The sequence below is a fragment of the Zonotrichia leucophrys genome, chromosome 1A (assembly GCF_028769735.1).
Source record: "Zonotrichia leucophrys gambelii isolate GWCS_2022_RI chromosome 1A, RI_Zleu_2.0, whole genome shotgun sequence".
NCBI classification, from domain to species: Eukaryota; Metazoa; Chordata; class Aves; order Passeriformes; family Passerellidae; genus Zonotrichia; species Zonotrichia leucophrys.
In genome coordinates, this window is record NC_088170.1 from 51,124,301 (window position 1) to 51,268,479 (window position 144,179).

General features: G+C 36.4%; 1 protein-coding gene across 3 annotated transcripts; it reads right to left on the minus strand.

Moving 5' to 3' along the window:
- Positions 1–8,951: 8,951 nt before the first annotated feature.
- On the minus strand, positions 8,952–67,246 carry POT1 (protection of telomeres 1). Of its 3 annotated transcripts, none has more exons than XM_064702743.1 (21): positions 66,814–67,246; positions 66,085–66,168; positions 62,555–62,688; positions 58,333–58,405; positions 56,842–56,933; positions 52,943–53,053; positions 51,046–51,093; positions 49,767–49,881; positions 42,781–42,911; positions 35,638–35,928; positions 31,450–31,605; positions 25,327–25,487; positions 22,939–23,024; positions 21,752–21,796; positions 21,153–21,309; positions 19,922–20,127; positions 18,529–18,664; positions 15,535–15,629; positions 13,987–14,078; positions 11,741–11,846; positions 8,952–10,739 (listed from the first exon to the last, which is right to left on the minus strand). In XM_064702743.1, exons 3-21 carry the CDS (start codon positions 62,675–62,677, stop codon positions 10,627–10,629), a joined length of 2,337 nt encoding a protein of 778 aa, XP_064558813.1. In that variant the 5' UTR covers positions 62,678–62,688; positions 66,085–66,168; positions 66,814–67,246; the 3' UTR covers positions 8,952–10,626. The 3 variants fall into 3 exon arrangements, with proteins under 3 accessions (XP_064558813.1, XP_064558812.1, XP_064558814.1); XM_064702742.1 differs by having other exon boundaries at positions 66,793–67,246; XM_064702744.1 differs by lacking the exons at positions 58,333–58,405; positions 62,555–62,688; positions 66,085–66,168; positions 66,814–67,246 and adding an exon at positions 54,985–55,079 and having other exon boundaries at positions 56,842–56,930.
- Positions 67,247–144,179: the final 76,933 nt, after the last annotated feature.

Consider the following 144,179-nt stretch of genomic DNA (forward strand, 5'->3'; position numbering starts at 1 on the left):
ATGTACTAATAGCAATATTGGAAAGTAAGGACTTTATAGTTCAGACACTGCTAAAACTTGTGACATAGAAAAAGTTTTAAGTTGCTTTGGAAAAAAAGAGATTTTTTAAATTTTAATTTGGAAACATGAAAACATATTCAATTTGACAACCAAGTACCAGAGATTTGCTAGAAACTTTTGAATAGTTAAAAAATGCAACACAATAAGGAGCAACAAAACCAGGGATTTCAAAAATGTGTGTTATTCTCCTCATTTCTGTGGCTATGGTTATCATCTGCAATTACAAGTTCTGTTTGAAGGTGAATTGCAAGCATGTAAAATGTACTATTCTCTTTTCCTCCAACTCTTGTGCTTTCTCTGTTCTGCATAGTTTTAACTTCTAGGATGTTTAGCCAGTAAAATTTACTGAATTAAGCTAGGACACACATCTTCCTTAAGAAAGTTCCTTTCCTTTCCTTGGTTAAGTTCTCCTGTTAGGTACTTGTCTGTGTGAAGTCTCACTTATGGGGACTCATCTGGGCAAAATCTTTGTCTCCTTCAGAATTAAAGGTATCATGGGCTTTTTCCTAAGGCAGGGCTAGCCACAGCTCATAAAAATGATGATCTCTGCACCAAGTGCTGTGATTATTCAGCAGAGGACTGAGTCTTTCACTTGGGGTGTTTCATAGGAAAATATAAACTTGTCCTGCTGGTGCTCAGAGCTGACTGAAATCCAGGGTGGAATGGTTAGCACAGTCCTAAGCTAGGTCTGATCCTTCATTTCCTGTGGCTCAGAGTAAGGGTGGTGCAGAGCTTGTGCCCCTCTGTACAATACTCTCTTTTTTCAGTCTGAAAAGAAGGGCTGATATTATCTAAATATGTTGCATTAAAAAGGTAGTCTGAAATTACCAGAGACAATTCTGAAACTTGAACAGATCTTCAGATCTCCTCCAATACAACAGCTTTTAAATAATTAAGTACAAATACTTTGTGATACACTACCCAAAGTGGACTACCTTGACCACTTGGTCCTTTTAGCTGTGGCTACATGTCACTAAATGCTTGTCAGCAAATCCAGTTTAAAAAGTCACATTCACCATTTCTGTCACTTATTGCCACTCCTTCTTAGCTCTGATAACCCAGCTTTTCATGTGACTCTTTTCACAGCTGCACTTGTGGAATAATCCAGACTAAGTGATCACTTTCTAACATTTCTTTTTAAGGATTTCATTTATTTTAAGCCAGGATATTTAAAATTCATATGGAGAACTGCCATGCTCAAATCCAGAGGAGAAGATAAACTTTTGGAGAGGGGGTGTAGGAGAACACAGCTGGGTACAAATGTAAATCTGGAAGTGGATTTGCTGCCAGTACAACAGCAGCTTGTGTGGAGAGAGAGCTGCTTCCCTCTCACTCACTATAATTTAAAAATTGAAAATTCTCAATTAAGCTCTTTAAGCATTTTTTGATGGTGAAATTCTCAAAACTCAGAAAGGATTTCCAGAACAGGACAGTCAGGAACAGCTACCAGGCCTCCAATGACTTCTGGAAGCACGAAACAAGCGAATATATTTTGGTGAGGAATATAATAAACCCAAGCTTTATTAAAGATGAAACCTCTTTCTCTGAATGTTCTCGGGCCAACCCTGACTAAATAAGAGTAGGTAAAGGAAAATAAAAAGTCAGGTTTTTCCATTCAGATGCCCTCCATTCATCTATTTCATTTACTAATTGCATCTCACCATGAGCACACTCAGCTTACAACAGAGGCTGTCTCCATGTGCCTGTCTGGGAGGGACACAGCACATTCGATTCCCAAGTCTGGCAGTGGTTCCTGCCTGGATTGGCTTAAAAATTATGTATTAGTCAGATATTTTCTGTCCATTGAGATAAAAAAAGGAAACACTTCAGATGTACTTCTAATAAGATAATATGTTTGCTCAGGCTGAGCTTTGGATTTTGCATAAGTGGACACATGGCTAGCCAAATGAATGAGCCTGTGGCAAACCTCATGCAAAAAGATAAAGGTCATCATTTTCTTGGACAGCAGTCCAGGATTCAGGAAAGACTTACTGTGCTTGATCTATGCTTGTCTCTTCTCTAGAGCAAATTTTGGGTCATCATCCTCAATTTGTGTATATTTAAGTGGATTCCCTTTAAAAGAATCCTGATGCTGCCAGAACAATAAGGCTAAAAATGAAAAGCTTAAACATCCTCCAGATATATGCCAAAGAGATTAGAATTACAAAACAGAGGATGAGTAAAAGGCTCAGGCTAGAGGGCCTGTCATGAATATCTTATTTACAAGGGAAGCACTTATTTTCCAGTATCTGCAGATAATAATAACATCCAGAATAAGAGAAATCTGTGAAGAATCTCTCAGTTCCTTCTTTTACACACTGATAAACAAACCAACATTTCTTTCAATGAACACATACATCTTTGGCCTGCAATATTTCTAGTACAATTAGAAGAGGAGATGTGATATCATTTGCTCAAGTTTTTGAAGCTTTTTCCATCTACTTGCATGTGTCTTACTACTAGATGAATTAATAGATAATAGTGCCACTGCCTGAAGCACAGCTGGGAAGAAGTTGCAAACAGATTGTCTAATTTCTAAGGGGTTGAATTAACCTTAAAAATATGGCTGTGGTTCTGCACTATACAAAGCAGATGGGTTGTTTGTACAATTAGGCCTTAAGTGTTAAGTTCTCCCCTTGATTAAAACGCCCAAGACCTCCATTACCAACTATTAATTAGGATGTGTGTGTCCAGTACAGGGAAGGATTTAACCCTGAGTGCTAAATAGTGTTTGTCACACAGCTGGGGACAGAAGGGTAGCCAGCACACTGCACATTTCCGTCCCATGGTATTCCTGCTCTTAATTTGGGAAATCAAACCATTTATGGATCATCACCAGATTTATTTTTGCTTTTCAAAATCCCACATCTCATCAAGGGCCTGACTCTGCTCCACCAGTGAACATGCCAGAACTTTTGGATTAACAACTTTCCAAGTGATTTGTTATGATTTCAATTCTCACACTCTTGTCTTTAAGACCAGGACATCTCAGGCAGCAAAGGCCAGACATCAATGTCTCAGTGCAAGCAGCTGCTCCTGAGCCTGCAAAGCTGGAGGCTCTACTGGGCACAGATGCACAGCTGTCCATATGTGTTTTGAAACTGTTCAGACACTATTATTGTAAACTTTGATTTAATCTGCTGCTTCTATTTTGAACTTGTCAGTGCTCTCTTTTAGATCTAGACCAACTGTTTCATTTTTTAATATCTAACCTTTAAAAATTAATTTGAGGACCAACAGGAGAGTACTGATATATTCTTTGAAAATTGACGGTGTTTTACACCAAGGAGGTGCCAGGTCTTTTGGGATCCTAGTAAAAAAGGCACTGACACTCAGAGCTGATTAGATGATTGTTAATTATGGAAACTGCAGAGGGGTGACAGCAATCTGAGTCCCATTTGAAGCTGAGAAGTGCAGCTGTTGCAGAGTCAGAGGAGCCTCTCCTTGTGGGTCACAGCCCCACACGGCGTTGCTGGGGCTGGGTTTGCCACTGGCACTCCCAGGTACAGACTCATCCATCACTGACAGCTGGCAGGTTTGGAACCTAAACTCAGCTTGGAAGAGTCCCAGGGACAGGTCACTCCTGTTTGGGATACAGAATAGATGGGGTTGACTGAGGAGGTGATTAAAAGATGGTTTATTGCAAAAGCAGTGTCATGGAAGGGCGAGACCGTAAGGTTGTTACATCCAAAACCATCACATCAGAAGCTGTACATCAGAAGCCATTTTAATTCTATTTACAGTGCATTTTATAAATTTCTTATCCAATCAGCTACTTCCACAGAGCTCACTAGCATCTTCATAAACCAATTGTTATTGCTACATTTTACATGATTCTGCTGCAATGTGTCTCTTTTTATGCAATCATGTAACTCTACAGAAACTTATTGCTGTATCTTCTACTTTTCACCAATTGTATAACAAGTTCTATTGTTGCACTTTAATTATTTCAATCTTGCTTAGCATATTTGTTTGCTTATATGAGGCATGTTTCTACTTGCTTTAGAACATACTGCTGCTTAAACTACAAATCTTTGTTCTTTGTGTCTGTTTCACTTTTCTGTTCTAAAGCATCAAGCCTCCTCCAAGGCCTTAGGTCAAACACTGTATCCATCTGTCTCTGAGCTTGTACCTTCAAGGCCTTGGGAGCTCTCTGTGCCTGCATTTCCCACACACTCCAATCCTCCTAGCTCAATAGAGGTATAGTTCCAAAGAGATGCACTCATCTAACTATGGTTGAATACATATTGAATACATGAAAATTGGTTACCTTGGTATATCTTGATTAGTTATGCTACAGTATAAAGTAGCTGTATGGTATCTATAAAAAAAAAATCTCTTTTCAATACAGTGCCTCCTCTGGGGCCTCTGGTCTATTTAAGCAATTTGTTATGCTTTTCATGAGATTAAGTTTTTATTTAGTATTTGGTTTAAGTTTCAGATGAAAATTCTTTACCAAAGCTGAATTACCAAAAGCAGAATATATCACTGTCCCATTTTTCCATGTGTCAGTACAATTATAATTGATTTCCAATTCTGATTTGCTTTGTTGCACGTGCTCTTGACAGGAGAAATTGGTACAGCTCTGTGCTTTCCTGACACATATTAGCCAATGACCTCGATATTTGAGATGAGGCTTGAGTACCTTTGCCATAGCCCCTAAGAAAAGAGTTCAGGATTCCCTGCCCCATCACATCACATCAGCTCCCTCTTCACCCAGATTGAAAAGTAGGCCAGACATTCACATCTTTCTAGACCTTACAGCAGAGCTAAATGAGCTTTGAAAATTATTGCTATTTTTAAACTGCCTTGAAAAGCTTGCTGTGAAAAGGTACACTTAGAAGGTATCATTGTGGAATACCATCTTTGCCAGAAAGAGTGATCTGAGTAGGTATGGCACTTGGTGAATGACAAATACTGTAATTTTGCCAATTCTTTTTCCATATAGTTTTTAAAGGATAGAACCAATTTCCAGAAACTGGACCCAGAGCAATAAAACTCATTTAGAAATATAATTGGGAATTAGTCTAGTTAATCACTTCCAACAGACTGGAATAATATTCAAAATGTTATTTATTATCAAATCATATAGAGCAGAGCAGTCAACAGATTAGGATTTGCAAGGTACAATATCTGATCTATAGAACTGCCACTTTAGATATTTAAGGTTCACTCCTCATTCCTCATTGTTCCTTCATGTGTAACTTCTGACCTTTCCTAACCTTTCAAACAAAGCTTTTGAAATTTTCTTTTCTGCTTCTATTTCCTGCAAGAAGGACCCAAACCACAGCACGTTGCTAAACAAATGCATTGACTGACCTGTAGGGAAAAAGCAATTCTTCACCCTTCTCCTTACTTCCAAAGAAAACCACTTTGGTTTATTCTCAACAAAACAGCAAGTAATGGAAGCAGCTGTTTTCCTTTAAGTGAAATGCAATTTCTGGGCAATGAGACCTTACACATTTGTCATAGTTTAGGAATGGCAGTTTTCAGTTCAGTGCCTCCTCCAAGACTCTCCAAACTATGTTCTGCTCTCTCTCACTCCCCCATTTTCTCCTCTCCGTCCCCTGTAGCAGAATGGGGAAGAGAACTGGAGACACAAAAGGCAAAGGTCACAACTTGAGATAAGAACAATTCACTAGAAACAGCAATTGAACAAGAAAATGAACAGTAACAGCAACAATACTAATGACAGAGGGTACAAGAAAAGAAATTATGCACATGGAAAGAAATCCCTGATAGTAGACCAGAGGGCCCACTCTGCCATGCTTACTCCACTACAACAAATCTCTTCTCCTCAGAAGAGAGTCCCTTTCCCCCACCCCTGGCAGTGATGTGAAGTGGTACAGAATAAACTCTGCATCCCAGCCATGCCCACTCCTGGCTACAGCAAAAAATTACCCCTGTCCTGACCAGAGCCAGGACACCATGAGACTGCAGGTACCAGGGCACCTCTGTGTGACAGGAGAGCACAGGGCAGCAGGCCTAGGTGGCCTGTGACAGCTCTGCATCCCTGGCTTATGTCAAACACAATCACTCCCATGTTTCCATTCTTACTAATGGGATTTTACTCCTTTAGCATAGTAAGTATGTCAGGAAAAGTGCATCCTCCAGGATGGAGTAGCAAATGAATGTATGTCAGTGACAGCATTTAAGACAGCTGGGTGGGGAAAGCCCCCTACCCATCCCCTATTAAAAACAATAAAGAGCCCCTTTCGTTAATACACACCCTGTCAGTGACTGATCATATTTGTCACTTCAAACACTGCTCAGAGGGGCTTGGAGTTGCTTAAGGCATCATTTGTAGACAGAAGAAGAAAGAAATAAAATCTGTAATTAAATCTGTTCCAGCAGCAGATTTCAGTTTCAGTTTTGCTGCTCTTTTAACCAAAAAATTTAAGCAGCATTTATAAACTGCCATTATCCAGAGAATTCCTTTCAGGGAAGTAACACCTCCATAATTGAAAACTATCTGATAGCTGGCCTTTGAAATTACACCTGAATGTGGACTCAATTCTAAAGGTGCAGCTGGTACAAAACTGTATTTTTTTGTCAGTTTAGCAGTGTCAGTCCACAGGCTGTGCACACACACAGAGTAGAAGGTACAGAACAAAGTTATGCTTAAAGCTTTGTGCAACAGAACAGTTGATATAAAAACCCAAAACCTTTTTCTTTGCTGGCAGGTCTTTCCCCATTCAGCATATATCCTTGTAAAAAATTCAAATTAAAACAAGTATCAACAAAATGTAAATTTATTCCTAGATTTTCAGTCTGCTCTGCTTACGTAGACAAACGGTCCCAATCAGCAGTTTCATGGAGACACCTCTGTAGGCATGTATCAGAATTGCAGCAGAAAACAAAAAACACATTGCAGCACATTGTTCTGGGGTGAAGTCCACCACAAATATGAATTCATTGATTGTAGTTCAATGCTGCTCTACATTTTTACGCACTTTGGAGCTGGTACTCCATTATCAGATGAATGTTTTCCCAAACTATAGTTCCTACTGGGAATTTCATGTATGGGAAATACTGTGAACAGGAGCTGAAGCAAACTGTCTCATAGATTCTCTATCAGTTCTTGTTTATACTACTATCCTCTGGAATTTAGTCTGTTTCCTCCAAAAAAAAAAAAATCAGAATCCTCTGATTTTTTGTTTAAAATTCTTAACATTCAATGTATACTTTAAATAACACTTGAAATAAATTCTTATTTGATTTTTTTTTTCTCTCCCCCACTGAGTAACATTTTTTGCAGTGGTCCCATTGCACCTTAAGAACTTGAACATATATTTACCTTACATTTTTCACAACTCCATTTAAATATTTGGCCTTGCCCTATATGGTAGTACCCCAGTTCCTGCCAGTTTTACATCTTAATGCAATCACTTAGCCAAAAAGTGACCTAATCTGCATAAACTCTTGTGATCTGAAATACTGGTATTGAAAAGCTAAGCACTCATCCCTGCTAAGACAATAACTCTCTTCCTTCTGTTGCAAACCTCAGCTTGTATCCTCTGGGCTCCACTGCCCTTCTTACAGTCCCACTTCCTGCAGCTCAGCAGGGGAAGGATTAGCATCAAGCTAAGCATTTCAAAGCCTGGTCTGTAAATCTCTGGGTAACTGCAAAAGCTGATGAGAAAGTTCAACCACTGCTGAACAGCAGGTCACCTACCAGGAATGCCTCCTTGTTTCTGCAATATGTTACTTATTTACATTCTGTCTTTCCAGCTGGAGTTTCCAGGAGCTTAAACTCAACTCAATTTGGAAAGACTTCCAAAGTCCTTAAGTTTTTAAATTCCCTTAAAACACAGAATTCAAAGAGCCAAATTACACAGGTACCCCTAAAAACACTATTCCAAGTCTATTTTGTTTTCTCTTTTTCCCTGACATTTTTTCTTTTTAATTACAATTTTATCACTTTTTTTGCACTCATCCATAATTGGAACAATTAATAGGTTCATATTCCTTTATTGGTCTAGTTCTATTATTTTCCCTCACAGCTCTTCCTTTTATATTCAGATATTCTTCTGCCTTGATGATGTTGGCTGTGTGTGATGTACTTGACATTCCATGCATATTTTGTCTTTCTAGTAGGAAGGAGATATTTTGATTCAGTTTTCCTATATGCTGGAATGTATGTGGAGGAAGAAAGATGTGAAACCAGCAAGACATGACTGGAGTTTCCACTGGATCTCAGTATAACAATATTAACTCAATCTACTGTTGGTTCAGATTTTGAGTGCATTAAAATACATATTTAAGTAATTTAAAAACAATTAGAGTAGACATCTGAACTTTTATTAACATTTTAGAAACTGGAATCACACACCTGATCAAGAAAATCACCAAAGGAAATAAGACTTTTACTTGTAAATAAGAAAATTTTAAATAATGGCTAAAAGTCATTGCTGCTCGAGATGCTCACCTTCCAGAAACCAGAGCCTGCAGGTGCTGCACGTTCAGTACACACCAATCTCAGGATTTCACCCACCAGTCACACACTCACAGCTCTCAGCACTGACCAGGACAGGTAACTAAGGTCCAAATCTCCAAATCTTTTCAGTGACTTCCACTGCTCCATACAAAGGCCACCAATGAGAGCCATTTTTAAATGTCTGTCCAGTACTTCCTTTCTATACAGTGATCCTCACTATGAACAAATGTAGTTATTACCTTATTTCTACATATTATATTTAGAAACAGAAACATGTACATTTTAATCCACAAACCACTCATTTGGAGGATTATGCTGGATAAGGCTACTGATGACAAAGTTTTCATAGTTATGAAACTGAAATAAAAGTCAAATACAAGAACAACCTCATTATTTGGAAAAATCTTTATTAAAGATTTTCATACAATATTCAATAGCAAAAAAAGTCATGCATTTGTAGAGTTTTTAGGCAGGGATCTCAGATAAGGCATGTGGTGAAATTGTTTTATTTTACACTAAAGTTCAAAACATCTTTTTATTTATTCCTTTATGAAGACTTGTTTAGAAAAAATGTACAATATCAATATCTTTCACAGTTGTTAACAAAAATCTAAAAACAGAAATTCACGTTTTCACACCCTATATAAATACAAGCAAAGAAGATTCCCTTCAATTTAACTCCTAACTTGTGAAAACATTTGGGTATGGCCAGTGTCCAAAGTTTTATAATATTCATTTGTTGTAATTATTTTCTGTTGATGCAATTATGCAAAAATTCAAGAAAAAATTCTTAAGTCAGTAGACTGATAAACTGCTGGATCAATTCCAAAATATTTTTATTTTTTAGAAATTTTTAAAGGAAATATGCACTCACCACTTTTAATATTGGTTTTCCCCATACACAGATCAATAAAGAACAATATCCTGGCTTATGACATATAAACCCAGTGTAATTTTTTCAGAACAAGAAAATCACCAGAGGATATATGATGAAATTTTAAGACAAATTGCATAATCTATTAAATGGCCCTCAAAAATAAAAAAAAATGAAATGTCATCTACTATCAAAATAATGATCTACTTACAAATGCTGCATCTTGCTTCTGAAATGCTTTAAAAACAGCTGCTGTAAATACTAACTAATTTTGCTCTGATGGAAAGCATTTGATTTGACAGGGATTTCTACATTAATTATCCTTAGAGAATCATGTCCTGAACTTGTCCTAGAGACTTCTGAATGCAAAGTAAAACCACCACAAAGTTTTCTAGTCCAGCAGAATTTTCAATCCATGATAGCACCAGATCAGTTCTGTATCTCCAAATTTAGGCACACAATCGGATTATGTAAGATGGAAAGGCAGATCAAGCCTTTGAAAATACAGATCCAGCTAACAAACATGCTGACAACTTTGGTACCCAACAAGGCCACCCCAGAATCATGACCATCTTCCAAATATCAATATTCATTTTGCAATTTTACATTATCTTACTTTTGTGATTGACTTTAATTTTAGTGATAATCACTACATGGCCATGTTCACAACCCCATCAGAATCTACAGTAACTGGTACATGTAGCAGTTACCTGAGTGTTACTAACAGGAGGAGGTTGTCCAAATGTACACATCAGTAGAAAATCAAAGGAGTCTCTAAAAACCCATCTCCCTGTCAAACTGAGAACAGTAATATTGGCTTGCACAAAGCAGTCTGAGTTTACTGAAGAGCTCTGTATCTCTGCCTCTGGTGATGCAATTTAATACAAAAACGAACACACAGCATCATCCTGACTACATTTTTTGGAGTAAAACTCACAAATTTAGAGTAATCTCATCATTGCCTTTTTGAAGGATAGATGGAAAGCAGATTGCTTCCATCAACCACAGCCAAGCAGCTTCCAGTGAAAAGCTTAACACCTCCACTTGCCCTTAGATCACAAAGTCGTGTGCCAGGAAAATGGCAAACATATCAAAGTATAATTCCCATTCCCATTCATACATAAACAAAAAATTCACAAAAACAAGTTGAATTCCTAAGAATGGAAAAAAGATAATTTTTTTTAATACAGTCTCTGATCCCAGTCCCCCACAGAAACTGAGTCTTACTGGATTATTTCCAATCAGCAACACATGACTATACAACATCTTCAGCAACTGTGGTGTCAAAAATTTGGTAACAAACTTGATTTTTCATTGCGTCTCTGACATTATAGGACTTGATGAAGCATTCCAGCCACGGCAAGTCACCTACCAACAAAATCCAAATTACTGTTCAATGTTAATTTCTAATTTTTATAGAAGGCACGTATAACTTGAGCGAGATATTAACTAGGATATCTAAATGTATACAATAGTTAATATGAAGAAAAATTGTTAACTTTGAAATTTCAATTCGTATATTTTAAGTTTCCGTCAAGACCTGAAATGGTGTTCAGTGACAGTCTTCCAAGACTTGTCCTCCCTGCACCAGCACTCCAGAAAACACTTGGACCCAGTAGTCATGCCACAGTATAGAATACATATGTGTAAAGACTTTCCAATAATAAAATTTCACCTCCATGTGTCTCAATGAGAAAATCCTTCACAATCTTTATTACAGAACAACTATTTTAAGTATGGCAAAGACTCCAGGGTGATTGCAGTGGTCACTGACAGCCATGTACTTGGAGCATGCTCTGGAGGATGGAGCTGCATCACACACCCATTTACCTTGGACATGTGTAATTTAGGCAGAGATACTTTCTGCCACAACACATGCACTGCACAAAAATCTCTGTAAGTGGATTTGGATTAAGCATTGCTCAATTTCCAAGGATATTTCCCATTGCAAGTGATGCTTTAAGTCAGCATCAAAAGCAGGATATCACCCAAAGAATGTACTTTGGGAAAATGGAATTTCCTTTCCGTTTTCCCTAACATGCTGTGACATTCAGTACGAGGGTGTTCTGGTTAACTTCCATATGAATACAGATGGCATGTTAGTGGCTGCACAGGCATGGCTGTATTCACACACCACTGCATGCTACATGAGAATTTAATGACCCATTTATTTTCTTTCTCAAAGGTAGAGTTAATATGAAAGACGTGCTTCAGAACAAATTAACATGAACCATGCTTTCAGGCTCCAGAATTTTCCTGTATTGAGTTTTGCCTGTGCCTAAGTTGAATTCTGTGAATTTTCATATGCAACAGCAGATTGAAAGACTGCTTTCCTTCCCACCCCCCTTTTAAAATAACAGCAAACTGACCTAATTTTCTTCCTGGAGGACAGAGCGCATTCATGGTCATCTGCATCTTTTGCTGAAGAAAATTACTAGTTAAGATTTCAGAGGCAGGAATTTGGAAAAACTTCTCCTGAAAGAGAACAGAAGAATATGAGGTATTGAAAGAGCCGTAGAAAATCATTAGCTAGAACCTTGATTGCATGTTCTTTAAGGAATTTAAAATCAGGTAACACAACAGAAGAATAGCATTATTTCAAAAACCTGTTTGGATATAGAAAAAACCCAAGCTGAGAAAATTAACACTCTTTTTTTCAGTACCCCTGACTATTTAGGGACTAGAGCCACCCAGAAAGTCCACATGTCAGTCTCTATACATAACTGGCAGATATTCCTCATGATCCTCCAAAACCAGACAATATCAGACAATGTTAGGGCCAGAGAGGATGGTCAGTCACCCTCAACAGCCCCTCACATCTTGAGAGGAATAAAATCACTTGAAAACAAGGGGCACTGCAACCTGGCTTTATATTTGTGGAATTCTCTTAGTGAAAGTTTCACCTGCTGGCAGTTTTAGAAACTATGGAAAAAAGGCTTATACTGTGAGGTACACTTCTGAATGGAGACAGAAAATAATAAACAGAACTTTAAAATGTTAAATAAACATTTTCTGTGTATGTTTAAACTGCGTACATTAAACATGACAGAAAAAACTCTAAGTTTATTCTTTTCAAGTTTGTTACCTGATTTGGGATCTCTAAAGGTTCATACTCTTATAACTTCTCATAGTGAGCTAAGGTTTTTGGTAGTAATTTCTCATTATTGTTTAAAAGATACAAATACATAATAATCTGCCTCTGTATAATTTCTGTGTGACATGTTTAATGGCAATGATCAGAAGTTAGTGGATAACCTGGCAGCAAAAATGACACAGATAACTTTCTGTTTTCTCTCTTCAGTCTTCTGACTACAGAACTTTTCATTTTTTTCCTTCACTGACTTTTCCTGTAAGGAGGAAAGAAAAGCACTGTGTTCTTATGGAAGCACAACTGGAAGCTAATGTAAAGCTGCACTTCAAAGCAGCCCAGCTCCTTCTAAGTGGTGCTGAAGGACTGGAGTTTAGGCTTGGAAACTCTTGCCTTGTCTTTGAAGTACCACCAGCAGGAATGCGAGCAGCTGGCACTTCAGAAACTGTAGGTATTTTCCTGCAGCTAAACTGTAGTACTGAGCAGTATCTGCTAAGAAAGTGAGCCACCCTGAAGTAAAAAATTTTGGGAATTCTGCATCAAGAGATGGTTTAAATCTTTTCCCCCAAACTTCAATTTGCAAGAATTGAAGAAAATAAAAAGGAAAAAGGACAGCAGAAGGAAAAGATGACTAGCTGAAAAGGGGATTGTAGTCTTTGATCTCCTGTTAAAACACCATGTATTTTAAAAAAGAACACTTTTTTCCTGATATTATTTTTACTTACAGTAAATTAAATTAATTTACTTACAGTAAATTAAAATTAAACAAGGAGGAGTATTCCCTTTAAGTCCCAGTCAAAGTAATTTAATATAATGGTGGAATATGCACAGAGACATACACATTAAACAGCACTACTGTGCAGAAAAAAGTCCCACTAAATTCTTTTTCTGTCCCATTTTGTCACTCCCACATTGCCATGACAGGAAAACCATCCAGTCTTCAGTGTCTCAGGTAGCAGGAATGGGCGTAAGTTGCTTCAGAGAAAACTGAAGACAGGTTAATTCTAAGGTTAGTAAAGTAATTGAATAAACTACTTCTGAAATCCAAGATAAATATCTGTACAGATATAGCTGCCTAGGGAAAGAGGGCCTCCTTACCTCATGATCATGTGAAACAAAAAAATCAAGGATTACTTAATGGAGAGATTCTATTGAGAATTAAAAAAGAGGCAATGAGATTTTAAACTGACGAAGAAGTTAGCTACATAAATCCTGAAACATTCCTATCATTCACACAGCATTCAGATTGCATAAGTTAACATAGCCAGTAAAAGAGGAATTCAGTCACAGGAATATACAGGAGTTTATGGAAATACAAAATAATCTATCTTCAAGCTTAAGTTTTGTCTTTATGCTTTAACATTCTACACTCTGTACAGTATTAGCTTATAATACTGTAATTATTCCCACAAAACACTGCAAGTAACATAGAATGAATATTTGTGCACATACATTTGTCATTTTAAAAACAAATAAAATCCAAACTCTCATCATCTGTAGAGTCTACCTTTACCTAGATTTACTTACATCATCAAAAAGGTATGCATTTAGTGATCCTGTTTCATCAACCAGTGTAAACTTCATAACAAAAACATATTGGAGCAGTTCAATACCTAAAACTGAAGAAAAAAAATTGTTATTTCTCTTAGAGGATATGCAAGGCAAACTGTAACAACTCGAGTTGACAATATCCCTTTTTTAATAGTACCTGACTATAAATACTGTCATTAGGTTCTGCTGTCTGACAGCAAAATGTCATTTGTCTCTTGGGACCACACATTTTCCTAGAAACACTTTAATAGATGAGCCTATAAAAACACAAAGATTTTTAAGTACTTATTCCCATACTAGTGAATAAAAAAGCTAATATTTGCTTAGATCTTAGATCCAATCTTAGTAAGATCCTCCTTTCCTGTGTTCTTTTATCCAAGGAAGATTAAAGGAAAGGTGTTTCTAATTTGGTGGTAATAAGAATTCCACCTGAAAATGATCTTCTGAGGAAACCAGTTTATTTGATATGATGTAAAAAAAAAAAGCTATCAGGCTTGTTCAGAAAAAACACTGCTGGCAGTTCTGAAAGTATTCTTGCTCTGCATCAGTTTTTTCTGGGTACACCTACTTGAACTGGTGGTCATTTTATGTTCAACTGATCTGACAGGCTTGCAGGTTTATAATTTAGCCTCAAAACACAGCTGATAGAAGAAAAACATACATAAAATAGTGTAACTGTCAAGAAGCATTAATTAATATTGTTTTCATTTTGAGAATTAAATCTCAAGCTCTGTCTCAGAGATATTACTTAGATATTACCTCACAATTATTTAACAGGATACAATTAGGAAAGTTTATTTAAGAAAATCACTGTATTGCACAAATAGTTTTATTCTTTTAGAAAGTGTTTACCAACTTATATACTGCTAGATATTCCAACTTAATATGTTAGAACATGAATTTATAAATATGCAAATATTTCTTTTTCTTAATGCGCTGTGAAGTTCTAAACTCCATTTCCATCATTTTAACACGCAGACTGCATATAGCAACACAAGGAACACATGAAGCACAGAATACACATAACTGTTGTGGAATAATTCCTTTCATTTGAGTATTATTTCTTGCAGACTGTCTGGAACATGACGTTTACAGAAGATAAAAGTCTAACTTGCATGAGTCATTAAATAAGACTGTCTTTAGTTCAGGTCAGAAAAACAGTATTTACAAAAGAAAAAGCAAGATTAACTTCAATGCCTACAAGAAGGTGGAGTTTAAAGGTAACATCTACAATCAAAAATTCCTGACTTCTGCACTAACCTAAGTGTTACTACTGATACCAATGCCAGAAGAAACTAGTCAACATTAAAATCTTTTAATTCATACTGCAATAGTTCCAAAAGTAACTGTGTTATTTCAACTGGTATAAGGGGAATGAATTTTACAGCACCATATTCAACATGACCATAATTACATACTTTCTGTACAAAACTGCAACCCAGAACTGCAAATCAAACCATCTGACATCAACACTTCAGAATCAAGGCACAAAAGTATTTCAGGACAGTTATCATGTCAGCTAACCTTGTGCTATTTCAGTTGGCTCCCATGATGGCTGCTGTTCTGCTGAAATGGAACCTAGATTCTTCATAGGCTTTGGAGTTGAGCACTGCTTGCACCTAGCATTTAAAACAAGATATTGAGACTAACCAAACACTGATGTATTTGTAATAGAAAAAAACCAAAACTCTGCACAGAAAAAACAAAACTCTGATTTTCTTACACTGTGGAAGTACAGAAGTATTTCTATTGCTACTTGAAGTAACTATTTTACCAGACACATCAGCTTTAGAGCACAACAAAACTCTCAATGCTGTTTTTGAACTATCCATGAAGAGAAATAGATCTGGAAGACTACTTCAGTGATTAGACAGGAATTAAACTGAATATCAAGGCTGAGAGAACTGGGATTGTTCAGCCTGGAAAAAAAGGGCTCTGGGCAGACCCTACAGCAGCTTCTCCATATATAAAAGGAGCTTATGAGAAAGACAGAGACTTTTAACCTGGGCAGTAGTGAAGAACAAGGAGCAACATTTTTAAACTGAAAGAGGGCAGATGTAGATTATGTAGAAAGAAGAACCACTTCACAAAGAAGGAGCTGAGGCACTGGAACAGGCTGTCCAGTGTGACCGTGTTCACAGGGGTCTGAGGATTAGGGAAGAGACAAGGATCTGACTCCATGTTTCAGAAGGCTTGATTTATTATTTTATCATACATATTACATTAAAACTATACTAAAAGAACAGAAGAAAGGATTTCATCAGAAGGCTAGCTAAGAATAGAATAGGAAAGAATGATAACAAAAGCCTCTGTCTCGGATAGAGTCCGAGCCAGCTGACTGTGATTGGCCATTAATCAAAAACAACCAACACGGGGCCAATCACAGATGCACCTGTTGCATTCCACAGCAGCAGATAGTCAATGCTTACATGTTGTTCCTGAGGTCTCTCAGCTTCTCAGGAGGAAAAATCCTAAGGAAAGGATTTTTCATAAAAGATGTCTGCGACAGTCCAGAAAATCTGTGGATTCCCTCTATCTGGAAATGTCCAAGATGAGACTGGATGGAGCTGAGCAACCTGGTGTAGTGCAAGGTGTCTGTGCCCAAGGCAGGGGGTTGAATTGATGAGAGGTTCCTTTTAACCCAAACCATTCTATGATTCTAAGATCACAACACTGCTAAACATATGTTCATATGCCACTACTTCTCACTTCGTAAAGAAGTAATGAATCTGAACTTGTAGCATACTCTAAACCCATTAAAGAGTTACAGAAGAAATTTGGCTTTGACTATGTTGAGAATATTAACTAAGAGTTGCTAAAACAATCTATTTTATTCCTGGTGTATTTGCATCAATTATTATAAAATTACACGTGACACAGAAAGCTAATGCTGCAAGTGGGTGGAAATATTGAAGAACTGTTTTCAAAGGTGCTCCCATTTACCTCAAGGAATGAAATTACAGAACAAAACTATTTGTCCCAAATTAAGCTTCCATATTAGTATATTACAGTTAGAGCTTGAAATATACATTTATTATATTTTAGAATTATATGCAAAGCATGTTATAAATAAAATAAAACTACTTCTGCTTAAGTGATATAAAGTCAAGTCACTTTTTTCCTTTAAAAAACCCAAACTCCAATAAACTAACTGTGAATTTTGCTTTTTATATTCAGTGTGTCTGTGTTTATTTTTATATATAAATGAATATACATGCAAATGCACACACATATAGAATCTTTTCTAGACTTTGCTAAGTATATGCCACTGATAAAAACATGCATGAAACACAGTTCTGAAATGTCAGCATATTTGTGAGGTACCTTCTTAAATATCTTATAAACCATTTACTTTTATAGTCCAACCATTTGCAAAGAGAACAAGGTCTGAAGGTGAGTTGTGTATAGCTGGGGAAATATATGGATATGGATTATGAAAGTACAAGCAGAAATATTTTGTATTAGTGAGGATCTTGTCCCAGTAGGAGTATCCATATACTGCCTTTATTTAAAAAAAGCAATATCTGTAAAGGTCAAAACTATATATGACAGAGAGAAAAAATTATCTGTATTTATTTTATGGATAGCCCCTTATGGGAAACTTTAAGGTTCACAGGAAACATGGAATATTTCTGCACAGAAATGTTTTTACTGCCTGCAGACTTAGCACAGTGCCCCAGTGCCTGAACTGCTGAGAGAGAGGACTGTAGTTTACAGAGGAGATTGGTATTTCTGAGCTCAGTAGCTGCCTGCTGCTGGGCACTGGGGGAACACACTGCTGACAGCTCTCACTGAGCAGGAACATGGCATTGCATGGCAGATCACACAGACCAGACCTAGGTGTGGGTACTGTTCTCCACAGCTTGGGAACTGTGGAATTCAGAAACCTGTTCAAGTCATCTCTACAGTGAATGACAGCCACTAACAGGTAAGGCACTTTGCAGTGCTGTGGATCACAGTAAGTTACAAATGGTAAGGAAAGGCTGTCCAAAATCCCTTACTGTTTCCAAACCTCAAGCTTTCCCAACACTAAGAGAGAGAATGAGTTGTAGATTGACAGGGTATTTAATATTATCTGTTATACTGTATATATATATATGTATACATATACACATATATATATAACCCCTCAGCATACAGTTTTAAAAACAACATATATTTTGACTTCAGTCTAAGTGAGACTAGAAAACAGAAGATCTGGACTAGAAAGGTATTTAGGTACTTTGCACTCCATGTGCATTTCCATTTCTACACTGCCCTGCCCACGCACCACAGACAAGACTGAAACTGGAGTGCTGTGCAAGATTTATAGATCAAGAGCCCAACTGCTGTCAGTCCTTTGATACCAGGTATCAGATAAGGCATTTCATCCCTGATGTCAGAACTGTGGATCATGCTATGTATTTTACAGAGAATCTTTGGGTGAATTATCCCTTCAAGCACTGCAGTCTGAATTACTAAAGAAAATGCTATATATTACTGCAACTAGTGAAATATCAACAAATACTTTTAACCTACCCATAATATTTTACATTTCCTTTTAGGAGAAAAGGAGCTGAAAGATCTAGTAATTCAAGATCATCTTCTGTGGATCTCACAGGAATAACACATTTGAATCTTTTTGTAAGCTTCCAGATTTCTTTTAGTGTTCCACCTATTAAAAACAACAAAAAAAAAGGTTTCTTAAACAGTAGTCAGAAATAAATTGAACAACTTACTCAGCTGATTTCAGGGCCTTCAATAATGATTGATATCCACTACCAAAAACTCAAAAAAAGTCCAATACCTTCTCACTTTTATTCAACAGCAGACTCAATTAAGAAACAAAGACATTTATCAAAGCAGATGTCTTAACATCTTCCTCATAGCTAACACTGTAACCAAGAGGTTGTACTTAGTTAATATCACTTTCATATAATTACCCCTATGATTTTACTAGCCATTTCCTCAGAAAAAAAATCAAAGCAACCAAACTGACCTTTTATATGCACATATCCATACACAGACCTACTTAGTTGCTGACACTTTAATATCTGAAAATAGATTTACGAAGTTGTATTGCTCAGCTGTTCTAGGAAAATAGAGAAGAAATAGATATTTTTTTCTCAGAAAGAAAAGGTTATATTGAAGTTAGTTGGGAACATGTCAGAAATAAAGCAGCTATCAGAACTAATTTATTAAAGAAAAAAGCAGAAAACAGAAGGGGTTTTGTCATTGACCCACACACAAAGGACCACCTGACTTACATTTGCTTATTCACATCACTACTTGAGCACAATTGCAGGCTTTGTTTTGAACTCTGAATGGTGCTATATGCAATTTATCATTTTTATTATATAAAAATTCCTCAACAGCACTCTTGCTAAATTGCTTTGTTTAAAAGTCAGTGGCTATGTCTCTTTCCTGAGGAAATCTGATAAAAACCACACCAAACCAAAAAAAAAAAAACCTCTCAGAGAAGTTCGATTAATCTGAAACAACACTGACATCCAGAGGCTGACAAATTTAATTGGAGGCTTGTATTACCAGAAGCCTTTCAAAACTTTCTACATCAATACTAAAATTAGGCTTGTTTAGAAGACTTGGCAAGTTTTTAAATCAGAACTGAAAAAGAAGCATAGATAGCAAAAAAACCACCCCATATTCAGATGTTAATTTTAGCATAATCAAGAATAAACAATACTGGCACAGTTTTAAAACAGACAGAAGCAGCTTATAAGACCTTTACCAACTACAATCTCCTTCTTGCACAACAGTAACTTATAGTTCCAGCTCAGTTTTTCTTTTCTTTGAAGGTACCTTCATGACCATTTCTATTTACACTGAATACAACTTCAACACATCTTTATTTTATACATACACAGAGTAGACACAGCACTGTAAGAATTGGTGTATTTGCAATATACCTTACCTTCTACCATTATCAAGGTGTCTTCAGGATGTTGAAGCATTTCATCATGCTTCACAAAATGGATGGCTATTTCCCTCTGTTTCTGCTCTTGTGTAGTCCATGTTACAGATTCATACCAGGATGTATTGTGCAATTCTGGGTTTGGGGCAATACCAGCAGAGTCGTGTAAAATGAAGTCAAAGTCATCTCTATCTGGAACTTCTTGCCTAAAACCATTTCCAAATTGAGTAAGTATGTCCTAACAGCTTCTCTTAGGCAATCTACTAACAAGGATGACAGTACTCCAAATAAATATTACAATATAGTCATGAGAGTCAAAGGACATACAGGAAAAATATCCTCATTGTTTTATCAGTTTAAACATTAAGAGCTGTATAGTATATTATGACTTTCCATGTTAATAAATATGCTAAGTAATATGCTAACTTACCTAGGAGCAAAGGCAGCGTAGTGGCTACATCCCACACAAATGAAAATCCATGGAAAACCAAATCTATCAGCTTTATGTGATTTCAGTTGGGGCTTAAAAGGGCCACAAACAATATACCACACCATTAGATTGTAAAGACTATATAAACTTATATAATTTCAAGTTTTATGTTTTAGTCTGTTTGACTTTACATAAACTGAGGGAGAGAAAAACAGGACAGGACCAGGATAGCTTCACCTAAGTACTATCAAGGGAAAATCTGCAGCTCTGCACCACACAGTTTCTATCCTGTCCTGCTGGAGTGCACCATTCATGCATTTCCACCTCTCATACACAGAGAAGCAATAATGCAGGCCATCCAAATTACACAAGTTGTGTGATTTTCCTGATATTTTTGGATCCAGAAAAGATGCCTTGTCTGGAAGACACACTTTAGTCAAAGCTATTTCATTAATTCATTTGGAAACTATTCTACCTCTTTGCATATCCCATTTTAAAACTGTAATAACGAAACACTTAAGATACTTCTATACAACTGCGGTATGGAAAAAACTGTACTGCTGCAATTGCAAATAAAGAAAAATTATTGTTTTGAAAGTACTCAAAGGATTCTGTAAATGAAACTCATCTGATGACTTAAAAATTTCCTACTTATTATCAGTGAGTTTCAAATCTTTACACAAAATTATATAAATTTACATTTAGCTTATCTTACACAGAAGTTGAAAACACATTGGAAATCTAGGCATCCCAAAACACACAGAGCAATTCCTAGTTACTAATACTGTGCAAAACACTTACAAGGAGTTGCATTTGGAACAATGAAGTTTAACAGACTGATGGAGCTTTTGGGGTTTGTAAGTTCTCAGCTTTGCTCTAATGCGATACTGTTGAGGAGCTGTGCTATTTGTTATGGTTTTCAGTTCTGTGTTACTCAAATCCTGATGATCTGTTAATACTGCAAAACAATACACAGAGAGATGAAAAAGCACCACACATACTAATAATCACCATAACATCTGTAATACTGGAAATGACAATGGCAGGTATGCATTCCTCTTTATTTCCAACTTTTCTTTCCTTCCCAGCCGCAGGCTCAGTTTTATCAATAGAACTTATTATTACAGTCAATAAGATAAATCAAATCAGGCTGTGGGAGCATGGTGTACTTCCGGGTACAGAAACACAACAGGTACAAAAACCAAATGAAAGTAGAATATACAAATATGCTCTATTCCTTTAAAAACAAATAAACCCAGTACAACATACATGCATTTATGCTCTTGGAATTTATACTCTTAGAATAGCTCTTCCTGTAATAACCTTTAAGATAACGTTTCAAAACTACTTTTGTACTTCAGCAAAATTAAAATTCACCTTATGTTCAAAATGTTACCTACCTGTAACAGATAACTGCTGACATCTCTGTAAGTGCAGTTCGAGATCTAAAATAAAGAAGAACTGCCTAATTATTTTCCTTCCTTCTTTCCTTTTTTGTCATACAAAAATGGACACAAGGACACATACAAACAGGTAGGTACATAGATAGACAGGTAGATACACACAAAACCAAAAGCTGAAAAAATGAAAATCCCAATAATGTATGAAAACAATACAATAACAAACAAACAAAAAGCAGCAAAAGTAAGCAGAAGACATACACTGCATATCAAGAGTTAATGTATTAGAGGGGAAGTTAGCCTATACATTAAATAGCAATGCTTATCAAAGTGAACACTTTTCAGAAGTATACTATGAGTGATCTGCTGACATAAATTGTATTCATCCCCTGTGATCCTTCTGGACAAGAACATAAGTACATTATTCTATGACCAATACAGACTGTCTGGTCCCCCCTCTGAACAACCTCTATTACACACAGGGAGTGCAGTAAAAAGGCACACAATTTTTTCTAAATTTTCATTTATGGACTGGACATGAAGCATTTATTCTTAACTTTTGCATCCTTTTAGAAATGTCTTATGTTTTTATGTTAATAATAGCTGAGAAACACAGATTTTTAAAAGCTCGAAGCAAAGATACAGACTATGTCAAACCAGCTTTAGAGTTTAATTCCCTTTTAGTTATTCTTTTCCCAGGCTAAAATACCATTCAGAAAATAATATGGGGTCTGTAGAACCGTCTACAAGATATCACTGTTCCATGGAAGCGCACCTTACACCTCCGTCACTGACACAACTTTCCATGCAACAGCTTAAGAAGGGCTCCTCAACAGGCAGCTGTTTAGTAGCATTTTCAGTGCCTGTCTCTGCAGAATTTCCCTTTAGAGGGAAGCACTTACATAACTCTACTCTGTGATCTAATACAGTATGATTAAGAAGACCATCTGTGTTTAAGAATTTAATCACTAACTCCTACAAAAGTATCTTTCCATGTAATATGAAATGCTTGTGCTGGAAGACAAGAAAGAGTAATGTAAATTTCCAGTCTAATAAACTGAAGGAATTCTCTAGGACTTTGAATGTGAAAGTAGCATTACACACATAGAGAAGCAGTAACTGTGACCTTATCTTGACCATAGATATATATTAGAAGAAAGAGCAAATCAGCTTTCAGTTGCTCTTACCTGTAACATTGCCAAAAGTGCTGTCTATGTCCATTGAACAGCTTTCCATATTCTGACTGTCTGTCAGAGTAACAGATTCTAGGAATCTAGTGATAAATGGCAAAATATTTTACAATCTAGAGAAATCTTTTATATATCATCATACACACACATATATATATGGGATTACATAGACACTTCTATGAAACCTATTTATATACACAGGTACAATGTTCAGACATAAATGTTCCAGCAGAGACCTAAAACTCAACTGAACCAGAATTTTCAGAAGATGATATTAATGATGCACACAAGACACTTTCCAAATCACTTCTGGAACACTAAACACAAAATAGTGCCAGAAGAAATATGTACTAATAGAAACAGAATTCCTGATAATGGAATATGGACTTGGTTACTTAGCCTTTTCTAAGGAATAAAAGAAGTTTATAATGTTTAGAAGCCAGGGCAAATCACTCAGGAGGCAGAAAATTAGAAGTGCCAAAATCTGACTAGAACTTAATATGGCTACTGCTGTATGAGCCAACAAAAACAGCTTCACCAAATATATCATGAACAAAAGAAGGGCTAAGGAGAATCTCCATCCTATATTGGATGTGGGGGGAAACATGACGAAGGAACAGGCCAGTGTACTTCATGTCTTCCTTACCTTCATCTTAATAATAAGACCAATTATTCTCTAACTATCCAGACTCCTGAGCTGGAAGACAGGGATGGAGAGCAGAATGAAGTCTCCATAATCTAAGAGGAAATGGTCACTGATCTGCTACACCACTTACACAGGTTTAGGGGGCTGGCTGGGATGCACCCAAGGATACTGAGGGAGCTGGCTCAAGTGCTCAAAAAGCCACTTTCTATTATTTATCAGCACTCCTGGGTAAGTGAGGAGGTCCCAGTGGAATGCAGATGGTTATCTACAAGAAGGGACAGAGGGGCTATCCAGGGAACTACAGGCCTGTCAGCCTGAGCTCAGTGCTGGAGGCCATGGAGCAGATGACCCTGTGTGCCATCATGCAGCACATGAAGGACACCCAGGGGATCAGACACAGCCACCAAGGGTTTATGAGACACGTCCTGCTTGACCGACTTCATCTCCTTTTATGACAAACTGACCTGCTTAGTGGATGAGGACACAGCTCTGCATGTAGTTTACCTGGATCTTAGTAAAGCCTTTGACACTGTTTCCCACAGTATTCTCCTGCAGAAACTGGCTGTCATGGCTGGGACAGGTGCACATTTGCTGGGTAAAAAACTGGCTGGATGGCTAGGCCCAGACAGTGGTGGAGAATGGAGTTACCTCCAGCTGGTGGCAACTCACAAATGGTGTTCCCCAGGGCTCAGTACCAGTGCCAGCTCTGTTTAGTACCTATAGCAATGATGAGGACAAGGTGACTGAGGGCACAGCACTGTCAGTGAGTTTGCAGGTGACCCCAAGTTGAGCAGGAGTGTAGATCTGTTGGACTGTAGGTAAGCTCTGCAGAGCACTCTGGGCAGGCTGGACTGACGGCCAAGGCCAGGTGTATGAGGTTGGACAAGGTGAAATGCACTTCAGTCACAACAACCCCATGCAGAGCTACAGACTGGGGCAGAGTGGCTGCAAAGAGGCTCAGCCAAAAGGGACCTGGTGAAGGAGGTGGAGCACAAGTCCTGTGAGGAGCAGCTGAGGGAGCTGGGATGGTTCAGCTTGAAGGAGAGGAAGCTCAGGGGGGACCTTAACATTTATCTCTACAACAAGGGGACAGGAAGTTGTGGTGAGGTGGGGTCAGCCTCTTCTCCCAGGTGACAGAAGGAGAGGAAATGGCTTCAAGTTGTGCTTGGGGAGGCTTACATTAAATATCAAGAAAAATTTCTTCACAGAAAGTGCTGTTAAGCATTGGAAAAAGTAGCTCAGGCAAGAGTCATCATCCCTGGAGATGTTTTAAAGCCATGCAGATGTGGCACGTAAGAGACATGGTTAAGAGACATGTCTAAGTGGGGCACTTGGACAAGGCTTACATTTGGACTTGATGATCTTAAAGGTGTTTTTCAGCCTAAATGATTCTGATTCCTTGTAAGACAGTTTAGTAAAGAATGTAAATTATCTGCTTCATTGTGAACATCTTTAAGTCTCACAACTTTCAAGTAGCACATATGCACAGGTTAAAATGTGCATAATTAGAATTAAACTAATCAAAACTGAAATCTTGATCTGTACTGTATTTTAAATTTGAAAAAATTGCCTTTATTTTCTATCCGTCCAAATACTTCTCATCTTAGTGGTGCTAAAGACACATTCTGTTTTCAAGTTTCTGATTCTTAGAAACATTTACAATTCTAAACTGTACAGCTGTTACATTAGCCTAGAGTTTTCAAGAACAATCTAACCAAACATCTACACATACTACTTACTCTTTTAGTTCCTTAACATCTGGGTTACTTTCTGGCAAGACCCCTATTCCTCGACCATAACAGGTGCCACCATGAAGATGAAATTCCATACGTGTGACATCTTCATTGTCAGCACTTGCTTCTTTTGCATGAATACTGTAAATTCTCAGAAAACTTCCAATCTGAAAGGAAAAGAAAAACCCACCTTGATAACACAAAGTTAGTTATTTACATGGAAAATTCTAGTGCTCATGAAGCTTCTTCCTTGTTTTAACTGAACCACAGAACAGCTGAAGCTGGCAGCGATCTCTGGTGATTACCTTGTTCAACTCTTGTGCCCAAAGCAGATCTGTTTGTTTTGCTTTATCAGGAACCATTACTGGCAGCAAAGAGTGATTCAGAACCAGAATAAGCCTTCCTAATAAATCTAATTCTCAAACACACTTCAGAAGACAGACCAAATGAGTCAATATATTCCTTTCCCAAGGGCACAATTTGCCTTCTATATTCCCAACACAGCTTGGCAGAGACTGACACCCTGTGATTTGTCCTGGGAATGATGACATTTAGCAACTGACCTCCTGCTCATCATTGTGCATGGCTTACTATGTTTACATGTACATACAAACATATCTGCTTATTTATCCATCATATCTTACATTACAGATAATATAGCACCAGGAAAAAAGACAATACGTGTTAGAAACGGAAAGGTCTTGGAATTTTTCCTATCTCTGTTAGATCTCCTCAGGCTCATGAAGAATATGCTTCTTGTTTTGCTTAGAATGATTTTGTGTTTTCTGAAAGAGCTTTGCCAAATTACACAAATGGACTTAGGCTAACTTATACAAGCATCTATTAAAAAGAAAGTTATGGAGTGGTGAACACTGGACACATCTTTATAAGTTTGTTTTTATCTCAAAATACCATTCCCATTATCCCCCAAAGAAAACCCACACACCCAACCAAACAACCAAACCAAGCCCAATGTTCTAAAGGCAGATAAAATGGAGACTCAACTACACAGTTACCAAATTTTTTTTAATATAATCTGAGATCCAGATAACAGCTGGGAAGCTACACACGCTCAACAACCTGGTTTTATATTAATTCTAAATATCTTTTATATAGCCTGATAGAAATGACAAATTATTTTAAATTTACTTCAGTTAAAATTAATATTACAGCAGTCAATTTATTAATATTGACAGCTTGAGATCCAACTTTAACCAGTGGAAACTGAAAAAGTATTCCTATTTGATTGGATTGGTCATGTCATACTACAGCACTTTTAAACACATGTATATATGCATAAAAGCAGATGGAGCAGCAACCTGTGTCTAGAATCCTCCTCTTTATCAAGGAACAAACTATGACTACATAATGCTGGTATCAAACTGCTCTTTTGAACAATAATCACACATGAAAAAGGCAGCACATTTTCCAATTAAGGCAGCAGGGACACAAAAAGTGCACTTCAGCTTGCACCTATTTTGCTTCTGGCATGGAGCTCTTACCAGACTTTTAATTCATCTGCCCTGTTAGTAAGCAGCTAATTTTGTTCATTCAAAGCACCACCAGGACAGTTTGTGCATTTAGATGGCAGTTAAGAGGCTTATCCAAAGACATTCTTTTCTTCCTTTCCAGATGCTGATTTTACTTAACTACGAATATCCAAAAGAGCAAAAGACACTCACGTCATAAGACTAATCTAAAGACTATGATGAATGCTTTTGGAGAAAGTTTCTTAAAAAGTTCTTACCTAAGTTCTGATGGAATAACCTAATGTAACTAAAACAGTGTCAAACTACTTCCTTACTGCCAAGAAATTTTCTTATAATTTGGATATAAGCAGGAAAAAGTTGATTTTAATTGACAATTTTTTTTAAAGATAGTATATAAAAAATTAGTATTTTCTTTATTCTAAATTAAATGTGGGAGAGGAGAGCTCAGAAGCCAAGAATGTAAAATGCTGTGTCTGCTTTCTAAACTTGTGTGCTGAAATTCACAAAAAAGTCAACTGAGCTACAAGTTTTAGTACAACATTCACTTTGCAAGACTAATCATCACTAAAAAAATAATCTTTCAAACATTTATTGGATCATTTTCTGAAAATTTTATATTTTATATCACATGTTAAATTTAATTTCTAATATCACTTTGAACTACAAAAAAGAGATGCATAATAATCAGCATTGCCAAATACTGAAAGGGTCTGTAAGGTTCTGAATGTCAGTGTAGAGATGCCTGGGTGGACAGCATGCTGTTTCCCTGGATTCCTTTGGGAGGCAGCCTTGCTTACTGTTAAAAGCACAGAGCAAATGTACATGCTGTGGATGAAAATGTTACTGTATTTCTGTTTACAGAACGCCTGCAGACCGAGCTCTTTATATACATACAGAGCTCTTTGTATTCTGACTCAGAAGAAATTGTGATCTACATTAAAGTAAACACCATGATTCACAGAGCCATCACTAAAATCTACAAACCCAGCTCCTTACTTGACTTTGCAGCAGTTCTGTTTATGACCTACCTCGTTTAGAGGAAGTTAATTTAAAAGTGAAATTAAAGTGAATAAAAACATTTCTTGTAGTAATATAAAATATACTAGTACCCTATTTTCAGACTCATTCAAATATTACTATTTAAAGAATACATATTAAGGGGGTAGAGAGAATTGAAATGCAGAAGTCATATATGCAGCTCCCTGTAACCAGTTAACTAGAACAGCTTTTTAGCACAGGAAATTCTCATGATTATTTCAAAACATATAGTGTGCTCACAATCACTCTGGAATTCACTGAATTCATAACAGCATGTGTCATTGCAGGTAAATAATAATGTTTGTAAAAAAAGGCACACAAGAGGCTGTCTTTATCTACAGGAATCACCTAACAAATTCACCTATACTTATTTTACTGCCTATACTTATGGTTGATTATATTCAGTGGTATTTCTTTGTCATCCTTTTTATTGCACTAATTTTACTGAGTAAATAGTGCACAACTTTCTGCAAATGAGACAAAGCATATACATGGCATTTGGGAACCATCTTGGCCAGTAAGAAATACCAACTTAAATCTATTTAAGAATTTGAAAGACTCAAGAGTAGGTCTTGGGCTTTTTCTTTTGTTTTTTTTTTCCTTTTCAATGAGTAAAAAGACAGAAGTGGGAGAATACAACTCACATGTTAAAGGAATGTTACCTAGGAATGTAATCTATGAAGGTAGATATTGTGGCCATGCAGTTAACTCATTTGAGTTGTTTATTGAAAATGTGACTCTGGCACTAGGAAAGCAAACTTCTTAGACCAAACTACTATAATGAAAGACATGGCATGATATGGTGGGAGAAACAGCTGAAAATATACAGATTCTACATCTGAAGATATGTAACACAGAGCAAATACTGTGGAACTATGGACTCGTACGTATGCTCAAGGTTAATTGTTTCAATTGCACTATCCATAAAATGGATGGCAACACAGAATTGGCGGCATCAAGCCAGAAGAGGAATGCACTGGATCACACATTCAGTGAAAGACAGAAATAAGGAAATCTCTGACCAACTGTGGGCAGCTGGATCCCTGCTGTGCTGACCACTCACTCACCTTGATGCTTACCACCTGAGCAAAATGCCCCAAATGGAAAAACTCATGTCACAAACCTACTCCCAAACTGCATGGCCAAGTCAGTGAGCCCTGAGAAGTTCTGGAAGATTGGCATAAGGCTAAAGAATGTGAAGCAACTGCATTCCAGTCAGTTGCAGGCTGGGGTTCCTACAGTTATGAGAAAGCCTCATCTACTCCAGGTACATTGCCAGAGGAAGAGGGAAATTCAAGAAAAAGCAGTGAACACCATTTTCTTTGCTTAGCTGTAGGTCTTGCCATGTCCTTATGTGCCAGGCAATAATAATCTGCTTCAGAGATGAGATTTCTGAAAATTCTTTTTGTGCTGCTGAAAAGCCACAGTCTGGCCCAGCAGGAAAGAAAGGCCAGTAAATATAGAGGGAAGAGTCTACTTACAGTATTAACTGCAGCATACCTTCAACATTCCTTTAACTAAAGTTCTCTCCATCGAACATTTTAAGTATTGTTTATCTTAAAAAATGAGATAAAGTGCTCATATCTTCAGTATTCTCTGGACAGATGATCTAAAGCTTTTAAAAAACTCTTCCAGCAATTTCCTTGACAATGTGCTCCAGGATTTGACAAAAATTCCCTGTAATATATTATCCACTTTCTCTGGTGTGTAGTACTTAATTACTTGTCTGAACATGTGCCTACAGATAAGATTTTAAAATAAGAACATGCATTTCAAGATTTTATAAATCTGCCCTTCTTGTTATCAAGGTTGTATAAAACAGATTGCTCCTACATAAAAAATAATTTCCAAGCTGTAACTGTCATTGCAAATGGTATACAACAGGCAAGACTGTAACCTAACAATTCTGTAACAACTTACATTAAAAAAGGCCACTCTAAGCTAGTGCTAAGTATAAAAAAGAAGACTGAAAAATAGTGCACTTTTTATTGTGTCTGAAACCACAAACTGGCAAAATATCTAATCACACTTGGGAAGGTGCATGTGAATACACTAATCATCTGCAAGTTCTACATGCTACAAAAATGAATTTAAAAAAAACTTTGCATAACAAGATCCTGAACTCAATAAAATATCATACATATTTGGATTATACTTTTTCATGATATGACATAACTTCCACTAGTATTTAAAAGCCTTTAAAGAAACCCCTCTATTTTAGGGAAAGTTTTATAATATATATGTATGTATATATAGAGATAAAAATTATTCTCTGAAATGCAATTAATTCTACATGTTGCAATCTGAAACTAGTAAGTATTTCTGAAATGTAGTTGTCAGCATATCAGCCCTTTTTCATTGATAACTCCACTAAGACAAGCCACTAGAAAGTGGTGTACAAAAATTACCTAATTTGAAACTTGTACAACTTCTATGACTGAAACTACTGCAACTTTGGATATAGCCAGAGGGAGAAAAACACCCACAAGAGGTCAAGGGGGGTTTCCTAACAATTTCCTTTGAAATTATTAAACCTTCTACTACACAGTGCAGTATCCAGCAAAGATAAAAATGCACCAGAAATGTGAAAGAGCAAGTGGGTAGGAAGTAAAAAACTGAGAGTGAGTATGAAGACTTCCCATGTATCACATACTCAATATATATTGTGATTCAGTTCCTGAATATAAATGGGGGAGAATAATAAAGGGAGTATTATCAGCTAATCAAGAAAATATGTTTTATTAATATTAAAATACTTTTATCCTTCAGATTCAAAACATACCATTTCACTAGAACATAGTTTTTTTACACCAGTTAGCAAGAGAAAAATTCTGGAAGAGAACTTGAAAGTAATGAAACACTTCTGTCGAATTTGTTATGAATTCTTACACAAATTCTTACACTTATTTTGCTATCTGTAATTTGCTTACGAATGGGTGTTAATTTATCAAAATGATTTCACGTCTGCTGATAGACCCAGCATAAAAAAGGGTTATCACTTTATTTTCTGGTAAAATGTTTTCTTAAAAAGGATCTTGAGTATAGCGGGCAAGGCATGAAATGAAAGATGCATTCTTTGCCAAGTTCCAGTATTGAGAAGCAAGATGGCAGTATTGCTGAAGATCTGATGTTTAATTATGTTGTTGTTTTCTCTATCTAAGCATAATCAACATTACTGACCTACTAAATGAAGATTGCACTGCAAACTGCAACTTATAGAACAGAAAATCTTCTATTGATTTAAGAATTAAAGGTCCTTAACAGGACTACAGGTTTAACACTGGATTGTGTAATTTAAAATAATTCTAAAGCACAGAATACATTTTCTGAGAGCATTATTTTCACTGTATTATCTATTATACTGCAGTGTCTGGAAAGTGCTTAATTTGAAGAATTTTTCATGGCAATTTTTGGGTAATGAGCCTGTTTAACACATGTTGAAGAAGTTTTGCATTCAAATAAAAGGTATGGGAAACACAGTGAAAGATAAAGAGGCACATGAAACTAATTACAGCAGAACTGAATTGATGCATTCTCTGAAGTGATTTCTAATCAGAAAACAGGCCACAAAAAGAGACTGAAATACCAAACTGTGCATTACCTTAAGTGATTCTGCCAGTTGTACATGATTATCATAGACCAGAATGTCCACTGCTAGATTTTTCAGCTGATGAAGAAGAACTTTTTCTCCTTCCAGGTCTTTTGCTTCCACAGGCACCTTCCATGTGGGGTAGGGACATTCAGTGCCATCCCAAACCTGCAATGCAAATGAACTATTTCAACGTGCTCAGAATACTTTAGATTCAGACTTTAAATAACTTTTTACATTTCTTTAAATTAAAAATTATTAACAGTAAGAGCTCTTAGTTGTAGTCTCAATCTAAAAGTCCTTAAAATACTTGAATTAGACCTTACAGGATTTTGTAACTTATTACTCCTTACAGAGCATAAAATAACCTCTACAGAGAGCATAATCAAGGGCTAAGACCTAGAATTTGTTAATATTTAAATAAAAAAGAACAGCTCTAGCAAAAGCTCAGCTGCTTATCCAGCACAGAATGGCACAATATTCTGAGCTGGAAGGGACCCACAAAGATCATCAAGTCTAACTCTTAAGTGAATGGTTCAATGGGGATTGAACCCTGAACCTTGGTGCTCTCAGCACCATGCTCTGACCAGCTGAGACAATCTCAGGGTCAGCTGTCACAACTATCAGAATTCATCATATGCAGAACTGTCTGTACTTAATATTTTAATCCTGCTATAAGGGTTTTTTTAACCACTCCAGCTACAGTATGTGAATACTGAGTGCATATACATATACTGCATATGCATATACAGCATATATTGACTTAATTACTGATGATCTCCTATAGCAGTAAACACTGCTAGTTACCCAGAACATATTAAAAAAGCATCAATAGTTAACCTGTATTTATTAACAAGGATTTTAAAACTTGTTTGCCTAAAGCTAAATCCTTGATACACTCCAAGTACTGAAATATCAATAGTTATTTTTCAGCTATCAAAGTGTTGTGAAAAGGTAAGTTTACTGAGAGGCTTAACATCCTGAACTCAAAATCTTACTTCTTAACCCAAACATTATTCTGTAAACTATGGTCTCCTGAGTTTCTGAAGATACACTCTTCTCAAAGACTCAAAAATAATGGTTTGATTTACTGGCATAGTAAAACAAAAATCTAGAAGCATTTGGAATTCTGAAATGCTGCTTTTCATAGAATTTCATACATATAGGTTCAGCAGGAGAACCTATTTTCCAATTTCAGACAGTTTGTGATTCCAAACTTTGTCCCACGAGTTAGACACTGCAGAGGGCAAGAAAAAAAGACGCTAATGCCTAATTTTTAAAGGATTTCTGCCTCTTATACTTAACTGCTTTGGATCAACAGACCCACAGGAAAAGATCTAAGAATCAGCAGAGCCATGTATAAATGCACCAGGAATAACTCATGGAATATGCATCCAGAATCAAGAGATAAAAGGGAAAACTATTCACAGCGAAAATGACCCATGACATCAAATTATGTTGCCAAATAAGAGTATATTCTGAAGGACCCAGATAATGAGGTGGTATATGCTGCCACAGATTAAAAAAAGCCTGTTATCTTCTGATCCTGCACCATGAAATACTTAAAACCACCTTTGAAAGAGAGGTTGTCTATTGCTTGAATTATCACATCTTTTCCAGAACTCAGCTTGAAAACAGATTTAGTGCATATATAGTACAAATTTAGTCACTGACAGAGTAAAGAATCTTGAATTTGTCAAAATTGTCCTTATTTTTCAACTGGCTTTACTTGGTACACTTTGGTAATTCTACACTGGAGAGATGATCTGACAAATGGATTAAAATAACCTGCATGCTCTCTGTTCAGATAAAAAGGATGGTAACTCAGTTCTAAAATGTCCTTTGCCAGAGGAACTAACTGGGCTAGCACCAGGGAACCTTTTAGAGGAATTTCTAAGCTAGTGAAACTTCTCAAAAAAAAATAATTTTCAAAAGTAGTTGGGATTGGGTTTTTTCTTGCACAAATAAAAAAACAGATAAAGCTCCCTACCTCAGGAGCATGGAAGCTCTACTTTACACTAAACATGAAAACATCCTGGTTTCAAACTGTCCTGCTTTCAAAAATGCATACTGGAATAAAACCCAAAACTGGTTAAATTAATTCTGAGTAAGAAACAACAAATTGTTCTATTACTAGCCATGAATAGATTTGAGCTAAAGAAAAGTTAGTGACACCATTTGATCACCATGGTTGGAAAACACTGAAATGGGAAGACAAAACACCTGTTTCTATCTTCAGCAGAATTTGCTCATTGTATGACTTACCTTAATGTACACAATTTAACTGACAGACAGAAAGGAAGAAAAGATTAATAATAAAACTCTTATGAAAGGCATAAATGACAGAATAATTTCTAGTGTGTATTCTAGAAATACATCTCGATCAATATGGAGATGAATACATCTCCATCAATAGTCTTCTCCAATATGACTAACAAAATTCTCAGAAAATGGAAAACACTAACAGCTGAGAGATACCATCTTTATGCCATGCCCAACTCTGCTGCTGTGCAAACAGGAATTAATTTATCAAGTGTTATTTAAAAGCTGTGCTACAGGTGGTGCACAAAATTGCTGAAATTCATTTTAGTTGTCTTTGAAGCAGTCTCCACTAGGTGCATGAGATCAATGCTTATAATAATATTAATAATTTTTCATAGTACAATCAATAATTAATTTAACAGTTTACTTGGAAAAAATAAAAGTAAAACATTATTATAAAATGGATAATCAAAATAATACAATAAAATAATATTTAATGATCATTCAATTTGAGCTGGTACTGAATTGGCTGTTTTGTTTGGCTTTTTTTATTTAGCAAATCAAGAAAAAAATCAAAAATCCGTTGATAAGTTTTTAGAAAGGTTTCTTTTCTATCACAACCAGTATTTAATATCAGAAATGAATTTTGCTATTGTTGAAAAATGGAGGAATTTAGCAACAGAATATTAATTTAGCATTATTAAGCTTGTCCAATGTATTGTAATACATATTTAAGTATTTAATATTCTATAGTAAATAATTAATCAAACATTATTTGACCTCAGACTTCTACCTTCCTAAGTCTACCCTAAAATTTCCCCAAGTCATCACCTTTACAATACAAAAGTGACAAAATCAACTTCAGGTCTTACAACACAGAGAAGTGTGTAAAGAAATAGCAATTTAAGAAAGCACTTGTCTCTGTCCTTGCAAAAGGTCCTCCAATGCAGAATATACACTTATTAATGAACAACTTAATCACAGTCTACAAAGTCATGAAAATTTACTGGGTCTCATTTGCCATCTATTTCACAAGGCATATTTAAATGGAAATGTTTGCAGCAGTTGCAGAATATGTTATAGCGTGCACTTAAGGTTTGTTTCTCTGTAGTAATGCATTGTTCTGTATGAGAAAAATCTTTGCTGCTTCAATGAAGGAGTAATACCAAGTGCTAATTCTAAAAATATTGTAACAATACCGTTTAACACAGTAGAACCAAGAAATAATTTTATGAAGTCACAAAATGGAAAATAAAAGCTTGATCATTACTTATGTTTTAACAATCAAATACAAAAATAAATACAGAAGTGTCTTGGAATAACACCAGACCGATACATCTGAACTAAAACTGGGAATATTGTGGAGATCTCCTTTTCATTTAGTTAATGTTAAGGATCCCCTTTAGAATCTGCTCTCCTGTGCTGTGGCACTTTGCATTTTGTATTTTCAGTAAGCACTGATGCCCAGAGTGCTTATGTGTAACTAAAAGAAGCTACCTGAAATCCATCAAGATAACATAATCCATTCATTCTTTTTAGGAAGTGCTACTTACTGCACTAATCATATCCATCAAATCTAGAAAAACAAACAGTAAATGCTGCTAACTAGAAAACAAGGATACAGTTTAAAACTAACAACATTTTTCAAGATTAAGAAATCTTGTGACATTTATCTACAAATCTTTGTGAAATTATGATCTATATAATGCCATCTTAATAAATCCCTGTAAAAAAACAAATCCGGTGATCAACTTCAAAGACAACCAGGCTTTCTATTCTGTTTTCATGAAAACAAAATAGCTAAGGATCACAGATTTGTTTACACTAAAACATTTATCTACACAGTATTATTTAAATTAATATGTCTGTTTTATTGAAAAATGTATCACAATGTCTTAATAAACGTTAAAAATCTTTTTTTTTAAAAAGGAAGTCTACCTTTAGAAGAAAAGAAGATCCATCCACTTTTGCTTTTCCTACCAGCTGGCAAGTGAGATCAAAGAACAGCATTGGCTGAACACCAGACAATTTTGTTGCTGGTCCAGAGATGGAAATATTGCTGGCTGCCCAAATACGTAATTCTTCTACTGTTTTCTGTTCTTCGTCCATGAACGTGTACACTCTGCTTGAAGTTCGAGGAATTACTGGAGCTCCTACAGTTCCATCAAATGTTAAGGATGCAAATCCCCCACTGGTAATTCCCTGCATCTGTCCATTGTATTCTCTGATCTGTAATAAAACATAAATGAGGAAAAAAAAAGTTTGTACTGCATGGATAAACAAATATATTTCTGCTTTATCATCTGCATGGAAAATGGACCACTGATCATTTCTGTCCCTGGTTCTATTGGGACAACAGAATCAAAATAAAAACAAAGCAACGAAGGTAAAATTAATATTAATAAGAAAACATAATGTATAAGCAGAAATATCATCTTGTACAAACCTGAAGAGGCAGACTAATAGTTACCTGTAACAGTTTCACCTACAGCATCTTTACAGAGTATTTTATTTGCACACATCAAAATATTTGTGTGGGGAAAGTATCAGGATTGCTCTTCTAAATGGGGAAACTAAAGCACAAGAGAAATTAATTTTTAGGGTTTACACAGCAGAGTAATGGCAAAGTTATTATGGATTCCTGGTTTTGGCCCCTCCCAACAGCCATTTCCCAATATTATTGAACTGAAAAAAATATATCAGTTCAAGAAGATATTTGTTTTCCATAAAGCAAGCAGTGATGAGCTTTCATTCCTTGAGTTATGAATACAGCTATCACAACTATCCAACGTCTATTGCCCTGCTCATGCAGGTCTCCTGAATCCTGCTGATTTTGCTGCACATCTGCTGCCATATGAAACACAGTATTTAAAGTCAAGGGCCTAGTCTAGTCTTACTGCTCCCTGCAATTATAGATTTATCTATATCAAAGCACTGCATGACTCATTATCCAGAAATCTGAAACAGTGTGTTTTGCTCCATCCTCTTCTAATTAATGTGGGGTCACCAAGCAAGCAGTAACATGCACGAACATGGCCTTTGTGAGACAGTCTAGTATGGGATTCCCAGTGCTCAACTTCCAAATGGTTGAAAATCCCACTGATCTGCAAGTGCAGAACATGCAGTGTGTGTCAGAAGTTCTAAACAGCAAAACACTGCCAATGATTTAGGACTATATTTTATAAACATGGTGAAACTTAAAAAGCAAACAAATCAGGCATTCATTGACCTTGGAAATTCATATGCAAAGCAGTTCAATTTGGTGACAGGAACTCCTTTAATCCCTGCTACTCTGACATAATGCACAAATGCATTAAGGGTCATCTCTAAGATAAACCTTGATTTACTTAAGCATTCTTCAAACCTGACCAATGGAACACATCAATTCAGAATGAATTTTTTTTCAGTGAAACACTGAAAAGCTTTGATCTTTTAACCTCACATTTAAATATTGAAAATACAAGAAAAGTCAAAGGACAAATAAGGAAAATACATGGTTTCATAACCAATTTCCCCCCATTATCTACAATCTGGAAAAACATGCTCCCCTGTAAGATGTAATATAAACACACAGATTTACTTTAGTTGCTATCACTGGCATTATATTCCATAGCTTCTCTAAACAGGTAACATCCAGAGGGGATGAAAACTCTCATCACTTTTACCTATTCATCCTGTATCAAAATATACTTCAAGAGTATTTTTCATATCTTGTCTGACATGTCAAATATTTCTTGAAGTGTTTTAATTTCTAATTTACCTATTAATTTATTTTGTCATTAAAATCATCATAAAAATATCTTGATTTTTTTCTTAGTAAAAAATTCTGTCCTAGTCCTCTGTGAAGGCTCTAAGCTTTTCACAAAACCAGAAGGAAAGTACTTTGTCTCCCTGGGCTTCCACCATCACTTATTTTCCTCTTTTCCCAAATCCTTTATGTCATGCTTTGAGCATTCAGGAAGCTGACATACTGTACTTTTGACATCTCCCAGTACCCTCATTTAGTGAATTTGAAATCAGCCTTAATGTTGGAAGAGGAAATTCTAAAATAATAACTAAAAAAAGAAATAAAATATGTAAGAAGGTAAATCTCAACTGTCCTGATGAGAAAATTGCCAATGTTCTTTAGCAAAACCAGATGTCCTTAGGCACAGGCAGGTGGAGAAGCCACTGGTCCTCTCAAATATAAACAGAATTCAACAATATTATTTAGTGAACAGAAGAAACAGGAGAAGAAAACATGGAATGGGTTACAGAACAAAGTATTTAATCGCTGGAAAATTACTTGTGTTGGACCCACAAAAAAGATGATGGCCAACAGAAATTCTCTGGGCTTGTCCTTTAAAAAAAAAAATTGCTAAAGTCAAGAGGGATCACTGGAGTGTAAAATGAACAAAATCTATGGAAAGATGTTGTTTCTCTATGGCACTCATGCATATCTCAGACCAAGTTAAGCACTGATAAAGTAAACATGTTGCATTTTCCAAATGATTTTGAAATTGAATTAAATTTATAAAAGAGCCAATCTGGGAGTTTGGCATATGACAATGATTTCCCCTTCAGTAGATTTTGTGTCATTTCTAGACAATGTGGACCTGTTTAAAAAAAAAATGTTGGGGGAGGGTGAAGCAGGGGGTTAACAGGGAAACAAGGCAGACTGCTATCTCTTTAAAAACTCCCTGAGAATTTTAAATAATTTCAATAAATAATGGTTGCTAAATAAAAATATCCTCTGGGACAAAAAATGGAGCAGATAAAATGCATTTAGCTTGTTCTAAGCAAGTAAATTCCAATACATATTGCAAGAATCTTTGGCATAGTTTCTGTAAACTAAAGAACAATAGGTGGAATGTCACCTTAATAAACTACTACATGGACAATAAACTCTAGTGATTTCTATGGGGTACAACCCTATACTGAATATGGTTATTGAAAAGAAGCTAATCTTGAAATATTTATAAATAGATTTACAGCAAAGTAAAATACATCCTTTTTTTTTTTTTTCTGAAGATGGTGTTATTCATTTCACTAAATGGAAAAGTGTGATAGTAAGTAGTGTATAAAGCTGGAATAATAGCATCTCCACAGTAGCTTTCCATCAAAACTGATTGTTAAATTATAGAAGCAAAGGACTATTATGAAACCACTGCAGGCACAGATCATCTTAGAATACCAAAAAATGCCTAGGGAAACAACATATACTAAACTAATGTATGTTTTTATACTAAGAAAGAAGATCTCGTTTTTTTATGATTGTAACTGATGATATTTGTATGAAGGAAAGTATCCTGTCAGAAAAAAACCCCACCAGAATGCATCCGGTATATTTCATTATATTTTGTAAATGTTTTCTCATCTTAAGTAAATAGTCTAAGCAAATTTAGATAATACAGGGTGCTGATTACATTTTCTTATATTTTAATAATGTAACTCTGGTTTACTTGTACCGCCAGCTGTATGAACAGAGAGATACTAATGAAACAGAGAAGTCATTTGAAGTATAAATGAAACCATTTTGAATATGTTCAAATATCACAAGAAGAAAACTGAACTATACAAACTATGTGGAGGCACCTCCTAAAAGAAAACTAACAAAGATAGTCACATGGAAGTAAAATGATTTTTTTGTGTTTGAAGACATGATAAACACATTTAGACATTAGGACCATAAGGGATAGCTTATTCTCCAGCATTCCTGAATTGCTGCCTGCAAAATAAAATTGTTTGAAACATCTGTAGCAAAAGAAACACAAATTAAAGAAGTAAATGAGCAATACAATGTACTTTATTTACCAATTCAATTCACCTGAATATATAAGTATTTTGTGGAAAAATTTGTATGCAAGAAGTTTATATACTTAAGCCAGTTGAAATAATTTCTGGTTTAGTAATTTAAAAAGCCAGCAGGCACTGTGATACTGCTTTAGAAATTCTAATAGAGTAAAAAATTACTATTTTGAAATATTTTCTACATATTAAAAATCTGATCAGTAACTTGACCAAAAATACTGATATGAAAATCATATTTGCAAATTGCTAAGACTTGAAATTACAGAGACACTCTATCACTGCCTACAGTCATTATTTCCAGACATTATTTACTATAGGATAAACACTTGTTTTTAATTTAAATTCCATTCAAAGTGAGTTGTATGCCTTACAGAATTTTTGAAGGGGAACCACAAGCAATATTAACACTGACATTTCTGGGGGGGGGGAAAATAAAAAGAATTGTTTTTTTCCGTATTAAAAAAAAAAACTCCTAACTGCTTACTAAAAAAAAATTAATTCCTTCCACTCTTCAGAAAAACAATTTGAAAACTGGGTAGCAGTGCCACAGAAAACATGCTCTTCAACATCTTTTTTAGTAGAAAGTCTCAAAACTAATTTTGGCCAAGTTTATATATTTGGACCACATTTTCTCAGAAGACACCAGGAGTCCAGGAGCTCTATTCTGCCAAAGTTTAATGCTCATGCAGCATGCTAGATAACCAAGCTCCAGACTTTCCCCCTCATCCTTATCAACCTGACAGCTACGGCTAGAGCTGCCCAGGAATAAGAAGTAAGCAGACATTTCTGCTGTGTCTTTCTCCCAGTACCTTCCATATTGCATCAAGTAGAAAGAAGGGAAGAAATAAACTTTCATTGGACAAACTGGATTAAACTAAAGGAGAGCATAAAGAGACAAGGAAACTGCTAGCTAAGGGCAAAAGTAAGATTGCTCCTGGAAATAACAGCAGATTGTTTAAAGATCAAAGTAAGCAACACAGTGGAACGAATGCTATTTTAAATATTACTAGATTTAGGAGAGTGATGCACAAGAGGAGAGACAGAACAGAACTAGTAAGGATAACAAAAAAGGGAGTGTGATACTTCTCTGTTGTTATGAAGCCATGCTCCATATATTTGACATTCAGATTCCCCCTCCTCTGTGGACAAATACCTTAGAAATTCACTAGCAAAACCTACATCTTACACTGGTCAATCTAGTGATCTATGAAAGGAATAACTGTTGATATTGTGGCTATTAAATCTTTTTGCTCAAAGAGACGATGTGTTTACATTGTAATTCTAAAGAGTCTGAATCAGATGAATGTGCAACTAGTAGCATTCAAGGAATCTGATTTTCCTGCTGTTTTTCTCTATTTTTTTTATTTTAGAGATCTAGGATGCTGCATTGGGCATGGTGGTATTTGGTCAAAGGTTGGATTTGATGATCGTGACTGTAACTTCCAATCTTAATGATTCTCTGGTTCTGTGATCTGACCACAAAATGAAAACAAGAGGATTATAACCCATGGTTATCCCAAGGTTAGTAGATGACAGTTACTGATGTCTGTGCAAACTCAGTTCAGCTCATGATGCATTTATGCTATGATACCATGTTCCATAACCCCCAGGACCCTATTTTTCTAAAGAATATTTTCTGACACGGTGCATGCCTTGAGAAGTGCAGTGGTGATGCAATAATACTGTCTAAGAAAAAGGGTGACCACTTTACAATTCCTACTTCATTTGTTACAGCAACTGGCCCCTATGTACAGAAGAAGTTAAGGTTAATGACAGTAAGAAAAGAGAACAGCATCAGGATTACTATGACAAAAAGCTAGAGAATTAAGGCTGTGTAATTGCTACAGAGTTTGCATCATGCCAAGGAAGCCATACAAGTGAAGTTTATAATCAGAGGTCAGTGACTTGGTCTTCACTGTCCAAGTGTTGCACACGAATCACACAGCTCTGCAAAGCAATGCATTGCTCTGCAGTGCTGTGCACTCAGGAAAAAGACCAACAAGACCCACCAGAACATATCCTGGACATCCTGACTGCATTAAACAACTAGAGTACACTGAACAAGAGGAACACCAAAATAACAATATGCATCACTATTTCCAATTCTCAAACATTAAAATGGAAATCGAATACCAATTCTCTTCACTGGAAGTGAGGAAATAAGTTATTGTTTGTGAATCCCTCAGAGGTAATAAAGAATACCAGAGAAAAGCCAGTGAGGAAATTAACCATTTTATCACCATGGCAGGGTTTGAGGCATTTTAACAAAGGCAGAATACCCGCCAAAACTCCTAAGTCAAGGGACTACAAAATATTGCAGGCTTAGCCAGTACCAGCAGATTGCCCCTTCCCACTCTTTAACAGTGTACAATTAGGCATTATTTCTAAGATATTAAGTTCTTGCTTAACAATCTCAGTAGTAGTACTACAGATATTTATCCCTTCTATCATCCTTTTGTAAAATACTAAATTTCCTAGATCTCTTTAGTTTCCTAGGACACTCTCAAGAGTGTTCAGATATGCAAACTGGGGTTTTTTTTGTTGTTTTATTCTTGGTGTTTTGTTTTTTTTTTACTGGTCTCTTTCATTACATTCAATTTCTCTGATAATTATTTCACGTAAAAAATAAATATGTATGGTTATGTTGCAAACTAATGGTAAAATCACATCTTTGGTCCTATTATACACCTCTTTAACCATGGTCCAGCATTACAAGATTTCTATTCATTCCCTGTAAGGTGGTTCCTCTTCCCTATACAGTTGCAGCAGGCATAAGAAAAACATCCAAGAAGCAGTATCAAAGCTATAAACAGTTTTCTGCATGCTCTTTGATACAGATAAATAGGAGTAATGCAGGATAACACTGGAGCAGCAGCAGGAGCACACTGCACTCTAACAAGCCCAGACAGACTCCCTCTACTGGAGTGATTCTCCAGCTGACCTAAACTGCTCCAGATGCCCTACTGAAACAGAAGACCTAAAGAAACTCCTTAGTCTTACCAGTTTGAAGAGGAATAAATTGTGCTGATTTATATCAGTTAAATTCTATCCATCTAGAAGTACCACATGATTTTTTGTCAAGTAGTTTAATAAATATTATTGTTGTTGTTGAAAAATGTAATAGTTTACTTTCAGTTTTGGTCCATACCACAACCATAGCTGTTTTAACAACCAGCTGCTTTATCCAATGTCTCCAAGAGTTAATTTCTGTACATATAGAACTAAATTATTCCTATGGTCCTCTCAGTGCAGAAAAGCAAGCATATAAACCCCCCACATCCTAGTACATACCTTTATTCTATGAAATCGAACAATATCTCCAACTTTGTAAATTTTTGGTAGAAAATCTAGGTTTCCACTAAAAAGACTGCATGTTAACTTCACATTTGATTGGTCCACAAGTGTTACAATTGAGCAATAATCTGTAAAATATAAAAGTGTCTGGATGAGTAACAGGCATTAAGGAATTATTAATATACAGATACTAAATTTGGGAGGAACTGGCCCTATGGCCAATGTTTGTTGCTATGATTTGTGTAACTTTCTTTATTTTAATTTTTTTACAGTACCATAATAACTGAAATGTGACCCATCTTTTCGATAATTAGCCCAAATAACTGAAAATGAAATGTGTGATTAAGCACAGCGCTGTGTGCAAGAACACACAAACCTTTTTCTTCTGTCTACAACAGGCATGCCATTCTTTCACATTTCAATTACTTCTACAAAATGAGGCACATATCTACAATTTAATAAAATCATTTTCTAAGATTTATTTTGCACAGCTTTCTGAAAAGGTAATAAGTTCTACAAGTTCTACAAGCAAATTAAAGCATAAATTACATATCCTCAATTTCAACAAAATATGCAAGATAGATATATATACCACAAGAACAGAGTCACACAGTGGTAGCCAGAAAGTAGAGTAAAAATATGAAATATGCCTTTCTGAAGTTAAACTTCATAGAATTTCACTTCTAATAATGATCTAAAAAGTAAAATCAAAACAAGATACAAAGATAACAATGCAGATCAGTCAAGAACAGAGCAGTATCTGTGGATGACATAAATGAATCCTGTATTTTCCATTTCAGCTTACAGAACAGGTGTGCTCTGATATCTTATAAACAGAGTAAAAGCACATTTGCTGTTTTGCAACATGGCAGCTGGTAACCTACCTGAGAAACCAAGTAGCAGTGGGAAGAAAGGCCCTGCTCTCCTGAACCTCCTACTGTCCCTCCAAGAGACACCTGCAACCACAGCCAGAGGAACAGAGACTAGGAAGGAGGAAAGGGGTGCCTGGAGTGAAGCTGAACCTGGAAAAGGTGGAGGAACAGTGTCCCCCCTAAGTGTTCAAATATTTCTTTGTCTCAATATCTGAATGAGTTATTAGATGTTTATGTTAACTGGCATGAATTAAATTCCCCAAATCAAATCTGTTTTGCCCTGACAGACACTTGCTCATCTCTTCAAAAGAAAAACCGAAACAGAAGAGAAAAAAAAATCTTAATTATCAAAAACCCCAACTTCTCTTAGCTGGAATTCTATGAGGTGATAATGACACTACACCAGTATATACAGCTGGGAACTGAACAAAGGTGTTGTAGGTCTAAAAGTCAATGAAGTCCCCATCATGCACATTATAAAGATGCAGACACATAAACTGTTGCTAGACAGCTCTGAAAGAGAATGCTGTCAGGCTAGTAAAACTGACAGATTTGCCTTGTATAAAAAAGCTACAGGAAGGGAGTCATAAAAAGATGATTGTTATATGCAAACTCTCTGAATAGATTCCCTAAACACGAGGGCAGGTATGTAAGATTGGATTAAAATACATGCTTCAAAAGAAATATTCTTCTGTTTCCAGCACATATACCCTTAAATTTTGCTACGATTTAAACTTAAAAGTTGAAATTCCTTAATGATTTAAAGGAATGAAGTGATGAAAGAAATCCAATGAAGGCTTACCAAGAAATAAAACTTTTCCTACAGATACAAAAACCTTCTGTATTTCTATAAAACTAGTATTCTTCTTCCTTCCCAAGTTTTTATACAGATTCAATAATGACAAATCATTTTGCACTCAGAAATTGCTGAGATCACTCTTTTCCACTCCCACCAAAGGCACAAGGTCCACATACAGTCTATTTTAACATTTTATGCTAGGAATGTCAAGAATAAACTCCAGTCACTGGCTGACAAAAACTGCAAGTATTTACTACTGTAATCCAAAGACTGATGCATTTCTGTGGGTATGAATTCTAGAGGTTAACTTAAAAGATCTGTTGCAAATATGAGCAAAATGAGCAATTAAGAAGAAAAGCCCATATGGCTCATAGATTTACAATCCTTTGGGGATGCAGAATAACATGCTACAGTGCACTGATATAACCCAACATCACAATCAAGAGGAAGTAGCAAAAACATTCCACATTAAAATTGTGGTTACTCTTTGATGCTGTGATTATGCAACCTAGTCAGCTTCATACATGTGCAGCTGCCTGTTTAATGGCAGAAGTTAAACACACTACCTCAATTTTCTGTGTAATTAGCATAATCATATAAGACAGATAATCATCCTAGTCAAAGCAGTATAAAATAGTACACTTGCTTTACATAGCCAGGGAACACTTTCTACATAACAGAGGTTCAGTCTTCCATGAAGTCTTCTGTGACTTCAGTCTTCTATGCCTTACTATCACCTCAAAACATCCCTTCTACAAACCTAAGTACAATAGAGGTCTCTGAGAACAAAGTATAAATACTCAGTTTTTAAATGAAATCCTCATTCAGCAAAGTCCTTTATGAAGGTTAAAAATAAAAAGCCACTTGTCTTTTCTAGTTGAAATGTGGAAATTGTTTCCTGTTTTCCACAGTAGCATTACAGATCATTGAATGAATTCACTTTTCTGAAAAAATAGTGAGTCAAACTCTACACAAAATTGCTGAATTTACATAATGTCTTAGAGTTAAACAAAACAATATAATGTCATTGTTCACACTTGTGATTTTTCTCAATATACTACCCAAAAAAGCAAAATTCCTTCATTACCAAGCTAATAAATAAATAAATAATGGAAGTTTACATATTGGAGTCAATTTTCCCTTACTAGAGAAATTAACTCAATTGATTAAAAAATCCACTGATTTTCTTTAAAAGAGAATTTTTACCACTGGTAGATTTTACTTGCAATAACCTGTCTTAAAAATATGACACAAGGGATGCACAGTTCAGCAAATTTATATGCTACAGAAGAAAGCTTTCTACTTTCATAAGAGATTGTCTCAGTAAGAGCACTGAATTTCAGTATTTCATAGTGCTACGCAGACCTTAAAAGTGAACCTACCTTTTTTTTAAATATATTTAATTATTATGAAGAGGTATTCTCATTTAAGCTTAACATCATGTAAGGAAGCACCTGCCATGGACAGCTACCTGTGCTGGTAACCTCCCAGAAGTGGTGTTACAAAAACAAGGAGACATAACCCCTGTTTAATTTAAATGAAAATACAGAGTGATGGTCTGTATGCATCTTATACACTTTTTATACTCTTTCAGCTAAGTCTTTATTGTTCTTTACAAATACAATTGCTATAACCTGTTAACAAGTTCTTTATTTCATTTCATAAAAATTTGGTAATCAGTAGAAGGTGGCACTGTCTGCATAGTGAATGCTGACTGTCAAGCTATCTAGGTCCTTTAGTTTGAAATAGGAATCTCTTGCAGCTCTGTAAAAGTTACTGAAAATCTAAAATCCACTATGATAGTCTAGGTTCCTTCTTCAGGTTACAACTTTTCCTTCATAATGCCACAGCATTTCCACTCTTTTTACAGAAATCTCTGTTATGCTGGCTATGCATGAGCAGAAAGCCAGCATTTCTCCACAGTGTGTTCAGACAGGTAAAAAAACCACAAAAATCCCACACCTTCACGTACAAACTCATTTTTCAGTTATCCTAAGAAAACCAAAATTGCTAAAAAAGCTTTCCAGATTAGTAGTTATTGATATTGTAGGACCAACAAATTGTTTAGTATTTACTGATTAAAAATTTATTGTAGTTCTACTGAGGACTTCAGCAGTTCCTGACAAATTTGCTTGTATAAATTGTTAAGGTGGAAAGCATCGATCTAATTACACATCCCCCTTTGGGCAATCACATATTTATTCTTCAATAACATTTAGTGGAAAACCCACTACCCTGAACCAATAACTTCTTCCTTCCAAAAGATAAAAAAGGTTTTAGGCAATGTTGTTAGTAGTCAGGGACTCTAATTAAAGATTGCCTTCTGTTTCTTGTATTTCAATACACACAAAAAAGACAGATTATTGTAGCAAATTACTCTCTCTTCAAAACTAAATGAAACATTTAATACTGTTTTCAAGAATTTTTGAGGCCATTCAATACACAAGTGTCTGCACTAACACCCAACAGCTGACCCAGAAAACTTACCATTTATATTTCAACAAGACAGGAAAAAATAATATACATGTGCACACAGTCCTATGTGTGTATATATATGCACATAAAAACATATGCTGCAGAAGCCTAAAACAAAATCTCTGAAGAATCAAACTTACTAGAGCTTGTTATTTCTAACATAATAGTGATACACTTTAGAGATACAATTTGGTAACTACCAGAAGCATCTGGCTAAACAGATGTTTCAATGCCATCATTTGAAATCTCTAGATCAAAGTAATTGTCTTTAGATTTCTATTAACTATTTATTATTATTATTAATTCCTTCAGATTTTTTTTAATCTTTTATTGATCTTCTATATTTTAAGATAATAAAGAGTGATTATTTTAAAAAGAAATGCATATAAACCACAGTGAACAGAAGGGAAAACAGTATTCTAATCCCTAGGGGTCTAGAAATGAAATTGCTGTCTTTACCTCGGCAACAGTTTTTATTCTGTTCTGCAAAACTTATATAAATCCTCAACATTTTGATTCATAAAAGTACCCCAAAACGGAACACAATACTTTGAAGGAAAAACTACTGCAGATATAATTGAGTCTGCTTCCTCACAAAAGGACACCACAACATTCTGTGATGAGTTTCCTTTGCACTGTAAAGTTGGTTTTTTATTACTTGCTAAAAATTGACTATTGCAATTCAAGCTGACCAAATGGTATCATTGAAATTAGAGCTCATTTTTCAGCTACATAATTTTAAACAAACTCTTGGTTGTTTGATGAACTTGGCTCAAGATCAAAAAACAATTGAAAACAAAAATAAAACTCCGTGCTTCAAAAATTCTTTAATAATCTGATTTGATTCTTAATCTGCATTTTGGGCATGTAGAACTGTTGACCTGGAAGTGGTCAGGCTTCTTAGAAATGTCTTTTCCAAAACTGTCATCCTTTATTAATTTTGATTCTAAGAAATATTTTGTAATAATAAAATAGTTACAATCTAAATAAGTGTCTAGGTAGGATAAAATGAGATTTTAACTGAACATGTGACATAAAAATACACTGCATGTATCTATGATAAAATGCTAGCAGAAGGCTTCCCCAGAAAAACAGGACATGAATTCTATGACATTGTTGACCAGCAGCAAGGATTCTTCTTCATTCTTCCCTGCTTTATGGAAAATACTGACCAGTATCTACACAAAAAAAAAAAAAAGGGTTGGGGAAGCAGTCGGTGTCACTTTGTAATGTCCTAAAACTTTCATGGTCAAGCATATAGTCTCTGTAATTGGACACTACAAAGATAGAGGTCTTTTTTCTTCTATTTACTTCTCTTTTCTTTTAAATCTCAAGGTTAAGTACTTGAGATATCCTTAAGATAAAGAGAAGGATAGAAGAGAACATCATCTTTGTTAAAAATTTAAAACATCTTAAACTATTGGGGAAGGAAAGTTTGAATATAGTTCTGAACACTTCCAGCAGATCTTCTATCAGACAAAGTCCCATTTTTCTCTTATATGAAGCAAGACCCAAAGCACTTTCTTGGACAATTTTCAAAACTCATGAAGCTCTTATATACTGAGGTGTCAAACAATATGCCCTGAGCAAAAGTGTGCTTAGCTAAAACAACTTTCTGTGTAATAAATGATTTATGAACATACTGAAAACTCATTTAATTCATCAGTGTTTTAACACTCACTTAATGCAATAATGGCAATGAAAATGATTAACTTTAATTATAGATAACAGAAATCAACAAGCATAAATTAGGTACCTGTCCAGTGGTACCCACCTTCAGTGGGAACACAGTGCAAAACCTCAGCCTTAGGCCTTCATGTGTGTAAGAAGGAGCAGCATCATATACCTCAGGGCATATTTATTTAGTGAATAAAGACCCATGTGGATAAAGTACAGAGGCCCCACTTTCCAGGCTTCCCGGGGGCTTCAGCTTGAAGCTACATGATTCTGTTATTACAGTGTCAAACAGAGAATGTATTGATGCAGGACTGGGTCAGATCTAAAGCAACTACAGACTTTTCTGACAAGAGCCACTTCATGCCCTGACAATGCAGAACAATCATCGACAATTTTGTACCCTCTCAAGCAAACATCACTCTGGATTGTGCAAAAACTTAAAAACCAGCATTGAAATATTTGACTGATTAGTGAGTATTTTTACTCAAAACCCCAGACTAATTAGAACTATATTAGAGATTTTCATTATAGAGTAGTAAGTGAATTTACAGCTATCTTCATAAATAAGAAATATCAGATTGTGTCCCTGTTCTCCAATGATACTGTTGGGTTTATTTTAATAATGTCAACTGAAAATATACAGGGAAGACATATCAGGAAGTTATTTATGACATTTTGGAAAGGACTAGTTGCTAAACAAACAATCATTGTCCCTATTAAATTTCTAATAATGAAATGGAAGTGATTAACTTCACAAATAACTCAGATGAAAAAAATCTCTCCTAGCTGCTTCAGAGACATGCTGCTTCATAAGACAGTGCATTTAACTTCACATTTTTACATATCTGGAAAGAATGGCTGCCCTAATGATTTCCAGCAATCAGTGCTTGTCTAATTAAGATGTTCCAAGTCTTCAATTCCCTGAAGTCTTGTTAAAGTAGCTGGACAAATAATAAATCCCTTTAAGAATTTTCTTCATTTGCTATCCCCACCAGTCTGCCTGAACTGGCTGATATCTCTTATCTATTTGTTTTTCTGTTTCCTTGGTATTAGCTGGTCAAAGGATCATGTGAATTTGTTTTTCTGGTTGATTTTGAACAAACATAGTAAGAACAGTTCTGGCTGGAGGACATTTCAAATCTCTTGAATATTGTACATACCAGTTCCTTTGCTAATATATGGAGGCTTGAAGAATTTCACAACTCCATACAAGTTCACTACAGTTCCATCTTTAAGATGATTCAGGGGAGTATACACATATTTTGGAGCAACAGACTGAAAAGGCATGATACAATAAGGGAACAGAAGAAAAAATTAGTCAAATAATTCACACAGAATTTTGTCTTTTAACGTCATTAATCCTCAGACATATTTATTTAATCTTAAAAAGAGAAATAAAGATTATCTATTTCTTTGTATCTTATTCACTTGAGACTTAGAAAGGACTTTTAATTTCTTTCTGTGATTGCACCTTTCTCACAATAAGCCAATCAGTTAACTGAAGTAAGTTTCAACACATGAACCAGGTGAGTAAAAGCCATTACAATAAAGAACAATGAAAGACAATTTTGTACTGCTTCATTTTTACATGCCCATCCAGAGGACTTTTTAAAACACATATATAAACAGCTTTGTATTTCTGCTTGGCAGTGTCACTGCACAGAATCCTTGTCTTGGGATGGTGGTGGGGGGGGTTACCTCTCACAGCCACTGTGCACATCTCCTGATTAAAATTCCACAGCTGCTGGAGGATTAAAGAAATTAAGGGCTAATTTCTGCAGTTTAAGGACTATTCTCCTCTCATCTTAAGGTTGCTGACTAGACTCTTTCAAAGAATAAGAGTTCTCTCAAACTGATTGAAAACTTAGGTTTTCAAGTACTATACTGAAAAAATGAAACTGTAAATAAAAATTGAAAACAAACTCTAGCACCACTGGTACTGAATCTTTAACATCATGATAAAGAACACTAAAATTTCATAAACCAGTTCCTCTGCTTTTAAAATACTATTTCTTGTAAAATTTTAAGTCAGACACATAAGGGCTTGTTACAAACAGAAATCAAAACAAATGTTAAAACCAATATTGGAAGTCTGATTTTAAAGCAAAGGAAGTTTTGTATTTCATTTTTTCTTTTTACAACACAAGCATACAATCTTGTTTAGATCAACAGTTACCTTTCTAATTCAAATTTCCTAAACCAACACGAAATCCAGTTGGAGACTGAGATGGGAACTGTACTACAAGGATAGAAAATGTACTACTTCTTCCACATTTTATTTTGTGTTCCAGGTATACTATTTGTAAAAGGAAAAGCTAAATGACTGCTGGGATAAGCATATGGAAATAAATTAAACTGGAACAAAAATGAATTCCACGCCTTCTTATTAACATGTAGTTAATTTAATGTGATTTAAAAACATCCCAAATACAAACTCACCACAGATGCAGTTTCTGAAGCAGCACTTGTTCCTGGTTTAGCGTAGATCTGTGGAGAAAAAATAACAAACTTCCTGACTACAAAATTGAAGGTACTGAAAATATAACAGCATTTGATAACTTTAAAGCAAATACAACACTATATAGAAATACAAACCAGCCCTACGGACATTTTTGCCATATCTGAACCATATCTGAATCTAGTAAAATTTTAGCTACAGAAGAAAAGAAAGCAGTATTTACTGCACTCACACTCATACATAAGGTATGTATGAGTGTGAGTGCAGTAAATACCATGTATTCATTAATTCAAAAAAATACACACATTTTCTAAAGTCACCCAGTTGAATATGTTAGGTCACATTAACAGAGTAGCATTTGAAAGCTGGAGGCCACAAATTTAAAACTACACTTGCTTAACATAGACCTTAAATGGGTTTAAGGTTTTGTACATAAAGATGTATGTACATGTCAATGCTTAGAGCATATCTATTCTCAGTGACTTGTTACTTTCCTCTGGGGGAAAAAGTTCACTAGAACGGGATAAATTTTACTTAAAGATAGTTCCTTGAGCCTTATTTATAAGCCAGACTTACCTTCAATGTAAGGTCTTTTAAAGAACTAATCGTGGAGATTTGATGAAAAGCCAACACTCCCCACTCTCTGTGAGGAACACAGGGCTCAGGCATCACCCCAATGCCACAGGCCAGCCTGGCTGCTGGTCCCAGAGCCCCTGTCACAGCTGTGTCCTGCCTCAGCACTGCCCACTCCTGCCAGGGATCTGCTTCTGCTCTCCACCTCAGCTGCACTCCTGAAGCTGATTTTACTTTTAAACAGCCAAGTGAAAAGTTATGACTGGGGAACTGAAGCCCACACAAAGTCTGCTCATTTGTATTAATGTTAAGCATCCAATATGTGTGTCACCAAACAAAGTGCCACAAGCTCCATTCTGTGGTCAGTGATGAGATAAACACTTCAGCACAACCCAGGCATTCAGGGAGCTGCACAGTGTCTTTGGGATTAGACTGTATGGCATGAGGTCTCGCCAATACTCAGTTAAAGGCCTGCAGTAGTTTCTAAAATATAGGCACTTTTAGCTTACACACACCTATTCAGACTCAGGGCAGTTTTGCTATCCATGATCTTCAATGAAAAATATTCTTTCTACCTATATATCATCATCATCAACAGATAATGAATGTCATGAAACAGTCTGCACTAGCATTTTAAATAATCTTGTTTCTCACTGAGCTGTGTGGCAAGCTTTAGTTACCTATAGAGGTCAATTCCAGAACAGAAGTGCCTTTCTGAAATTTAAAAAAAAAAAAAATTTTTCTTAAATTTAGGTTTTAATTAGACAATAACTGTACAGATAAAACTAAACAAAATTGATGTAATAGTACAAAAGAACAAATATTTTACTCAGGACAAAAGGGTACAATTCTCTGTATAAAATTTAGACTATAGCAGTCCATATATTTGAAAGGCAACAACTAATGATGTGAGTTAAAACAGTACAGACCAGAGAAAACTAAAAATTTTAGACCTGAAATCACTCTTGCACCCTCTACCTTGTCAGCAGTATTGAAATGTGTTATGCACAAGAGTAGTTTAAACTGCTCTAGGAATCTATCTAAAGTCAACCATAGTCAAATTCTTCCACTCAACAAGTAGAAATTTACCTGGAAAATAATTTGGTTAGGGCTATTATAAAATTACATGTGCACACACACACACACACAGAGGAAACATGTCTTGTTTCCTGATGAACATGGTAAATAATCTGTACCATTTAAGTTTCACATAGATTTTATTGGGTTTTTTTCCTATTATAAAGCAAAATAAATGCATTTTGGAAATTGAAAAAAAAGGGAAAAAAAAGTTGGGCAACCACGTACATAAATGGTTGATCCAGCTTCTTCAGACACTTCCAGGTGACAATCATGTCTATCATCCTCCCTCTCTGTAGGCAATTTTATCACCTTGAATCCTGCAGCTATGAAGGTTTCCTATGGGGACACAGCAATAACAGAAAATTATAGAGATTCTAACACATGCTCTATTTTAAGACTATATCATGTGAAATTTCACCCTAAAGTCTCAAGACACTGAAGAAACAAAAATCCTGAACAAATTTTAAAATCTGTCTTTGAGTTTCCCAATTTAGTTCTTCTCCCCATGGAATTTATATTTACAACAAATGCCAGGAAGCTTTTCTTTTTAATTCTGCTGAAATTTTCACACTCATGATGCTACTGTAACAGACTGCTATTTTTGACAAAGCCTAGGGAGGAAGGTTCACACTGAATAAAGCAAGAGAATCATTCTTCTTTAAATACAATAAGGACTGACTGCTTTCTGTTTAGCTTAACTAAAGTAAAAAGAAATCACATGTCAGACCAGCAGTGATAAAATATTTTTTCTCAGAGCTCTTTCCCAATGAATTACAGCTGTACATTTAAGAAACTCTCCTATAAACTCTGTTTTGGCTGGACCAACAGCTTCCTTAAGGGTTAAATAGGTAGGTCAATCAACAGGTAAGTTTCTGGTAGCAAAAGAGACCTTAAAAACATCTCTGGCATCACTCCTGAGATTCTGGCACAGAAAGAAATGATAACTCTATTTTCACTTTGGTACAAAGTTCCTCAGACACCACAAAAAGAACAAGAAAAGGAGGATTTAAAGGGTACATGATTCAAGTCCCAGCAGCAGCTCATGTTTTTAGCAGCAACTTCACCAAATAAAAATTTAAAAAAAAAGTAAAAATTAAAAAGGCGGAGAAGATAGAGAATACATTAAATATCTTTAGGTAATCAGAGGTGATTTAAAAAGCTATCTGATACAATGTAAAGCTCCTTTACAGTCAGCTCCCTTGCTATCAGAACTGCTTAGCAGGGCTGTGCCAGTGTGCTCCACTCCAATAAACATGTTAGACTTGAAACTCTATTTCTATTCAAGCTTCTACCAAAAGCTCTTCCATAAACTTTTACTGAATAACTTTTCTTCATGTATTTATTTGATTACAACAAATAAAAGCGTTTTCTTATTGAAGTTGACAGTTTGAGCAAATATTGCACTATGACAGCGCTTTTTTTGCTATTTCAGCAATCTGACAATGCTACGCTAAATGATTTAAGATCCAAAACCTTAATGTTTTGTGCAAGAAAAAGAAAGGCTTCTAGATTAAGTGACAGTGATATATGTAGTTATTAAAACATCGGGGAAAAAATTTCTGCAGAAAACATAAATTTAATCAGACAGTTTAATTCACAATGAAACTACTTAGATGATTTTCAGGTAGTGTCACAATGCACACTTTGACTAAAAAAGCAATATATAAACCTAGAAGTAAGCCATACTCAAAGCTAAATTAAAACATGTCAAAACAATTAGAACACTCAGTATTCTCTGCACTTCTAACACGTTGTCCTACTAACACATATGAAAGTTGTCTCATTCTTTCCAAATACAGAAACACACAAATATGAACTTCAACAAACTCCATTACTTTTGCCAAAATCAAGTGTTAGTATGTGTCTTTCACTGTTTGGTGGTGCTACTCAGAATGTCCCTTCAACAGTAAAATCACCCTTTATCTAAAAAGCTATGTCTTATACATTATTTCCATTTCAGCATTTTATTAGAATGCAGACTGCACAAGATTCTGGGATATGGCTGCTGAGACAGGACTGGAGATCTGTACAGGCAGCTCTTGTCTTGCTCTTGCTGTGTCAGAATGAACTTCAGAATTACAGAGACTCAGCCTTTTAACAAGCTGATAAGAACTAAAATTTTTTGGATTAGTATTAGGTCATTAGTGATTACTCTCACGTAATATATACGCCATATGTAGCACCATGTTAAAAAATAACCAAAAACAAACATCCTCTCACACTGTGAAAGGACTGTGCAATTTCCATGAGAAAAAGACAGCACTAACCTCAAAATCTAGTTCTACAGGCAGAAAGAACAGACACATTCTCAGATTTTTTTACAAATTCACTGTCAACTTTGACAGGTTGTGACTTGCAGTTTCTAAACATGAAAAAAAAAAAGACCTAATATTTGTATGCTGCTTTGAAATTTAATGCTATATTAGTTTTCGAAATAGATTAGTTTCCATTTAATATTTAGCTACGAAGATCTTGTAATTGCCTTGGGAATCAAAGCTATTTACTTAAATTGGTGGATTTTGATGTCAACAGAAGTAAATTGCATAAATAAATTATGAGATTCAAACAACATTTTTAAATGGCAAAAAGAAATTCTATTTCCCTCAAAGTGTGAAATACAGGAAATACAATATTTTTCCTGATGGTTATTCTGTTACAGATCAAGAAGACTCTCAGGAGACAACATGGTCACTCACATTTTTTAGAAATCGCCAGCTGCTCCCCCTGGCTACTTTAGCTAAAGTTCTTACAGCATTAAACTTTAGGAAGATATGATATGGAAATTAAAAAATACTAAAATCTGAAATGGTATGCAGCAAATAAACACTACCTTGTGCACCTTACTGAAGCAATTCTTAATGGCTAAAAACTGGAATTTTTTTCCAAACTCTGCTAGCTTCAGAAATCACCGTTTCCTTATATTCATATTCTTCCAAAATTAAAATCTCATTTGAGACATGAGGGAAGCACCATGATGGTTCAGTTCACTGGGGAAGAACAAACTGAAGTTCTAGCACACCTTGGCTGTCTAAGGGTTGCTGCCTGTGGGTTGTAGCTTCTTATTCAGCTCTTTAGTAATAATCTTTTTATCTTCTAATTGCTGCTCAGTGCCCTGTTCAACATCTGTATTTTTATCAGGACAAAACTGATTTGGTCATTGAATTTAAAAAGATTCTGCAACTTACATATTTAGCAAATTAGCTTAGGAACTTTACACCCTGGCTTCCCCATCAAAATTGAAAATTACATGGAATTGAGAAATCTGTATAAAGAATGTGATTGCCCAGAGAAGTTGTGGATGCCCCATCACTGGAAGTGTTCAAAGTAAGCTGGGATAGGGCTTTGGAGCAATCTAATGAGGTGAAATACGTCCCTGCCCATATCTCCCTCCCTAAGGCAGGAGGGTTGTAACTGGCTGACCTTTAAAGGTGCCCTCCAGCCCAAACTATTCTATGATTTAGTGTGAATTCATACCACAAATGAAAAAGCACTAACACAAGCTTGTAATATTTCACATTATAATTTTAATTTCACATTTGTCTAACACTGAAATGTCAGTAAACTGATAGGCAGTCTTACAAAAAGACTGAGGTAATTGTTTTTATCTTCTTTTCCTTCTTTAGTGGTAAACAAACTCACAGGCTGACTTGTCTAAGTCTTTTACCTGGAGCTAATCTAACTAAACTGTTGTCTCTGACAAAGCAAGATACCAGCACCAAGTCAAGGAAAAAAAGCCCTGTATGCACAGGTTTGATTTTTTTTTTTAAATCTTTTGGTGTAACTGTCTTTTAAATGAATTTAATTATAAAATATATCTTATCAAATGGAAAAACATTCAAAATATGAATATAAAAGGGTGACTTCTCTATTATCCATATTCATGATCCTTTGCTTGCTAGGTAAACAGCACTGATAAAAGTAATTCCTTTTTTTCAATATTAGTGTGAGAAAGAATTTACATAAGCAAGTACTATAGATTTGAAGGGACTGAACAGACTATTTCTAATTTTAGGGATAGCTAGACCAAGACAAAAGAAGAAGTAGACATACATCTGTAAAAAACAATTCCTAAACCAGGAATTTATATCTAATTTATATCTATATATGTTTTGGTGTTTTTTTACCCCATGGCGTATAAGTTTTGCACAATCCTCTGCCATTTTTCCATATATGAAAATATTGATGCTGCTGATCTGGGAACACAAGTTATCCGTATCTGGAGGGAAAAAAGCAAAAATGACTCCAATCACTATACCTTCTCCAAACCATAACAACAGTGGAAAGAGGCTTACAAAACAAGTTGATCTACAGTCTAAAATTTTTCAATTCATGTACAAACAGGAAATGTGCTAACTGCAGGTATATTGCTCAGCATATTCTTCATAAGAGGATTAAAATGAGTCTATTGTACATCAGGGTACAATTAAACAGAAATGAAAAAGATTTCCACTTGGATAATTCAATGTATAGTGTTAGATTAACAACAGACCCTATTGTAGAATCTATTATAAACTGAAGATATTCTAGGTCATAGAAATATTAATTAATAGCCTTCCAGGAAGACTGAAGCAGAAATAATGTTATTTTTAGAGTTTCCTACTTTTTACTGTTTCAATGACTTAGATGTGCAAACTTATGTTTCTATGGAGAATGTGCACGAACTCTCCTCTCCTGAACAGTCACTGAAATCATCAAGAGTCAGGGAGGTTAAGCACCCCTTTGAGAAACCTGGAGCCAGCAGGGAGACTGACTGAGGTCCCAACAATTCCATTCACCTCTGCTAACACCAGGCACAGGCAGCAGCACCAGGCAGGGGCTGCACACCCCAGGCTGGCTGCTCAGGAGTCAGGAGGCTCAGAGGGAGCACATGATGATTCCCAGCCACTGTAAGGAATCAGCTGAGAATGAAATGAAAGGGAATGGAAAGTTCCTTGAATGCAACAGACCCCTGACAAATGACCTCCTCCACCTTCCTGACTGGAGGAGATAATAAATTTAAGACTTAAAAGGAACATATTAATTTTTCATATAATTTCATATCATGATGAACAATTCAGGTCTTTCAAAGTGCTAATTTAGTTACTGGTATTTAAATACTTGAGTAGTCAGGTGAAATTTCCTTTTCTTAAATGCTTAAATTAAAATGGAATGAAACACAAATATTTTGCTGCTATTCCAAACACTGACTTACATTAAAAGTGCCCTTACAAAGTATATGCTATTTATATTATGTGGTAACTATTATATGTGCAATTTTCTTGGTCCTTTTTATGATAAGCAGTTTGAAAATACACCATTAAAGCTATACATATAGCTAATACATTCCCAGGACAGTCTTTTAAAAAGTTATGCAACAAGAAGTCTACTTCTTGTAGAGAATATAAAGATATATAGATATATAAAGATATACACAGATATATAGATATATAAAGATATATAAATATAAAGACTGCATTGGTTCTATTAACATATCTGGCATAAGTTTAAGATAAACTTTCTTCTTAAGAAAATGAACATTTTTAGAGATTATTTTAAATCTAACATTCTATTGAACACAAAAGCAGGAACTACTGACGTAGCACCATAAATTTAATATGTATACTTAAATGTAGTACCTTGAACAACAATCTTGAAAAAGTCTGTTCCATCTCTGAGTTTTGTTAATGGGTAGGAAAGAGTAACTATTCCCTACGAAGCAAAAAATAAAATACAATGTTGTGAATTTAGACTGTATGCCTCTAAACTACTGCAATACTGATAGCAACTGAAACATCTGTAAGATAAAAAAGGCAGAATTTATGGAACAAGCATAAATTGCCATTTACATTCTTAACGAAAAAAAGAAAAACCAACTGCTATGGATAGCAACAAAAAGCAACATTCCTGAGACATAACAAAGCAAGTATTACATGTCAATATTATTTAGATTCCACTGACCAGATGATAAATTTAAACAATAAAACAGTAGCTATGGAACTATTCATGTAACTTTTAGTAGTTACAAAAATAGCAAAAAGACTAGAGTTTTAGCACAAAAGCTGAAAGGAATCTAAAGAGTTAGTGATCAAAATCTTAAGAGATACAGCAATTCCTCCAAAAACCTTGGCAAAGGATTACAACGTAAATATCAGAAAAATATCTCATTCAAGATATAATAGATGCATATGAAGATAAAAAACCTTCTGTGGAAAAAAAAAATACAGCCGTGAGAACAGTATTACGAAGTTCTGAAACCGTCATGTCCTAATTGCTTGGCAATAATAAAAATGCTCTAAATGACCCTATGATTTAACAATTAATTCAAAATACTCTTTTTCATTGTAATGCTGGAGTTACAATGAAGCAAAAATCAGCAACTTCAGTGATATTAACATCTCCTTGGAATCCACATATCTAGTTAGAAGGAGGGTATCATCAACAAAAAATGTCAGTCAAGTGTATTCTTTCACAGAACTGCAGATAAAGCACTGTAACCTTCTCAACAACAAATCTAAAAAAAAAGTTAAATAAAGAAAAATAAAATTACTGAAAACAGACTGCAAAATGCTTAAAAAATGACACAAACAGCACAAAAATAAACTAAAAGGTTTTTTGTAAAAAGAGAGTATGATAATATGTCTATAAATGCAACATTAGGAGGATAGTCAGGTAAATCACAGTGATTTTACAGTACACATATTCAGTGGGAAACTTGACTTAAATGATAGCAAATGCTTATTAAACGAAATCAAGATAAAATATGCAGCAGGGAATTGTTACTCCAGAGGCCTTACAGAGTAAAATTTGTCCTACAACGTGCTGAGGAGTAATCCAAATCAAATTCAACAAGATTTTACTATCTGTTTTATAAAGAAATAACATCACTCCACAAAACCTCAACATTATTTATAAATGCTGATTTCCAAAATAATTTGATAATTTCATCTCCTTAGTAAAACTCATTAGTCTTCTCTGTGAAAAACAGGAACTTACCTGTTCAAACCAGAAAGGTTTCTCACTTGTTTTCAAAATTACAGCTTTGTTTAAAATGTCACTATATATATACACACATGCATATGTACACACACACACATCTATACATATAATTGCTCTTGCTGAGATTGTCTTGAATTATATTCACAGGTAAATAAAAGACTACAGAATTTTTCTTGTAATAAAGTCTTTGCAATGAAACAGTCATCTCAGGAACACTCAACATTTACATACATACTTTTTTCTTAGTAAGAAATTTCCATCGCACCAGCACACTATTTAAAAGGGGCTGCTTTTTAACCATCTTTATTTTTTATTTTTCCTTTTACATCCCAGTATCTTCCAAAGAGTTTTCAAATTCTGGGACCACATTCTTTGCTATAACGTTTTGGCCCCTCCACTTCCCTTTGTATCCCTAACACCTGCACTATAGTAGGTGTTAGTACAGTTCTGTTCCCCAGCTACTACCCATTTCCTCATATTGCCCCACTGCCTTCTCCCCATGCCTGAAACTCTTGAGCTCCAAACTTCCAAAGACCTTAGTAAAACTTGCCCAAGTTGGCTCTTCTCTCACAAATTCTCCACTGCTTATTGAGCTCAGAAGCAGATTTTTTCCAAAAGGGTGTTTCCAAAACCCTCGACATTCCATATGCCACTAGACAGACTCTCAAACCCACCCCGTACAATTCTTCTGCTGCATGCGTCTCCCTCCTCGTAAGGACTCACTCCCTCAGTTTGGTTCCACAGCTGATTTGGCAGCTGATTTTAAGGTTTGGTTCAGATTTGCCACAGCAAAACACAGAGAATTATGAGCTAACAGGAGAAGGCATCATGTTTAGTTAACAGACTGAGGAGGTACAAACATTGCTTGTGCTGTTTTTTCACAAATTTGAAACTTGCAGTTTTCAAAGAGGTATCAGGAAGATAGAAAAGCAGAAGAATTAAAGGACTGAGGCACACAAGTCAGACAGAAGCATCCCAAATGTTTTTTGTGGCTTTTACCAGAACACAGTTCATAAAAAATCCTCTTCTGCCCTTCCCTCCTTGTCAAAGCAGGACCTGATCCCTATTTTGGCAGGTCTGGAGGGACAGTGTGCCACCACTAAGATAACCTAACATCAGTGCATTCTAAGGTTCACTTCAAGCTCAGCCTGCAGAACTGGATTTTCCTTCACATTTAATGGTGCATTAGCACCAGCTTTATCAGCTCTCCAGTTGTGCTGTTTATGCCAAGCTGTTTTAGCCACCTACTAATCCATGTCAGCAGCAGCATGAAGTTCTCTTAACTTAAGGCAGAAGTCTGAGAAAGACATTCTACACACTTTCCCTTTCAGAATCAGCTACAGCACTGCATATATGCTTTCAATCACAGTCTGGTAGTAATTGCCCTGCTTTCCAAATGGAAACGTATATTTTGGCAGAAACATTTTCTAATTTATAATGCATTTTTGTTCCGTTCACCACTTTCTTCTGAACAAGAATCCCTGTTCTTCCATGTCAGGGCTGCTTGCAGACACAGTTCTTCAAAGCAGGAAGGTCTATGTATCGTGCAGGTGAACAGGGGCAGGAAACTACCCCCTGAGGAATAAACCCTGTTTGCTAGCAGCAGTGGCTATTGACATTTCCATTTGTTCCTTTACAGGACCTGAGGGAGGCTGAATCATTCTCAATCAAATCACCTCCTACACCACTCAGCTGCTGCCTGCTTCCAAACAGGGCAGTTCTGCTCCTTCACTACACCGGAGTGCACCACTGCCGGCATCAATCTGACACCACAATGATCCAGTGCACAGTGACAGCAGCAGAAAATTATCCTCTCTCCAGCAATATGGATGGTCTTCTGCCAGTTTCCTTCTCATAAATGGACTCAATCACAGGGTCACATAAGCACTAGATTTGGAGCTGAGAATATACAGCTGTGGTAGTAAACATGTTTCTTTCGGATACAGAAAAACAGATCAGTTGAGCTCATATTTTTAAAATGTTTGTGCCATTTTTTGAAGGATTCAAGACAACTTATGTTTTCCACAGAACCAAATTTCCTTAATTTACCCCCCACTTTTTTAATTAATAGATTGAAAGAAAACCTGGGTTAATGCTGATTTCCTGATACATAAACATCAGAGGCATCTAAAATGATTCTCAGAGCCACAGACAAAAAAAAAAGTTCAACAGGATAGAAAAAGACCACACTCAAGAATTGATGCTGCATTATACAGAGAATACTTGTTTTAGGCACAAAAAAGGTTATTTCTACATTTCATTAGTATAGCAGGATTGTACTTCCAATCTGAAATACATTTGGGATTACTGTCAAATATAAGTGCACACTTGGTAATGATAAAAAAGACTAATTGTGTTTTGATGCTGGTAGTTGCTACAAACAACACTTTTCATAAAACTGGATATTGCATAATTTCATACAAAAGGAGAACTACTTTAGAAAGCTTTTTAGTTACTCTGAAATCTGATCTTTAACAGGATTGGGGTGCTTATTACTATTTCTGTTAAACAAAATACCACTTAACCTCCCCCAATCCCTCCATTTGCAGCAAAACATTCTGCATATTAATGTGTTTTAAAATTGGTCCACAGCTTATAAATTCTGAAAAGAGAAACTCCTGAAAAATTTTAGTCTGATAACTTAAGAGAAAGGGACAGGACTGTGAATCAATGAAGGTAATAGCAACATGCAATGAAGTTCAACAAGGTCATAATTTTTCACTGCTTAAAGATATGCACCAGAGGAACACAAGGACACACAGCTGCAGAAAGTCACCAAGTGAGAGGGAATACCAAAGCACCTTGCTAATGTAACAGGAGCTATTTCAAAGCAAGGCAAAATTTTTTTACTGGTCAGTTTACCTGAATGTATTTGTTGGTATAATCACACCCTTCTTGCAAATGTTTTAAATTCTCCTTCTGCAAATGGCTTGGTAGTGGAGTCTCAGATTGTCCTTCAATGATCTTCAGCAATTGAACAGGCATAGCTGCTTTATCTAAACAAAAACAATGAAAAGAGTCCTGAAGCTCCTCATTTTGTTCATATTAAGAGTTACTAGAAGTTGCATCTTACTCAGAAGGGGAACATTTACCTGATTCGTAACAAGAGAGTTTAATTATGTAAAACTCATTTTCAGAGGGATTAGCCTCATATCTTAGTACCATACACAGCAAGAAGAAAGTAAGATTTCCTTGGCAATAGACATCCATCAAAATTACTCAATTTTTCAAACATTCCAAAACACCATAAATGGCAATATTATTTTACATACAAAGAAATAGAAATACATATAAATGCAAAGGGTAATGTAAACAGTGTTAATATTTTATGTACAGGTATAATATTTTATGTACAGAAATACAGATAGAAACCATGCAAAGACTTTGAATGACTCCTTCCCCAGCACAAGGTCATGGACAAACAGCCCATATTCAGTTTTTTCCCCCTATAAGAAAGTTTCACTGCAAGAAATTAAAACATTTTTCATTTTAACTTAAAATGAACAACAGATCGGCTTAGGTACAGATTAAAAAAAATCATCAATGAATCAAGCAAAGAAAAAATAATAAAGATAATAAGAATGGTATCTAAGAAGCATGGAAAGGACTTAGAACAAGGTAAGAAATGCATGACCATGTCATCTCTGGCCTGCCCTCACTGTAACAAAAGTCAATGAAATAAATTACTAGTGACAGTGCTATAATGCTGAGAAATAGGGGAGAGGAAGAATAGTCTATTGCAATGAAGTTACACATAAGAAAAATAGCAAAAAGTGATCTAGCAATAAGTAGCTATTGCTGTATTTTCTCATTGCATTGTCATCTCATTTCTTCTAGGGGTATCTTTGTCTTTGCAGTATAATTTTTATTTCAAGTATCTAAAAAAAGCTGCAACCTTATCAATCTTTTAATGTTTGCAGTAACTTTCAATAAACTAAGCAAAAAACAATTTCTGTTTTCTGAAAATTGAGATTGCAGTATTATAGCCACAGCCCTAATTTCCAGCAGTTTTAGCAATTTTTATATGACAGTAAAGAATAGGAAAGAGAGTATTTCCTGTAGTTTTGAATGGACACAAAAACTGGGTAATCTACTCAGTAAAAGTTTAAACTACATTTCAATTACAGTTCAAAAGAGCTTTTGCAGTGCTATGCAGACTGAATTCTTACAAAATATTCAGTTATAATTAAATGGAATTGGGAAACCATTGCAAAATTAAAAGACCAGTGAATCATAAGTTACAAACATAAGTCAACATATACAGGCGCAGAGAGCAAAATTATACACATTCTTTTAAAAAGTACCTTATTCTTCAGAAAAATCAAAAACCCACCTTATTGTTACTCCAGTACCCAAAGATATCAGAGCTCACTAATAACTTCTGACTATTTCTTTTGTTGTGAGTGACCTTCTTTCTCCTTCCCCATTTACAGCAAACTCCCCACTGCTGTTATTCTTGTCTAACAGATATAAGCAAGAAGCAAGAGTCACTCATGACATGTCAATAAAATACTTTGGTTTGAGGGTGTCTCAGCTGTAATGGCACATATAGGGTGACTAGCTTTTGTTTTTTCCTAGTTTCCAATTGACATGAGGAGCAAGGAGGCAGAAATGAAGCATTATGAACTGACCACAATCGCCATTCTGTCCCCTGCACTGCTCAGGGGTAGAAACAGGTAGAGAAATTGGAGTGGAGCTAAGCCCAGAAAATGGGAGAGGTGGGTAAAGATCTTTAGATTTGTTCTTATTTGTCATTATCCTACTTTGGTTTGATGACCAGTAAGTTAAATTACTTTGTTTGAGTCTCTTTGAGTGATCTCGCTGTCTCAACCTGCAAAATTTTAGTTGTGTTTTTTCCTCCCTGTCCTCCTGAGGGGAATGATAAGAGCAGCTTTGGCAGGCATCTGGCTTGCAGCCAGGGTCAGCCTGTGACAGCACAGAGCTGGGAGGCACAGCACCAGACAGGTTTCAATTTCTGCTTGAGCTGAAGCAGAAGTAAAATCCTGTTACAAAGGTGCAGATGCTGTTCCTGCTTTGACTAGTAAGGTATTAGAAGTTAGAACTTCTGTAAGATGTTACTAAATGAAGCTAAAAACAATGCTTTTATCTGTATGTTTTCAAACACACACCACGACAGCATTGTCATTAGCTCACCAGGATTTCAAGTCTCTAGTGAAAAGAGCAACTGGAAGATTTACACAGCTTTTCAGTTCAAAGTATCTACTTCCCACTTTATTCTAGCAGACTGAGAAGCTGATCTATTCCACCTACAAAGAGCCAACTTCAAAGTTAATCAGCAATATTGATCTTCACCCAGCAACAGTATAATGAGCCAGGGAGATATACAACATAACAGACTATTTTTTTATCCTGTTTCTCTCTGTTAGACCACTTGAGCAATTAAAAATAGATTTTCCTGTTTTTGTTTTTTTTTTTTTATTTTGCCATGAAGATGTCTTAACAACACACAGCACTGTAAATAACATTCCAGTAGAAAACAAGTGGAATGTTTTTACAGCTCCTAAACTCCTATATACATAAAACTAAGGTCATGTGTTCTAACTGCTAATCTCTGAAGCTTTCAGATTCTTGTTCCCAGCAATTAAGAAGCAAAGATACGAGTATCCAGTTCTAAGAGTTATGAAAGTAAATTTTCCAAAACAAACTGATAGAGCATTGGCTTTCAAAATTCACATGAAGATATTGTTAGTGCTGTCCTTGGTGTTCCCAGCTCTTCTGGAGAGCAACTCAGTGCAAGTAAGTCTGTCAAATACCTTTGCTGCTCTCAAAAGCCTGACAGGAATAATTCCAACTTGAGCCTAAGAAGCCTGCAAATGGTGTAAACAGAGCTGTACATAAGGATGGATATTGAAAACATCCCCAAACAAAACCAACAGAGACTTCAAGAAAAGCACTCAGCAGCATGGGACACTCCTTGAAGAGGAGTGAGACACAGCACATACACAGAGCAGAGAGAAGACTGAACTACAAATACCTTTTGCCTTCCAGTAATTAAAGTGACAAAAATTTGGAGAGTGAGCAAACAAAGAGCTTCACAACTTTAACAAAGAATTATATGAAAGGACGTAGACTGTTTAAAGTAGACTATATACTGTATATAGGATGTAACTCACAATTTAACACCCCAGAGAGAATGCAATATGCACCACTCAAGAGAAATGTAACACTGAGAACAGCTATGGTCTTAACTCTTATGTGCTGCTCTGCCCTATCCTTGACATTCTGCCTACTAACTAGAAAGTTTAGTACTTTCTCTACTACCAAGAAATACTTCAGTCATACATAAAAATTACATGAAGAGAATAATGTCATTTTGGGAAACAGAAGAGAATAAAACACATGACTATGTGGACTTCTGAAGGAAATCTCACCAAAGTCTGATGAAGAATGAAGGAACAGCCAGCAGCATCAGCATCTTATTGATGTGGCCAGTCAGTGGTAGATACCTGAAGCCCCTGTAAACACAAATACTAGTCAGTGCAATATTCAGGCTAATTGTCCAAAGTTAAAATGATTATGAAGTCATGCTTCATTATAAAAGCACACACCCATGTAGACCAGCCATACATTCCTACTATATTTTATGCAACACTTTGTCATAAAAATGAACATTTGTGGCTTGAACAGAATAGGCAGTACAGAACTACCACAAACCCAATGTGCCATCACAAGACAAAGCTTTTGTGTCATACAGCAGTCTTAATGAAATCACGAAGACCATCAGTGAACAAAGTGTGTAGTCTGTCTACAATTTTTTCAAAAGTCTGATTTTATATTAGTTCCTTGAGAATTCTCAAGAGGTGAAAACATCATGTCAGATTAACTAAAATAGAAGGAGAAATCAAGTCAGTAGCATGACACATCTTATTCCCTTAGCTGCCAGGCTTTAGCCTGCTCTTGCTGAAGGGCACTTATTTTTCATGGGAAGTACGTCCTTGGCTGTTCTTACTCTTAAGAGCAAGGTGATACTTAGTTTCCTTAGAACACAATAAGTTTCTTAAGCAAACAAAAGCTCCTTTATTTCAGATTAAAATTTACTTATTTGACATTGTGCAAAAGAGACTACAATCAAACATTACCTGAGGAAAAGGGATTCTTACACAGCCATTATTATCTCAACAGTAGTTCAGCTCTAGAAAGCAGCACTGAATCCACTGCAAAGCAGCGGCCTCGGGAGGAGAGCGCTACTCTGCAGATCCCACACGCCACACCATATCAAGCAATCGCTTCAGAAAGTCAATGCACCAGCTACAAGCAGCGAGACCTTCAGAACCAAGCCCACCAACACAATTATCAGCAGTGGTTACTCAGTGCCTGGAAAGAAACTTCCAAAGCCGTGGAGCACCGTGCGGGGACTGCATTCCCGGAGCAGAGCCGGTGTGCAGGGCAGCTGCGGGCTGGAGGGCAGCAAAGCCGGGCCCGCAAACCCGCCGGTGTCTGTGTGCCGCCAACCCTGTTTGCCCCAGCCCTTATCCCTGTTCCTCTCCCTGTCCCGCTCCCGGTCCCTGTCCCGCCTCGCCGCCTCCTGCGCCACTTCCGCCCTCCCCGCGCTCCGGCCGCGCATTGCGCATGCCCGGGGGGCGCGCGCACGCGTAGCGGGGGCGCCGGGCACACCCGTCCTGAAGGGACAGGGACGGGGACAGGGACAGAGCAGGCAATGGGAACAGGGACAGGGAATGGGAACGGGGACAGGGCAGGGAATGGGAACAGGGACGGGCTTGAACCCACTGATGTTCTTCTGCCTTCTCTTTTGGTTCTGTTTTTTCATGTCTGTAAAAGATCTGTTTAGCAATTAAAACACTCCGGTGAAGTGAAATCGTGGAAAGCTTATACATCATAGGTGAATTAAATTAAAATCATTTGGGATCATCAATTTGCACTGCAAATTAATTTAAATGGTTACTTGATCTTCTCGTCTTGACTTCTCTCCTTTTTTTCCTGTTTCTTTTTCCAGTTACTTTTTAATAAAATTTACTATTAGATTCTTTCTATAAAGTAACCTTAAACCTGGAAGAATTGGAAGTTCTTATGCCCTGTCCTGTATATAATCAAAAGAGGGGAAAAAAGCGCATAATTTTGATGAAAGAATACTCCAGTTTTATGTGTCAACAAAACAATTGGGTCTGACAGAAATCTAGCCTGAAGCCTGTTTTTTGTTGTAAGTTTTAGTACTGTTTTTGAGCAGTAGTCCTGTTCCTCTCCAGGAGGATGGCACGGGTGAGGGAATAGCGCTGATGGCAAAGCGCGGCTGTCCGAGGCCGGGCTGTCCTTGGCCGGGCTGTCCCCGTGTCCCCGTGTCCCGGTGTCCCCTGGCCTCTGTAGCCCCTCTGTCGCCGGCCGGGGGCTATGTACAAAACGGGACGGGACTGCTGAGGAACGTGCCTTGAGCTGTTCTATTTTCCAGCACCAGTCCCATTACACGGTTATGACAATGGGAAGATGCCATCAGCTCACATCCCAGGCAGCCGACCGAGAACTTAATGTTACAACTTACTTTAACAGTTTTTTGTCCAATCACACAAGGCAAAAGCATATTGACAATAGTTCTATCCAACCACTATAAGAACACGTACCTTTGGTTAAAACAATGCTTGCTTTTTCAAATACAATACCTGCTTGTAAGCCTTAAAACGCAATGCACGGAACTCCATTATTAAGCTTAAAACTTCCTAATATCTTGCTATATATGATATACATATATATATGTGATCTATATGTATATGATATATATAGATCATATAATATATGATATATATAATATATATATCATATAATATATGATCTACATATATATTTTATATAATATACTTTTCTGCAGCTTGGGGAGTTATTCTAGACAAGCGTTAATACACAGACCATTGTTCTATTTGTCCTTACTTTTCTACATTTTACATAATTTTTCTGCTGACCTATCTCATGGCTATGGCTTAGCTCCAATCACAGTTCTGTTGTCTCTGAGGCCTGCCTTTTGCAGCTTTCCCAAACCCCTCTGAATTTAAGGATTCCCACACCCCTCCTGCCATGAGCCATGCCGGCTCCCCCAGCCGCTCCCCATTCTCTGCCTTGGGGAAGTGCCCGTTCCAAGCCGCTGGGAACGGGAGGTTTGGGCTAGCCTGTAAAACCTGGATGCCATGGACGTGCTCAGGCGAATTTAAAGCTGCCACTTGCAGAAAGTTAAAAAAAAAAAAAAAAAAAAAAAACGGGGGATATGAACACCCTGCTGGTTGCTGGCGTCTGTTGTTTAAATGGCTTTGGAAAGCTGCATTCACCACTGACAGCGACACGGCTCCCTGAGGCTTGCGGGTGTTTGGATGCTACAAGTTGACACATGCCAAGATCCCGGTGACACATGCCAAGATCCCATTTGCAGTGCTTGCCAATTCAAAATTACAGCAGTCGTGGCTCAGCATTGCAACAGTGACGCTTCTTCCTTTAGAGACTTCAGCTTTCTGTCTCTGGTACCTCAGAGACACCTCTGCTGCCAGTCTATGCTCTCGCTCTTTCCCATCTCTACAGTCCTGACTATCTGGGACAGCTTTCTTTTTTTTGTTTCTCATCACTTAGTGATTTTAAAAAAGTCCCACTGGAAACTATTTTCTTCTTTCTCTACCTTCAAATAATTTCCTTCACAACCCTCCTCCTATTTTTGGAACTCTTTTAGTTATGTCTCTGGAGCGTTTTGTAGTTACACTTAGAATTCAAATCCAATTCAAAAAATGGAACTTGGATCAATCCATGTTCAGGCAGCCTCTGGAGGGACATCTATGCTTTGTACTCATTTTCACCGTTGACAACCTTTTCTGGAACAGGCTTCTTTTCTTTGATCATCACAGTTCTCAATAAATTTTAATCCTGTACCTTCCATTGGGTATTGATGTACCATGCTTGATTATGAACAAAAATATTATTAAGACCTTGTTATATAGGCATGATAAAAGCAGCCCACAGTGAGAGCTAAGTCAGAGCTGGGAATTTAAGCACAGCTGGCTGCATGGAGGACTAATGATCTCCTATTTAAAGAGCCAACCACAACAGATAGGCTGAGAAGATTAGTGTGACTTGCCCACATCCTTTGTTTCCATCAAAAGATTTTGAGAGATCAAACTTATCTTTAGGCTATTAAGTTCTGTAAAGCGAGCATTTCTGGTGAAATATTGTCTGTCTTCTTTTATGACCTCTATTTTAAATCTACATTTTGATAACAAAAATTTTCAATATAGAAAACAATAAGAAAAATTCAGCAGCCAAAACCAAGTTGATCAAGTGGTAAAGGATGCATTCAGGAATTAAACATTTTTAGAGCCTTGTGTCATTCAGTAAAAAATTGGATAGTTTGAAAGAATAAGGTGAGGAAATTGTGCTTTAATCCACTGATGTATTTTGCTTTTCTTTTAGATTTCTTTTTCTCATGTCTGTAAAAGATCTTTTTAGCAATTGAAATTATGGTGAAGTGAAATCATGGAAAGCTTATACATTATAGGTGAAATGAATTAAAATAATTTGGAAACATCAAGTTGCACTCCAGAGTAATTTAAATGGTTACTTGATCTTCTGGTTTTACTTCTCTCCTCTTTTGCTACTTCTATTTCTAGTTACTTTTTCTAAATTTACTATTGAATTCATTCTATAAGTAATGTTAAACCTATTTTATGTCCTGTATATAATCAAAAGAGAAAAACTTAGCAAAAGCTGTATATAAGCAAAAATTGTAGTTTGATAAAAGAATACCTTAGTTTTATGAGTCAACAAAACAATTGGGTCTGCCAAAAATTTATCCAGAAGTCTGTTTTTCTTTAAGTTTAACCTTGCTTTTTGTGGTAGTTACCTTCCTCTTCTTCAGTTTGTAGTTTTAATTGAAGAAAATTTATGAGAAGTTAGATGAATTACATCAGAAGGTGATTTTTAATGTTCCAGTAAATGGGTGTATTCTCATACTACTTGCAGTAATCTTGAAATGTTCTGCAATTTATATGTATCATAATAAAAAGTAGTACCTCAGCAGATGAAAAAAACCAAACCCATGATTCTGATCCTAATGTTGGTTTGCTTTGTGGCTTTTAATAAGCCCCTTACTCTACAAAACCAATGTCCAAAATAAATAAGAGGGTAGCGTTATTTGGAGTGGGATCCACATGGAAGTTACACATGCTCTTAACCAGTTTAGGTATCCTTGGAAATCCCCAAATGCAACTGAAGTTCTAATCTCACTGAAAATAATAAAAGCTTTCCATTCATTTGAGGGAAACCAAGAGGTCCCCTGTGCATCAAAATTGTCTGTAACATAAGACATGGAATCAAAGCTTTCAGGAAGAGGAGCCTTATACATTAAATCGATACCTAGTCACAGGCGCTTCTGAAGACTGTTCTCTTTATAAGGCAAGAACTATATAAGGGTTTTGGAAACTAGACTTGAGTTCATGGGTTAAAAAAAAAAAAACAAAAAATCAAAACAAAACAAAACAAAAAAAACCACAAAACAAAAAAAACCCCAACCCCAAAACCCCTAAAAACCGATAAAAACCCCCCAAAACTGGGAAAGTTTTTCAATTACGTCTTTCCAAACACACATTGCAGTGTCAGTCAGGTCATTAGGCAATATTGAAAATTCTATCTCTTCAAATTTATTTTCCTCAGATATCTTGTTAAACAGTAGCAAAAGCATTGTCCTGTAGGAATACAGGCTATTTTCATTAGCAGCTGCCTGGGTATAATTATTTTCCAAGTTCAGCACGAGACATTTCCCAGCCTAAATGCAGCCCTTTCTACTCCTTTAACTTTGCTTTGATGATAGCACTTGATTTTTACTTTAACTTTTATGGATACCAGCCAAATTCAGCCAGAGGTCACTTGCAATACATCTGAAATTATGTGTTGCTTGATAGAACTGATAGGCTAAGAGAAGTCAAAAATCCATATTTATTAAAATCACAGAAATTATTATTACAGTATAAATGTTTAAGAATTTCTAGGTGATTTCCAGGAATTCGTTTTGATTAATTGCATCTGTATTGAAATAATGTCTAGTCACTCAATAAGAAAGCATATTATTATAGCATGCTTCTCATTACAAAGTACTGCACTTAAAGAATTTTCCTTCTGTAAAGAACAGTCAGATTCTTGGCTTTTTGTAACTGCTGGGAAATCTGAAATGCAGAGACCAGAATTAGAGTAGTTTGAAATAAGTATATATGAAGTACTAAAATAAGTAATTCTTTGCTGTTTGTCTTATATTAGCGTTCTGTGTGATAGAAGCTCACTTACATGGGTTTATCTTATGTGGGTGTAAAAATAAATAGAGCATATGTTTATATGTATTTAATGGGTATATAATATAATTTAAGAAGCAAGAATTGCAGAGGAGGATAAATCTTTGATTAGACCAAATTGTACAGGTTATGATTTGTATAAGTTACATGAGAGCACAGAACACTTTCAGAGACTATTACTGATATTTCAGTAGCTCAATCACTGGGCAGATTCATGGCTGGCTCCCTGATCAGAAGAAGCCAGCTTTAAATAACTCACTAATGGACTATTGGGTGAAGGAACACTCATTTTGAGCAGGAGACAATTTTCTTCTGTATCTAGGCGATAAGGAAAAATAAATGGGAAAGGATAAATGTAGGCAAGAAAATGAAGAAATTCTCCACTAATGTGATCCTGGAGACACATCTGCTTGCAGCAATTCTGTAGTTCAGCAGCTCTAAAGTGTATCTGAGAATCTCCAAGTTTGCTAGCCAAAGAAGGTGATACATGGAATCTCTTGCAAAGGATTCGTGTGCCAGCTGGAGCTGTCAAAACTTACTGGGGTTTTGAGCATTATTAAGAAAAATGCTAAGAGAATATTAATATATTAATTATATATTAATATTCAGTTATTAGAGTTAGTGTAAATTTTGGAAGCTGACACAACGTTGTTTGAATTCAATGTTAGTCTTTTCATTGGCTCCAAAGGTTTCCTATTTATTGAAGCACCACAGATATTGCAGATTAGATTTCTGTTTGCAGGTATTAAGTATGCTTCTTTGTTTAAAATTCAAAATTTTTCTTTTCTAAATCTAATGCACTCATTAAATATGTTTGCTTGGTGATTGTGTTCTTAGCTAATTTTCTTAGCAATAGGATTTTATTTTCTAATAAGGCATCTACCCAAAAGCCCTCTGTAGAAATCAACGATGGAAATTCATTATCTCTTTGCATAGAAGTTTTTCTGTATTTCAGTTGAAATACTCACTCACTCTAAGAATAGTAAATACTATTCTTTATTCTAAAGCCTCAACTGTCTGACTAGCTATAGAGGTTTGTGCTTCTTTGCTTGATGGTTATAAGCTTGCACTAAGAAGGCTTCTGAAAAAAAAAAATATCTGATTTATATAATTGCGCAAAGAGTTGATGTGTCAGTGTGATGCATATCCCAGGAGTAAGATAACAAAAAGAAACCCCTACACTTCAGAAGCACTGGATCTTTTCATTTGTTGGAAACACAGAAACAAAACCAGGGAGGAATTCAGATATTTTGTGAGAAAAACAGAACATTTATAACTACAAGGTAATTAAAAACAAAGTGGCATCACTGGAGTGTTTAATCTTTTCATGTTGGAGCACTTGTTTGTATATCCATTTATTGCATGTGAATTTTTGTTACATGTGCATCAGTTGCAGACAATAGTGGACAGGAATTCAGGAATACATTTTCAAAAAACTCTTTGAAAGAGCTTATTAAAGGGTACAATTGTGTGGGGGCAGATAAACAGAACTATTTGTATAAAAGCTATTTATGTATTATTTGTAAAATATTAAAGTGTTTCTTCTTCTGTTATTTTCAATAACTGATACAATTTATTTTCTATGACATGTAGTAAAACCTGAGGTTTTTTTTTCTTTAGAAAATATGCTTTAAATAGAATTCTTTATGAGCCAATTTACCTGGAAAATTCAAGTTCTTCCATTTCAATAATGAAAGTCTAACTATGGTTATTATCACAGGCATCACTTTCTTCACTGTGAAAATCTATAGATGCCATCATGAACTGAAATAATTGTGTTTAACAATGTAGTGGTGAACAAAAGAGCCTGTCTTCACCTCACCAGGTTTGTAGTCAAAATACACTGAGAAAATGAGAATTGGAGTTAATTTAATATGTAGTGAACTACTTAATTTGAAACTTAGAATTGGAGTTAATTTAATATGTAGTGAGCTACTTTGAAATAAAAAAATATGTCAAAAAGCTGAAAGAGACTTGGAAAGAAATATAAGTGGAAAGCTTATTCCTATTAAGTTATGTAGCTTTCATGTGTGTGATGGTGCCCATTCCAGACATCATTGAGTTCTCCAGCCTGGAGAAAACTTCTATACATAAAATGAATTATCATTTATTAAAATATGGGCCTTTTGGGATATATAAAATACCCCAAAAGCACAAAACCCATTTATTCACTTATTGAAAATCCTTTAGCTATTTAGGGCTCAATTCTGATAATTCTGTCTTCATTGACTGTGGTGGATTTTTCCAAATATTTTTCCCCCTGTTTTTTGTCCAGTTCACATTTAATTCTGAATTCATTTTTGCATCAAAGTAGCTTTTTAATTATGCACTTCTTTTGGCTTTCAGTAAAATAAAGTTAAAATGAAAATGAAATTGAAATTAAAATTAAAATAAAGATGAAAAAAGCCTGTGGCTTGAACAGAATTACTTTATCTAGTCACTCTAGTTCACCTAGTCTCATGTTCACCTCCTATCCTGAGATATTCTGAATATTTTCTAAGAGATCCTTAATTCAGGTTTTAACTCAAAAGGTATTAAGTACTTTTCAGTGCCCTGAAGCTAAAGCATTGGGTGTCCAATCCTCTTAACCTTTTCAGCTTAAAGGTTCTATGAACAGAAGTTGCTCTACCAGGAATAACAGACCACCTTATTTAAAAACGTTTATAACTTGGAAGATGTTGGTCTTCAGTCTTCCAAACATTTTTGTCTGTGTATTTTCTGGGCTAGATGATTACTTTTTAAAACTTCTTTTTCAGGGAAAAACAGAAACAGCATTTTCTAAAACATGGTAAACATAAACCTGTTTTTACACCTGGAAGCAGCCAAACTGTTCAAAGTCAGGCAAAATATACAATTTGTTTTTTCATTAATTGACAGAAAGTCTCTCTCAGCAGCTGAATAAGAGGGAAGCACACAAAGGACTGACCTCTGTGTTAGTATCTAACTGTTTAGTGATGAGTTTGCACTCGTCTTTACTTCTAGAATTTGTTTATGTCGTGGCTTAGCAATGGTGCTCCCCAGTTCAGTGCCCCTAGCAAGACTCTCAAACCGTGCTCCACTCTCTCTCACTTCCCCATTTTCCCCTTTCTCTCTTCTGCAGAGGGATGGACAGGAGAATTGGAGACATGAAAGGCAAAGGTCAGAAGTTTTGATAAGAACAATTTACTCGAAGGAGCAATGGAACAAGAAAATGAACAGTAACAGCAACGATACTAATGACAGAAAGTACAAGAATAGGAACTATTCCCATGAAAAAAAATAAAAACTAATAGCAGACAATGCCATGATTTTTGACTAGCAGTAACCTCTTCTCCCCAGAAGAGTGTCCCTTTCCTTTGCCTCCAGCAATGACATGAGGTGGTGCAGCATATACACCCCCATATGTCCCAGCTATGCCCTCTCCCAGCTACTGCAAAAAATTAACCCTGTCCTGGCCAGAACCAGAACAGCATAACTCAAGAGTGCTTGTGATTTCATCCACTACTGAACACATTTTTTAAAGTGCAGCTGTGTTGTACTTGATGTTTCATATTCTTCTGGACTTCAATGGCACTTAGAGCCACATGAAATCTTGTGGAAATCAGGATTTTTCAGCTATGTCAAGACCTTATGTAACAGACTGCTGAGCTCTTGAGAGGTACTACACGAGCTCAATTTCCACAGAAATCTCAGGGCAGATGTTTAGGCCCTGCAGAGTTGTGAGAATATGCTGGTATGTTCTTACAACCTTGGCAATGGTCTTGTTGCCATGCTCTGTAAAATATATCACACCAAGGAAGTATGGTAAATTGAAGTTTCTTAATAATAGCAGATACTGATAATGTAGACTCGTCATTGTCCTACAAAAGTATTTTGTTGAATTGAAGAAAATGATTAGAAAATAAGATGCAGTCAAAAGAGACAAGCAAAAGATACTAAAACAAAAATATCACAGTGTAAATGCACAAGGATAAGCAATGGGCTAGGTGGCAGTTCTTTAGAGAAGAAAGGAATGAATCACATCTGAGTCAGACATGTCATTCCGTTCTAAAAAAAGGAAAAATTAACAAATTGCACAAATAACCTGTAAGGTGCATAAAATAACCTTCCTGTTCAGGAGTTCTGATAAGCTGAAGTAATGCATCATGTTTCTGTCATAAAGCTTGAGGAAAATAAAACCATCAATCTATTGGAGGCATTCTGAAGGACATCAGTGTGAATGAGGAAAGGCTTAGGAAATATGACCACCAGAGATGGATGGAAAGAGTTGGGGTTATTGAGCCTAAAAATTTTCTAACATGAAGTCATGTATGTGTAAAAAGAGACATATTTTTTTGAGAAAAGAGTATTTGTGTGTGTGTGTGAGTGTGTGTGTGTGTGTGTGTGTGTGTGTGTGTATGTGTGTCCATGGTACAGAGGAGGAGAAGTAATAACCTTAAATTCTGTAGTGAATTATTTTTATTTGACTATAGGACAGACTTCCTGACCAAAAAAAATTAATGCTGAGGCATGGAATAATTTTTCTGAGATCTGCATTACTGAATGGATTTTTTTGGGCCAGGTTAATAAAATATTTAGTTTAGCTAGATGATTTGTCTCAGAGTAGATGGATAGACAGGTAAGATATTTTCTGAAGGTCATTTTAACTCTATTCTTCTATGATTTTTTTAGATTTGGCTTGACACCTTTGCTTATTTTAAATTTATTCCTTTCTTAAAGCTATATTATTCTCAGCATTATTCTCAGCTCTTTATGTGAACTTAAAGTAATCACTAGACAAGGATGGAAATTTGTTCATATGCAGACTGTGAAATATTTACAATTTGTTGCTTTTTTGTGACTTAGCAGATATTCATTGCATTTGATTGGATGTGATTAATATGAGCTTAAGAGCTGCCATTTAGTTTTATTTGAAACAATTGAGCTTGATTGTTCATTGCCCCATTTTCATGCTACATTTGTTCTTTGTTCTTTTTTGTATATTGACAATGTCATTCAGTTTTGTGGTTTGTGTGTTTTAATGTTGTTTGTTTAATTGTTTTTAGATAACGTGGTAAGAAATCTACAAAGTGGAAAGAAATTTCAAAAATAGATTTAAAAATTTCTTTGATAATTTGATTAGTAGCAAAAAGTTATAAGCATATCAGTAAACAGCATATTCTGATATATCACAGTCATTGCATTTGACTGAATTGACTCTGACTAGGTGCTCAACCAAGCATCTAATATTTTGAAAAATTGCAGTTGGATGTTGCATTGTGACATTGAATTTAGACAAAGCTTCCTGATACTGACTTCTGCATCTTTAAGAAACAGTTAAGCATGAAGGAACACAATAGTACACCAAATTTGGAGCTTGCAGCTTCTGCTAATAGAAGTAATGCTTTCTTAAATTAGGTGGCCAAATGATTTGCATATATTAATTAATGTTATTGTTTATAACTGATGTACAAGATAGAAAAACAGAACACTCTTCCAGAGAGAGATTAGGAAGAGTCAGGTAGATCACGTTTGTCTCAACCTTGGTGAATATGAGTATTTCTTTGCTATTTTCATGCAAATATTTTGTGTTATTCAGTGTGCAGAACATTGCAATTGATCAAATACTGCACATCTGAATATATTATCTCTAATGTGAAGCTGTCTCTGAAGCATCTACAGCAGTGAGGGTGGCAGTTTTAGCTTCCCTGTGACTTAGGTGGATTACTGTAAACAAGGTTCATTTCTGTGTAAGAAGGGGGACTACTGAGAAGGTCAGCAACATTATGAAAAAGATAATTACCAAAAAAGGTCTGTGGTGGACTGGTCCAGACTGGTAGGCAAGCACACAGCTCCTTCTCACTCTTCTCACTTTCAGCATGGCTGAAGAGCAAACAGAACAGAAGATAGCTTGTGTTTCAGGATAAAGACAAGGAGGCCACAATTGTGTGACAGGCAGAGTAGACTCAAACTGGGCAAATTATTTATTGCAAATTAATATAAATACTTAATTATTATTTCAGGTATTGGGAAACAAAAGCAAAACAAGAAATAACCATTAAAACATTTAAGAAAATGCACCACTTCTTTTTCCAAGCTTTGCATCAGGCCCCTCTCACGTTCCAGCTTGTTTCAGTCCCAGGTTGTACTTTCAATGAGGCAAGGGATGCAGTGGTGGCATTGTTTGCAAGTCAGGGCTCCTTTTGGTGCTCCTTCTTTGCTTTTTACCTCTGCTTTGCATGGGCCTTCCACAGGCTCTGTGCCTTTGGGAATTGTGCTCTGCCATGGAACAGCTCCTGCCTCTCTGACCTCGATATTCTCTTGCTGTTTCCCTCAGGTTCCCTCCACCAATCTCTGTTCCCTCATTGTCTCCCTGTTCTCTCCTCCTCTTTCAAGAGTTTCCGTTCTTTCATAAAAACATTTTTGTGGAGGCAACATCAAATTCAGTGATGGGATCATCTTGTGATGGGTGGGGAGCTATCTGGAAATGACTGTGTCCAGTGCAGGACAATCTCTGACCTTCTTCCACAAAGGCCACCCCTGCAACTACTCACCCCCAAAACCTTGCCACACCAACACAAAAGATTTTATCCACGTTACATTTTCAAATAGAAAATCCATACCACCTTGTCACTCTTTAAGAACTGAATAGATTCATCAGAATTCTGAAGTTCTACTTGCTCTCAGCTTTAATAACTCCTTTCTTTTTAGCCTGCCTCACAGATTTTAATTTAAACAAATACTATATAAAGGGTGTATTTTTTAGCTATTAGTCTGACTTTTGGAGTATTCAACAGATATTGCTATGCGTTGAAAATGCCAACTTCATTTGTATTGACGTCCAATTCTAAATTTCTTTCAGGACGGGCAAATTTTATTCTTATTTATTAGTTTTATTACTCTAGCAAGTAGGAGATCTATCAGGAACTTACACTGCATTGTCCTGAGGAGAACACAGCCACTGACAGTAAGTGCTTTCAACTGGCACAAGAGAAGGCCAGCAATGTAATAAGGTCAGTTTGACGAGAAGTATTTTTAAGACAGCAGCAAATTAAGCTTTGCCCCAGTTGCAGTCCAATTTCTTAGTGAGTCATCTGTCCATTTTCTTGTTGATCTGACAGAAGCCAGTGTCCACTTGTGAGAAGTCAAGAGGGAGAAAAAGTCCAAAGGTATGAGGTGTCATGAACAAGGTGTAAAAAAAGGGTTATAATAAAGAGTGTACAATATTACCTTCACTGGAAAAATAGTCAACTGCAATTTCAGAGGATTCAAATATCTCCCAACTAGTATATTTTATTAAATGATGTTAGAAATCACACACAGAAATAAAAAAGGCAAAAATTATTGCAGCAGTGATTGAGGCTGATTACTTTGTACATCTCTTAACCTCTTAAAAATGCCATCGCTACCAAATTCTGCCTTTTTTCTCATCCATCATTCTTCATAGCAGTTTCATGAAATTCTTGGGATCAGAAGAAGAAAAGATTAGCCAGGGTCTCTGGCCTCTATGGAAAGGACTTTCTACAGAATTTTCTTAGGGCAGTGAAGTTTGGCACATCTCACAGATAAAAAGATTCAGAGATGGCAATCATGAAGTTTCCAGGCAAGATAATAGCAAGACATTGATTGATAAGTAGTCTATTTGTTACCATAATCTTACTCTAAATTTAATAACCACTGAAATGTAGAGTGATTTCCCACATGATGTGCTTGCAAAATAAAGCAATACACTGCTCAGAATATTAAAAATATTATTTTCTTATATTCATTTCAGGAATCAGATTGTTCTGGAAATGTTTGTTGGGTGAGATAAAATCAATAAAATGGAAGTTGTACCAGTACCACCTCAAATGGTAATGTATAACATGATAATGTATAACAGAGCAAACCTCCCTCTGGTATCAACAGATGTTGGCATGTAGTGATCTGAGAATTGATGTGGACTCTCTTTAGAGTGACATTTCAGAGATTAATGGATATTTATGGAAACTCAGGAACAATCCTTATATGAATTATTTAACGGTCATAGGCATTTCTACATCAGAGAAAGTTGTTGTGAAGAACTGAAATGGAAAACAAGGTAACAAAGAAACAGGACAAGAAAAAAGGCTATAAAACCAATAAAAGATGCAATTAACATTTTACTATCTGACCACACATCTATAACTTGTTGTAAAGCTATACAATCTCACCTAGGAAATAAGCTAAATGATTAAGAGCTCTGAAACAAAATAGAGGCTAACATTTAAGTTTATTGATAACTAAAGAGGAATATTCCTACAATAGATTTTAAAATTTTATAAGGCTCTTATGAAAGAGAAAGGATGTCAGTAGGTTTTGTGAAACATCAGCTTATCAGGTGGGGCCATGAATCTCACACAATGCTTTTCCTTTAAACCAGTGCAGTATTAATTGTACTTTTTAAAAATACTACTGAAAATTGTTCACAGTTTTTCACAGAGAAGAGAAACATCCTCAGAACATAAGAATAAGTAACTGCCATTGTCTTTTTTAACTAGAAGAACAGGAAAACAGTCCAGAAAACCAAAAATTGGTCTGAGGGAATAGAAACCACATTCATCTGTTGGCTGCTCCAACTGTGGTTATCAGGGCAAAGTCCTGCAGGAGGACACTTTTTAATGGAATGAACCATCAACTGATTTATTTTTGCCCAAAACATTTTTGTTAATGGCCTGGACCAGGGGATAGAGTGCACCCTCAGCAAGTCTGAACATGATGCAAAACTGGGAGGAACAGCTGATGGCTATGCTGCCTACTCTTGAGGAAGACCTCAGCTGGCTAGAGAAGTGGGCTGAGAAGAAGCCCAGAGATGAGCCATTTTAGAAGGAACTCCTGGAAGGAACCTCACTGTGATCTCTGAAGTAGTCTCTGGAAAAGTCTGTCTCTCCCCACTGCTGAGAAAAGGGGACCTGCCTAGTTTAGGCTTTTGTGCCTGAAGTTACACTTAGGGAATGTGCACCTTTTAAAGCAGCCAGTTTGTAGAGCCCTAGCATATAAAATCAATCTGACAGAAAGGGTATTTTCTATCATATGACAACCAGTTCTCAAGAAGTGGAATACAGAGCTGAAATGACATGTTTCCTCTCTGTGCTAGCTGTTCCAGTCCTGAGTAATGCTACCTGGTGCTTGTCCAACCAATGTCCTGACAGCTTGTCAAGAGGCTCCTTGGAAATAGTTTCACATGATTTACTGCATCAAACAAGCTGTCTTTACGTTCCAATACAGGCTTGACAAATTTGTCAGTTTCTCCAATCCATTCACAGTTCATAAAGTCAAAATTTCTGTGATGCAACCTGAGAGACTGGCAAGGAAACCCCTGGAGATTGCTTCAAGTGTGACTAATTTAGAAATAGTGCAATATACTTTTAAATCTCAACAAAAGAATGAGGCTTGGAAGGTAGCAGAAGGTCTTCATTAAAAGCTATTTAACAACATCTGAGAGTTTCCTGTTCAGCAAAGATTTATGCTTGAAATTCTCACTGGTCTGGAGAAACTCAAGGCTCCCCTTGAGAAGGTATTTGGTTCAGATTCATAAGCTATTAGAGTGTAAGTTATAAAAATGATGAGAGTAGAACCTTTCGGCTCTTGGTTGAGCAAAAAACTCCCACTTCTTTTGCTGTCTGGGTAAACAACTTGAGTACTGCATTCCTGAAATATTGTCATGAAATATTTTCATGCTTTTATAGTTGTGTTAGTAAAGAAGTTTTCCACTTCAGTTTTTTGCTATTTTTTCCGTACTGCAGAGAAGTGCAGGGCTCTACATTAAAATATATATTTTAAAGGAAAAGATGCATATTTACAGTTGTCTCTCATTCCCTTTCACACATGATTCTTGTTATTTTAGTGAAATTGATTTTTACCATGTTTTAACAGCTGACACAAGTTCAAAGAAGTAAAACTGTGTAAATTACTAGAATATCCTGGTTTCAGCTAGGGTAGAGTTAATTTCTCCTCAGTAGTTGATACTGTGCTGTAGTTTGAACTTGGAATGAGAATGGTGTGGATAACACTGGTTGAAGGGATATTCCACACCATAGGATGTCATGCTCAATATATAAACGGGAGGAGTTACCTGGAAGTGGGGTTGATCTAGGTTCAGGAATGGGGTCTTGCATCAGTCAGTGGGTGGAGCAACTGTATTGTGCATAAATAATTTTTTTGTTATTTTCTTTCCCTTTTTATTGTCATCATTATCATTATTATTGTATTTTACTCCTAAAATAAAAAGAGATAATTGGATTTTGGGACATGTTCCCACCCCGATCCTTGAGTCCTCATGATGTGGCTGAATTGTGCCCTTGGATGCTCTAAGGGTATGAGCAGATCTTTGGGGTGCTCTAGGCCACACAACCTTAGCAAAACTGGAACAGCCACTGAACTGACAAAGGTCCCCCAGGCTAAGCCCATCCCTTGAGAAAGCTGCTGCTGAGCAGCAAGTCAGGCTGTGGCACAGGGAGGCCATGCCCAGCACAGCATTGCTTCATCCCCAGCTGGGATTCAAACCATGACATAAGGAAAAAGAAGGTGAATAAGAACACAAATATATAAACCAATTGGAATTGTGTGGAATTCTAAACTGGAATTAAGTTTTGTTCACATCACTGTACTTTATGAAATGATACAGCCTGTTTACCATAGCACATCATGGCATGACGTAGAAATATTGTGGGATGGGATTATTTTACTGTTTTCTGTACTGATTCAATCTCTGCATGCAGTGTGGAGTGATCAGTTCAGCTTTTTGAAAACTGCATTAGATTTTTCTGAAAAATGATAGCAGGCTCTGAATGAAGACAAAGCAGATTTGTTGCTTAGCAGAACAACATATATATAGCAATGCTTCAGAGGACGAGAAATGATCTTTTAGTGCTGGCCAAAGCAGTGGAAGGAGTATGAGCTTGAGATTACTTGAGTGTGTGGGAAGAGATGTGTAATTGATATTCACAAAATCATAAAAGTCTTTGGACAATTTATGGCACAAGCAGGACAAGAAATTGCTTACAATCTTTTATACAATTGCTTCTGACTCACATTCTCAGCAGTAACCTGCACGCTTGGCCACGTTTGGCCCTGCTGTGCAGTTATATGTCAGAGAGCCCAGGGTAACAACAAATTTCTTTTGTTCTTGAGACATGCATGCAAACATTACTTGAGAAACTTTGATTTGTGCTTGTACACCTGACATTTTCTCTGTCAGCAGAGAGAAATACCAAATTTGACAAATCAAACTGCTCTTGCTCAGAACACTTTTCTGGAAATCAATTTGTCTGTTTCAGCTGGCAGTTTATAAATTCCTCAGACATGATGTTCTGTCCTCAAGATGAAAAATGCTTCAAAATGTGAGTATGGTTTTTCACTCTTTGAGGTCCATGACATTTATCCCAGCCTATAACTTGTGCAATAGTTTGTTCACAAAGTCTTCAACAATCCCTTGTTCCTTGAGAAAGTGTTCAGTCTGTTAATCAACTGGAAGCAGCTACAGGAGATGATCATGGTGGGTTTGGCCAACAAGAGCCATGGTGTTCTTTCTATTTTCTATTACCAAGAACTCTTTGGTAGTTTCCTGCAATAAGTTTCCTCTGCTTTAAGTCATGATCTGTGCACTCAAAATATCTTCCAAAGGTAGACATAATAGAACAGATGAGCTGCAAGTAGCCAGACAGTTTGGATTTTTCTGGAGCTGCATGGAAACAGTTTTATTTGTCTAGTTCAGCTGGGCTCCATGCATGCAAGTATTTGCTGACATGACACCAACAGAGTTTATCTAGACAGGAGAAGTTCCCCTTTGTTTTGTGTTATCACAGATTCAACTTGGAACCTGATAATAGCTACTGGTCTTCAGCTCCACATTCTCCAGCCTTGTCCAGGTAAGGTGCTGTTCTGCTGAATGATGAACTAGCTTGAGAGTACTCTGTGATCTAATATGGTTAGAGGATTTTCTTGAAGAATGGCCATAAACAACATCAGAGTATATGTGACAGAAGGAACGTGTGAATGTTGTCGTGCTTTGCCTCTGTTTTGTGTGTGCTCTGTAAGTTTGCTCCAGTGAAAATGCTGCAGGTTCCCTTGCCAGGGGGCTCCTCAGCTGTAACTTGGAGCAGGAGTGGTGTGAGATCAATAGCAAATATGTAAACAGCATTAGATCAACCCAATATAATGTGATTATGTAAAATTGAATCAGGATGAAGAAACATAGTGTTTGAGACTGCTATGTGCATAGGAAGCCACAGGAGCTGATGCCACATTATATGGCTGTTACAGCATTTATTTTGTATGTTTATTTTATGTACATCTAAAATGTTATATGTGCATATTTCATACAATCAATACTTGACAAAAATTTCTAGCTCTTTATGCAGTAGGTAATGATGCTTCTGAGTGTTGGAACACAACTGCTAATGCTAGTAAGCTTTTATCTTTTCAGCTAGTGTGTTTAGCTGAAAAGATTTTTTTTAATGTGCCATGAGTAACTCACTCAAAGAATTCCTGGGCATGATGCTGGAATTGAAAGGTTCCAATGAAGATTGTCAATAGATTGTATGCAACTGTCTAATTTCCCAGGATAACAGTGGTTACTAGCTTAGAAACAAGATTGTCTGTACAACCTGATTTCAAGACCAAGGAATACTCTCAGTAAATTTAATTTACTAGCATAATTGTCAGGTGTCTCCGTTTGATTTTCTCTTAATTTTAACTTGATCTCAATAAAATTCTGTCTAATCTCTTGCAATCTAGAATTTCTGAGCCTGCACTCAATACTTAGACTGCATTCCGAAAAATGAATTGGGTCTTTCCTACTTAGAAAAATTGGTTGAAGGGTTAATTCAGGAAATAAATTAAAATTCCTTTTATTGCTTCAAGTTGCCATAAGTATTATATCTCAAAGGCTCCAACTTTTCTCTGTAACCCCCTAGGTCTAGTAATTTAGTCGTTTTGCCCCTCATGAGTCAGCCAAATCCATACACTGATGCTTTGAAAAATTATTGTCGATGGACTTTGCTCTAAATGAGATATGCAACAAAATATCATAAAATGCAAGAAGCACATAAAGTTAACTGCAGAAGTGCTTAAAAGCACACAGTAATCAATGTATCACATCCTTTTAAATTCTTTTTAGTCACAGATGCAGTCATTTAATATTACTGACATAACTAATCCTTGTGAAATTAGTAGGAAATCTCACAATGGCTGATATAAAGGACAAGCATTGGTAATTGCAGCAGCATCACATATAGGGAAAGGAAGATTATTTTTTTCCAAATTCTATGGTCAGATGGAGCAAACTTAGTAAAAAAATCAGAAATTTTCACGACCACAAAATAAAAACAAAACTCAACAAGTCAGATCTCTTGAACAAGATACTGATTTTGGCATCTCTCTTTTAGTGAAAGTTCATACAAGAAAAGAAAAACTATCTCCTAAGAATTTCACCTCAGGTTTTTAAAATGTAATTTACAGCTTCTCATGATGTAAAATTGTGATTTCACTCAGAGGAAATAACAGGAATTTATTGAGGACCAGAGGTAAGTTATTACAAACTATTCTGAGTAGCCTAGTGATTTCTTCTTGGGTTTTCTTACTATATGAGATTTCCTGACAGAAAAGTAATTGCAGGTGTTCAGAGAGATATGGATCCAGCTCACAACATCCAAAGTTAAAGCTGTCAGTTGAAGTCCAGGAATCTATCCTTTCTCTGTGGGATTTTTACTTTTCAAAAATGCAGTATAGTTGTATTAACTAATACTTGGACATGAAAAGACCGATAAGCAACTAACTAAATAGCTTCCCTTGAGTTCTGGTGAACAATGGTCCAAGATTTCTGTTTCTGTGATACTGGCAAGCCAAGAGCTAGATTTTCATCTTTCTTATGAATAAGAGTAGCTTGAGGTTATCCAAATTTACACAGCAATTCCATCACTAGAGCACTCACAAACTGAGAGTACTCCTGGGTCTTACAAGCAGCTGTCACAGAAGAGCCCTGGTGCCAGTACTAAGCTGTCCTAGTGACCTTCTTTCACTGTTGGGAGTATTGTTGTAGCCACAATAACATAAAGATAAATGAAATATAAAATAAGTAGAGAGTGGCAATGGCCCAGATACTTGAAAAATGCAGAGCTGGAGGAAACAGGATTCTTTCAAATATTTTTCCATTATTGGACAAGTATTAGCATATCTCTGCAATAGACTGGATAAAAGTTGGGCAAAGGAATGGAGAATGATGCAAAGATTATAGGCAGAAAACTCACTATTCTTGAATTTCTGTCAGGTGGAGATTCTCTCTACCATAATTACTTACAGCACTTCAATGCTATGTGGATGTCAAGGGAAGGTGTTAATTTTGATCAGACCATTATTTCACCTTGCTTAATAAACACTTTTGAAAGAAGCTTAATGCTGCTTCTGAGGACATGGTGATGATCATCCATCCCTTCCTGACAGGATGGGACCTTGTTATCACTTGTTTAACGGTCTTTCCTTGTTGCAGATTCAAATATTGATCACATTTTGTTTATAAAATAAATAACATTATATTACCAGTCATAAAATTAGTCATTTACTTAAAAAATATATCAGGAACATTTCATTGTAGGAGTTAATAGTATTGACAATTTCACATCCTGACTACAGGCTATGCAAAAAAATATACCTTGGAATAGCCTTTGAAAAAACAGTGATAGCAAAACCACCAATTACTTCAAACACTAAACTAAGCAATTTATTAATTACATTATGGAACAGAAACCAAGAGGTCTAGAATCAGAGAGCAGAATGGTCTCTTTTAATCTTTATTTCCAGGGTTTTAATAGTTTTAAATTTAGCTAACACTAATAGTGAGTAAAATAGGCAAGATGGGCAATTCTGTTGCATCGGGAAGGAAATGTGAAATTTATGGTTTGTGTACTGTCTACTTTCCCAGGAACCAGTTGGCATCATAATCCAAGCACTATTTTTTACAGCAGCAGGATCAATACTGAAAATGGGAGAGGTAATAAGCAGCTTTAATTCTTCCCGTAAAGTCAGAGCACCATCTACCAAATGATAAATAGCCTCAACCATTGCTCTGTTTTCTGAAAAGCTCCTCATCCACAAGGACCTATTTAATTATTTCTTTGTTTTTATGGGTCTGTCTACAGTCATTTACTTTTCCTTCACAGTCGGTTACCCAAGGTAATTCTAACTCTAATGACACTGGGATGTTTTGCTACAGACGTTGGAGGACAGCTTAGAGACCCTGCTGAAAGCATTTTCCGCTTGCTAATAGTAAAACCCCCTTTCTCTGGGCCTCCTGAGTCCCATTATGAGATATTTCTAGTGCCCTGTCAGGCCTAGCCTTGGACCCCTACCCTTCTACACTCATGCCATGGCCAGAAGTCCCATTCCAGCTCAAACCTGGGCCACGTATCTCATCTCATCTGCCTGTCTCCAGCCCTGTCCACATCATTCCCCAGCTGTTGATCAGATTTCCTGGACTGATATTAGGCTGAGTCATTACCTCAGTTTTCTCTGGATGGTGGGTGGAACCCACTGGTGTGGGCATCCCTGCTGTGCTCACCCTGCTCAGATACGGTGGGTCTGGGTCTGCTGGTGGGGATGCAGCGATGCTGTGCTGGGCATGGCCTCAGCTGAGCTTTGCCTCCCTGTGCAACAGCCTGACTTGCTACTCAGCAGCAGCTTTGTCAAGGGATGGGCTTAGCTTTGGAGACCTTTGTCAGTTCAGTGGCTATTTCCAGTTTTGCTAAGCTAAATTCAACAGGGTGTGTGGCGTAGAGCACCCTGAAGGTCTGCTCATACCCTTAGAGCATCTGGACTCCCAGAGAAATGTTCAATTGAGTGACCAGGATGAGAACATGTCCCAAATCCCAATCCTCTAATTTCCTTTCATTATTAAAAAATTATTTATATGTGGTAGTTTTGACTGGGGTAGAGTTAATTTTCTTCACAGCAGCTGGTATGGGGCTGTGGTTTGTATTTGTGCTGAAAACAGTGTTGACAATACAGAGATGTTTTTGTTCTTGCTGAGCAGTGCTTGCACAGTGTCAGGGGGCTTTCTGCTACGTGTACCACACCACCAGCGAGGAGCCTGGGGATGCACAAGATGGTGGGAGGAGATACAGCCAAGAACTCACACCCAAACCAACCCAAGGGGCATTCCAGATCGTGTGGCAACATGCTCAGCATGTAAAGAGAGGGAAAGGAAGGGTGGGAATTTTGGAGTGGTGACATCTGTCTTCCCCAGTTGTGTGATGGAACCCTGCTTTCCTGGACATGGCTGAACATTCCTTGTTTTGCTTTGCTTGTGCCTGTGACATTTGTGCTCCCTCTTAAAATGTTGTTATTTCAACTTATGAGTTCTCATTTTTCCAGTTCTCTTCCCTATCCTACCTGAAGAACCTCAGTTTGTATGAGATGAGTGCAAGGGGGAATGTTAATGTGTATCCTTTAACCAGACTATGTGCAATCAGTTCTGTAGCATGACAAATGAAAAAATTTCCTCAGAATAAAATCTAAGCATAGAATCAATAGACTGTTGTGTTCGTGAGGTCCCCAGGACAAGCTGAGAGATGAGGAATCTGACTCTGTGTTCTCAGAAGGCTGATTTATTATTTTATGATACTATATTAAAAGAATGCGATACTAAAACTATATTAAAGAAAGAGAAGGATACAGACAGAAGGTTTAACAAGAATGAATAATAAAAACTTGTGACTGCTTCCAGAGTCACAACACAGCTGGATGGTGATTGGTCATTAAGTCAAAACAATTCACATGTTGGAAAAACAATCTCCAAATCACATTTCAAAGCAGCAAAACACGAGAAGCTGAGGCATCTCAGCTTCCCAGGAAGAAATCCTGGGCAATGGGATTTTTCCAGAAAATATGACAGTGACACTAGACCTGTTTTTAAAAGATAAAACCAAACAGGCAAATCTAATGGAAAGAACAAGCAGCCTTAAGACCAGTGTTATATAACATTTTTATTTGTTGGAAGATGAGAACAAACAGGTAAATTCTGCACATTCTCCTTTTTCCTTTGATTTTATTTTGTTTTGTTTTGTTTTATTCTGGTTTAAATTCTTCTACATAATTTCCATCTCAGCATCATTCCTATTTGCTTTTGGCTTAAATGTCTTACTTTGAGACATTAACTGATAAGTTCTAAAGTGAATCAATGATCCTAGCTATGCTCTATGGGGAAAATATTATAAATAAATAATAATAAATAATAATAATATTTTGGAAGAAGTAGCTCTCCTCAGACCAGGGCCTGGAAATGTTGCATAAACTAATGTTGTTCAATTTATTGCTCTGTTTCCTAATTACCTCTGAAAAAAATAGGCAAATCTTTCTTGCTGTGAGGAAGCTGTCATCATAAGCATATCATACATAGGTCCCCACTTCCCACAAAGCATGAAAATATGAAATTAGCATTTTAAACTCTGTTCTTTAACTTTTTTATTATAATCTCTGCCTATTATACTGTAAAATATTGCAGCTCCTGTGAAGAAAGGCAGTAGTAACATGTAGGAAGAAAATATTTTAAAGCTTGCATCATCTGGATTACAAGGTATAGCTAAAGCTTAAAATGATATTTAAAGATATATTTTTATGAATTAATTTCATTTTTTGCTATATATAGATCATTACTAATAATGCTATTAGTCTTTTTTATGTAAGCAAATCACATAGGTTTGGGGATTTTCCCTTTATTTTTTTCCTGATTCTTTCCTGTGAGTTTCAGCAATCAGCCTGAAATTCTAAGTCCAAACTTTCCAAGGAATCATGTCAAAAGAAAGCTTTGTTAAATTATTGGATTTTTTTTTCTTCTGAAATAAAAACTCTGACTCTGAAACCTACAGTGTTGGCTGACAGTATCTAAAATGATCAAATCACTGCAGTCAATTCCTTTTTTCTTGGCTGCTGGAAAGAATAAGCAAAACAGATGTACAAGAATTTCACAGTCTGAGGTGGCAGAAAAGGTGTTTGAACAGGAAGGTTTCACCTTTACCCTAATTCAATTAACAAGTTTCAGTTTTTTGAAACTGCTGCTTCAGTTGCCAGATTAAATTGTTTCTCAAATATCACAAGCTATATCATCTCAGATGAAGACGACTGGCTGGAAAGATGGAATATTTTTTAACTCTTGTATGTCAGCATAGTTTTTCCTTCAGTAATGTCAGAAGGTTTTTTCCTTAATTAAAGGAATTACTCAGAAGAGATGAAAATTTTAAAAATCCCTTGACAAATCTTTTGTTATTAACCTGTTACAATTGTCCAGTTTGGGTACTTCAGTAGAAGAGAAATATCAGTAAACTGGAAACAAGATAGAGGAGGGCCATTAAGGTGTTGGGGGCCTGAGGAATATAGAGTGGGAAGAGGGGCTCTGAAGCTGAATTTGCTTATGCTTAAGGAGGTCTTTACTCCCAGAAATGGAGTTAGAGACAATGGAGCTAGACTCTCTTTGGAGGTGATGAAATGTCTTCACAGTGAGAGCAGCTCAGTTCAGGAGCTGGTAGCACAGACAGGCTGCAGAATCCAAGCCCCACAATGCTCCAGCCTTGGAAGTCAGCACTGTGCCAGGGAGTACCATGGAGGGGCTGCTCTGCACAGGTTCTCTGATCATGCAGGGATGGGGTTAGGAAAGCCAAGGCTGACCTGGAATTACATCTGGCAAAGGGATAAGAAAGATAAAAAGAAAGGATAATGTGAGTAGATAAACAGCAAAGGGAAGGACACTAAGGAAAACCTGGCTCAGTGCTGTATAGGGAAAAGGAGCTGAAGACAAAGGGCATAGAAAAAACCAGATGCTTAGTGTCTTCTTTTCTTCACTCTTAACTGGCAAGGCCAGCCTTTGGGAATCAGAAGCCCCTGAGAGCAAAGAAAAGTCTGGAGCAAGGAAGAATAACCCTTGACAGAGGAGGGCTATGTTAAGGAGAACTCAGCTGAGCATACAGAAATCCATGAGCCTGAGTGGTTGCAGCTACAAGTACTGAGTCACCAGAAGCACAAGGCAGTAAAGCATAAAAAGATGATCAGGAGTAGTCAGCATGTTTATGAAAGGGAAATCCTGCTTAACCAGCCTGATAGCCTTGTACAGTGAGGTGAGCAGGTTGGTGGGTGGAGGGAGAAAAGTGGGAATTTACCTTGACTTTAGGAGGGTTTTTGATGGAGTCTTCCATGACATTGTCACAAATTAGATGACAAAATCTGGGTTACATAAACAGAGAGTGAGGAAGGATTAAAAGCTCACTGAACAGTCAGGACCAGAGGGTTGTGATCAGTGGCATAAAGTCCATTCAGATAAAAGTCACTAGTGGTGTACCTTCAGTGGCTCCCCAATCCACCACTCTCCTTGACAAGGGGACAATACTGAGAGACTATAAATTAAAAGCAGCAATTTACTAAAGTCACAAGTAACAACAACAACACACATAGCAAAAGTACACAAAAAAGGTGCCCTACTCACAGTGAGGCATTTACCAGTGGGACAAAGCTAAGACAGCTGCAGTTCTCACACCACACAGCCCCAAGGAGACTGACAATATGATGGAGGGCAGGGATGCTCCTGCATTAGCCTACATGGGGCAAAGAGAACAAAGAAGACAGTGTGTTAAATGAAGTTTTGTGGTCCAATGCACTCCACCTTCCAGACAAATGATGGGGAGACAGAGACAAAGCAAAAAGAACTCTGGGAAAATGGCACGGTCTGAAACAGGAGCCTGTGCTGCTGTTGTGCTGGCCCGGTGAGGTCTGCAGGGAGCAGAGTCTTCCTTGGTGGCTCCTGGGGCTACACCCATGGCAATGTCCCACACAGCAGCTGCCTTTTCCAGGCCTGGGCTCCACCCAGCTGGAAAAATGATGACCAGCAAACCTGCAGTGATGACAGGGCAGTCCTGCATGAAAGCTCCCTCTCCCTGAGCTCCAGGCAAGTGAAGAGCAGCCACACTTCTGCTTCCTCCTGTGCTTGGCGAGACAGCCCATCAAAGGTGACATGGAAGATGATGTGGAATAGTGCTAAACTCCTACTTCTGTAACTGGGACAATTACTTATTTCATTTTTTTTTAAATTAGACAGAAAGGTATATTTCAAAATTACAGAGAGTTTTCTGTTCAGATTTCTGTCCCTGTTGTTGAAACTCCAGCATGAAGAGGTTTTGATTGATAGGGTGCATCCTCTCACCCTTGGCAGAGTATTGCTGGTTTGCCAGCTTGTTGCCTCTCTCAGTAGGTTTCCTACCAAGTCTCTTACCTGACTGTAAACAGCATGTCAGATGGGGTCATTTTCTATCCCACATTCTGCAATATCTAGTAAAACTGAAAGGCATAGAAATGGAACTAAAACATATGGGCTGTCAATAAAATACTGTCACCTTAGAGTCATTATATACTCCTTGAAAGAGCCCAAGTCTCTAAAAAAATCACTGTGTGGAGGTTTCCTTTCCCAACATAATTTCTATCTTTTTAATTTAGTCCTCTTCAGAAACTACTATATTTCATCATTTAACTCAGAAATTGGATGCCTTAGGGCTTGACTTTATTATGCACTAATAAAATGAAGAGAAACAGACCTTTAGAAATAATTATGAAAATACAGTCTGTCAGCAAGGATTAGATTCAGCTGTGGCACTGGCTTGAAAAAGTTATTTTGCTCTAAAATACATTAAATATTTATTAGCTTCACCTGAGGTAAACATGTAGTTGTTTACATATCTTAAAATTTGTATATACACACTTGTAAATGAATTTAGAAAGGAGCACCACATTCATGAATATATACCATTCTTAGCTCTATTTTAAAAAATAAATCATCAAGGTGTTCCATTAGCAGTAGGCCAGGAGTAGAAAGGTAGAATATTTGAGGAGCAGGACCCATTTCCTTAACCTGTCTAATAAAATGTGCTGTTAATAATTTGATTTGTTTTGTCTCCTTTCTATCTCAAACTCTTCCTCTCCACAAGCTATGTTAATTCACTCAGGGCAGAAATCATACACAAAAGTGTAATGTATTCTGGCTTTCCTCATACTTACCAGTAAGAGAGGATGGTCTGAACCCATAAGAAACCTAAAAGCCCGTATGAAATGTCTCTGTTGTGATCAAGAGATTTGTGAAACTGAAAGTCTCACAAACTGTTTTCAAAATCTTGCTGAGTCCAGATAACATCCAGAGATAGATTTTTTTGGTAAAATGGGGACAAGTTGCTGGGCCATGCAACACAGCAATTAAAAAATCTTATGCCCCAAAACTTGTCTGTTTTGGCATCAACATTTTGAACTTCAGAGTTCCTCAGGACTTCTGTGACTCCTTCTTATGCACAGAAGCAGTTCAGTGTCTGAGAAAACTGTGCCTATTCCATAACCAGAGTACCTGGACTAACCAATGGTCAGAGATCCTCAGAGCACACCAGGTGCACAAAAAAGTGAACAAGAAAGTATTGAATGCTCTAGTGCAGTACAGGAAATCTGCGTTCCACCCTGTATTCTCAGGACTATTTTAATCTTTCGCATAATGTAAATGAATTTTCATAGGAATTGAGACAGCCGCAGTATTTAAAGTTAATTTTAGACCTTGGATCAAAATTTTTTATGTGATTTTCCAATGCTTGTCATAGTTTCATCTGCTCAATCCCTTTTCTCTGGAATATTATTTACTTAACGTTTTTTCAGCCTTTTATTTCTACCTCTTTAATAATAGATATCTTTCAGAAGCAATGATTTATTATTCTTATCTGTCTGCTGCTTGTAAAATATTTTTATATGTTCTATGGCAGTAATTCAGATTCTTCTGTTTTGTTCCTTGCAAGAGTGCACAAGTTTTCTTAGCTTTTTACTGCCCTCACCAAATTTTTCAAGTATATTAGATTTCAGTCTATCAAAGATTGTATTCCTAGCACCTTTAAGCCTATAAATCTTACAAATTTTTCTCCTCTTGCAGCCCATCTATTGCCTGTGTCTTTGATTGCCTGATTTTCTTTTCCTTTTGTGGTGAAATAATGCATGGACACCATGTGACTTTTTACAATTTTCTTCAGCAAATTAGTAATTGAAATTTGAATTTGTCTTTTCTGAGTATTTTCTCAGATACTTACATAGATTTCGACAGTTGAGAGAATTAATCCTTAACTAAATTCTCCCAGTGGTAAGATGTCTCCAGCTTTTCCCATGACTGAAACACGTTTTCATTTGCATTATCCTGTCCTTACTCCTCTAGAAAAAGCTTTGGCCTTCACTCCTGCAAGCATCTCGTGCAGGTCTATGTGAACTTCCTTGCACCCTCTCTGGGGGACACTGGCAGTCCCTCACTGTGGAGTAAAGGACAGCCAGGACACCTCTGGCAGTCTCCTTTCTCTTCAGCCCTTCCAGCTACAATGCACATCCCAGTCATGGTGAGCAATAAGTAACTTTAGAAACATTACAATGATATACTGAAAGAATATTGCTAGCTATGAAGTTTCACTCACATAGATTTGCTTCTGCCAAGTGTCAGCATTCTTGCTGATCTCTTCAGATTTCTTTCCATCTACAGATCTCAGATACTAAATCCTTTTAGTTCTTGTACCTATTGAATGATTTTTTAAACATTTTTATTTTTTTCTCTAGATTATTGTAACACTCATTTAGGATTTTTGAATTGACCATCAGCTGTGGTGAAATGCAAAGAAATTTCTTACATGTTCTCAGCTTTCAAGTCATTGCCTCCACCTGCAATCCCTAATCTTCAAACTGAAACAAGTCATTGACACTGTCAGCTGTGACCAAAAAATCATCTGGAAATGGAGAAGATTTTAATTTTGACCCCTGGAAATGGAGAAGATTTTAGTTTTGACCCCAGGAAACAAAGACAAGGTTCTTTTTCTTGCTGTCAGTCATTTGATTTAAGACTTAATATCTTTAAGGAATGTCCAAATTACATGAATAATGAAATAATTAGAAATATTAATAATATTTTACATCCACATCTGCCTTTGTATCTTTTAAAATATTATAGGATATTCTTCAAATAAAAAAAAAAAACTAAAAGGTAGATGAAGCTTACTGGAATTTATTAAATTCAAATAGAAAAACTATTTTTCCATATATTTCTATGCTTTAACATTAGGGCACTCAATGAAAATGTTCCTGTTTCCAAAGATCATAGCTTTACCTTTCCCTGAGGCTCTGATAGAATGATCAGTTTCTCTGTTTGGTGCAAAAGACTGGAGTGCATATTACAAATGTTTTTGATCTGATACAGTGACAAAACACTTTCACATTCAGATGCTTCTCATGTCTATGAGCTAAAACTCATACAGCATGTAAATACCAACATAGTAATTAAATTCTAATCTGAATTAAATTCAGTGATACCTGCATCACATGGCTACAAATAAACAATGAACTTTGTGGAAAACACTAGTGACACAACATTATACTTGATATAGTCTCCTCTGCTTAAGCAGTTAAAAAATGGTGGCATTGTTCTAACTGCAGGGTTCTTTAGCCATTAAAAAGGCTTTGCAAGTGTGGGATTTCTACTGAGGTGTCTTTCTGTTCATATTTGATAACACAAAGCTGTGCCTTTTTCCTTGAGATCATATTATTGCTCAGCAGGTATAAGTGATATTGCTTTACTCATGCCAGTTGTGTGCCTTTTAAAACTTGTGAATATGACCTATGATAGGATTTTGAGTCAAACTCTGTAGGATTTTAGTTTGTTAAAGTGATTTACCCTATTCACTATATAATTTGAGCAAATTAATATTTTTGGAAACATACTTTGAGGAAAACCTATTAATACAAGCATTCACACTGTGCTCATCTGTGTGGTATGTCTGCTTCTTACATAATGAGCAGGAAAAAACGGAAAAAGGAAAGAATTGATTGAATCAGTTTCTTCAAGCTTCAGCAGTGCGCATCCACACTGTTGTCTCTTTCTATGCCATCTAGTTGGCTCTCACTATCCTGAGTCAACAGAAAACATTTGCTGTGTGCCTCTTTTCTATGAAAAGGCAAGAATATATGAAATAGTGCATGCCCATTCTGCACTGTAGAGTATTATACCCCTTTGACTCACCTCAGACAAAGTAAATGGAAATTGTACTTTTGTAGCTCAGGGCACATAATTTTAGAAGATAGGATGCACCTCTTGACAGAAGAAGGCTTGAAATATGTATGAGCATCCTTCTGAGAGTTTTCACTCTTCTGGAATTAACATAGTAACTATTTTAGCAGATACATCAGGTTAAAAGAGTAAGGGAAGATATTCAGCCCTTGGTGTAGTCTCTCACTGCAGTAAGTCTTACACATAGTGTGCAAGTAGGCACAGAAGGGAACAATAACAATCTAATCATGTTTGGGGTTTTTTTTGCAGTTTTAAACATTAAAAAGCACTCTTTCTCTGCCATACTTAATTTCAGGAATCTCAAAGCCTCAGTTTTTGGTCCTCTCCTTCTCTTTGTTGCCTTATCCATGGCTCTCTCATGCACTAAAAATCAAACTGGGTATTTCCAGCCATGTGAACACAAATCATTACAATTTGATCTTAAATGTTGCTGCAGCAGCTCTAAATACCATTTAGATCAGACACAGGAACCATTGCCTCTCGTACATTACCTGGGGGTAACACAAAAACATAACAGAAAAAGGAACTGTTCATATCTTGGGTTATTATCTTTGCAGAGCTGTGTTGACTGGTGCATTCATGCCAATAACATGACAAACATTTCACATTTTTTAGCAAAACCAGCAGGTTTTTGGTGTGGCTGTCACACACAAAAAAGGACTGCTGCCTTCCTTTTCAGCAGAAAATCTTATAGTGACTGTGTAAATGATTTGACAGAGGACCTGGCATAAGAATAGAATCATGATCTCTCTGGGATGGCTTTGGAAAACACTGTCTGAGATAATTTCAAAAAAAATATTTTGACTTACAAATCACATTTTTAATCTTCTGGTAAAAATGTAAATATATCTCAGATAGTGTTAGTCTCATTTAAGAGGATATTCTATATAAGACTAGATTAGAGAAAATGAAAGAAGCTTGTTTTGTGTTTGGCAATAAGAAAAAAGTACCTTGAACTACCATCATACACTGCTTGCATACAGAAGTGCATAACACTTGAAAAATATAGCTCTGGATTTTCTTAACAGCTAGAAATTACTCCATGTTATTTAGAGGATTTAGTGGCAGAATATGTTTTTAAAAAATAAACAGCCAATAGATTTGTATTCTACTTTGTACTTCTACAGATGCTGAAATGAACTAAAGGGGAAATTAAGAGTTTAATTTTGCCTGGCTTATATTTCTAGAAGCAAGAATTATAGACTTTGTCCATAACAACTATATAAAAGGAGGTACAGGAAGGTAATTAAGGTCCACCTTTAACAAAAAAAAATTATGTTACCTGCCATCCTTCAAGAGTCCAGATCTTGTTTATTATGATTCCTCAGTGTATAGGTTACATTTTAAGAATCCAGAGCAGTAATCTTTATAAATTTACTCTAGTCACAGAACAATGGCTATTGTTGATGGAGGGCTACACACATCCAAAGTGCAGGACAGCATGAAAATAGGTGGCTTGATACTTCCTTGACAGCTAGTGAAACCTTTAATTAAAAACAAGTTATTTGTTGATAACACAGAAATCTACATATGAATTTTGTGGATAACCATTTTGTTTTAGTCCAGAAAATGGTATGAACATAACTTCATTGCCACTTTAATAGGATATGTCTCACCTAACTTTAGTTGTGTGAAAATTACATGTTCAGCCTAAGGTGATTATAAAGAGAGCTCTTTAGGCAGTGAAGATATTTTCGGTGTGGGCCATTATAGCCAGAAATAGATTTCTAATACAGAATGGGATTAATTCCCTCTGGGTGTGCTCATTTCTCTCCACAGGTTAAAGCACAATGACAAGTCCAAACTAGGCACACAGTTAAGTGACATAAATCCTACTTCTAGGTGAATAAAACACACATAAAGGAGAGGATGAAGTTTTAATTTTATTAACTCTGCTTCCGGAATTAGTTTAAATATATTGTCCTGAGATGTTTGTTCACCAGAAGTTTATTCACCACAACCCCTAATTTAATTTATTTCATGAATATGTGTGTATTGACCACTGAAAATGAAATTTTGCCCTGTGTTAAACAGAAAGTAGAGTCTGCAGCTGCTGTAAACTGAATGATGAAGAGATGCAGAGCTTGTGCACTATAACATGCTGAGTAGCATGTTCCCATTTCTCTGGTCAGGTGAAGAAATCCATACCCATGAACTTCAAAGCAGGCAATAGGTTTGTTTTAGCCACAAAACCCATTTTATTATCCAGATTTGTCACCACAGGAAAAAAACCCTTTTAAATATACCCTAAATGATGCCAAATTATACTCAGTCCTTTCCCAGTGGGCAGCAGAAGCTGGAAGAGTGGCAGTACTTTGCAACAGATGAAAACTGAGAAGAAATCTTGGCTTATGACACATTATTTTGTATCAGGTCTTTTGGTCCTTTCTCCCCATTGTACCCAGATGGAGATAAAAAAGGAAGGCTAAAAGATTCCATGTTCTCTCCCTGCTCTGTAGCAGACTTTGCATAGCATACTTTAACTTTGGACCTGAAATGATCTGGACTAGCTGATAACAGACCTTAAAAGTTTGTTAACCAGTAAGAATTTGCATCAGCATTGCAGCCTTCCAACAGCTGTCCACAGAAAGAAGGTAACTTACAGAAAGGTTAAGTAAGAAATGGGTGTATAGCCATATTTCTGCCTGATGCAGATAAAATGGATGGAATAGAACAGACAATATGGTCCTTTATATTCACATCTCTTTCAATTTCCCATAAACTAAGACACTTTAAAGTGCATTAGTATAGACTTGCTTTTGTACAGGTTCTTTTCTTCAGAATAACAACACAGAGTAGGAATGGCTGATGACACTCATGATATACCATACTACATTAGGAATTGTTACCTCATTCAGATAATAAGGGATATTTTTCTTAACCTACAACAGATTTTATATTTAGTAATGCAGTTTCCTTTTCCCTTAAAAATTTGACCTTTTCAGGTGAAATGAAGAGTAAAACAAAGAAAGAGTAATACAACACTTACTCCCTGCTAACAGCTCAGGTGCAAAGGAAAAGCTCTCAGTGGCCCCTGGCTCTATTTCTGCTCTCCCACAAGAAACACCTCAAGCAATTTTCAGCTTGTCACCCAAACATGTATTTTGATTTGATGATGAAAATTAACTCAGTATTTAAGCAACTCTTTCTGAAAAAATTTACTAAGCGTAAGTTTGGCAGCCAGGGTTTACTGATTACACTACATGTCATGAAGCTGAGCCACTTAGAGGAACCAATCCCTCTTCATATGTACAACAAGCTCTACAGGATTGCTCTGATTATGATTGAGTTTTCTTCTGTTTTGAGTGAGATTTTGTGTGTGGATTTTTTGGTTTTACTTTCCCCCCCCCCCCCATTTCAGTAGATCATACTTAAGAGACTCTTCGGTCTCTGCTTGAACTGTCAAAATCCAGACACTATGTGCTAATTGCTGTGATTATGACATTAAGAATAAAATTTCTGACTCTTCTGTGGCAGTGGGGCCAGCTCAGCAATCTCTAGTGTAGGAAGGATGCATTAAAGATTTGAATATAGTGACATATTTATTCCATGAGTGTCACAGCCTTCTCTCATAATTAAATCTTTTGGGTATTCCTTTTTAAAAAAAGAGTTTTACTAACAGTTAATTTTTATGCATTTTTGGAAACAAAAAGTAACATTGGTTGATTTCCTTTGACTGGCAGAGGAGTATCTTTAAAAGTAAAATGTGGTGCTAATACCTTCCATTTCCTCCCCTTCCAATATTTTTAAGTGGAATTTCCTGATCCTCATTACAACAGTGCCCCACAGGGATGTTGATGTTTGCACATAATAATGATTGCAAGCAGCACTGTAGATAAATCTTGGCATGGAAAGAAAACAAGCTATAAATGAAAAAGAAAAAACTCTACTAGAAAGGCAAGATAATGTAGTGGGCTGGTTTTGCTGCTGTTTGAAACAAATGTATTTAAACAGAGAGTGTTAGGCTGAATAATTAAGAATTACAGAAGAGAAAATGTAGAGAAACAAACATGTACATGGTTACACTATAAATGAGATTTTTACTAGAGAGAGAACTTTCACATTTATTTCCTTATGTTTGAAATGGTGCCAAAAATGAGTGAACAGTACTTCAAGACAGATCAGACCTAAGAGCAGTGTTGCTTATTCTTTCAATTTATTTTATTCAACAACTATACAATAATTTTGTTCCTATTTCAGCTTTCATATTAAAACTGGGAATGGAAAATCAGACTGATATCTGTGAAACAAGGAAAGAAACATTTGAAAGCCTTCAACATAAGGACATAACTGATACCAGGGAGAGTTCGGGCTGACTTCTTTTAGAACTCTAGTGGGTTTAGCAGTCACTGTAACTGGCCTAACATGGTTGAAAATGAGAGTGTTTTCTAAAATACTCTCAGAAAACATTAATTTGATCTCCACTGAAGGGAGATGCTCTGCTCAGTGATTACATTGTGTCCTGATGCACACAGGGATTTTGTGGCAAGACACATACTCTGTTCTTTCAAAGTCACCAGACTCACTTGGAAGGTTCCTCCTGGGTAGCAGAGCAGAATTTGACCCCAAGCCATCATTCCTCCTCTGGCTGTCAGCTCTCCCAGCAGCACGCCACACAGGCTGCAAATGGAATCTGGCTAATAACAGTCCTAGTGAGGTTATCAGTGGATGGCAGTGTGGAAATGTGTTTCCTCTGTCTCATTTCATATTCCAAAAAAAAAAAAAAAAAAGAAAGGAAAAATAAAAAATTACACATACTGTTTGTATTTCTGAAATGACAGGCATGGAATGGAATTGTGTAAGTGGCTATGATTCTGTTCTCCTAGTTATTAGAACTGAAATATTTATCTGTCTGTGTGTATATATACACACACACACACATATATTACACATGGAGGAGAGTCAGAGAGGACTTAGAGAAAGGTCACTGTAATTCAATTCCAATAAGTTAAATTTAAGAAAAAAATACATCAGTGAGCAAACATATACATACCCACACACTGCTGAATGTCACCCTCCTCTGCATAGCGCTATGAGGTTGTTCTATGTGACCTCCACATTTCTCCTTCCCCCAGAAAATCCATCTTTGATAGGGCACACACAGAGAAATATATGGAAAGGTGATCAGCTTAATCTTTTATTCTGTTTGCACAAATCCACATGATTTCATTGTTAGTTGTGTTAACCCCTTACCAACTGAATATACAAAAAGAAAAAGAAAGCAATAATGAAAGGTGATGAGAAGGTGGGAAAAATTCTGTAAATATGCCACTGGAACTGTATGAATAGATATAGATGTAGCCACTGATATATGGGCATTAGGCTCTTCATCATGGGATTGAGGCCACTTATCTAAACCTTTTTTGGGAAGAGACTGTATTTGGTGTCCAATGAGCTAGATGGATTTACTAAAGTGATTTTGTCAAATTATAGCATTCCCTTGTGCTCAAAATGAGCTGACTTATCTTGTAAAATTAATTCAGCAAGGGACTTCTGTCCATCAGTTGTAAAATAGCATATTATGTGATGTATGACACCCAGACCAAAATGCATTTGAGGTCTATAGAAAATCAAAGAACTTAACAGGGTTAGGAAGGGGAAGAGAATTACTGAAGTAAAAGGGATTGAACTTTTGCAGAATAAAGTGTAACTTGAATCACAATTATGTTTGCAGATAGGATCTATTGTAGTACAAAGATAGCACAATGCTCAGAAACATGCCCAGTTCTTGCTTACTGCCACTGTTTATTTCCCTTTTCTGGCTTGTTTATTTTTTTTTTTTCAAATTAGTTTAGATTTTTTTTCTTTAAATTAGTTTAGATGACTATACAATGCTGTAGTCCTAGAAATGATGACATCAGAGATACCTAGTCAACCATAAATCTTAAGGGTATATTTTATAGTTTTCCAAACTCTTGCTGCATCTTTTTTCCTACCAGCTTGGTACTCCTCAGCAGAAAAACAAAATAAATCTCAGTGAATCTCTTTTCCCTTGGTAGAAGATAATTTAATAGAGCTGGAACTTTTGTAAAAAGTGATGGTTTTTGTATACCTGTATGATAATAAGCATGATTTTGATCTCTCACCCCTCTTTAAAAATTCATATTAACATTTTTTAAAACACTTATTTTGATTTCCAAGACTGAAGTTTCCAGCTCAGCACAATTCAGTACTTAATTTCTGAGTCTTGTGTCCTCCAGTCTCCTCCAGTACTTTGTCTTGTTTGTAGCAAAAGAGAAGGTTTATCTGAAAATCAGTACCAACTGGTAAGGAAAACACTGAGACACAAAAACCAATTGCAAGACAAGCTTAATACCAAAAAACCAACAAGTTCTATGGAACAAGCTGCAAAAGGTAGAAGCAAGGTGATTTTAGGGCAATAAAGTAATAACCACACACATTTTCAGGGCACCTAGAGCTGGGGCTGAGGCTGCTGCACCCCTGTTTTGCCCTGTTCCTGGCTGGCAAACAAGGCAGGACACCCCAGGCAGAGCCTGCCCTGCTGCCAAATGGACCTTGGCTGCCAGGTCCTGTTCTTCCCACCCTGGGGACAGCAAGTGAGGATACAGACAAACGTTATGAACTTCTGTAGACTCAATATTGAATCTGTTGAATTCAACGTTCAGTAAGGTTTCTTTATTTTTTTTTAGCAAAAGGAAAAGCTCATGTACCTTTCTGATGCACCAGGACAGTGTGGAGGAACTTGGTGCATCACTGGCCATTATTCTTGACAAACTGTAGGTATGAGCAGGGGGAGTCAGAAAATGCAATGAGATCCAGCAAGAATAATCCAGTCCAATGATAAAGATAGGGGAAATAACATTTTATAGTTTAGAAAGGAGAAGACTCAAGAGAAACATGATCACAAGTTACAATAAAAGTGAATTAAAGGAATTACAAAGGAATATAAACAAAGGATTTATTTATTTTTATTTATATATATTCCTTTATTAAAATGAATAAAGGAATTATATTTTCTGATAGTATGGCATGACAAGGAATGATGGTCATTCCTACAAGGTAGGAAAGGTAGCTCTTAAGTTAGAAATTACGGAAAATTCTTTAACAGCTAGAACAAATGGCCAGCATGGGAAATCTCCAGTGATGGCAGCCAAGTCACTGACATCATGGGGTTTATTCAAGAAACAAAGTTTCTTTCAATGTGTCTGATGAAGAAGTGCAACAGAAAGTAGAGTGACAGCCCAGAAAATGAACTGACTTTTTTGTAACTGAATTTATGAGGTTGTGATTTTTTATGGATATGCCTGTATATTTAGAAGAAATAGACATGGAAAATTATTTTGAAAAAGAAATATTTTCTTTTATTTTATGTTAATTCAAATCAACATTCAATTAAGACAAAAAATCTCATTTTATTTTTCCAAAATACTTTTTGGGGAAAATATCTTTATATTATCATTTCTGCCTCTAAATTTTTGGTGACAAATAGGAGTTTTTTTGATGAGACATGGACTATATTCCTAAATAGGAACAAATTATAGGTGCGCTAATAAATACCTTCTTTCTGTTTCTACTGATGTAAGACATTAAAATACAGATCATAATAATCTAGAGTAAACCACATGACTGCAAGTTATGGGAAAAAAATGATTTTTTTTAATAAAGAAAAGCAACTGTTTGTGATTCTGGAGATAAAAAAATAAGCCTCCTGTCGGTGAATTTGGAAAGACATAAAGTGAAACTGCATATGTTTCTAAGTAGCAGCTGAGGACTTGATGAATTAATAAAAAAAAAAAAAAAAGGACTGGAAATGTCTCTTACAGAGCAGCTCAGGGTTCCTCCAATGTGGTGGTGTCTAGGTTATTTTCATGAACAGAATTCTTGGGATACACACCAGTATTTTCTATTGCTGATAAGACTCCTAGTTCTGGTAGAGCCCAGAAATGTATGGGTTTTTTTTTTCTTTTTCCTTCCACTCTTTCCCCAGCAGCCCAGTAGAAATCTCAGAAATTAATTCTTAGCACTTCCAGCAGCCTGTGAGATCTGACATTAGAGTACTGGTAAAACTTCAGAGCCAAAATCTAGTTTTGGATTTCCTTGTATTCCACTTGAGGTACTTTAGGATTTTCTTTTTGGAGCCCAGCTGCAGAGATGTTTCAGCATGCAAAATAGAAAATAAAAAATACAAATGCCTATCTCCAGTTTGTCAAGATCCAGATTACAGTGACTTCAAGTGCTTCTGTGGTCCATATATAGACTTTCTACAGAATACATTTTTTCTGTCAGAGACTTTTTTTGGTATCAGACTGGTACCAGGAGGAACTGAGTTCATGTCTGACATATTTTACAGTGATGGCTGAATTGGCTGCTTAAAAAGCCCCCAAACAAACAAAAAAAGCAGCATAATGATAATGTCTTTCTTGTTCAGCTCTACTCAGAGGAAATGTAGGGCTTTCAAATTGAAAATGTTATTATTAGGAGCACTGGATTATGATTCTTAGGAGGACTGAAGTGTTTTTTGGTTTTTTTTATTTAAATCAGTGATGTAGGAAAGCTTTTAAAGCAGTAATTAGGTATCACAAATCCATGGAGATATAGGTAAACAGGACTTATCTGCCACTGAAATACAACCAAATTCAGACTGGCATGCTGCAGCAAAGAACAGACAGTAGAGTGACATGCAATTTTGCTCTGAATTAATATCAAGTAGCAGTCACCAGAGAGACTAGACATTGTGTAAACTGAAACCAAACTTCTCTGAAATGAGTAGTGACATCTGTGTTTGAAACATTTAGGTAGACAGACTATCAGACCAGCAGATTTCAGCTACCTGCAAACCAGCAAAACCTTTCTTCTTCTGATTGAAATACATGGTCCTTTCCTCATCCAGTTTCCTTTTTTATCTCATGGTTTTGGTTTTTAATTTAGGGAATAAATAACCTGCATTGAATGCAAGCAATATTTCTCCAATATTCAGTCCTTTTGAATTCTGTCACTCAGTGTTGACCCTGATTAAATTGTGACATTTTAAAGAAACACTGTATAATCTGGTGGATTTGCAATATCAAACAATAAAACTAGCAGAAGGGTTCAGGGCAGAGGATGCTTAAAAACTACTCCTGAAACCAATAAACATAATTTGTGGCCTGAAAGGGAATTTTAAATGAATGAAAAACATCAGTGAAAGGTTTGGTGCACTGATGACTGGAAGCATCTTACATGAAGAGAAGCTTGGAAGGATGAAAATGTTAAACATGAGTAGGCTGGGATACTGATAAATCTTGGAGAGAAGAGAGAACAACATAGGCACTCAGAAAGGAAAGCTGTATGCTGTCTATCAGTGAACCTGAAGCTGAGAAGTTTATTTAGTGAAAATATTTTAGGGGCAGATTGGTGACAGTAGAAGCCTGCTTTTACTTCTACTTTTTTTAGGTATTGCAATCACAGAATATGGCAAGATTCAGACATGGGGCAGATTGGTGACAGTAGAAGCCTGTCCATGGGTCCCAGAATGGAAGGACACTGCCTGTACTAACAGGAAAAACCTGGCCTGAGGCTTGTGAGGATGTTTCATACTGCTTGGGATGCCAGCCTAGGCAAGGATCAGCATGACCTTGTTTAATACATCTATCTCTCCAGCAGAATTTGTTTCTTAGGGCTAGATCTGGCCAGAATTGATGCACAGAGGGCACTGGATCTTCCTTCTCCCAAAATGTGAACCCTGTATTTGTAGTTTGCATGGTGGGTAGGTTTTTGCAAAGTCTTCATTGCGGCAAACTGCCTCATCTTCTTCTTATAGAGACACAATTTGATTCTCCCTCTTTGTGTCTCAAGACATACTTGATGCTTGTAGACTCTGGAGAGCAGGCTCTGCATTTAGAATGATTTGAAATAAAGATAACAATACTTGCCAAAACTCCAGTGTAAATACAGTTTGCATGATTATTTCCAAGAACATAATTTTACTCAATATAAAAAGGAAGATAACATCATCAAACTTACTAGATATTACTTTCAATTAAGTAAATGGCAATTGCTTTTGCTACCTCTGCTCCTTTTGCTTTATCATCTTTGTACTGAAAGGGTTTTATCTGAGAAACAGTTGCTTGGTTTGGGTTCATTTATTAGGGGGATGTTAGTGTAAAATAGTCTTCTCAAAAGTGCAGTCATAATCTAAGGAAGATAAAAGAAAGAAGTGAACCAAGGTTAAATCTAGTAAGCTGGCAGATCTAAGCCTCAAAAATTTAATATGAATTTTAAATGAAGTTAGAATAGGCTAACATAGAGAAGACAATAGTGGCCTTTCTTCAATTAGTAATACTCACACTGCATTTTTGTTGTTTTTGTCTCATCAGACACTGCAGAAGCCTGTGCCGCTTTTAATGGATTATTATAGTTGAAAGTTTGGTGGTGAAGAAAAAAAGAAATCTTGCACAGTTAAGGATGATGCAAGATGAAAGTATAACAGAATTTTGTCCTCAATTCTACAATGAAATGTGTAAGCTTCAATATTTTCACTGCAGGAGTTGCAACAACAGTTATGAGATTTTTTTTCTTTAATGAAATCTTTTCCCAATAAATTCAGTCACTAACCTGTCTTAGCTCAAATATTTGCCATATAGCCTGTTATACTGACTGTAAATTTGCTTTTCCTTCTATCTGAGGGAGATGCAAAATGTGTTAGAAATTTAAATAAGTTCATTTTAATTTCACCTGCAGAGAAGTCATCTGGGTATTCTCTACTGACATAGACTAGTGATAATTGGGCTTCTGATGTCTCCTCTAGGCCTGCTGTCCTGCTCAGCTGTGTTCAGCATATATTAAAGAGCACAGAAGCTTATGCAGTCTGATAGCAGCCAGTAGACTCCTGCAGTTTGATATGGCTTTCTCTGTTTTCTGCTGTGGACATCACAGTCATGAAGCAGAAATAATGGATGTCCAGAGAAAAATAGACTAATGCACCATACATGTAATTTTTCCTTTTCTGACCTGGATTTTGATGGAATTTCTGGTGAAAATATAAGCTATGAATGAAATCCTTGCCAGAGGTTTTGCAAGCACAGCAACAATATAGAAAATAAAATAGTACCATGGAGAGCAGTCTAGTCTCCTTATCTGACTCAAACACTGTATTTTCTTACTAATGAAACTATAGAGTGGATCTCTGCATGGAGACAGAGTGAGCAGGTGGAAGTCAGTCCTCTACACTGCATGGCTTTGTTAGTACAACAGCAGCAAAAGTCAACCCTACATTGCTGGTTAGCCCAGCATCTTTGTCTAAATTAACTCATATTCTAGTAATGTATATTATTCATCACATTTAATAAGGAGAGTACTCTTTACTGGTCTTTCAGTAGAAAGATCTGTAAAAACAGTGTCTGGAGGCTTCCTTGTAGTGGTTACAGTGCATGGCAGCAAGGTCAACCCTGACTTCCTCAACTGTTAGAGAAAACAAAATTCAGCATCTCACAGTGTTCCTGGGTCCAGTATTACATTGGAGCATAGAAAGTAGTAAAGGGCTCCACATCACATTTTATTTCCCTTGGAAAGCCACATAATGCTCCCATATAGCTGGAGCTCAATAGTTCATCGTGGGTGATTGCAAATATTTTCCTCTTTTGATCTTTTTTATTTTTTAATCTTTTAACTGTGTTCACTTTTGAGTGTTAAGTAGGGATATGCACAGCCCAAAACTGGTCTTAGTTCCTTAAAGAAAGAGATGAGTAGCTATCTATCAGTAAAAACAGGTTAGATTACCAAAAAGGAGAAGAAGGTGGTTTCAGAGGTAACCCTGTTGCTAGTAGTTAGAAGGAAGGTAAATTGAAGACAGAAGATAAGCTTGGGATCCCTATACCTATATTTTGCTTTTCCTGCAGAATTCTGGTGTCAGCACCAAGAGCTGCTGGTGTACTTGCTCTTTGGGCCATGACTCCCCAGCTCAGAGAGGAGGGCAACAGTGCAGGGTCCTGCTGGGTGGTGTCTGAGCTTTGAAAGCAGCCCCTTCCATTCCAAAGGCCTTGGAGCCTTACAGCTGAGCAGAAACCAGCAGGCGCCAGCCTGCCCAGTGCCTCCTGTGTGCAGACATCAATAGGAAGCTGTGCTGGTATAAATAAGTAATATCTTTTCTCCTTGAAATTGGTGTTCAAAACACTGTAAAGATCTGTCAAGGCTGTGTAAGACAGCAGCACATCTGTCTTCTGCTGAGCACTAAAATGTCCTTTTAACAAAATGCCAGGGCTTGGTCTTCTGACAGTAACTCTAACATGTATTTGTTTGGTTTTTTTATTTGTTTATTGCATTCTGATTTCTTTGAGGGTTGTGCCATTGCCAGAAGTAGAACAAATCTGTGGGCTGGCCCAGAATTCCTGCTGGCCAGAAAGTTATACCTGGCTAGCTTGCTGATGGGGTGCAATTTATCTTTTTCAGTTTAGCTTCTTTATTTTCTGGCTTGAAATTCCTCTGTGTGGATGTTTCCTTTGTCTGCTTGCCAAATCTGTGGCTAGTTACAATTACATATTTACTGACAAATTAGTATTTTCTCTTGGTGTCAACCTTACACACATTTTCTCCATATATGCAAGACTTTATTTTTTGTTTTATTTTGCAGTACCTGTGTATTTCTAATCAGTTTATCTTTGGTATACAGCCCCTCTCTCACAGAGATATGTAGAGAATGGAAAGCTAAAATAAATTAAATTATATTATACAAGTACATTTTAATATGCATAACGAACAGTAGAGTTAATCCTTCATAAGTCTTTTCTATTTAATAAAAATGACAACCCTTTCTCTCTCACCCCCCCACTTTCTGCCTGATCTTGATTATTCTTTTTTCAAAAAGTTCAAATCTCTTACAAATGCAAAGAAAAGAACATTAGAGCAAGGTAGTCTTGGATAGTTCTTTATAATTATTTTTCTTCCTAATTTTCTTATTTTTATTATTTTCTGACTTTCAGCAGTTTCTTTTGCAGGCCCTGGGTGGGAAGTTACATTAAGGATACTATTTTTCATCTTCTTCAATACATAATTGCTTGATACACTGTGAAATAAGTCCCTGAAGCTTCTACATTTAACTCGTTTTTATTATGCTGCTTCAGTAATAAAAATTAAATAAATAATATAGAAAAGAGACCCTGGATCTCAGTAGGTGGATCTGTCATGTTATTCCTGAAGTTTCCTGAAGGAGAGTCCAGAGATGCACAGAGGTGTTGATCTTTAATGACTATTCAGGACAGCTGTTTACTTGTCTGTTTGGCTGGGGTGATATTATTGTCCTCTTCCATCTTTGCTTCTGAATGTTGAGAGCTCTAAACATCCACTTCCCAGCACCTTGGATAGAAAGGTGGGATATGGTGATACAAAACTTCACAGTAATGTAACACATGACCACATCAGTCTCTCTCTAGGATTTCCTGCTGACTTAATCAAAGATGTAGGAATTAGAAGTTGTCTGTCACTAAAGAAAGCCTTAGTATGGGAGTTCTATAAAAATGCTACTCAAAATTCCATTTTTTATTCTTTCATGCAATATTTTTTCTGTCCAGAGAGGACACTCACATATCTGCTTTTAAGACTCTAAGTAGCCAGAATGACACCTAAGTGCCACAGAAGAATCTGGGAAAGCCTGTTATGTGTGAAACCTTAAAAGCCAATCCTCTTTGATGATTTAGCCTGTTTATTGTGTAGGGGAACTCATTCTGCATTGTCTGCAGCAGACTTGTGTAAGTACCTGTAAAGTTAAAGAAGGATTGTGTGCCACTGCCTGTATATTGTTTGAATTTATAATTGCTTGTTGATTTTACCTGAGGGAAACATAAATCTGTGACGGGCTGATGTTTCCCTGGTTCTGCATGGAGCACAGCGTGGGGACAGAGCTTTGCCTTCAGAAGTTACCCTTGGAAGAGGTCTGCTATGTCCAGGCCCAGCACTGGCTCTCCCCTGCACCTTAACAGCTCCAGAAAGAGGAATCAGCATCAGTAGTGGATTAAATAACTGTGTTATGGAAAAGTGAGGGGAATTGATATTTCCACAGTCATTTCCAAATTTAGAAGCAATGATTTAGAACTGGAATGAGATATTAAGACAAAGCACAATATTTTATGAAGATAATTTGCATGAAAAAAATGATGTATTTACTAAGCTTGCCATTCCCTCTACCTCGGAAAATATTTTTATAAATAGCTGAAGGCACATCTAATGAAATGAGATTTATGAAAAAAAGTCAGTACCATTAATATTATTTATTTTTTTTAATATTGTAGTAACATGATTTTCCCTGAAACTAGGTTTCTCTTGAATTTGGCATTTTTTTAGGTATGCCATAAAATATCCTCTTTTGTGATTTTTAGCCATGCGACCACCTAAACTCTGCTACTCTTCTGACAATATTTACCAATAAATAATTGGAAATTCACTGTGATTTATTTATTTTGGTCAATATCATTTAAATTACAATTGATATAAAGCCTATGCCCCCAGACCCAAGCAATAGCCACCATTCAAGCCATATTGCAGGAGGCAATGCCTCAGCCCAGGACAGTGGGAACAGGCTGGGGAGCAGCAGAGAGAAGCCCTACAGCAGGGCAGCTTCAAGTAAGGAACGATGGCCAGATGTCACAGGTCTGCCAGATATTCTAGTTACTACGTCTGGCTGAGCTCTCTCATGTGTTTTTTTAAGCAGAATTCTCTTTAGAGGGGAAAATGACGTTATCACATTTTTCAAGGGGAAGAAGCTGGAACAGGGAAAATGAAATACATGCTTGTGATTACCCAACAGAGAAAAGACTGGAATCTAGTTTTCCTGACCATGATCTTTCTTACATGCTGCACATACCCTGGGCATAAGTTTTTATTAGAACAATATGTCTTTTCTTCATTACACCAGTATTTTCCAGATGATTTCATACTTCACTGATATTCAGTTTTCAGACCTTCATAGCATTCTGAAACTAAAACAAATTTCTTCTGGAAGAGAAAAAGACCAATATCTGGCAGAAATGCCCTTACATAATACCCCTTTTCTTAAAAACATGCTTGTTTCAACTCAAAGATTTTAGGTATATAAAAGAATGTGTATATTTTTCTCTCCATCTTTGATGTACACAGGAATAACCAAATCAGTTTTACTCAGATTCATTTTCATGAAGCTTACTGGTGGGTGACAACTGAACGAAAGACTTTACTGTTTGGATTTTTAAAAACCTCCATCTGAATTAATTTATTGCCACTTCATCTGCAATAAATTAATAGGTCTAAGTATGATTTTAGCGGTGCCACTGGGAAGGAGCTGATTTACTAAAGTAAATTTATAATAAATACAGCTTCCAAGATGAATTAATAGATAGGTAAGAAAAATACAGGGAGGAAAATCTGATTAATTATATACATCATGTTTTTCCCCTGTTTTTCTAATATTGTTTCAGAGTGAATATTCAATAATTACTTCACTGAAAAACACTTTTTATGCTATTTAATGTGCTGTTAATTACTAATTAACTAATTAAGAATGAAATGGCTATAAAATAAAAGAGTATTTCTATTTCATTGCTTGTTTTTGCTTTGCTGCAAGAGGAAATATCACAGATATCCCATCGACAAATTTAAAATATTTAAAATTTCTTCTGGAAGTTATAACGCAGAATCAGTGTTGCAGAGATATCTAAACAAATGATTCCACAGTCAGATCTCTCTCCATTTCCATGTTATTTCTTTTCACACAGAGATGAGTAAAAATATGGAAGTTGGTTCTTAAGTCAGCATTTCTTAAAGTTATTCTTTATGTAAAGACTTTTTACTTCAGAAAACATCCAACCTGTTAATGCAACTATTCTATTCATAAACACTCTGCAGAGAGGTAATTAATCTCCTAAATTGAGTTGTCTTCAGATCTCTGGTGCTGTAACATCAAGCAGATGTGCCATTGATGGTAGAATGTGGGAAAAGAGCCTTGGGATTCAGCTTACATGTCCTCCAACACACCCTCTTGGAAAAAAAGCAAAACGAGTGAGGCCAAGCCCCTTAGTAATAAAAATCAATGATGAGATGAGTGTTAAAAATGATGAAGTGAAGGATGGCATCTTCTTCCTTTGGCAGTGACTAACTTTTCTAAATATTGAGCTACTGCTAAGACAGGCAAAAAAAAGTGAAAGAATATGCTTATGATGTTTATTCAGCTCTTTCTGAAAAGCTGAAATAAATTTTCAGTACTTTTTTTGCTTATACATTTACTTCCCTACTTCAGGATTGTTCTAATATGTCACCCTTTTATTTTAATTTGATAATAAGTAAGTTTCCTGACAAAAGGCTAGAAATCAAGGTTAACAAGTAACAAATTAGTATAAAATCAAAATGTCACAACATCTCTGTGGAATGCAGCTGCAGACATTGGTTATTCAGGATCAATTTTTCATTATATTCTGCAAATGATTTTAAGCCTTTCTTCATCTATGATGAATTGCTCTTTATCAGCTGCCAGAAGATGGAGCTCTTTTAATAAACCATGATGCTGCTATTTAGAAAAAAATGTGAAAAAAATGCATAGAAAAGCTTTAGAAAAACGTTAATAATTATTCCCATTTTTTACTAACTATGGCTTATTTAAATATATTTTAAAGCAGGTAAAATTGTATTCTGCTGCAAATCTGAAAAGCAGCTTGATATATTAATTATATTATCAGATTTTCTTAAGTTTTAACCTTACACTTTAAACTCTCTTTTTCTTCCATCTTCTGAATTTTCCAAAAATTTCCAAATAGATCAGAAATTTCTCTTTAGTTAAGACATATGGACTTGCAAGGGTGTAAAGTAAGTGAAAAATTGACTCCAAACTCTTTTCCTGTGCTCCTGGTTTCAGTGGTGTGAGGCTGGAGGGGAAGGCTGTGTAGCTGGGCTCTGCAGAGCTTCATGGCTGCCAGGCCAAACATCTTTCACTGACACCTCTGGCAGCTGCTGAGCAGGTGGGCTTCACCTCTGCTGACAACGAGCCACCTCACACAGGTGACAGAGGAAAGCCATGTAAAGGTGCCTGTGAAGGTATCTGTGCATCTCTCCTGCTGCATTCACCGTGGAGGGAAGGCAGATAATGAGGCTGGACTAGACTGCTAACTTTGGGACAGGTAATGTCAGCCAGAATGAATGCAGAAATCTTATTAACAGAATTTGTGAAGGAAAGATCGAATCTCTATTCACAGCATTGATTCAGACTTGTTTAATATAAGCTGTGATTCACACTTCTTTCGCAAAAGATGCAACCACAACAGAGTACAAACATAAAGTTCAAATTGAAGGGAGGTAGAAGTGCAGCTTGGAAAGAATAGTGAAAAAAAAAAAATTATATCCAATGCCGTATCTTAGCTTTCCACTTAAAACTGAAATAACTTTTTCATAAGTGTCAAGTCTGGATGGAGGAATCATAAAATACAGATTTTGTTACTATAGATAATTCTTCCTACTGTTTTTGAGAGTTAATAAATAATATAATGAAGAATTTTCACATCTTGAGATGTAGACCTCCAAATGCTGCTTGGTATAACAGGATGGCCTTTTTCATCCATTTTAAGAAAACTTCTTTTTCTTATACAAAAATTAATCCGTTTGTGTGATCTGTCTGTCAGTAGCTCTCACTGACTTTGTCAATCAGCCTGGATTACACTGAAAGTCACTTTAGGTCTGAATTGCAAAGATGATAACTGTGTGTTTGTATGAGTGTAGTATTTTCACCACTTTTCTGAGGCAGTGAAATATTTGCTTCCAATGGAGATTAATGCTCTAATAAATGCTTTTGCATTCTAGCCTGGTGTCAGTTTAAATGCAGCAAGTCTACTCTGTGGGTTATTCACTTTGCAAAGCCTTTACAGAAGTACACAATAGCAGTTTTGTCCTACAACGTCTTCACTTTGTGTTACACTTCTTTGGCTGCTCCTAAAACCTTGCACAGCTGTGCTGTACTTTGGAGGTAAAGGCTGGAGATTCACTTGACACCTTTGCTTTCTCTCAAGCCATTGAACAGAGAAAAATATCTGCTAACATTAAGAACTGGGAACTTTCAGAGAAGAAGTTACAGCATTGAATGCAGAGCTTAACTACTGTCACTTCATATTGATTTTTAGGAGTTTATGCTCTGCAATTCAAGCCAAAAGTTCTGATAACCCTCCTGAAATCCACTTTTCAAGTGCATTCTCTCTCATACGCCCTGAGCCTGTAGGGTGGGTATGGGTTTCAGCTTCACTGTTTTCTGGGATTGTGAAAGTCCACACTTGCATTCCAAGTTCTGAAATTAATTTAGAAAAATGTCCAAAGAGACATAATTTTTATTTCGTTTTTTTGTTTTGTTTTGGTTTGGTTTGGTTTGATTTGGTTTGGTTTTTTTTTTGTTTTTGTTTTTTTATTTTTTTAGGAATTTTTTTTTTTTAGTCATCTTCCAAGATGTCCATTATCTTTGGATCTTTCTGTGGGTTTTTCTGATGAGCAATGGAGGCATCACCAGTACCACAAAGGAGAATGCTTACTTGACAGTAAATGGCCCTAATGGACACATGCCAGAGGAGTCAGCAAGAATGCATGGTGACATCCATAAATGATGGTGCATAATGATGACAGAGAGAGTGCATATATTATTATTAGAGGCTTTTACTACTTATGGCTTTCATATTTGTGCTGACACACCCTCTTGAGGTGTCTGAAACAATGTTATATCAAACTCACACAGTGTAGCACCTTACTTCCTTTTGCCCAAACTAGAAATATCTTTCTGAATGATTAACAGGTGGAGGATTTTTTGGCAGGGTTTGCAGTATTAAGCTTTGCTGTAGAACTCTTCTCACACATCTCTCCCATTTCATGAACATTGTAATTACCTCTCATAAAAATAAAATCCACCCTTGCATTCAAGGTAAGTACTAGATTTTACTATTCTTTTCCTTAATTTCCTTTACTCATTTGAAGAAGTGATAATGCAATTGAAGGCTACTCAAATCCCAAGGGAAATTAAAAGCAGCTTTTGGTACTGAACTTATAAATGGTACTTTTGGATTGAAACTGATGCTTTTCCATCAATTAAATCTGATTTTAGAACTAGCTCTAAAATCTTTCTTAGTGATTATGTAAAAGACCATATGTAAGATAGATAAGCAAATTAAGAAGCAAGGTCAGGAGGAGAACAGAGAAACAATACAGTGCATTTCTAAGGTCTTCATATATGTCACTTGTGACCATGGTTGTAAAAGTGTGTCATCAGTCAAATGTGCACTGAACTCTGAAAAAGAGTAATTCTTTTACAAGAATACTTTTCTTCTGATATAGATGTTTACAAAGCACAAATTGTGTCCCTTTTAAACATGTAATTATTTCCATTCTCAAGCAAAGTTCTATGCTCAACTAAAGTGGTAAAAACAGTAGCAAATCTGCAGGTTAATCAGGACTACTGGTTTTCTTACAATGTTGTCCAATGTGACTTAAAATTTTCAGTGAAATTTTTAGGGAGGAAAGTGTTTCAGTTGATGGTAATCTATAAGGCTTTGTTGAAACTACAACCAAAATCAAAGTGGATGTATTTTTTCAGACTATGGGGGAGCCCATGACTGAGGTAGTAACAGAAAAAATATTTATTCCTGTATTAAGCAAGGATATTGGTTAGAATGTGGAATACTCATTTCTCTCAAATATTTAAATCTGACACTCTGGAAGACAATTCTGTTTTGGTAGACTTCTTTTTACCCTTTTGGAGGAAGGCTTTGAACTAAGGAAACTGGTGGAATAGTTATCTCCACAAAACCTAGTGGCAAAGCAAGTCCCTAAGTTGATGGGTATATAAGTGATATACTAATATTTCTGTTAATAAGATAACTAATATTTCTGTTTAGTACATCTTGGAAAATAATAGAATGAATGTGGGAGGACAGCAACCCTTTGGAGAAGATATTGTACATGAAGTCATTATTGTAGATCCTTTTACTATAGTTCAAGACATTTATAATGTATGTATTTTGATGTGACTTGTAGGAGATATCCTCTGTGCTGCTTTATAATTTGTAGTAGCCCATAAAAGGCAAGAACTAGGTTGCCATAAGCCTAGAAAAGTAACCTAAAAAAGACTCTAAAGGTCTGGGAGTTGGCTTACATTTTTATTACAAGATGGTAACATCATTACAGGTTCACTCCAGGCTATTTCACAATTCATTTAATCATACTCACAATTTGATATCCTCTAATTTTGTACCTTAAACATGCAATAAATTTGTTTAATAATAAAAAAATAAAAATCCCCAAAGATATGAGGAGTAAGAAGCAGATTGATTTTTGAGGCTTATTTGTCACTATGAGCAGAGATTAGAGCTCAAAGAAGAGTGACTCATGATGTCTGTGCCCTTTGCAGCATGACTGACAGTTTGCAAGAAAGATGCCTATTTGTCTGGGAAGGTATCAGGAAAAGGCCATTTTATTCAGCCAGACCAGGGCTGTATTTTGGAAAGTGTTGTGTCCGTTTTTCCAGTCTTGGTGGGCACTAATACAGTCTGTACACCCAAACCAGCACTTTCCCAATATGAGCACTTTGCATTTATGTCTGTCCTGACTGCGACCTTTTCCTTAACTTTGGCCTTGGTATAGAGCCTATTTGGAACAATGTAAAACCTTCAACTTTGGTGGAATTTGGATCTGATAAAAAGGTGCATTGCTAGGGTTTTTTGCAACAAAATGGCTTTTTGACTCCTTAGTAGCAGATCTACAGATGGATATTGACACTTCTTGTTCAATCTTCTATTTTCAAAGAACTTCTCTCTGAGTTGACCAATTTCCAGTAAAAAACCTCTAAAAGACTTCAGATTCCTCCTCTGTTGTGAAGTGCCTTTAGATTTAGTTGCTTAGCTTTGAAGTGGAAAACTGCAGCAATCTAGAATAGAAGTGTTAAAAAATATTGTGGTTGGTTTCAGTTCTAGTCCATTATCTTGTGCTGAAGACAGGAATATATTTCCTTTATCTTGTTTTTCACTCTGTTGCTACATGATTATAGACAAACAGTATTTATTTGATTGTGTTACATTGTGAACTACTACAGAAAGAACAGACAAAAACAGGAAAAAAGAACAAACCAAGACAACACTTTTCGATTTCTAAGATTACAGGTCTGCTACATTTAGTCAAAGTTACACTGTTTACTGTGGACTTTAGCTGGTTACCTTGACATCATATTTAGGCAAACATAATATGCCTCTTTTTTTCCAGTTCAGTGCACTTCCATTTTTTGCTTTTTCTTTTTTTCAGTATTTTATATTATTGAATCCTCTGCTAATGAAGATACCGATATTTTCCAAAGAGAAGCTAGATATTCCAGCAGATTTAAACATTTCAGGAGATAGTCCTAATTTTACAGTGCAATTTACCTTGATTAATTGGTTTGATTTTCCTAAATTTGATTCTGAACCATGGACAATCTTTCTGTTGTGGAAGACATGCTAGGGGCTAGTACTGCAGAACTGGAACAAGTCTACTTTGTTCCAACACACTGAGTGGAGGATAGTCCTTCTTTTTGGAGGATACGTAATAAAAAGGTGAGGCATTCAAGGAGGCAGGATAACCTGAAAACTCAGGAAAACCTGAATTTCATACAGCTGTAAGCTACAGAAGAAAATGGTGCTTGACTACCGTGCCTGATGCAGAGTTTTTAGAACACGAGGGCATGTATAATTTAGCAGTGACAGCAGTAAAGGCAGGAGAAAGAAATTTACTTCAAAGGAAGAAGGAACAGAGGGAGGGAGATGTTTTAACAAACCTGGGAGCTCTCTCTGGGAACAGTGCCTTACAGGATTCAAATGCAGAAGGCCAGACTCTTCTATTGATTGCTGGCTGATCTGTATTTTTTCTTCTGTCAAAGTTAGTGTATACTCAGCTTTTAGATTTAAGATCTGCTTTTAACTTTAAAGGAATAAAGTCTTGGATGAATTTTCTGTAACAATTGCTTTTCAAGGAAGAAAAGAAAAGTAACACACGCAGAGAACAAAACCTTAATGCAATAATATAATTTTTTTGTATGTGTCTCTGGTGGTGTAGAACAGAAAATTTAACTACCTAGAATCTCTTTTTATCCACATGACAGTCATCTCCCTACAAACATTGGACTCCTCCATAGACAGAGGTCTGAACATGCTCTAGGAGAGCTTTTCCTTAGCTGCTTTGATCTGCAAGTCAGGTGGAGCAGAAGGTTATCTAGAGCAAAGAATCAACACTGTGGGAGTTTTAATGATCAGGCAGCAGTCATGATTTAACAAGTCTGTATGATGAACAAAAGCAGAAAGCATCACTATTCTGTCTTTCTGAGGTGAGGTTTGTCTCATTGTGTCCCAAGGGAATCACAGCATTTGCCAGGAATCCTAGTTTCATCTTTGCTTACTTGGCTCCCACATCACCTGGGAGCACCTACAGGAGAAGTTATGTGTAATTTTATTATATTCCATAGATTATTAATGAGGGAGGGAGCGAGGAAGGAAGGAAGGAAGGAAGGAAGGAAGGAAGGAAGGAAGGAAGGAAGGAAGGAAGGAAGGAAGGAAGGAAGGAAGGAAGGAAGTTGTTCTCATTCTCTTGTAGGATTTAATTGCTATCTTTGCTGAAATGGGAATAATATTATCAAAAACATTTAAATCACTGTAGGACATGCTGAATATGTTGCATATTCATCTTGAACTCATCCATGAGGTAGCAATAAAAGCTGAGATTCTAACCTGTGTTCTCTTTCAGTCTTTCTTCATAAGGATCAGTTTGCTGGATGAGAGTCAGCAGGTATCTAGATTATTCACTGCATATACTTTGAACAGTCCTATTCATCTGAGGATTGTGATTTCAGAAATAAAGTAATGACCCTCTAAATGTGATTTCCCAAACAATGTTTAGCTTCAATGGAATTTCCCATCCATTTTAGCACATCCCTGTTATGTGACACTAGGAATCCTGACAATGATGCACTGCCTAACTAAAATACTAACACTTTTATGAAAGTTATCAAAATGAGGGGAGGTAATATTGGGAAACAACATTTTAGCAAAGTGTCCAAATTTATATTTGTTTCCAGCTGTTAATTAAATGAAAGCACTTTGTTTGAAAGACCCCTGCCAGCCTTACTGAATGTAGTAATAATGAAGGTTTTCTTGTCTTGAGAAGGCTGTTGTTTTCAACAGCTGTGTATTCTTGTTAGCATTGGTGATCTCTGTTATGAAATAAAATCACATGCAGCTGTATTTCTGACACTCTTTGTGGTTAAGATACACTATTTTGTGGTAAGCACTTATGATGTAAAACATTGTTATTAATTAGTAACTATTAAAAGTCCATTGGTACTGGGCTGTAAGTTACGAAGTATGAGACAACAATTATATTATCTTTTTAAGTACAAGGAATTATTGCAATACCTCAGATGTCTACTAATAAAACTTATACTATAAAACTTATAATTGTGGAAATACAAGCTTTGAAAATTAATATTGGTGATGGAAAGGACAGTTCCAGAAAAAAATATATTTAGCTCTTTTGGGTCATTCTATGCAATTTTGAAATGGTTATACTAGCTGTGTGAGTTGACATAGGCAGGCACCCACTACTACCACAAAACTATGGCTGAAATGCAAAGAGTAAATTTATTTCATTACCTCACTAGTTGGAGGATCCCAAAGCCATACTCAGGTGGAGACACACAGGTGGAAATGATGGCATCATCATGGTGAACCCACCCTAGCAGTGGCGAGGCTGCTGTTTGCACCCATTTATTAAGGGCCCGTGCAGCCCATGCTGTGATGTCCTCTGTGCTCTTTTATGATCTCTGAACTTTGATATTCTCTCTCCCAACACTGAGACTCAAGCAGGTCAGTGACAGTGCCTCCAAATCTCTGTAAACACCTATGTTACCTCTACACAGAGATCCCACTCCTCAAAACAGTCAGAGGATCCACAGCAGAAGGCAAAATATACAAAATACACATACCATACAATGAACGTAGTTTTCCGCATTTATCTCCAGGCCTTGGTGTTCCCAGCTGCAAGGTCACCCGAGCCAATTAACCATCCTCCTCACCATTCTTCTGCTTCTAACCCTTTCCTCCCAACATAGTTTATTGCATACAAACTTATCATAGAATGCTGAGGGGTTAGGATCCAAGTCTCTCCAATTTGGAGAGAAGGATGTCATGTGGGATGGTGTCAATTGCTTTGCAGAGGTCCAAGTAGACGTCAGTTGCACTACCAGATCCACCAATGCTGAGCCCCATCATAGAGTGCCACCAAATTTGTCAGGCATGATTTGCCCTTTGAAATGCCATGGTGGCTGTTACCAATCTGCTTGGTCATTGAAATACGATCTTTATAAAAAAGCATAATCAAAATTTAAAATTTTCCAGAGTTTAAAAGACATTTTGTGTAGCATTTATTTTCTGTAAAATTTAGAAAGTTTACCTCGGAAGTAACCGAGGTAAACATAACTTGTATTCAGTTTGGGATTGTTTGTTTGTCTTTTTTTCCGTTTTGCCTATAAGACTATATTCAGCTTACAAGTTAGATTAAGTGACTTTTTTAAAAAAAGGATGCTGTAAAAATGCATTAACAAGGCAATTTTTCTCAAAGAAGTCCTCAGATTTTGATCAGTGCTAGTGCAGAAAAATAATCTAGAAACTGGTAATTAGTCATTGTTCTAACCTTTAATCCTTAAGGTTACTGAATGCTTTGTCATGGGAGCAGTTGGCCAATGAAGAGCTCTAAACTCGTAGCCTCGTGCAGCAGTATTGGCCAAGGGACCTCCATCACCCTGAAAATGGGCTTGGTTATCCATGTCTGACTTCTGATTTGCTGACCATATTTCCTTATCCTTTGGTGCTTAGACATAACTCCTTTGTTTAACCCCAAAAAACTGTGGGATTGCAAAGACCCATCAAAATTGATTCTAGTTTACAGTACTTAGTTTTGATGCAGCTAAGAAATGAGCAAAAGGGAAACTTTCACAGCATGTATGAAAGACACAGTGAGATTTCTCAGGACATTTATTCCTTAAGGAGCCAGTTCTAGAAAAGGGATGCTTAAATGTTGAGATATTCAATTTATGAAGTTTATTGCATACATTCAGTTTCTTTTTAGCTGTTAAATAGAAAGTTCATGCAAGAGATTAATTATGTTCAAAGTCATCACAGAAGTTGTAGGGTTGATGAAAATGATATCCTGTTATCAGAAGACCTCATTTTAAATTTGCAATTTTCATTACAATATATTAAAAAAATAGCAAGCTAAAATTCATTTTAGGATGAAATCAGTAACAGAGTGATAAAAACCAGTTAAAATACACAAACCCCCTAAATATTCATAGGGACTAATTGCATTAGCTTTGTTTGTATAAAAGTTCAATGATTGTATAAAAGCAGAAGCTACAACTACACAACTCTTCCTAGAACCTGAGAACTAAAAAGATCTGAGGGTTTGTTTATCTATGTATAATTTTTTTTCTTGTTTTATAATGATACTATTGGACCCAGTATATAATGAGGGCAGTGGCTGTGAAATAATGTAACGCATATGTTTCCAGAGGACAGAAATTATTAACAAACTTCCTGGGTTTCCTCCTTATGTGGCATGTGTTGCTCCATTGGATTCAGCTGCACAGTAAAAGAAATTCTGGCTCTTTATTTCTTGCTCTGTCATTATTCTTTCACCCCTTCTGCCTCTGCAGTCATAGTCTCAAAAGAATAGACTTTTCTTTTGTACTGTTAAGCATGAAGTCACAGAAGCAACTCTTCAGTAGGGAGAGACTTATACTGATAGGAAGAAAATTTCAAAAGGTCTGAGAACTTGTCTTTTTGTCACCAAAATCCGTAAGAGTTTTATCATTAACTTCAAGAGGAGTGGATTCAGAAATGAATGCTTTCAAAAATCCTTCAGCAAAAAGTATCTTTTTCTTCCTCTTTTGCCTGCTATATTTTGCTCCATCCTTTCTTCCAGCTCCTTCAATAAACTTCTATTGAGCGTTATTCAGCACATACATATCTTTAACTGGAATTTTCAAAATACAAGAAGTATATGCTGACTTAGAGTATATATTTATATACAAAGTAGTCAGCATGGATATAGTGTATCAAAAGTATATTTTAATAGTGCCTCTCAGAACCTAAGTGAGCATGACATGATTTAAGAGACTTTAGATGCTCATCTCTATTTTTTGCATTACATCCACTAAATGCATACAGCACTACAGAAAAATTTTTAGTATTTATATTTAGGTGGCCACTTTTAAAATGGGAGTTTTTTTTTTAATCAAATTGTCTATATATATTTTTTTCTGAAATACCATGTTGATTTAAAATTTTCACAGTGATGTTACAGTTATTCTGTTAGACTGTATTGTAAAGAAACCCCACTTTTGTATTTATTTTCATATATTGAACATAGAGGAATAATTCTTTGAAATTAAATGTTTACTGAAATGTTTACTGAATGTATCAAGTCAGAGGTCATTGATGTATTCAGTGGAAGTGATATGAAGATTTCATTATATTTATTTATTTATTTATTTATTTATTATTTAAACATGCGCCTGTTTTCTCTTCATCAGCATTTATTCTCAGTGTCACATCTCCCATTCCCTGAGGTTTCATGGAAGGAAGTTTCTTTTGGACACTTTCCCATCTGTTCAGGAAAGTGCTGTAGAAGTTTTGCATTACATCCTTCCTGTGTCATGATCATAACATCTAATGCTGTCAAAGTCTACATGTGCTATATCATATTTGCCAATTCTGCTTAGGTTCTCTAGACATCAATGTTTAGACAGGAGAATCCTACCCAGTTAGTCCACAATGTTCTGTAATGTTTTGAAGGGGATAGAGAGGGCAAGGGTACAGAGGCACAACAGGATGTAATAACTCCAGGAGTTTCTTATGGTCATTTTGTAGAAAAAATTACTCAAAGCACTGTTTTCCAGAGTATTTAATTCCTTATTTCTTTTTCTACAAAACTAGTTGGATGAACTTTTCAAGGTGACTTTGCAATCTAAGTTAATTCACAACCTGTCAGAAATTGTGGCTTAAAAATAAATGACCCTGGAGTTTTTCTATTCTGTTCTAGAAGTAAGTAAATAAGAAAATGCATAATCTAAAAAAATAGCTCTAGTTGCATTTTTAAGCTCATCGTTCAGAAGAATTTTGCCAATTAAAAAGTATAGGTGTAGATTTACTATGGCCTATTTCTTTTGATATTCTGTATGCAAATAGTGTTACAATTACTATGAATTAAAATATGGTAATAAAAATAACTAATTTAGGCTCCTGATTATTTAAAGTATTTGAGCTTTGATGCTCAAAGCACCAGTGGACTTACATTCCATGCCTCCAGTGTACCCAGAAGGCTCATCAAGAAATCTCATTCTATTGTTTATATTTTAAAATTTACTTCCATGCAGTGCCAGCTCCCAAGACATTATCCAAACATCTCAGAGGTTGTTGTATCACCCTTGTTGACTGCTATTCCACGTACAGTCTTATTGCTTTTTCAAGGTGACTGTCTTTATTCCTCCTTTCCAGCCTCACAATGTACTTGCTGGCTCTGTGCTACTCCAGCCCAAACAGTTACAGAAATCTGGCATGGTAAGAGAAGACAGCTGGAGAGCAGTGATTTTAAAAAGTAGCTGTTCTACAGCTGCAGGATAGAGATGTTCTGGCCCTTGATATTCCTGGGCAATGAACAGGGGTGTCAGGCTTCCTGGGTGATGGATATCTCCTTTCAGCTCAGCTGGGTAAAAGAATATTATTTGTTAAGGAGCTCTGTCTGTATTTGTGCGCTGAACTTTCTGAGGACTGCTGTGACCTGAGCTTTTCTGTTCTCCTGGAAGTACAGGAAGCTGCAGCTTTGGTTAAAATTTGATTCCAGTCCTCAAACTGAAATCTGTCAGAAAGTAAAGCATTTTACGCAAAATTCAAATTCTGCAGTTTGGTTTTGCTATGAGTAGCATAAATTCTTTTTATTTCAGATGAAAGCAGACCCATCACTACATTGAAATTTCCTGTGCATTTTGAAATTAAGCCAAATAAATACATCTTTAGAAGAAAATCCTGCTTGAAGTAACACATCAGTTCCATTGCTTTGCTATACTTCCAGCCTGCAAAGCTACCAGTAAATTTGCAGGAAATTGCATATTCCATGTGGTAGGGTCAACAGAGTTGGAGAAGTCAGGTGGTGTTATTAGAAAAGAAGTTTCAGAAATCACTCTGAAAATCCTGCTACATTTTTTTCCTGTGGACTGTAGATAATTGTAGTCTCTGCCGAGAGAATCCTTTAGAAAATGATAGAAAGCTGCTTTAGGGAAAAACACTTTTCATATTCCCTCCCTTTCGCATCTTCTTATGAGCCAATTGGTCAGGCAATGAACCAATAAATTGGATCTTTAAAACTTTGGGAAGCATTGAGTGTTCAGTGATGAGTTTACAAAGAATTTCTTGGTGGGTTTTTTATCATATTTTAGGAAATATTCTCAAAATCCAGGGTGGAATCTGTGGGAATAGGGAGTAGGGAATCAAAAAAAACGCTAGTTCAGAGACACAACATATTATAAGGGAGACCCTTTTCTATCTTCTTGCTTTAGGATCTAGTATTTGAACATGTTTCCAATATGCAAACCTCTAATATCCTAGCTCTAATATGCTAAGCTCTGTCATCCTGGTCATTGTAACCATCCAAAAGTCCAGTCTCCTCAGCTTTTGTACAGCTATTCACTGGGCAATGGACTGGCCCTACAGCAGTAGAGATTGTGTACCCAGTTTGGAAATTGAGGTCAGCTTGGAAATGGAAGATTTTGTTTAAGTTACAAAGAATCACATGTTCACACGGGAACAGAAAATAATCATACAAATTACTTTTTTTCCAAGTCAGAGGAGGAACTGGATTATGAAAGAGGCAGGGGAGGCAGTATCTAAGGAAAGGACTGAAACAGGCAAGTAGGAAAATGTCCAGTAACAAATCTTGTCTCTCTTGATTCAGAGACAACCATAATAAAGGAAAAAGAAAAGAGTTTGAAAAGAAGATGATGGATTATCAGATAAATGTACATATCTCTGGGAGCTGTCACCTTCCTTGAGGTCTCAGGCCTCTCTCCCTGTGGCATGAGTATCTGGAGTGCACAGATTAGGATTTCTTATGTGTCAAATAAGATTTCTCATGTGCCAAATCCCATTGGGAATCAGAAGAGCTTTATGTGCTAAATACTTACACTATGAAAAATTAACTGGAATTACAGAGAAGAAACCACAGATTGTTTAATCTTTTTAATGTTATAATCTGTCTTAAATTTGCAAGGATCAAGAATGTAGCTTGCAGAAACTCTTCCTGTCTGCTGTATTGCAAAGTGTTTTCCTTCACTAAGTATGTGAATGAGAACTGCATAGGCATAAAAAGTCATAAAGGAGCTCAGAAATTTCCATCCCATTTAATTTAGTTTGAATGAAGACAAACTGTAACTCGATATGTATGCATTTATATACACATATGGAAATATATACACATTCATATATTTGTGCATATATATGTATATACACATATTCATATCTCTGAGCATATATTTGTTTTATCCTGTGTGAGTACCTGGAGTATACACTTTCCTAAACAGAAAACCTAAAAGAATCCTGCTTCTGCTGTGTACTGTCTTGGAAGGTTTTGTCTCTGAGGAATTTTCATGTAAACTCCCAAGAGAATGTAACAAGACATATTTTCTATGTCACCCTATAGAAGATTATTTTCACATTGCAGACTGCTATATTAGAAACCCTGGATGCCTGGAAAAACAAGAGAAATGGCAGTCATCAGTGGTCAATAGATCTGTTTCCTTTATTAGAGGACTAGAGAGAAAATGGACAGCTTCTGGATAGATGAAGCAATTAGAATTTCTACTTCAGTCTATTAGTAAGCCACTAAAAGTTGTCTTTAAGTGAAAATTATTCTTTATTTTGTTATGAAAATCCCCTCAAAAGTTGGAAGACATGATTTTGTCATTTAATAAATTGCTATGCAACTAATCAAACCAGCCTCCCAACCCACAAACCAATAAAAGCAAACTGCTCTGGCAGTACTTTCTGCACAGCAGAAGTCTGACAGTACCATTTCTTGTGCAAATAAAAAAAGAGGGTGTTGTGCTTAGCTGTGAGGAGGAGCTTTCTGATGGAAAGTAAGTGTGAGTAATGACATTTTTCCATCCAGCCACTGCATTTATGAAATTAGACTGTGAGAAGTATCTTTGTGTCATTCCTCTTCCACTCTTCAGAAGGGCTATACTCATAAAATCCTTCAGCTGCATTTTTGTGCAAGTTTCCTCCAGGGAGCATGAAATTTTCTTTGTTTTGCCCTTGGAGTATATTTGTTGCTGTTCTTTACAAACAATTCTTGATGTGCAATTTTAAAATATTTTCAAATATTTAATATGGTAGAATAAGAATGACAAAATTTATATCCCTAACTATAAACCTACATTGTATCATTGCTCTTTGCTCTCCCTAGCTGAAATAATTTGCTTAATGCTTTGATTCTAAATATTTTGTGGTTATTTTGGATTTACTTTGAGCACAATAAATATTTGAGTATAAGTCTTAATTCTCCAGTAATATAAAGACTGTTAATATTCATTCTTTTTTTTCCTGATAATCTTTTTTTTTTTTTTTTTGGAGCAGCAGCCATGATAGCTGAGCATATATTGAGAGCAAAGTCCTTTTGAAGCAAAGCTCTTGCTGAAACAGGAAGCAAAGGCTATATTATTACTGGTATGAAGGAGGAAAATAACCTGTTAGGTCATTTTATTAGATAATTACTCTTTATTTGGAAGGATTCACATACTCAAATCCTTAAATGTGGGGCTGAAACGTGTTAGATGAATGGCAAGAATTGACTAATATTACAAAAACTACATATGATAAGGGAATCAAATCCTAGTGTTAGGAATGTGACCCAACCTATTTCTCCATAAATGAGTGAGCTGGGCATCCTGTCATAATAAGCTCCAGTTCCCTGATTTTAAGAACTGTAAATTGGGTAGCACTGTATATGGCTCTTCTCCACTTATCCACTTCAGGCAGCAAATATCTTAATCATCAGATCAGAATCTGGAGTAGAACTCACAGGCAACGCTCCATTAGCTGCAGTCATATGCCATTCAGCTCTCTACCATCTGTTTCAATGATCTGTTAAATGGGCAAAATCAAGCCCATTCTCCACTGATCCACCCAGACTCTAAAGTCTAATTCAGCACAGGTTTTTTTATGATCAGCAGAACCTCATCCACAAAGTTCTTCAGAAGACAATTGTGCCTTCTAACCTTTAGTGTGAAGAATCCAAGGCAAGGCCACAGGCAGCTATTTTCTCTTTCAGAAGAATCTTTTGGCCCTGTGTTCTCCTTTTGCCAAATTTACTACCATTCTAATATCACAAGTGACTATCTAGATAACCAGGATAACCATGCTCATCTTTCTTTAGTTTTGAATACTTTATAAACTTAATGATAGACAAATTACAAGTGAAGGAACACACAGGTTGCACAATATTAATAAACATTAAAGTTCATGCAAAGAATGCCTCTATGGTAGGAACAGGAGGCTTCAGAAATAAGGTTCCTGAATTCTGATTATTTTGTTTTTATTATTGCCAGATGGTTTCCTTCCCTCACCAATTACTTATTTTTAGTTGTCTTTTAAACTCACTTGTAGTGAGTGATTAATTCAAATACTTCTGGAAAGGAAACACAAAAGTGTGTTTTGACACAAGTTGAATTTTTATGAGAGGGTGTATTTTTAAAATTCCACAAGTTGCTTAGCAAGTTCCAGTGAAGGGATATTTTGAAATATAATGTTTCCATCGATACACCAAATGTAGAATGACAGTTCTGACCACTGAAGTCATTCAGCAGATTCTGGAAACCTTTTTGGCAGAGATCTGCTACTCACATGTTGTAAAGCAGGCAGAAGTCTGATTTAGCTGGGCACCTGATGATGCTCTACGAGAGTAAAGAAGCCCATGGGGATGGCACAGCTGCAATCCCTATTCCAAATGTAGCGTTCAGAATATGTTCAAGGAAAAGATAAAATGCCTGGGTTGCTCAGCCAGTTCCTGTTACCATGACAACTCTGGAGAGCAGTAATTTAGATCAGCCTTAGGGTTACTCTTTCAGCTCTAGCAGAGGAAGGGACATAAGTCCACTTACAGGTGGTGGAGAAGGCAGTGCTAATGATATGACTACCTATTGTATGTGTGAATCCATTGTGTCAGCTAAATCAAATATTGAGGTTGCTGTTATATTCCTTTAGACAGGTGGCAACAATTGTCAGTGTATCAGTGGAAGAGTCTGAATCTATAAGAAAGGAGCAGGCTCAGGTTATTTCATTGAGCCAGACATGTAGCAAACACTGTGTGTGCACTCTGTCCAGTGCCTCCCTGCTCCTCCTTGCCGGCCTTGCCAGGTGTTCCTGTGCACCTTGCTAACTTTCCTCATAAGTGCTGGCAGCAGCAGCAGCAGGCTGCTAGAACTGAACCTGCTCCTTCTCATGCCATTCCCTTGGCTGCTCCTGTGAGGCATCCATCAGGTGTTCCCTTGCCCCAGCTTTGCTCTCTATAGCAAATCTTAGGGAATGCTCCAGGCTTTCCAAAAAACTTCTACAGCTCAAAACTTGTACGAACTCATAAGCTTGTAGAAGACACAATTTCCTTTTGCAGTGCTGCTCAAGTACTCCCCTTTTGATGTGGAGAACCTTATCCTGCAGAATCATGTATTTTTTTGTCTCGTTCACCATCTGTCTCCATGTCACTTCTGTTTCCTGGCCTCTTCATATATGCCATGTGAAACCTGCAACGAGGTATAGCTGCTTTGCATTAAATGAACCAAGACACTTTTGCTCCAGTCGTGGTATAAATCACAGGTAATGATGACTCATACTCTGAACTAACATATTCTTTTCCATGACATGTAATATACAAGAAATAAGACTATAATTTCACAGGCTTGACTCACTTGTGTTCATAAATGAACCTTTAACACCTCAGTGAAGAAAATGCAATTGACTGAGCCATGTAAACATGAAACATATCTAGAGTGTTATGCAGGCCCATCTTTTCTTCTCCTTTAGAAAGAAAAGACTTTGGGGACCTGAATGCACAGCATTTGTCTCATTATGTCTAGCATGCTGTTGCTTTGCCTTTTCACAATGGCAAGGTAACCTGCTGACACAGCTTGCCAGACTCCTGCCTCTCTCAGTGGATGTTTAAGCTGGGCTGATGCAAATGGGCTCTTGAATTGCATTCACTTGGCAGTCCTCCCACTCAAAAGATGAAGAACAGCAACTTTGATTTACAGGGCCTCTTCTCATTTACTTCTTTTGTAAAGCAATATTTTTTGTTTAAGAAACAGATACACTGAGCTGAGAATATAAGCTCTGGTTAATGATTCTGCAGTGAAAAACCTTTTGACTGTGTTAAAGCTAACATTCCTCTGGCAAAACAAGGTACACAAAGGCACTCCTGAATTCAGCAGGTTTGCCTAAATATGTAACAAAATTTGGTGGCTGTATATTTTCAAGTGTGTGGCTGAAACCTACAGAACAAAATTTTAGTTTGGAAAAAACCAAGGGATGTTCCTATAATGTACATATTGCCATTGAGTATTAATTTCAATATATTCAAATTGTTAGTATAAATATTCACAAAAGTGTTGAATTTCATTAGGAATCTTTGATGTATTTTATTTTCCTTTTCAGTTTATTCTTTAGATCTGTTAAGATTGATCAATTAGAGAAAGATGCCAACAATATATTTTTAAACATTCCTACCATTTGTTTCTAAATGGAGCTCAACATTTAATTTGAATCATTTTGAACTTTTTTTTTATTTAAATAATCCAACTCCTGGTTAAACATTGCATTCATAATTTATCACATTTTCCCAGTATTAGTGGCAAGAAAAGAGATATGTAAAATTCAAAACTTTGGACTGTTTTGGATTTTCAGATATCAAATTTGCTTGGAAAGAGGAGTGTGAAAAGTCTAGAGAATGTGACTATATTTGATGAGAAAGGATTGCATGTGAGTTGTTTTCTTTTTTTCATCTCAAAGTTTAATCCTTCTCATGTAAAGCTATAAAATTGGTGTAATGTATTTCCACATAATATAAAATGGAAGACAATAATAGTTTTGGAATATAATAATAGGTTTTGCATCCCTGTGGCACCTGATTCGTGTCCAAATCATGCCCAGCAAAAGTAGTACCTGAGATCAAGTTGAGATGACTACCAGAGCAAAGGCACACAGGCATATTTCAAGAAATCTAAGCACAGACCTAGCTATAAACTTTAGGCACTTTCAATGAGCTCTATAATGTATTTGAAGTATTTTTAGATTATGTTTGCTGTATTTAATTCCCCCATCCAAATAAGTGCTGCTCCTCACTAGGGTAGTTGCTTCTCCTAATCTGTGCTGATCAGTTTTTCTGCCTGCAGTGCTGGAATTGGAGTAACATCTTCTTAGTCCTGATTCTAAATGCAGCCTTACTAGAGATGATAGGCTTAACATTTTCCTTACCAGTCTCAAACAGGAAGTAAGAAAGTGTCTATACCAAAGAGCCAAGAGCTTTAGCTGTGTTATCTTTCTGTGTATTTCTGCAGACTATTAAATACTGCAGAGAAACTTTTCCTTACCCAAAATGCTCCCACTTCTCTTAGAGTATAAATACTAGTAAGTACTAGCCAACTTTCCTAGGAAACTTATCCTTCTGCCTTTCTGTCCCAGTCTCCCTTCCTCCCATTTCTTTCCAGACTATTTAGACAGTTTAGACACTAAGCTCAAGACAGCAGCTGGAATCCCAGCCTCTCACAGGCACCACATTTACAGGCTGATTTCTAATGATAGAGGGAGAGAAGAACTCCCATCCCTCCCCTTCTCTGCCACTAATTTTGGTTGGTTTACTTGTCCTCACTAAGTCATCCCAGCCACCATTTTTCTCCCTCGTACCATGTCAGGGCTGTGCATTTTTAGGCATTTGATTGTCTATGCAATTCACACAGTTTGGCACAACTCAATTAGGCTCAATGCCACCCCCAGTCCTTCAGCTGACTGGCATGTGTCATCCCCTGACTCACCAGTGCAGACACCTGATCTTCTGAGCCAAAAGGCTGATACTTTTAATAGCACTCAGAAGCATAAAATGTCAAATAAGTTCCATATTACCCAGTAACTACTGGCCATGTACTTGTAAGGTATCAGGGCAAGGGGAACTTTAAAACACCTACACAATGCTCAGAGATTGTTGAATGTCCACTGCATTCCTTTGGAGACTGCTTTTTACATTGCTGCATGTAGAACCAATAACTTATAGTTCTTTGGAATTGAAAATATCTAAGAATTGATGTAGCTGCTGTTCCTGACCTAAAAATGTTATCTACTGGGAGATGCTCAAAGTAGAGGCTTCTTTGCCTAATACGGATTTTATCCTAAAGTTCCAGAATCATACTTGGCAGATTTGGCCAGGCTGATTTTCCTGTAAGGGTATATTGGAAAGTCTCATGTAATAATAATTAAGTGCTGATTTTATGACATGCAGAATTTGAGCTGCACGGAGACAGGATTTCCAAACCCGGTCACTCGACTGTGCTGCTATTACATAATTATATTTTCAGATGTCTGAAACTCCTCTCCTGAGTGGTCAGGATGAATGGGCAGATGGCAGAGAGGGGGTGACAGGTCAGATGAGCAGGTAGGGCCATAGCTCCCTACCATCCAGATAGGATTCAATGACAGCTGGAATGACTCTTTCCCCTGCTGAGTGTGAGGAGCAGCTAAGTGCTGGACTGACCAGCTGGTTCCTGCACACTTGGTCACAGAGCAGGCAAGGGTCACACTGTAGCACTGCACTGCCCAGCAGCTGCTTGGGCAACTCTCTCTCAATGATCTGACAGACCTGGATTCTGCTGCTGTCCCTCTACAGCTCCAAGGGAAGCCACTGCCTGCTAATTTATTTATGCCAGGTTGTTTGGAAGAGAAGTCGACCGGACCATTAGTGTCAGCTATGTTAGAAGACAACAGCAGTGGAAGAGTTTTGCTGGCAGATTTGGGACACATGAGAAAACACTTTGAGGCTAAGAAACTGCAGATATTTCAGATAACTCAATTCTCTTCTTACAGTAAATATATATATGAATTCTATGTAGCAAATTAAAAAAAAAAAGAAACTTAATATTAAGAACTGATTATAAGGTTACCACTATTAGTAGATAAGCAAGACATCTTTCAATATTTCATCTGCTTTAAGACACTATGTTTGTTCTGTTCTTCTTTTTTAAAGAAATTATTATGCTTCATCCCTTCCCTTCCTCCCCCTCCCCCTACTCTTTTCAGAGTTAGTGTTGGAATCAAGATTCTTGGAGCTGTCCTATGATACAGTGTATTCCTCCAGATACTGAAAATTTATGCTGATAGGTTCTTCAAAAGAAAAGCAATATTTTCAGATTACTGGTATCCCACCACTGGCCCAAATGTTTGTTTAGTTTTATTCTATTTATTGAAGTTATGATAAGTAAAAAGCCTTGTCTGAACAATTTTGAGCAGTAAAGAGTACAAATTCATCATCAGACAGGAAAAGCTTAAACAGATTTTTTTTCTGTGCTGTATGTGAGGAATCAGTTACATTCATGGGGTTGTGATAAACTTACATCCTGTGTTTTTTCAAACATGACAATGATGAACATTATGGTCTGATGACTAAATATAGGTTTCCAGACGGAGAGCACATGCGACAGTCTGCAATGCATGTGTCTGAAGAATTAGTACCCAGCTTGTTAAATATGAGTAGAAGATTATGAATGGGGTAATAAAGCTGCATTTAGCTGTAAAAAAAATCAGAAAGAACTTTAAACTTGCTTGTTAAATCAGGGTAGCTCTTGTGTTAGTGAAAACTTGATATGACGGGTGGAATGTATTTTGATTATCTGTAATTAAACGTGTTAGATACCAAACTTTTGGCTATAAGTCACTGGCAGAAAAGGCTGAAACACAGAAACTTCTAACTTGCTTCCTAATTCACATACATGGAGCAAGGTCTGTTATCAATGACAGAGAGAAAGTTACTCTTCTATGAAGTGTTAAAATTAACAAAATTCATGGGTTTTTAATTATGAAAAATGTGTAGCCTTAGCGACAAAAATTTTCAATTTTTCTAATGTTTAAAGAATAGAACTCTGCACACCTGCCTTGGAGGGTCTGAGTAAAGGCCTGGAACCTCTTCAAAAGCAAAGCAATACTTGAGAATGTCTAGATTTTAGATGGATACCTTTGAGTCTTTAATGCTCAATGTACTGTAAGTCAATGTAAAATTTTACACAAAATTTAATTTAACCCTGACCCACATGAATCACATTTAGGAATGACTTTTGCCATTCAGGTCTTCACATCTTTTCTACTCAATGAAAGGGGCAGTGGACAAGAACAATGATGGTGATTCTACATAAGGCACAGAACAGTCATAAAATATCTGCTCTTTCTTTCCTAGACAGAAAAGTTTTGGGTTTGAACAGTCTGATTAGATCTGAATATCTATGTTATTACTAGCCTTCTTAGATAAATAGTTAAAATTTTTTTCTTTCTGTAAAAACAACCAAATCATTGAGCGTTGGAAGGAATTAAATTCCCATGAATAACTCTCTTCTCAATCAAATTTTTATTTAGATCTTGGAAACTCTGCCTATATAACCTGCAATAGAAGATGGCTTTCAAATTATTTGCCATTTTTCAGATGGCTTTTGAACTACATGGTTGATAGAAAATAGCATCTCTTTTATGTAGAAAGATTGAATAAGAAATCAGATGGGAAAAAACAGAATTACTGAACACTTCTAGGTTTTCTTGGATGAACCTCTCTGTCAATACAGCTACTTACGCACATGATTTATTAGCACTGCAAATCAAATAAAGATAGTACAAAAAAAGAGACACAACAAGAAGAAACAAATTTTCAAAGTGCTGCTGAAAAAACATTGTTTTCTGTTTCCCAGATGAAAAACCTTAATTTTGTCATGGGTGATGATTCTGATGGTTCCGAAACCATTGAGCTTTCTATTACCACTGAAAGAACTGTTCCAACCTACTAACTCTACCCTGCTACTATAGATTATATGAGAAATGAAAGATTTTTTTCAAACTTTGTCTCATGTTGCTTACGTGAGGATTTGACCCATAATAATGCTCTGCTTTGGTGGCTTCACCAAAACAAGTGCATCCACATTCCTTAGGATTTCTTAATCAATTTATGACAATCATTTGAGTTTTGGCCTCCAAAATATCCACACTATATCTCAATTATTTACACATTTCTTAATTTTCCATTACACTGTTAGGAGACCCTTCATTAACTTAATCCTCAATAGCCCACTCTTATGGAGAGCTCATAGGGATGTAGAGAAAAATTAGAATCCTACATTTTAGCAGATCTTCATGGAACCTTAATTCACGGTGGAAATTCATGTTGTAGAGCCATAACTAAAATCTTTTAAAAACCAAGTGGTTTTCTCTTATGTTCATTTTGATTCTGTTGCTATTCCATACAGAGATCTCTGGTTAGATTATTGTTTACATAACAGGCTGTCTCCTGGGTGCTGTTTCTCATCAAGGCCAACATCAGAGAGAAATTCCATGATTTCACACTTGCATGACAGCAACACTTTTTATTGGAAACTGATAAGACAAGGCCAGTGACAAGTGGTTACCAATCTAATTTCACATGTCTTTTCTTTAATTATATCTATATGTATCTTAATAAAAAAAATGAAATAAGCTCAATTGGCTTTTACCTTTCAAGTCATCTTTTTGCATATTTCTTTTCCATGTTTATTTACAAGCCCTTCCAGTAACAGCACTCCAAATCCCTTGTTGACAAACCTAAAGGATATAGTTTCTAATTTTGATTATGTCTTTCATGTTTTTTTAGTCTTTAAAGAACAAGTACATATAGTTGCTCATTTACTGTTCTTGGGCTTGTGTGCTTTGCCATTATTTGGATCCTCATTGATGTGTTTGATTATTAGGGCAAGGAGATGTCAGAGTCATTCTTTGTTGGTTGTATTTCTCTGTGATAACAAAAAAGCGTGGAAAAAATCATGTATTTCAATACGAAGTAAGAGTAAACTAAGAGTATAATAAGAACAAAGAACAGGAAACAGTGTATTCCTTTGTTCAGGAATCAAAACATTGCAGACAGTTTGTGACCTGAGCAGCTCTGTTTCCTCTAAGATCTATGTCATCTGGTGTGTCTCTGAGTTTTCCAAAAGTCACTCATCCAGTTTCATCAACTGTGGTCACAGCCCTTCAGTTTGCAACTTCTCCTTCAGTTTCTTCTTTTTCAGATATCTCCAAGAAGCAGACATTGGATGTAGAATCTTCCACATTTTAATCATTTAACAGCTCAATCAGGCATTGATGAATTCTGTCTTGAGACCTAGATGGAAAATGGTTAAAAGTTTGTGTGCTTTAACAAGGTCTGTCTTTCTTACAGATCAAAGGCATCTTTACTAGCACAAATGCTTCCAGCACACTTGCATATTGTCCCAATTAATATCATTATATAAACCTCTCTAAAATTCCTAGGAGTAGGAGGTTTAGAAACTGATGGGTTATTTTTTGAGATTATTTATAAAAGACTGTTATCTACATTCTGTGAGAAAAGCTACACAAATAGGACATTCTGGAAAGTAAAAAATAGAAAATATAATCTCACATCTTGGTACTGCATAAATTTTCATTTTGCAAAAGCTTTCTTTCTACTTTTTAATGAAAGAAAATAATGGAGAAGTACTTAACATTGTTAAAAAAAATCTTGGTTAAGACTTTAATGTAAAATGAGGGTGTGAAATTAAACAAGAAACAAATGGAGATGTTAATTCAACTCCTTGATTTGGGCAATTTCACTGAAAGAAGATATTGCTCTATTTCTCAGCACAGTTTCCTTCAAATAGCAGTACATTGACTTTCATAATCACCAACGCATGTATATTCATTTACTGGACACTTCTGTGACTCAATTGGTCAATAGTGGACTTGTACACAATATATATGAAAGGATTATGAGCTATAGGAGGACTGGAGCTTTAGATTCAGGACAAAGGAAAAGTTAAAATCTTCTGGAACATTTAGAAATAAAGAACTAGATAGATGGTAGGAGGAGAAGGTTGCATCAATTATACCACAGCTAACCCATGTCATGCCCTGGACCTTGCTAAATCTACTAGGTGTCCAAACAAGTCACACCTTTCCTGCAGAGAAGGGGTGTTGAGAAGGTGCCAAAGAGAAAAGAGCTGGCTTATAATGACACTGATGATCTCTTCTGAAAGAAATGCTCCTACAGCTCAGTTTTGGAGTGGGAAGATGGAGTGAAAGGACAAGCCTGCCTTGTCCTTCTTATGCAGCACTATCAGTTTGCATTGACTTATTTCAGCTTTGATTTTTGATCCAAATCACCAGTGTGAACTAGATTTCTTTGTCTGGGCAGGAAAGGGTTCACTGTAATTTGCCTCTGTACAGTGGAATAATGGGCTGTGTCTGGGACAGACCTCCTCAAAAGAATAAGCTGAGCAATAAATTAGTGAAGCCAGCCTTATGGTGATACTTTGTAGAGCACTTAATAGTTCTTGTTGATTCTCGCTGCAGCCTTAGTTATTGCTTAAGCATATTTCAGGATGAATAAGGGCTGAGTGAATGGCATCATAATCAATATCAGAAGTGTAAAATAGATACCCTGGTCCATTGTATTACAGAGCTGCAGCACCATTACAGAGAACTTTTAGGCTCTCTGCCAAATTCATTCAAGTACCATAATTAAGTGGTCCTGTGTTTCGAGATAAAACTCAAAATGCTATTTCTCTCCATATCTTCACCCTGTATTTTTATTTCTGTAATATTTTATTCCAGTTATTCTTTCCTTCATTGCAAGTCTTGTGACTTAACCTATAAAAACTAGTCATCAAATTGGATGTTTTTACAACAGAAGTATTCTGAACTCCTCACCAAACTAATGCCATCAGACGCTTTATGTGTTAAGGAATAGTAAAATTGCCCTTGACCTTTGATATGTTTAGGTCATACCAGAGAATGATGATTGTCTCTTGGATTCAGCTGGCTTTAATGATGTTACTTTTTAAATGCATGACATCCCAACAGGCAGCAGGCAGAAACTGAAGCACAGGAAGTTCCACCTGAATATGAGGAGGAACTTTACTGGTTCAGTGAGCACTGGAGCTGATTGCCTGGAGAAGGGGTGGCGTCTCCCTCCCTGGAGATATTCCAGAACGACCTGGACACAACCCTGTGCCGTGTGCTCTGGGATGACCCTGCCTGAGCCGGGAGGTTGGACCCAGATGACCCACTGTGGTCTCTTTCAAACTTGACCATTTTGTAATTCTGAGATTCTGTGAAGTTTTCCAAGAGTTTTCACAGTTAGCCTGACTGCTCCCCTTAAAACTGGCTGATATGTTGACAGTTACCTGAAGATGTGATTTGGAGATCCCAACTTAGAGACTAGACAACAGGCTTAGCTATAAGTTTTTGATTTTATATAAGAGGTAAAAAAAAATCAATATTTTCTTAATTCTTAAAATGTTTATTTATCTGTTACTTGTCAAAATATCAGAGCAAGATCTATTATTTCTTTCAAATAAATGATAAGGTGCTCTCTTGCTGTGAAACATTTTTGCTTACGTTGCCTAGTAACAAAAGTGGCGAGAAGCAGAACTTTGGAGCTGGCAGAATGAACAACAATATTTACATCAATTGAATAAGAAGTCTTGCTCCCTTGGTGATGAGTGCAAGTTTATCACAGTAGCACATTTATAATGCTTACTGTTTGAAATGGCTAAATCTGTGTGAAAAACTCATCTACGTCCACTCATACTGTAGGAGCAGAAAGATGTAATCTGTGGTCTTTCCTATTGCAGGGCCCCATTCCATTTTCTTCACCATACTGTGAATATTCCAAAGGCAGCTCCCTCTGGCTTAAAGAGTGCTGCCTGTGAAAGCTGACTACTATATCTATCTCTGCTTTGCAGTCTCTGACAGTCTTACATTTTTATCATTGCAGTTATAGAATATTTTTATGGAAGAGCATTCATTTTTTTGTGTCACCCAGCACACTAACTCGTTGCAAATATATGTAATACATTTTTCATCAGATTGTCACAGAATTTCAATAATTTAATATAGTTCAAAAATAGCAGTTCACTTTAAGATGCATTCATAAGCATACTTTAGGATGCATTCATAAGCATACATAAATCTTTTTGCATAATGAATGTTGCTACCCTTATTATTGATAGCTTATGTAATCATTGTTGAGTTAAAATTTTTGCTACTTTCCTGGCCACAAAATGCATATTTTCAAAACCCATGTACATTCAGTAAAACTGACAGCCTCTCTCTGATAAATCATGTCTGCTGACTGTCAGCAGTGTAAGCAGTAAAATCACTCAACAGCAATCACACAACATCTTTGCCACTATTTGGATCAGGACAAGGTGTGCCCTGGTATCCCAGACCCAATCCTATACATAGATGCATGTGGTCAAGACCCTCAGGCTAATAAGATACCTCAGAAATGCCATCTTGCAGCAAATAATGTGATTGTATGTTCAGAAGAGAAGTTTTAATATTGTGAACTAAATTGATCTTTAGGGCTAGCAATGGGAAAATATGCTCAAATTGAGTTTGAAAATACACTGCAAAGTATGTGGTCATCAATTGTCCAAAATAGACTTCAGCTTCCCTAATGTTAGGGTGGAAGGGTGAATGTTGGTAAGAAGAAGCAAAGAAAATAGGATTCTCTTTCATATGGAGGAACATATATTGTTTTGTAAAGACAAGAGTGGCATTTGAGAGGAGTTATGACAGTAATAAGTTTTGAAGGATGTGTTCAGGTAATAACTGGTAGGTAGGACAGGGAGGAGGAGGAGGAGGAGTGTGTGAAGATGTAAGTTATGCATACATGTATGTGTTTGTGTTTCTTGTGTATGGGAGAGAAAGGACAGTGAGAAAGAGGGACAAGGGACATGTGGAATTCAGGGAGCATGTGACTGAGATTGAAGGGAAAATTAAGGAGAAAAAAACCCTGTCTATCTCATTACCAGTCAACTCTGAGTAACTGGGAAAGAATTTCCACACAGCATAACCAATACAGTCCATGAAAAAGGCTAAACATTCTTTCAGGTTTTTCTAAAAAATAGAATTATTATTATTTTAGAGCCAGAATGTTCTGCTGCTTGTTCTCTGATGGATCAGACATACATTACTTCTAAAAGTGCTTCACACCAGCAGGGGATCCTGATGAAGCACAATGGTATTCTAGACAGTTCACCGTGAATAACAGCTTACAAAACTGTCCCACTTACAGCAAGGAAGATTATTCTTTTAATAAACTAGATTTCCCTGGGAAAATGGTGACATGTCAGGATCCAAAGCTTGGGATTTTCACAGGGAAGTGCAGGTGGTTTATGAAAATGTGGTTGAGAGCCTATTCTCAGACCAAGATTAGTATTAAGGTCATTTATATGATCTAGAGGAGACCTGGCAGCTGGAGTCATTACCACTCTATCTTGTGCAGTCTCTGGCCATACACAGTGGTGTGAAGGTGGTAACAGCTCAGGGTGTTCCACTTGTCATCCTGCTGGTGACATAATTTCCAGCTCTTTTTATTGTCATGACATCACTGTTTGAAGAACATGACCAGAGTTGAGATTTAAAACATCTGTCATATTAATTATATAATATGACAGACAATTTGAAATGTGTGCATCAACATTATAGCGGGCAATAAATTATCAAATTGATGAGGTTAAAGACTGTTTTCCTTTGATTATTTTCTGTGATATTTGCCCTGGTATTAAAACAGTTGCACAAGGAATAAATGCAGTGATATTCTGCGTCAATTTTTGTATGTGCTGAGTTTCAATAATTTTGTTACCATATATTCAATACAAAGCAATAGGAAAGACACTGGAAACTGGCCAAAGACATTATTTTGGTAGACTGTGATCCTTTACTTGTTAAAATTTAGTTAACAATCTTGGCTAGATTTGTAAGGCATAATGTGAGCCTGTTTCCTTTTAAGATAAACAAATCAAAGGTCCCAAAGTGGCCAAATATTCTATGTTTGTTTTAAATACTTCATTACAGAACCATTAATCTCTAAAATCTTTTGAATTTGCAATTGGTTTATGCACAACTATCAGTGGCTTAATAGAGAATAATGAATAAGTCACTGATGCAAAAGTGAAAGGAGAAAAAAACACTAAAAAGGTAGTTTCCACTAAGAACATAAGTAAAAAGTATTAAAAGGAAAATATTTTCTGATATGCTTTTAACTTACTTTAACTTATTAAAGCTGGATTAACTTATTTAGCTGGATCTGTTGTGCAGATGTGATCCACCACATACCTTGCACTCAATGTGTGCAAGTTGAGGGACCTTAAAAGCGATGCCTTTCTGATTTTCTTACAGGGTGAGAATCAGAAAAAGAAGCGTGGAGTCATGTCTTCTTCCCATATGAGGTCTGAAAACAGTGTACTGGTGGACTTGGCAGTGTTAGGCAAAGAGTTGGACTCAATCTTATAGATGTTTTCCAAGATTAATTATTCTGTGGTTTTATGGTTGGTGTCTGCATCCAAACTGCTGTACCCATTCCATAGTACTACTTGAACTCTTTTCAATTTTTCTGTTGCGCAAACACCCTTTGATATTGTGCATGGCTCACTTCACAGGGTATTGAACTTACCTGAGAAATCGGGTGTGGGGAAAAGGAGGGGCTCATACTCGAGTTTTTCAAGAATAGCTTAATTTCACTCAAGTTTTTCAAGAATAGTTTAATTTCTCTTCATTTGTAATATACCAATTCAGTTAGGTGACATCTGTTCCATGGACTGAATTTTTTATCGTTGGACAGGATAAAGTACAGATTTGGATTTCAGATAGAAGTACCAGACATAAATGTTTTCTTCTGAGTATGATCTAGGTTTTGGGGTACTTGCTCTCAATATGGCAAAGACAGTACTAGTCCCTGCTACACAGTATTCATTTAAATGTTTCTGTCTTGATTTCCCATCTCAGATAATTTCAGATATTTGTGGGGTTTTGACTGTTTTAAAGTAATTTTTCCACTTTCTCTTCTTACAAGTACAAATTTAGAAGCAGTAAAAAAATGTGTAAAATATAATCACTCTAAGACAGGAGGCTGCAAGAGGAGACTGCCCTTTATCTCCGAGCTTTGAAATCTTTGTAAACAAAAAACTCAAGTGGCATGTGGATTCCTCAGGTAGAGTTAAGGTTCTGCATTTTTTATTTTGAAAAACAGCTCTTAAGATCCTGGCCTTGCTCCTGTGAAAAAATCTAGGATGGATTGTATGCATGGATGAATGGCAATTTTGTATACTTTTTGTGTCTGGAGTCAAAGAAAATTCCCATTTTCATTTAAATTAAATTTGATTTAATTTTAATTTAAAGCTATTCCAGATTTATTGACTGCTAATTTTTTGGGATTATTTTTGCTTTAAATTTTAAATATAATTCTGATTTGTCTCCAAGAAAATAACAATTACTCAGAACATTTCACGGTATCCCAATTTCCTTTGTTTTGTTAGATTCTTACTATCACTAGATTTTTTTTTAGTCTTGGTATGAGTAAAGACTGTTTTTGAAATTGTCCAAATATTCTGTGTAAAATATATATATCATCAGATATTTTATGCTAGTTTGTTTACCTTTCTTGGAAAGGAAATAAAAAATAAACTTTTTGATTTATAAAGTTACAGAAAGGTTTTTAAAGCATTGCCATCTTCTCTTGGAGAAGACATCCAGGTGGAAAATAAATTCTATGGAAGGTCAACTATTTTTTGTATCTTTGTCTTCAAACAAAATAGACCCCTATAACCAAAGACTATGTAAGTTAGAGTAATCAATTAGTTTTTACAGAAGCTATTATAAAAAAACACCTTAAAACACCTTTAAATGGTGTTTACTTGATTCCTGTGTAAACAACAAAAGGATATGGAGATTTGTTAAGAAAATTCAGGAAAGGGACCCCTCTTCACTGTTTCTTTAAATGATACCTTAATTTCCAGACTCATAATCAAAACTCTTTAAAAGTGTTTCTTTCAAAGAAGCAAAAACCCCACAACTGCCCAAGAAAGCAAAATAGTTCACAGAATCACACAGTTGGAAGTGACCCACACTGTGAGTGCAGTTCCAGGCACTGCACCATTCCAAGAGTCACCCCGTATGCCTGAGAGCTTTGTCCAAACACTTCTTGAGCTTTGTCCAAACCCTTGTTGAGCTCTGTCAGGCTGGGGCCGTGACCATTTCCCTGAGGAGCAGCAGATCCTGCACAATTTCGGGGTCAGTTGGGAACTGATCATTCTCTCAGCCATGGTGCTCCAGCTCAGGGCACTGAGACCCCTGTGGTCCTTCATCCCTGTTGAGGACAGAGACAAGAATGTTTCAAACAGCTTTGCCTTGTCCCTGTCCCTGGTTGTGAGGGGACCACCCTCATCCTGTAACGGGCTGATGTGATTTTTATACTGCCTTTTGCCATTAATATATTTGAAAAAAACACTTTTAATGGTCTCCCACAATTCTGTCCAGCATCGATTCCTGCTGTGCTTTGGCCAAACAAATATTCTTCCTACAGTGGTAAGCAGTATCTCTGTGTTCTTCCCATGTCACCTGAATTTGCTTCCACTGGGCATGCTCCTTCCTTCTTTGGGTTACTTCCAAGAGAAAAATCTTGCTCAGCCAAGCAGGCCTTCTGCATTTTCTGCTTGACTTTCATCCTCTGGGAATTTCTGTTCCTGTGCCCTTAAGAGGTGATGTTTAAAAAGTGATCAGTGCTGATGGACCTCAGGACCTGCAAAAACATTTTTCTCAAGTGTTTACTACCTAATTCCATGAACAGCCTGAAGCTTAATCTCCTCATGTCCAGAGCTCATGTTTTGCTGGCAGTATTTCTCCTCTCAACAGAAGTTTTAAACTTGATTGTTCTTCTTATTAATGCCTGGATACAGACATTTATATGTCAGTTTCAAAGACTGAAATAATAAAGAGAGCTAAATTATAAATAAAGGGTGTATAAATAGTGGTAAGGTCCTATAGTTTATATTATTTATGCCAAATATCGAGGTAAATGTTTTAAATATTTAATTTATTATTATAGTCACACCTCTAAAATGCTTAGCACCAGTCATTTATTGACATCAACAAATTATGAGAATGGTATTACTGATGACTCTATTGGATCATTCGTGAACTGCTTTTCAGGACGTATAAATATGTAAACAGGGTATTTCTTTTATGAAAACCATTTTTTTCCCCATTCATTTGAGGAGTAAGCCATTTAACATCTCTCTTTGTAGTTTATTATCACAGGGAGACACTAGTAGTCAGAAGGTAAATGACAGAAACATGTGCCTGTATACCAGATTTAAGAAGAAAAAGGAATAAATCAAATTCAGATTTCTTTTTTGCCTTCTTCTTCATGCACTTATTCTTAAAGCATAAACATTTGTGGTGTATTTTGTGAAGCAATTGGTTTAAGATGAGATAGTTGAATTACAGATGACAAAAAATGGCTTTATAAATACCTTTATTTAGAACTCAGCTAGCATTAATGCTTTCATACATAAAGCCTGAATTATTCTCTGAAGGGAGGATATAGTTTCTTTGAGAAGAGGATTTCATAAATTGTGCTTTGTTGGCACTTGGCAATCATCAAGGCAGAAAAGGCAGGGTAAGCAATGCTGGTATTTTAAGTGTTACTCCTACTGTAATAAGAGCTTGCAGAGAAAAAACATCCATTGAAGAATGCCATGCCAAACTTGATAAGAAATCCTCTAGCAAATCCTCTGCCTTGTGAGCTCAGAAACAAAGACATGATTTCACAATAAGTTTTCAAATGTTAAGTAAAAAACATAAGTATTCTATAGAAAATCTTGTTTGTTGATTGTGAGAGTGCAGGATATCTCCAACAATTCCCCACTCTGTACTTGTAAGTATGGCAACAATCTCTGCCCATATTTTCATATAATTTACTCAGGTCGGTGCCCCTGAATGAACACCCTGATTAATGCTTGAGTCCTCCTGGCCATGTGGGCTTTTTATTTTCTTGAATG

Bases quoted from the DNA above. Each gene is read 5' to 3' on its own strand.
- POT1 (XM_064702743.1), bottom strand. From the start codon at position 62,677: ATGCCTGTTCAATTGCTGAAGATCATTGAAGGACAATCTGAGACTCCA. The intron at 58,406-62,554 runs GTAAACTGACCA...TTTGCTTCGTAG, and splicing joins ATACCAACAAATACATTCAG to GGAATAGTTACTCTTTCCTA. The intron at 35,929-42,780 runs GTATGTACTAGG...GTTTTATTACAG, and splicing joins TTCGATTTCATAGAATAAAG to ATCAGAGAATACAATGGACA.